Here is a 109,571-nt window from a genome sequence, read left to right on the forward strand (position 1 = left end):
GTTTTGTCGTAAAAAAAATAAATCTGAAATAGTATCTTGTATCCAATAACCCAATAATCTCATTACAGCATTGGAAAATCTTTCTAAAGTGTTGGTTACATTACTTTAATCTTTGTTAATGTTTGTTGAATAACTGTTCGTTGTGAGTTCATTTTTGCTCATATCCATTAAAACATTTTTTTTTACAGATACAACTTTTGATTGTATTAGTAAAAGTTGAAATTAACTTGAGATTAAGCAATGTTTTAGAAACATTTTTCATTGTTAGTTTATGTAATGTAGTTAACCAATGGAATCGGATTGTAAAGTGTTACTGAGATATTTTATCCAAATCATAGTACATTTTGAATCATCATTGAGACAAGATTACAAAAGTGATTTTATAGGAGAAAACTCTTAGAAGACTTCTCCAATTATGGCATTAAAGTGATCTTATTTGTGATTTCTCTTTTTATATGAGTAGTCTTTTCTAATTCTCATGGGATTTTGATGAATAAGTAAATGTGTAAAGCTAAATAACAGTATATAGTGTGTGCTTTAGAGAAGTGAAGGACCCGCACCTGGTCGGGGAGCGCGAGCGAGAGAGGAGGGCAGCTTTAAAGCTTTTACCACTGTGCAAACAGTAGGCTGATTGCTTTTAATGGGATCAACTAGAGGCCTCTGTGAGAGTCAGCCCTGCCCGGACCAACACCGGGATGTCGGGTAAATGTAAGCTCACTTCTCATTACTGCTCTTGAAAGGGCCCGTGTAATCCAGCACACGTAAATGCAAACACACATCCACTCTCAGGAGCACAGACACCTTTGTGATGGGACAGTTGAGAGCAGAACAGCTGAAGAGCACGATGACAAAACCTGTAATGCACTTAGACGCAGAACCAATAGATTTCAACTTTTTCTTGTTGTTATTTGAACTTCACTTCAGGGTATAGTATATCATTTTTATGGTTTACTAGTACTAAAAACATTAAAAAATAAAATTAAACAAACTTTAAATAGAATATATATATATATATATATATATATATATATATATATATATAAACATTCATTAAGTTTAACCGAAAATGTTATCAAAATGTTATCAATTGTTTTTATTTAGTACTTTAGTAGAATTTATTCCAGACCGAAAAAAGTGCATGGATTATAAAAACTAATGACAAGTACAAAAGCAAATAAAAAATTACTAACACTTTAATTATGAAAACAGAAAATATACAATTAAAACCTAATTCACAGTATTAATAAAAACTAGTAGCTCCATACTTTCAATCTTAATATACGGAAATTAATCCATTATGAAAATAGGAATTATTTCATGTTGAAAATTATGATCATCCAAGCACAGGGTGAAATAATAAACCATTTTAATATTTATTTTATATGTAATTTTATTTCCATGACTTCCTCAGTTTTGACCTCAGCAACTATTTGTTTTTCAGAAGTTTTATCAAAAGTGAATGCACTAGAAATAAAGACAAGTCAAGGTACTGTAAATATTACTTGAAAACAAAACAAAACAAAACGTACAATTTTATTGTACATATTTTATATTGTGACAAATTACCGTATATGTGAAAAGTTCTTTGTGGGTATTCAGGTTAAATAATACTATGAAATTAACCTTAAGGACTTTTTATATTCTAAAAATGTAGTTTGCATCAGCACACATCATCTCCAAACATCAGCATGACCAGAGGATCAAAGTGGGACTCTGAAGCATTGTGCCAGAACCCACTGAGATTTGTCAGTTTTGAGACCGAGGCATCTGACTCTTTCATAGCCTGTACAGTCCCATGTTCCCCTCCTCTTGTCTCAGTGCTACACGATTGAAGGCCATCAGCTGGAACGAGTCCTGAGGCATTGTGTGACCAAGTGATGAGTCTGTGTTTGATGAGAGGCAGGATCCTGTATGGCGAAACCAAAGAGAGAAGCGTTGAGCTAACTCAGAGAGTTTGGCTGAGGATCAGCACGCAGTTATGACTTGAAGGATCTAAAAACCATAAAATCATTGATCTCCCTTTCACTCATATTTGATTTGAAGTGTATTGCATTCGGCTTTGTTAACCAGTGGAGCACAATATTTTCCAATGAAAGTCACATACACGACATAAGGATGCATAAAAATGACTAGATCTTAATTTCTGGGTCAACTATCTCTTTAAATTCTAGTTTCTGAAGGCCAAGACTTTGAAGAGTCAGTTTCCAGAGTAGATTTCTACACGGAAAAACAGGATGTTCTTCTCTGAAAGTTCTTGATAATCTATTGATTGCTCGGTCCATTTAAATGTGACTCACCGCATACGTCACTGCAGAGCAGGAACAAATGCAAATGACACATTTTCAAGTTATTTCTGACGTGCAATCTGCAAAGCATGCAAATAAGGGTTTGTAAACTATATTTTATTGTGCGACCCCTGGTTGGGGTAAGTGTTCTCTTGAGCATTTATTGTGAAAGTTAAAGAGGTTAAGAGGTGCTTGTGTCGTCCACTGTGGACAGATAACACTCTTTCAGTCCCCACTCACAGGCCTGGCCCAAAGCCAACTGATAACACAGTCACATACCATCTTTATTAATGATTGGTCAAGTCCTGGGCCGGAGCACAAACCCCCTGGCAGGTAAAATAAAGGAGCCACATCTGAGCTCCGGCCAACAAAAGCAATCCATTTTAACACTGCAATGGCAACATTCCTTCAGGAACTAAAGAAAGCATGCAGGTAAAAAAAAAAAAAAGCTTTATAAGGAGCCTTACATCACCAGATATGGAATGAAAGGCACTCTAACATCTTGATAACCTTATTAATTAGTTAACATGTAGCATGACAACTATAAAACACAAATTATGTTGAAAATTGGGAATTTTTTATGGGTCTATAAGGTATTTTTGTGGCAAATAATGGTGCAAACCATATAAAATCAGCACATTATAGTCCAGCAAGACGCAAAACATTAGGGTTGAGCTTGTGAGCGAAATTAACTAAATGAAACACTTTACAATAAGGTTTGTGAACAGAGTGAACTAATAAGTGTCTTATTATTGGAAAAGAACAATATGGTCACCCAAATTCAATCCTTTTGAATTACTGAATTTTTGCATATCACCAACAATATCAAAACTTTGGTTTGGTTTTGGCAACCAATCTAAAAGAAAACAATTGTTTTACAAAATGGCAATTTCGGATAAATTTGTACGATGTGGTTTGTGTGGAAATGTATACTGAAAAACAAATTAGTATAGGATTTACATAAAGTAACCTTAAATTAAACATGACATTTTGAAGTAGAAAGACTGAAAGACTATTTTCTAGTAAACCGTACTTCAATAATATTAATTTGTTATTTACAACATCAAAACAAATGATTTGCATGAGGCTCCAACCCTAAAAATAACAGTCAGTGGAGCAAATACATACAAATTAGCTACCAGTTGTGTATTGTCATGAGATTGTGCTGGGTTTGGCAGACCCCGAATCAGCAGCTGAACTCTGACCCAAAACGCTGAACCCCTGTATGGCCGAGGCCCTGAGCGATGGCCTGCTGTGAGTCTGCAGCCTCCAAACTCAGCTGTGTCTGTCGTGCAGGAGGAAATGTTGGTTAATGAGTAGCCTGTGCTGAGTTGTGGCCCTCTGCTACAGGTGTGGGGGCCAAGGACAGCAGCTGATAAGACTAGACATGACCAGGAGAGGGGGAAGAGAGAACAACCGCGAAACTGAGGGAGGACTGGAGATATCAATGAGCTGGCGTTACTAAGAGACAGCCTAGATTCATCAGCATATAACGGTATCTGCCTCACTCCTACGTGCTTTTTACACTAAAGAGCTGTTGGATTGGAGATTGGAGAAGTATTTTAACACTGAAAAAATGTATATATCACTTTTAAGCAACCAGGTAGATAAGAGGGCTAACTGGAAAAACGTTAGGCCAGATGCAAAGCGGAGTGCCTGCAACCCACTGAGCCACGACTAGAATCATCAGCATGACTTTAAGTACCTTCTATGTAATGGTTACCGCATAACAAAAATATTAAGAACATGAAACATGAATTAAAGGGAGTTTCTTCAACAAAAGGAACTTTTAGTCATGTTAACCGATATATATCTTAAAGTATACTTATATATTTAATATGTTTTTAATTCATTCCATTATATATATATCTATATATTTAATTTGATTCAGAAACTAATAAAAACTCCCGCCACATCTTCAATAATGTTTTGGAAATTTGGAACATTTTTAGTTCTGTTTTACGATAAGAGTGAAATCTTTCCCATAGAGCTTAAAACAAACAAAAATGTACATTTATTAAATTGTTTTTATTTGGTTACTAACATTGTAGAACAGTAAACATACAACAAAAAATCTTCTTATTTTTGTAATTTTTTTCTAAGAATTCTTAAAAATTCAACCACATCTTCACCGATGGAAATTACAGTTATTTATTTATTTATTTATTTTTAAAGAGAGTTCAAAGCAACACATGATATCTCATGGACGTAGAAAATACAAAAATAAAAACAAACAAACCTACAAATAAATAAATTTCTACCATTTTTTTTTAATGCATGCTTTACACCAATTATTATTTTATTTTATTTTATTTTTTTCTGAAACTGAAGTCAGAGAAACCCAAATTCAATCTCAGGTCCCCCAAAGCCCACTGTATGTCAGCATGCTGCTGTTCTTACATCTTGAGTTTTGAAAATGTGCTCCTATGTCCTGCTAAGGTTGATTTCATAGCTTGCATTAAACCCTAGACTCACAAAGGTGATGCTATATCATGTCTCTAGCGCGACCGGAGCTTTTGATCAGATCAGTTTTGATCAGTTTAATGCATGTGATGGCTGTGGCAGGTCCCTCTGACCTTTGAAATCTGACTTTAAATGTCTGTATTGTGTGCATTTAACATTGATTCCACCTTAATTTCAATTGCACTCTGCAGGTTTTTGAAGTCTGTTGCTCAATCATGTCTTATCACACTGTGTCATGGAGTGTGAGTGGGCCACACACTGACGAATGGATCAATAATCAGGTTGCCGGTCCACCTCTTCCCGCACACCGTCCTTGTTCGACCAGGCGGGGTAATGAGTTACTCATGCCACTCTGCACCTTCAAACCCTTATTAACCAATCCCCCACACCCCATGATCCCCTCCTCCACAGTGACCCACCTTGATCTCCTAGCCTTCACCCGAGAGAACAAACTGTTTAGATCCTCGTTCCCTCTCTTGCTTTCTTGCTCTCTGTTTCTTTCACACACTCATTCTGGGCCCACAGTGTATGATCCTGCCCAAATTTGGTTAGAAAATACAGTCATTGTATACAGGACTGAACTGAACTGAACTATAAAGCGAATGGCAATTCTCAATAAGATTGTGAGTCAATTCAACTGATTTCAGTTCAATTTAATTACATTCAAATCAATTCAGTTAAATATACAATTTATAGGTTAAGAGAAACAAAATGATAATCAGTTATCAAAGTCTATTTGAGTTCAATTCAAGTTCAATTCAAAACAATTTAGGTTTAGTTTTATAGTGCACTGCAATAAATATAAAGTTGTAACAGGTCATCTGTATCACTTTACAATAATTAACTACATTATTTGACATGTATTAATAATGAAAATGTTTATAAAGCATTTATCAACCTTAATGTTAATTTCAACATTTACTAATGCATTTTTAAAATCAAAAGTTGTGTCTTTTAATATTTATCTAACTATTATTATCTAGTTAAAAGGAACTAACAATGAACAGTTGTATTTGTATTTGTACTATCTAATGATAGCAGAGATTGAAAAATACTGTGACAAATGACTTGCTCATTGTTAGTTAATGTTAGTTAATGTGTTAACTAATGTTAACCACTGGGGCCTTATCAAAAACTTTTACTGGGTTATCACAGATGGCATAAGGTTTTAAAGTAGCAAGTCTTGTTTTAATTTAGCTTAATTCAAGTCATTATAATTAAATTACATAATAATTATAATAATAGGTTTATCTGCAAATTACATTTTTTAAAGTTTAAAGTTGAAAGACTCAGCTTGGTCAGTAAATTCAATTGAAAATTATTTGCGAGCAGATAAAAAGGCTATGATTAAGTAATTCGTGAAAATATAACATTGAAATAAACAATTTAAAAAAAAGAAAAGTCAACAAAAACCAAAAACGTTGAAATATTTTGTTTACCTGCAAGTCATGTGACCATTAAAGGTACAATTTGTAAGATATTTGCAGTAAAATATCCAAAAACCACTAGGCTAGTGTTATATATTTTGTTCAGCTGATTACTAATTTTCAACTACTTGTAAATCACATTCACAGTAAAAGAAAGGTAAATCATGAGAAAATTCCCATTCTAAACAGTGACACGGGACAGTGCAGTGGCCTGTCAATGACGTTAGTTACCCTCTGTTACCTCCTTTACTGACGTAGAAACCACATGACAACAGTGTCGTGGACAAACACGGAAGTAGTGTCTAGCATCCAGCAAACCACTAGCTTGCTTCAAGCAGTTCCTTATTTACCTCTTGCTCATTTTATGGTGGATTGTGTTACTTATTTATGGAACATAATTACTGTTTACCATCTGCCGCTGGCTCTGTAGACAAGGACAGCTCCCGTAAACGTAAGCGTACAGGCCAACCAAATGACCCAAGAAGAGTTTGGGACAAGAGGAGAGAAAGAGCGAGGATCAATATCGGTGTTGCATTTTCTAGATGGAGAGTATGGAGCCAAAAGAGTCTCAATAAAGATAAATGCACACACTACATTCACATATGCACACAGAGGATTCATACATGCACACACATAATTCATAAATACACACACAGGATACACAAATGCGCACAAAATTCACAAATGCACACACAAAATTTAAAAAGCACAGAAGATTCACAAATGCATACAAAATTCACAAATGCACACAAAATTCAGAAATACACACATAATTCAGAAATGCAAACAACATTTACAAATGCGCTCAAGATTCACAAATGCACAGGACAAGATTCACAAATGTATTTCTGATGCACACACACATATATCTTGATTTACAAACTGCTTGCGGTCTGTGAACTTCCCTGCATTAGTGTGTGAATTTTGAGACTCCCCTGACTTGGCTCGACACACAAATGCCTTTTTTTAAACAGTGAATGATCTGCAACCAATCAGATATCTCCCTTCTTTTAGCCAATCACAAGAATGCAAGAAAGATTGTTTACTTATAAGCCAATCAGCGAACGACTCACTTTCCTCACACAGCGAACGATTCACTTTCCTCACGAGTCATGCAGCGAACGACTCACTTTCCTCTCGCAGTGAACGACTCACTTTCCTCACGCAGCGAACGATTCACTTTCCTCACGAGTCATGCAGCGAACGACTCATTTTCCTCACGCAGCGAACGATTCACTTTCCTCACGAGTCACGCAGCGAACGACTCACTTTCCTCACGCAGAGAGCAACTCACTTTCCTAAGCGAACGACTCACTTGCCTCACGCAGCCGGAGACCCACTTTTCGCAGTCGGAGAGTGAAAGTGAAAGTGACGTGACGTGACATTCAGCCAAGTATGGTGACCCATACTCAGAATGTGCTCTGCTTTTAACCCATCCAAAGTGCACATACACAGAGCAGTGAACACACACACACACTGTGAACACACACCCGGAGCAGTGGGCAGCAATTTATGCTGCGGCGCCCGGGGAGCAGTTGGGGGTTCAGTGCCTTGCTCAAGGGCACCTAAGTCGTGGTATTGCAGGTGGAGAGAGAACTGTACATGAACTCCCCCCACCCACAATTCCTGCCGGCCCAAGGCTCAAACTCACAACCTTTCGATTGGGAGTCCGACTCTCTAACCATTAGGCCACGACTTCCCTTTCCTCTCGCAGCGGACCACTGACTCTCTCTTTATGTAGGGACCGAATATTATAATTAAAGTGACTTCTATATTGCATCCAAAAGAATATTTAGATATATTTAAATATTCAAAAAGGTGTACATTTTTTTTTTACTTTCATTAAAATATTTCAATAAAATGAAATAATTGCCTATTGCAAATTTATGAATCCATGGTTAACTTTTTTTCTGCAGTCACTGGGCTATATGTATTGAGACATTTTTTAATTTATATTTTGTAAAAATAAAAAAAAATAATCCTGAATCGTAATCTAAACATCTGTATTTTCATACAATTTCATAAATAAGTAGGCTATAATATGTCGCACCACAGGCATATCGCGCTGTGTTAACACGTTCATGTGATTGGCTTATAAGTAAACAATCCCCCACGTGGAGTGCGTTCTTGTGATTGGCTAAAAGAAGGGAGATATCTGATTGGTTGCAGATCATTCCCTGTTTAAAAAAGGGCATTTGTGTGTCGAGCCAAGTCAGGGGAGTCTCAAAATTCACACACAAATGCAGTGAAGTTCACAGACCGCAAGCAGTTTGTAAATCAAGATATATGTGTGTGTGTGTCACACCCAGGGGCTGGCTATGCTTTAACTAAGCCACACCCCTTCTCAACTTCCACCTCGAGGAGGTCCCCAAACCCGACCCAATGGCCAAGCAACACGAGAACAAGTAAGTGATAAAACAATCTTTATTTAAATATTTAAAAATAGCTTAGGGAATAGGGAAAGGGCAATTAAAACTAAACTCTGACTCGGCCCTCCAGATGGGCTATGGCCGGGAAGAGGTCAGGGAGCAAGGGGGCCACGGGGATCCGGGGCGTGGGGCTCGGGCCCCGGCCTGAGTCTTAGGTATCCGTAGCGCCCTCCTTCTTCCTCCTCTTCGCTGAATACAGCTCACGGTAAGTACTGGTTCACTCAGTTCGTTCTCGAGGTGCCCACTCTCTTTCTCTTCCTCCACAGGCAACAGCTCTTCGCTGATTACAGCTCACAGTAAGTACTGATTCACCCAGTTCGTTCCTTGGGTGCTCACGCTCTTTCTCTTTCTCCACAGGCAACGGCTGGGACACACAGGCACAGTTAGTTCAGCTTGGTTTTGCTCTCACCTCTTCGCTGATTACAGCTCACAGTAAGTACTGGTTCACACAGTTCGTTCCTTGGGTGCTCACTCGCTTTCTCTTTCTCCACAGGCAGCGGCGTAAGTACAGGTTCCCTCAGTCTCTCCTCGTGTTACCCACTCTCTCTCCTTTTCTCTCCACAGGTATCAACTTGGGCACAATAGCACAGTTAGTTTGCTTTGAATGGCTCTCACCTCTGGGCTGGACACAGCGTACTGTAAGTACAGGGTTCGCTCTATTCCTCCTCGTGTTATTCACTCTCTCTCTCCTTTCCTCTCCACAGGTATCAACTTGGGCACAATAGCACAGTTAGTTTGCTTTGAATGGCTCTCACCTCTGGGCTGGACACAGCGTACTGTAAGTACAGGGTTCGCTCTATTCCTCCTCGTGTTATTCACTCTCTCTCCTTTTCTCTCCACAGGTATCAACTTGGGCACAATAGCACAGTTAGTTTGCTTTGAATGGCTCTCACCTCTGGGCTGGACACAGCGTACTGTAAGTACAGGGTTCGCTCTATTCCTCCTCGTGTTATTCCCTCTCTCTCCTTTTCCCTCCACAGATATCAACTTGGGCACAATAGCACCGTTAGTTTGCTTTGAATGGCTCTCACCTCTGGGCTGAACACAGCGCACTGTAAGTACAGGTTTCCTCTGTTTCTCCTTGTGTTACTCACTCTCTTTCCTTTCCTCTCCACAGGTATCAACTTAGACACAAAACACAGTTACTCTGCTTTGGATGGCTTTCACCTCTGGGCTGGACACAGCGTACCGTGCTATCTCCGGAGATCTGAAGCACGCTCACAACATATACTGTACTGAACTAGGCCAGGACCAGCAATCTCCTTGTCCTCCCACGCCGAAGTGCGTGAAGGCGGGGGTTTATCTGACAGGACACACGGCAATACACAGCAGCCCACAGCAATATACAACACCACGTCAAAATTATAGGTTTTCACAGCACGAAGACTCACCCACCACACTCAGTGTACGGAAAGGACACCCGTCTTCCTTCACTTCGCTTGGTTCGGATCTGGCGATGGAATATGCGGCCTAGCTAGTGATGTCGTCGTTGCGACTACTTCAATAAGTATTCCTTCGGCTCTCCCACCACACTATATTAGGGGTAGGGCCACCCTCCTCCTCCTGGAGAGATCTACACAACGCCAGGTCAATATACAGGGCACTTTCGACTGGCTCTTAGTACTCACATCAATGCCACTTCCAATCCCCTTTTTCACGTCGTCTCAGTTCGCCGTATAATCTGTTCACTTCTCAACCTTTAAGGTTCGCGATGTCTTCACAATCATACAATTCCAGCCTGAGGGAGAGAGAGAGTTAGACAGCTACCAGCAGCGTACCAAGACGGGCACAACCCAGTGCTTCACACACACCAAAGAGAGCTTCCCAGACTGTAAAATAACTTGGCCTTAAGTACTGCCTTGTCCAGCGTATCCTCCAATCACCAACCGCTGTCCCTAACTAGGCACAGGTGCATCGAATTCCCTGATTTTCCTTCTTACGGCGCTACCGGAAGTTCCGGTGTTCTGTTTTTCCGGTCCGGGCGGAAACACTTCCGGGCGGAACCAAACTTCCCGAATTTTGGTTCCGCCCCTAAAGATCGTCACCTTGTGACATCCTCCCCCGCCAATCCGTTCTAGTCCCTAGAACGTCCTCGGGCTGTCCACTCCCCATAGCGGGCAGGGGGTCGGCCTCGGTTCTCTCGCTGGGATCGTCTCACTGGTGAATCGGGCTCAGCTTGTTCAGGGGCTGCTTCTGGTTCTCTCGGGGCGATCGGGGGTGGTGCCACCACGGGTCTCCCTGGTACCACAGCCCAACCTTCAATCCAGGGGGCCGCTGGTACAGGTTCCGTGGGGACTTCTTCCACGGCTTCAGGGTAGTTAGGGCATGGGCGAATCATGTTCCGGTGCACCACACGGTCGGGGCCTGACTTCCCTTCTGGCCGGATGGTATAGACCGGCTGCCCCGGCCTCTGCTGCCGGCAGACTACATAAGGGGTGGCCTCCCAACGGTCACTCAGTTTCCCCTTCCCCTGCCGCCGATTATCTCTCACCAACACCCTCTCTCCTGGCAGTAGAGGGGCTTCTCTAGCAGTCCGATCATACAACCGCTTACTTTTCTCTCCTGCCGTCTGTATCCTTTTCGACACCTGCTCGTAGGCGAAATGCAAGCGCTGGTGATGGCGCCCCACCCACTCCGTTACACTTGCTTCCTCTTGGTCGGCTATCACTCCTAGGACCAGGTCAGTAGGCATTCGTATGTGTCTGCCAAACATCAGGTAAGTGGGAGCGTAACCCGTAGTACTATGTATACTGTTGTTATAGGCCTGTAGGAGGTTTGGCAAGGCACTCACCCAATCGTCCTGCCGTTGTTGGTCCAAGGTCCCCAGCAGCCCCAATAGGGTCTGATTGAATCTCTCACAGCCGCCGTTCCCCTGAGGATGATACGAAGTGGTGTGAGTTTTCGTGCAACCGTACAACTGGCATAGTTCTCTAATTACCCTGGACTCAAAGTTGGCTCCTTGATCGGAGTGCAGAAACTCCGGGCATCCGAACGTCTGGAAGACGGCCCGCCATAAAACTGTAGCGGTGGTGGTTGCAGTCTGGTCGAGGGTGGGGATAGCCCAAGCGTACTTTGTGAACAAATCCGTTATTACCAAGATGTTCTGGTAGCGATCTCGTGGTCGGCCCAGTGTCAAGAAGTCCATAGCCATGATATGAAGGGGGGCCTTCGCATGGATGGGTACCATTGGCGCTCGGACCTCCCGTCTGGACTTAAACAATATGCATCTCGGGCAAGCTTGAATTAGGGCGTGCACCGATGCCTCTAGCCCGGGCCAAAAGAAGAATCTCCTAAGCAGGGACACGGTCCTCTCCTGTCCCTGATGCCCCAACTGGTTGTGGTACGCCGAAACTAAAGCCGTTACCTCATCTGCGGGTACCACGATCTGGCGTACTTCTTCGCCCAACTTCGGGTCACTGACCCTTCTGCACAAAACGCCATCTCTCAGCTCCAACCTGTCCCATTGCCCCAGCAGCCTCCTCCCAGTATCCGTCTGGGCTAACCTCTCCGCTGGCGTCAGCCGTCGGCCCTGTTCCAGCCATTCTCTTACCAGCCGCACATCTTGATCCCTGGCCTGTCTCTCCCTCCACCGACGGGGATCCCATCCCCAGTTCTCAGGCACGGCCTCTTGTCTGCTGCCTGGTGCCTCTACTGCTCCTACCATATAGCCCTCCTCCGGGCTGGCCCCTCCGGGGCTTTCCGCTTCGGGCAGCCTTGAGAGGACGTCCGCGTTCATGTGTTCACGCCCTGGTCGGTACTGTAGTTGATAGTCAAAGTTGGCCAGTTGGGCCACCCACCGCTGCTCCACGGCTCCCAGCTTCGCCGTCTGTAAGTGTACTAATGGGTTATTGTCTGTAATGATCGTCACCTTGGCACCCCAGAGGTAGTCTTTAAATTTCTCACTTAGGGCCCACTTCAACGCCAGCAGCTCCAATTTGAAAGAACTATAGTTCGCATCGTTCCTCTCGGCTGGGTGGAGGCTCCGGCTGGCGTACGCGATGACCCTCTCAACTCCGTCCTGCCGTTGAGCCAACACCGCTCCCAGCCCGAGATTGCTGGCATCTGTATACAAAAGGAATGGTTTTGTGAAATCTGCGTATGCCAAGATAGGGGCCTGTAGCAGCTCCTGCTTCAATGTCTGGAACGCCGACTCACAATTTGCATCCCAGTCTACGTTGGGCGACCCCCGGCCCCGGTTACGACCTGTGCCAACCAGCAACTGATTAAGGGGTTTAGCAATTTTTGAAAAGTCCTTTATGAAACGCCTATAGTATCCCACAAATCCTAAAAAGGATCGCACTTGCCTCACTGTCCTCGGGGCCTTCCAGTCCTTCACGGCCGATACCTTTCCAGGATCTACGGACACTCCAGCCGCACTGACCACGTGGCCCAGAAAGTTGACTTCTCTCCGTAGTAAGTGACACTTATTGGGCTGTAGTTTCAATCCGTACTTCTCCATGGCCCGAAAGACTTCCTCGAGGTGCCTCAGGTGTGAATCAAAATCTGGGGAGTAGACAATCACATCATCCAGGTAAACTAATACTGACTCCATTAACTGACCTCCCAAGCACCGCTGCATCAGCCGCTGGAAGGTGGCCGGAGCGTTACAGAGCCCGAAAGGCATCCGGTCCCATTCAAATAGTCCAAACGGGGTTGTAAAGGCAGTCTTCTCCCGGTCTGCTTCGGCCACCTGCACCTGCCAGTAGCCACTGGCCAAATCTAGGGTAGAGTACCATGCCGACTGCGTGAGGCTGGCAAGCGAATCTTCGATCCGTGGCAAAGGGAAAGCGTCTTTCTTAGTCACGAGGTTCAGCTTACGGTAGTCCACGCAGAATCTCCAAGCCCCCGTCTTCTTTTGCACCAGCACTATGGGGGCCGCCCACGGGCTGCTGCTTTCCCTAACAACTCCTTGCTTCAGCATGCCTTGCAGGAGTGTACGTACCTCGGTATACAAAGTGGGCGGAATTGGGCGATACCTCTCCCGGCTGGGCCCTGCATCCCCGGTAGGTATATGATGTTGTACCACCTGGGTGCATCCGTAGTCTTCATCGTGGGTGGCGAACACATGCTGCCATCTCCGAAGGAGGGCCTGTAACTTCTGTGTCTGTGCCTGCTCTAAATCCTCCCCTTGTAACGACTCACCCGCCAGGTGGCTCGGCACACTCCTCTCCATACCACCCCATGGGGTGTCTACTTGTGTCAGGGCCACCTCGATGACAGTGGGGCACACCTGACGAAAACTAATATCCCTCTCTTCCCTTACTTGGTGGGATGTAACCGTTGTCAGACGGGCTAATCGTTGGTGCCGATGTAGTTGCACCGCATATGGATGTACATTCCGTATCCTCACGGGGACTCTCCCCCGCCGGACCGTCGATAGTCCTCGTGCCACTTCCACTTGTGGACAATCCACATGGGGCTCCACCAGCACCCACTCTTCTGGGCCCGCTCTTCGGGGCGGTACTCGCGCCCACACAACAGCCTCACTTTTTGCGGGGACAGACAAAGCAAAACGACACATCACTCTTCCTACCTCTTCCTGTTCCCTGCGGACTTGGCTCATTTGCACCCTTCGACAGTCAGCTACCACACACTCCCACTTGGGCCTCTCTGCAGGTGGTATCTTCGATACGGGCCTAGCCCGAAATAGCTCTTCCCAGCAATCAGCGAGGACATTCATGCCCAACAGGGCTCGATGTGCACCCAGACAATGGTCTTGCACGATAATCACACCTTTCTGGGGGACCATCACTCCGTGAACCTCTAGGTCCGTCAATCGGTAGCCAATATATGGGATGTCGAGGCCGTTTGCGCCCTTCAGAGTAAGCCAGGGGGCCTCCGCCCCTGGTGCCCCTTGTTTCCCAAACACTTCTTCGGATAAACTCTCAGCAAACAACGTCACTTGGGAGCCTGTGTCTACCAGGCATTGAATCTCCTTGCCGCACACTCTCACCTTCGCCACGGGGCTACGCCCAATCATCTGGCTCCTAGAGCCATATCCTCTTCCAGGGTCTTCTCGAGGGGTCCCGGCCACACGACCCACAGTGGCCGGCCGACCTAAAAACCCCCTTCTGACGCCCTGCGGGGCCCACACTGGCGGCTATAGTGACCTGGTTTGCCACAGCGGTTGCAGATGGGTCGCCCTTGCTCGTCCCATTCGAAACGGGGCCGGTTAAAGTGGTTCGGGCGCCTGAACGGCTCTCGGCCTCCCTCTGAGTACACTCGGTCTCGGGGCGCCGGCCGTGGTTCCTCCCGCGCCCGTCCTTGGCGCAATTCTCCTACGAGGGCTTTAGACAGTTCAGACATCTGATCGCGGACATCTTTCAAAAGTTCAGCCTTCAGTGCTTGCTTCCAGTCAGGGCCTCCGGGTTGTGCTGGTGCTACTTCACTGACAACCGCACACACTGGGGAACCACTCACCTCAGTCTCATCACCTTCCAGGGCCAGTGCCTCTTTCTTCAGATCTTCGAACGTAAGACCCGGGTCCCTTCGAAACTGGATACGTAGGCTCTGTCTCACCGGACCCTCCTTCAACCCCAGAAGAAACTGGTCCCGCAATAGAGTCTCTCCATCTCCCAACCCGTGGTCCCGACGGGTCTGTAGTCGGGCGAATTGCTCTCGCAACCTCAGGGCGAAAGCTCTAATCGGTTGGCGGGGGCCCTGCTTACAATTGAAGAACTGGGAGCGAAGGACAGCTACGGGGGTGTGGTCACCATACTGTTCAGTGAGGAACTGGAACACGGTTTGGGCGTTGGCTCTAACGGCTTCGGGGGCGGCATGCACCTCTCGCCGCGCTTCTCCATCCAGGGAGTTTAACACAAATTGAAGCCGCTGGGCTGCACTAAGGCCCTGTAGGTCGGCCAAGTACTCTAGTTGAGCCTTCCATTCAGACAATCGTACCTCGGATTCTGTCCCCCCATATTTTTGAATCCAGGGGCTCCCCATAAAAACGGGCATGGCACGGGGTTGGGCTGAAAGCCCCGCGTTGTCGGTCATTGGACGACCTTGGTTACTCAACTCGAGGTGGAAACCCTGCCGACTACGCCAAATCTGTCACACCCAGGGGCTGGCTATGCTTTAACTAAGCCACACCCCTTCTCAACTTCCACCTCGAGGAGGTCCCCAAACCCGACCCAATGGCCAAGCAACACGAGAACAAGTAAGTGATAAAACAATCTTTATTTAAATATTTAAAAATAGCTTAGGGAATAGGGAAAGGGCAATTAAAACTAAACTCTGACTCGGCCCTCCAGATGGGCTATGGCCGGGAAGAGGTCAGGGAGCAAGGGGGCCACGGGGATCCGGGGCGTGGGGCTCGGGCCCCGGCCTGAGTCTTAGGTATCCGTAGCGCCCTCCTTCTTCCTCCTCTTCGCTGAATACAGCTCACGGTAAGTACTGGTTCACTCAGTTCGTTCTCGAGGTGCCCACTCTCTTTCTCTTCCTCCACAGGCAACAGCTCTTCGCTGATTACAGCTCACAGTAAGTACTGATTCACCCAGTTCGTTCCTTGGGTGCTCACGCTCTTTCTCTTTCTCCACAGGCAACGGCTGGGACACACAGGCACAGTTAGTTCAGCTTGGTTTTGCTCTCACCTCTTCGCTGATTACAGCTCACAGTAAGTACTGGTTCACACAGTTCGTTCCTTGGGTGCTCACTCGCTTTCTCTTTCTCCACAGGCAGCGGCGTAAGTACAGGTTCCCTCAGTCTCTCCTCGTGTTACCCACTCTCTCTCCTTTTCTCTCCACAGGTATCAACTTGGGCACAATAGCACAGTTAGTTTGCTTTGAATGGCTCTCACCTCTGGGCTGGACACAGCGTACTGTAAGTACAGGGTTCGCTCTATTCCTCCTCGTGTTATTCACTCTCTCTCTCCTTTCCTCTCCACAGGTATCAACTTGGGCACAATAGCACAGTTAGTTTGCTTTGAATGGCTCTCACCTCTGGGCTGGACACAGCGTACTGTAAGTACAGGGTTCGCTCTATTCCTCCTCGTGTTATTCACTCTCTCTCCTTTTCTCTCCACAGGTATCAACTTGGGCACAATAGCACAGTTAGTTTGCTTTGAATGGCTCTCACCTCTGGGCTGGACACAGCGTACTGTAAGTACAGGGTTCGCTCTATTCCTCCTCGTGTTATTCCCTCTCTCTCCTTTTCCCTCCACAGATATCAACTTGGGCACAATAGCACCGTTAGTTTGCTTTGAATGGCTCTCACCTCTGGGCTGAACACAGCGCACTGTAAGTACAGGTTTCCTCTGTTTCTCCTTGTGTTACTCACTCTCTTTCCTTTCCTCTCCACAGGTATCAACTTAGACACAAAACACAGTTACTCTGCTTTGGATGGCTTTCACCTCTGGGCTGGACACAGCGTACCGTGCTATCTCCGGAGATCTGAAGCACGCTCACAACATATACTGTACTGAACTAGGCCAGGACCAGCAATCTCCTTGTCCTCCCACGCCGAAGTGCGTGAAGGCGGGGGTTTATCTGACAGGACACACGGCAATACACAGCAGCCCACAGCAATATACAACACCACGTCAAAATTATAGGTTTTCACAGCACGAAGACTCACCCACCACACTCAGTGTACGGAAAGGACACCCGTCTTCCTTCACTTCGCTTGGTTCGGATCTGGCGATGGAATATGCGGCCTAGCTAGTGATGTCGTCGTTGCGACTACTTCAATAAGTATTCCTTCGGCTCTCCCACCACACTATATTAGGGGTAGGGCCACCCTCCTCCTCCTGGAGAGATCTACACAACGCCAGGTCAATATACAGGGCACTTTCGACTGGCTCTTAGTACTCACATCAATGCCACTTCCAATCCCCTTTTTCACGTCGTCTCAGTTCGCCGTATAATCTGTTCACTTCTCAACCTTTAAGGTTCGCGATGTCTTCACAATCATACAATTCCAGCCTGAGGGAGAGAGAGAGTTAGACAGCTACCAGCAGCGTACCAAGACGGGCACAACCCAGTGCTTCACACACACCAAAGAGAGCTTCCCAGACTGTAAAATAACTTGGCCTTAAGTACTGCCTTGTCCAGCGTATCCTCCAATCACCAACCGCTGTCCCTAACTAGGCACAGGTGCATCGAATTCCCTGATTTTCCTTCTTACGGCGCTACCGGAAGTTCCGGTGTTCTGTTTTTCCGGTCCGGGCGGAAACACTTCCGGGCGGAACCAAACTTCCCGAATTTTGGTTCCGCCCCTAAAGATCGTCACCTTGTGACATGTGCATCAGAAATACATTTGTGAATCTTGTCCTGTGCATTTGTGAATCTTGAGCGCATTTGTAAATGTTGTTTGCATTTCTGAATTGTGTGTGTATTTCTGAATTTTGTGTGCATTTGTGAATTTTGTATGCATTTGTGAATCTTCTGTGCTTTTTAAATTTTGTGTGTGCATTTGTAAATTTTGTGCGCATTTGTATATCCTGTGTTTGTATTTATGAATCATGTGTGTGCATGTATGAATCATGTGTGTGCATATGTGAATGTAGTGTGTGCATTTATTTTTATTGAGACTCTTTTGGCTCCATAGGAGAGAGCTTCGCGACAAACTTCAACAAGAAAGAGATGGCGATCTCGCTTGTGTTTTACTCGCCATTGAGTTTTTTGATTCGTATCTTTACAGAAAACGTATGCTATTATAACGATCAACAAGATTAGTATTATGGGGCATACACGCCAAATGTGGGGCATCGCGTCTCTAGACTCGCGCGAGGACGCGTCTGATCCATAGTCTGATCGCGTCTTTGCATTGACTTTGTATGTAATCTACTCACGCAAATTGTTAAACTCGCGTTTGCTATGTATGTCCAATTATTGTGTTTGAATGTACACGAGTGTATATATTTTTTGAACAAGTGGTAAACGTTTTCATATCATCTGACTAAACAGTAATCAGTTAATTTGATAATTTTGGGCAGAAGACAACAAATCCCATCATTCCACGCTCCTTCTTAGCATCATCAAACCACTCGATTGTTATTGTTTTGGTAGTGCGCCCTCTAGTGGCAGGTCCTACAATCTGTACCTTTAATCAACACCTGAGGTGAACATCATTATTATATTCAATTATTAAAACTGAAATATTAATTTACTATCTCGGGAGATGTTAGGTCAAAGGGGTTTGGCTGATAAAAAATTTTAAAAAAAGATTTGTGAATCCCTTGTGGAGTATGACGGGTTATCATAGCTGTCTTCAGGTTTTTTAATTCATTTCATTACAATTCATTTCACTTGGAGAAACCTCAAGGGGTAACTCTTTAACAAAGTCTGTATGAATCATATAATTTAGTGTCAGAAACTATAAGATCTGATTCCAGTGATGCCGATGATGTACCGTGAGAACCGGACTGTAAAGACAAGCCGGGATGAATCTGTGTTGGAGAGGACGAGGTCTGCAGAGCCGGGTGTGTTCAGGTCGTGTCTGGAGTATGTGACTTTGACAATGCTCTGCTCAGAGCCTCAGGATTGTAAACCGCATCCTGGTCAGAGATGAAGCAGGTGGCCAACGCACCAACCTGACGTGCAGGTTATTTCACAGAGAGTATATCAGAACAAAAACGTGGGCTGGTTACTTTCACCACACGATTCAAAAGATGAATGAAATATGAGATTCAATGCTGCCTCATAAAATGAGCAGTTCAATTATATTCAAATATGAATTATTATATTGTTTTACTATGGTAAACCACGTCAGATGGAGGAACTTTATTACACATATCCCAGTCATTCTTTTCTTTCACTGTTATGTTTATCACTCGTTCCTTTTGTACACTTGTTTATTAACCAGGAATCTCTATCTGCATGTGATCAAAAGGTTTGGCCCTTTGCCACAGTTTATGACTCCGGGTGTGTCCTGGTTACTTCCGCGTTTGGGTGGTCACAGATGAAGCTCTCTCTCTTTTCCGTGATCCTGGCAAAATCATCCGAAGATAAACAGGCAAAGGTGAAGAGTTTGCCGAAGCTCACACATATATACATGCTTGTGTGTGTGTGTGTGTGTGTGTGTGTGTGTGTGTGTGTGTGTGTGTGTGTGTGTGTGTGTGTGTGTGTGTGTGTGTGTGTGTGTGTGTGTGTGTGTGTGTGTGTGTGAGTGAGTGTGTGTGTGTGTGTGTGATTTTCACGTTCATTTCACCCAGCCACACATATTCAAGTCTCTATTGTGGATGAAAGAGAACATACAAATGACATTTATCAGAAATACAGCGCCAGAGAGCAAATACTGGCCTGTTTTCATTCTCTCTCCACACGATCTGTTTGAAGGATATTTCCAATGGCAGGGTGGAGGGGGGCTTATTTGCCAATAAACAGGGTTTTTAAAGTCTCCTTTCATCTGGCAGGAAATTGCATAAGTTTTGAGATTATGAGAGGCAGGTTTACAACACAGGTTTCATTTTAGAACAGGTAAAAGCAAATGGGCAGGTGGGAAATGACTAACCTGGGTTTATGATGTGAACAGGTGAGCGAGAACTGAGAATAGAGGAGAACACTGGCATTATGACGTGCACTGTATTAAAAGAGTGGCGCGTGGGATAAACAGTCATGACATGGTCAAAGGGAATCTAAATATCACTTAAACTGCTTACTTCTTTATGAGAACAACCGATAAAATTTGTTTGTGTTTACAATGCAGAAAAACAAACATACCTTTGTGAATATATGTTTGTAATCTTCAGTTCTTGTAAATCTACCTCAGAGAAGTGTCTGCTTGCATGCTAATGAAGTAACCTGTTGTAATGTACACACACCATTCGCTCTAATACAATGAGATGGTTAACTTACAGCAGTAACAGAACAATCTTTTACATACCTGTGTATTATAAGGAGCCTTAACAGAAAGTGAAAAGTGAAAAAAAAATATTATATGAATATATATATATATATATATATATATATATATATATATATATATATATATATATATATATATATATATATATATATATATATTCTTAATGCATTGCTTATAATATAATATTTCAATATCTATGTTAATGAAAAAAAAAGATCTTGTTATTTTCAGTTCCTGGAAAAATTGCACAAGAATATAAGAACATGACCGTATCCAATTAAAAGAAGGATGTGAGGTCATAACAATGAAGCAATATGTTCTTGAAGTGGACTGATGGTCATTATTATGATCCACTACATGACGCATTTTTCTCTTTTATGAGAACGTTAAGAAGGAAACATTCTTGAAACATTCAAGAAAACATTAAGTAAGGCAACGTTACTTTTGAATGTTTTCTAAGTAAGATCGGACAGTTCATGTAACTGGAAGAACGTTTGTTCCGTGTTAGCTGGAAGCCCGGATGTTAAACTGATCCGTTAATGTCAGTGCAGTTTATTTTTTTAGGGACAGACACCTGACTGCATCCTGGAGCGGGGCAGGTTCCTGAATCCTGGCTCTCTCCTGTAACTGCGCGCGCCGCGGGGCACACACCGTCTACGCGAGACACGAGCACACTTATGGAAGCGTATGGGTAGCAATATTCAATTTGGAATGTAATATGACAATGCATTTTTGTATTTACATTTAAATTTTCCAATACATTTGTGCAACGTTTGGTGCTAAATGAAAATTAAATTACATAATTTTCATTTGCCATTTCACACACCAGTTTTAATATGTAAAATGAAAACTAATTTTAACGCTTTATAAGTTGCAAAATTAAAATGAAAATGTATTACAGAAATGATTAGATATGTATAACATGTTCAAGCAAAAACTGTGGCAAAATTATCATTTAAATGCTATTTTTCTTAAATGCATTAACACTCCCAGTCAAGACACTTACGATTGCATTTTCATTCAGTGTCCCGCAATGAATGTAGCAAAATTCAATGTGCACATTCATAGGCGTCGATTTCGGGGGGGGATTTCGTTGATTTTTTTTTTTTTTTTTTTTAACCTCGAGTTCTGCTGCTGCGCTGGCTACACGCTTTTCTGTTCATTAAAACTGCAACAACTGTAACATTGGGATACGTTCTAGGTTGGGGGAGGGGGAGTCATCGTGTCACTGTTATTATTTTCTCTATATGCCGGTTTCAACGGCAACAACATAAACAAACGTTACAGCGCATGCGCGCTTTTGCGGACCTAACTTAACTTCCGGTAGACTTCCAAATAGAATCAATAACATCAGCCAAGTCCCTCTAGAGTAGATATTTTTTGATAACAAACAAAATATGTTTGCTGCATGGATCAGGCGGACTTAATGAGAATGCAAATCCATTCTTTGCCAATAGGAGATGTTTTAAAGCATAGACATAAAGCGCGAGAAATGGAGGTTTCCCCAGTAACAGCTGTAAACAAAGTACGCTCACACACGCTGCTTTATCAGGCATATAACATGCAAGTCTTCCTTCAGAAATACAGCGATATAAAAAACACCTGTGCCTCGTTTTGATATTTAAACATATAAATGTAAGGGATTATTATTATTAAACGTGCAGTACATAACGTTACTCATGTTTATTCAGCGAAGCCTTTTTGAAAATCGATCAGTTTTAAAATTGTGGTGAGTTTCCAAAAATAAATAAATGTATGGGAAACACATCCCGCAGCACAACCACCTGAGCCCTCAGTCTACTCATCGCCTTGACTTTAACCGCGTTTGTAGAAGCCACTGCAGCCAGACCGATATACACAACACAGACCGGAAGTTAACTTAGGTCCAGGCGCGTGCGCCCGATGAAACCGTCTATATGACTATCGCGCTTCTTTTTTTTAAAGAATGTTTTTCAAATGAGTTGACAGTTTGGAATGGACAGTGAACGAGCGGGAACGAGGCTACCTAGTCTTTGCTGGGATTGGCCAGAATTTCTGGCGAATGTATCATAGACGAGCAAGTCATTTAGCCTTCATACAATATCACAAGGTTGCATCCTAGTGCCATGGACTATAACATATCAAAGTGATAACTTGTAGAACAAATGGATGTTGTTGTACACACAGCAAGGGTCTGCAGACCATTGACACAAAGGTAAGACGCGATAACTTATGTTTATTAAGATTTGCTGGTATTATGGCTAGGTCTTGTGCATTTGCACACAAGGGATCGGCTGTTTTAATTCTTCTCTTGCAATTAATGTTACGTTAGACTTCCTTAGCCACCAACTTAATTAGCTAGTTACAGTTTGCGTTCATACAGCAAGTGTTGGGGGAGATGATTGTTGAGTAGTCAGTATCTTGTTTAATTATTGCTTGAATCTATTGCTGAATTCTGAAATAGTTGTGATGATGATGATAATGATGATGAGGAATGGATCAAGTTTTAGTCAAAATGCCTGATGTAGATTGGATGGATGCATGTTGTTGTGAATTGAGAGCAGTCAGATCATGGTGTGATAGTCAATAGTGTTCATGTGCTACACGTATTTTTGCTTTTTCAATCTTGATAAAATTTGTAGTGCTTAAGTTGTGTTGTGTGTAGATATGGTAAATTGTACTGGAAATTAAATACAATTATTACATGGCTTGGTTGAATTCCACTGTAGAATGAAGTCTGTTATTTCTTGATAATAACACCGTTGCCATGAAAAACAGAGCGTTGGTATGGACGCGGCAGGATTCTAATCGTAGAGACGGAACTATTTTCTTTAGCGGAAGCAATACAATCGTGTTTAAATCAATAAACTCTTTTTTAAATCAATATTTTGTGTCAAATTATTGATTTATTTGGTGGGTAGCCATGTAATAAGCGGGATAATGTAGAGCGAGGCCCGATTTTGGGTTAGATTTTTTTCCCCGTTTTCAGTGGTTATAACAAAGCAACATGAAAGAGAAATTTGGTAATCATTGTTTAGGTACATTAAACCACGTCATGGCCATGTCATATTGTCAACATGGTACTTATATGATGATATGAAGCAGATTAGTGGGTCATATATCATATGTCTAATGCTTTGTACGGCTTTCTTCTTCATAAAACGAGTCGGACATCATCACATTTTTGTATACATTTTTATTTATTTACATTAATAAGATACAGGACGTCTTTCAAAACATGACCTGCGCGAAAGAGAAAAAAAAAAATGCATCATTGTACCCACCACTTCTGAAAATGCACTTCTGAATGCGTCTCTGTCCCCACCACATTTCAAACCAAACTGACGCCCATGTGCACATTGAAAATGCATTCCGAGCCGATCACGTGTCCGCCACCTAGCGCCATGTCAATCACTGCGTGAACAAGGCGGGGCTTGCAGAAGGTCAGAGACTGAAATCTCAAGAAGAGGATTCAAGTGAGAGAACATGGACAAGACAGTTGGTCCTTGTACGTTTTGATCATTTCGGTTTATGGCTTCAATATTTCATTCGCACTTGTGGGCGGAGCTGAAACGCTGCTTTCATCTGATTGGTCAAATCGCTCCACCTTCAGCACGTCTTTTCATTCTTTCAGACAGATTAAGAGTCAGTGCGAGTGAAGCACTGTAATGTCTGAAACCACCGCTCACTGTTAATTAGCATAATATTTGAATCAGATGTAGCTGGGCACAAAATTCGTGCTGCTGTGACCTGCAAATTATTTCTAGGTTGTAGTATTGTATGAATATTGTCCCACTGATAAATACAGTGCAAATAGTTCTGTCTCTTTGGATAAAAGTGAAGTGGAAATAAAAATCAATAATAGACTGAACAGTTCCATGTCTGTAACATTTACCACTCTCATCTTTTAAGTCATAAGGCACTAGGTATGTGTGTGTGACATTAATAAATAATTGTAAAAATTAATATAGTTACATTTCTGAAATAAAAATAGTAAAATTAGTTCTATGCTGCTCAGTGCTCCTGTAGCCTACCCCAAAGCCCCCTCTCGCGGTTGTAGACGGTAACGTTTTCTCTTGGTTTCTGAATAAATGTGACTTAATATGTTTTTTTCCTCGTCATGACGTATTTTGGGACTGATGCAACTTATACCGAAAAATACGGGTAACATTATTATTATTATTTATTATGAAAGTAATTGACACAGACTAGAACTTTAATATTTCACCAAATTCAGCTCAGATCTTCAGACTCGTCTGACTCGTGTTGCTGTATAACTGGCCAGACTTACCTTCCCAAAAAATCCTATTTAATTTTATTTCATAAAGTTAATTATATTATTTCCACTTCACTGTTATGCAAGGAGACAGAACTATTTGCATTGTTTTTATCAGTGGGACAATATTTATACAATACTATAACCTAGAAATAATTTAACGGGATCTCTTGCAAGTCGCAGCAGCACAAATTATGTGCCCAGCTACATCTGATTCAAATATTATTCTAATTACCAGTGAGCGGTGGTTTCAGACATTACAGTGCTTCACTCGCACTGACTCTTAATCTGTCTGAAAGAATGAAAAGACCGAGCTGAAGGTGGACCGATTCGACCAATCAGATGAAAGGAGCGCTTCAGCGCCGCCCACAAGTGCGAATAAAATATTGAAGCCATAAACCGAAATGATCAAAACGTACACGGACCAACGGTCTTGTCCATGTTCTCTCACTTGAATCCTTTTCTTGAGATTTGAGTCTCTGACCTTCTGCAAGCCCCGCCTTTTTCACACAGTGATTGACATGGCGCGAGGGGGCAGACACATGATCGGCTCGGAATGCATTTTCAATGTGCACATTGAATTTTGCTACATTCATTGCGGGACATTGAATGAAAATGCAATCGTAAGTGTCTTGACTGTGAGTGTTAATGCATTTAAGAGAAATAGCATTTAAATGATAATTTTGCCACAGTTTTTGCTTGAACATGTTATACATATCTAATCATTTCTGTAATACATTTTCATTTTCATTTTGCAACTTATAAAGCGTTAAAATTTGTATTCATTTTACATATTAAAAATGAAAATTTAATTTTCATTTTCATTTTGCACCAAACGTTGCACAAATGTATTGGAAAATGTAAATGTACTGTAAATACAGAAATGCATTGCCATTTTACATATTGCATTGTCATTTTGCATATTACATTCCAAATTGAATATTGCTACCCATATGCTTCCATACACACACTCACACAGACACCTGTTTGTGCATTCAATGAATTACCGGTATGTTCCTTTTGTGCTGGTTATAATGTGACTTCTTCCAATGATATATAGCCTAGGCTAATTCAAACTTTCTGACTTAAGATATTGAGAAAAAAAGAGAATTTGACAATTACAATTAATTCAGTTCTGAAACTGTCAGTTTAAGCATGATCAAATATTATTAATTTACCTCCGTGAATGAGGTTTCTGTGGTTCCATTTCATAAACACAGCCTACATGTGGGCATAGTTTTGTCTTCCAACTATATGATGGAGTATTATTTCAAGAAATCAAGAAATAAAATAAATAATTAAACATTTGTTCTCACCTCCTCGCATTATTTTAGCATCATAATCTAAATTCACAGTTTTCAGTCTCAGTCATAGACTGTATAAAAACATGGACATAGTGTCCGTGACGTCACCCCTAGACTCCCGAAGTGTGGTTTCTGCAGGTGGGAAGGAAGTCGACCGGAAGATGAAGTCGGCCGCGAGCTGCCATCTTGTAGCAGAACTCCACTTGCGTTAGCATCCCATTGACTTTGCATTCATTTTGGCGTCACTTTGACAGCGAATAACTTTACATCTGAGGCGTTTAAAGACTCCATTTGTCCATTATTTATTTCTAAAGATACACGACAATGTATAAAGGGCTCCATTACCTTCTATGTTACATTATGGCCCCGTAGAAACAGTTTTTGTAAAAAAAGGCTAACGATTGCGTCATAACCACTCGACTCTCTGTAGCACAGTAGAGAAATTACCGTACAGACAGGAGGAGAAGCTCGCAGGCAATTAACTTAATATGGCGTACTGGCGTTACATTTTAAAATACTATACAAAATAATTAATCAGAATATTTACTCCTGCTCACTCACGCCAAAGAACTCCCCGCTCAAGCTCGCCGTCTCTGCAAGATTAACGATGGCAGTTTGCACGCACAGCTACTAGAAGATTTACATCTGTCAGACAGGTTGCTGACGTCATCAAGCTTAGTTTGAGTCTGCGCGTCAGAAACGGAAGTGCTAAAAATAGCTAAAAATGGGCTTCACTTGTCTCAATTGAGTTCCAATGGGGTCGCTGTGTCCATTTCTTTTACTGTCTATGCTCTGCACAAGTAGGGTTAACTGCAGCCTGGAGCCATTGGCGTGCCAAAAGGTTTCTCATTGGTGGAAAGAAAGGTAGGGGGCGTGGCAAAAGGTTTAGCAAAAACTGGCTGTACTGGCTGTACAGGCGAGCCATACTCTTAATCGCTATTGGCCTATAGATTAATAGAAAGCGATAAATTAAACACATAATCCTATAAAACCAATTGAAATTCATCCAATGTAAAAGCAGCGTTAATGATGTAAATAATATTATTTTCAATGACTTTCGAAAGTACCTTCAAAACGGCTTACTGACGTAATCACCACCGCACGTTTAGGTCTTAGTTTATCAATAATCAAAAACAGATTACAATTATTTTTGAGAATACAAACGTCTCTTAATACAGTTAGTCGCACTTGCTGTTCTTAAGTTAAAGTCATTTAAAGTCAGCTGTATTTGTTAACATTAGTGAACTAACAAGAACAAACAACGTACAGCTGTATTTTTATTAACTAACAAAGTTTAATAAATACTGTATCAAATGTATTGTGCATAGTTAATGTTAGTTAATACATCAGTCAACAAATAAAAATTTTATTGTAAAGTGTTACACTAGAAAACTAGATTTTGCCTGATAGAGAAAAATAAATATGACAAAACCATTAAATTATCAAATGTAAAAATTAGTCAGAAGAGTTAAGTAACCTTGTTTTAGTAAGTGACATTAATCAATTAAGCAAACAGAAACAGCTTTATCCACTAAAACATTTATTTAGCTTTCAGTTTCAGTCGCCAATTCAAGTAAAAGGATAGATAGATAATAGATAGATAGATAGATAGATAGATAGATAGATAGATGATAGATAGATAGATAGATAGATAGATAGATAGATAGATAGATAGATAGATAGATAGATAGATAGATAGATAGATAGATGGAATGATAAATAAACCACTCATTCATTCATTCATTCTGTAGTAGCAGTCCATAGAACAGAATCCAGCAAACTCTTCGTCTGAATAGAAAACTGTGAAGATCTCTTCTTTCCAAGACCACAGTATCTACAGCCATCACATCTGCTGAGCTCCAACTCCACTCTGTATGTCTTCCTCACATCTGGACTGATAGACTTTCAGTCAACCATACCTACACAAGAGAAAAACAAATGTTGAGAGATTCAAAAAAGAAGTAACCAATTTAGCAGACGCTTTTATTCAAATCGACTTACAAATGAGGACAAAGTGGAAGCAATCCAAAACAACAAAAAGAGCAAAGATATATAAGAGCTATAACAAGTCTCAGTTAGCTTAACACAGTACACGTAGCAAGAGCTTTTAAATAATATAATAAATAAAAAGAAAACCGATAGAATAGAAAAATAATAGAGCAAGCTATTTGGTTCATGTGCATGTACCAGTCCAACATGTTGGATTAACTTCCAAAGAGTGAATGTCCTTCGAGTGTACTTTGGGCAATGGTACAGTCAAGGCATGAGGATCTAATACAAGAGGCAAATCATTCAGAGTAAAGTTACTGGCAGTGCTTGTCTCCATCTTCTAATGTTGACAATGTGCCTCTGAAGGAAAGTCAGTGTCTTTCTCAGATGTGGTGGACATGCAATGTTGAAAACAGAATACACAAGGCTGTTATGAAGGCTTCATCAAGGCTGGTGCACTGGCACACATCTATTCCATCTTCTGTCACCACACTGAGCCCTCCTCCTATGATTGACATTTTACAGTCAGTATCCAGCAGGTGTATGGTAGGAAAGGTGTAGCCGGGTCCCCCTTTCATAAAATAAATAAATAAAAAGAATAAGAACAACAATAATAATAATAATAATAATAACGAGAAAAAAAAAAGAAAACACTTTTCAGATTCATCAGATTCTGTTGCATCCTCTTTGGCTCAGACAGTGTAGCTACATACACTGCAGAACTGCAGAAACAATCAGAAGCTAATGTATAAGGTTCACAATATACGATGCATTTCATGTTCTTGTATACACTGATAAATCTTACATTGTTTTCTAAAACTATTGCTTTAAATTTTTTACAGATGGGCTAAAAAGGTACAGAAGAATAAAATATTACCTGAAAAGATTTGAAACAAGATATTTTACAGTTGATGAGTTTTTTTTTAAATATACTCACTCCAGCAGGTGTCCTGAAATACAGGTCCTTCTAAAAAAATTAGCATATTGTGATAAAGTTCATTATTTTCCATGATGTAATGATAAAAATTTAACTTTCATATATTTTAGATTCATTGCACACCAACTGAAATATTTCAGGTATTTTATTGTTTTAATACTGATGATTTTGGCATACAGCTCATGAAAACCCAAAATTCCTATCTCAAAAAATTAGCATATCATGAAAAGGTTCTCTAAACGAGCTATTAACCTAATCATCTGAATCAACTAATTAACTCTAAACACCTGCAAAAGATTCCTGAGGCTTTTAAAAACTCCCAGCCTGGTTCATTACTCAAAACCACAATCATGGGTAAGACTGCCGACCTGACTGCTGTCCAGAAGGCCATCATTGACACCCTCAAGCGAGAGGGTAAGACACAGAAAGAAATTTCTGAACGAATAGGCTTTTCCCAGAGTGCTGTATCAAGGCACCTCAGTGGGAAGTCTGTGGGAAGGAAAAAGTGTGGCAAAAAACGCTGCACAACGAGAAGAGGTGACCGGACCCTGAGAAAGATTGTGGAGAAGGACCGATTCCAGACCTTGGGGGACCTGCGGAAGCAGTGGACTGAGTCTGGAGTAGAAACATCCAGAGCCACCGTGCACAGGCGTGTGCAGGAAATGGGCTACAGAGAAGCAGCACTGGACTGTTGCTCAGTGGTCCAAAGTACTTTTTTCGGATGAAAGCAAATTTTGCATGTCATTCGGAAATCAAGGTGCCAGAGTCTGGAGGAAGACTGGGGAGAAGGAAATGCCAAAATACCTGAAGTCCAGTGTCAAGTACCCACAGTCAGTGATGGTCTGGGGTGCCATGTCAGCTGCTGGTGTTGGTCCACTGTGTTTTATCAAGGGCAGGGTCAATGCAGCTAGTTATCAGGAGATTTTGGAGCACTTCATGCTTCCATCTGCTGAAAAACTTTATGGAGATGAAGATTTCGTTTTTCAGCACGACCTGGCACCTGCTCACAGTGCCAAAACCACTGGTAAATGGTTTACTGACCATGGTATTACTGTGCTCAATTGGCCTGCCAACTCTCCTGACCTGAACCCCATAGGGAATCTGTGGGATATTGTGAAGAGAAAGTTGAGAGACGCAAGACCCAACACTCTGGATGAGCTTAAGGCCGCTATCGAAGCATCCTGGGCCTCCTTAACACCTCAGCAGTGCCACAGGCTGATTGCCTCCATGCCACGCCGCATTGAAGCAGTCATTTCTGCAAAAGGATTCCCAACCAAGTATTGAGTGCATAACTGAACATAATTATTTGAAGGTTGACTTTTTTTGTATTAAAAATACTTTTCTTTTATTGGTCGGATGAAATATGCTAATTTTTTGAGATAGGAATTTTGGGTTTTCATGAGCTGTATGCCAAAATCATCAGTATTAAAACAATAAAAGACCTGAAATATTTCAGTTGGTGTGCAATGAATCTAAAATCTATGAAAGTTTAATTTTTATCATTACATTATGGAAAATAATGAACTTTATCACAATATGCTAATTTTTTGAGAAGGACCTGTATGTGTATTTTTTGAGTACATCCTCCACAGAGATTCCTTCAGTGCTTTCTCAGTGTCTCCAGGAGAATGTTCCTGCCTAGTCGTCTTTGACAGTCCATGTGTCTGGATGTGTTTCTGATACTCACTTTGTAGCACATTCACATGTGCCTCAACAGACACTGAATCCTCCCCAACACAAGCTTCCTTCATCAGAACAACAGAAACAGATCATGCTTAGACCGTGACAGATATGAAAAACATCGAAATACTTACTGAACAAGGTGTTTTAGAAAACAAATAATAATAAAAACATTGAACTGCATAAACATTAAGATGATGGTCAGGCAGTGAAGAAGTGGAGTACATACAAAAAGGATTTAAATATCTGTTGTACAGTATCTTCCTTACATTAACCTGCACTAAGTGAAAATGTAAAATTGATTAACAGTGCAAAAATAAATTATGTATATGGCAGTGTGCTTACATATTCTACAATAACCTGCAAGTGGAGCACGTTCTGCTTTATATTTCAGGTTTAGGAATGTGTCAGATGTGCTTAAAACACAAACTTGACTGATTGTCATTTTCCAGCAAATAAAGATTACAACATCTTGTTACTACAATATTGTGTGTGATTATGTTGATAGAGATAAATCAATGGTTTAAAAACAATTTAACTTACACAGTCATTTCTTTCTATATTTCTCTGGAAAGGGTTCTTCAAAACCAGTGTGTTGGCAGCTTGAATAAACTCTGCATTAGTTGGACACCTGGTAGAAAGGTAGAAACAAACTCTAAATTAGAGTTTTTTTATTTTTATTCTGTCTAATCGTCTTCAGATTGTGAATTGATCATAGTACAGTTGCAATAGAGGTGGTAATAATTATTATACTTACAGGATGTATTCTGTACAAAAAGGACGCAGATATAAACTATCATCTCTGAAGGATTCGATGCGGTCATCGTTTTGTCTCACTGTACATATGTCTGTCAACAACAATAAACTAATTACTAAAGCTGCAAGATATAACTCAAAGGAAAAATTATGATCGTATTGTAACAAACTTATCTTAATATAGATATTTGTGGTATATAAAGTGTAGTAAATAGTACAGTAAAACTCCTTTCACCAATGAGAAACCTTTTGGCACGCCCATTGCTCCAGGCTGCAGCTACCCCTGTCTCACTCTGCACACTTTAGGCTTCAAAAACACATTTCAGGAGTCTACGGGTGACGTCACGGACACAACGTCCATGTTTTTATACAGTCTATGGTCTCAGTATGCAGCGCTGGTATTCAAATAAAATGTAGTCCAATGTCTTCCTCTGCTGGAGAAAAACACACATGACATCATAAATAGACTTTCAGCTGTTGATTGGTAGATGGTCGAGCTTTCAGCAGATATTTTATTTTATTTTATAATTATTGTTTTTTTTTTATGGTCCAGAAGTCAAAATTGTTTCTTTAAGCATAAATTATTTTGATTAATTTACTTAAAACCTTAAATGTTTTAAATGATTAATTTTACTATCTATCTATTTTTTTTTTAAGAAATATACATTCGTGTCAATTGATAAAAAAAATGTTTTGGAATTATAATAATTATTAGATAATTATATCAATTTACGTAAAATAGTTTTCGGTTTACTAGTCATTATGTGTTTTAAAACGTAAATACAGTAAAATGATTTAAATCAGACGGGGTTGTTTTTATGTAGGGTAACTTGAGATGTTCTAAATAAAATCATGTGTTAGCCAACATACAGAATTAAATAAACAGCATGACTGGAGAGCAGTGGGAAATAACAATTAACCGATGTCCTATTGTTAATTGTTATTGTAGAAAACCGTTTTCATTAACATGACCCTGATCAAACTGAAGTGAATTTGTACTGTTTACGTCACTGTCATGGCTTTCACCCATAGGCTACTTAAAATGTTGTCACGTGACTCTTCTAACAGCGCTGGCTCTGTTTACGCTGATCTGTTATTGTTAACAGCGCGCGCTTGTCTTCGTCTGTAAACAGAGCTCACTGACAGCTGATTTATCGCTTTGTGTCAGACGGGATGGTTTGCTTTGTGAGCTGTTAGATCACAGGTATGTCCTTCAGTTCCTATAACGCTACTAACATTTCCTTCAAATTTTAAAAAGCTGTTTTGACAGAGGTTGTGTGTGCGCATTTAGTATTCAACAACTACAAACGTGTTACTGTACATTACACTCACGAAAGCAGAAATAGACCACGGCTGTGTGTCAAACACTAGTGAGCTGCCTGACTTTGTGGGGTAACGTTATCATAGGCTCGTCCCACAGAGGATATCTTTGTAAAACAGCTCACTTGGGTTAGAGATAGCGTTTATTAGGAAGGTTATTTACAGTATGACAGAATTTGTAATCTTTGAGACGCATTCACAACTCTTAGTTAAAAGGACATTTCACCCAGAAATGTTTTCTTGTCAGTTACTCATCCCCGTGCTGTTTCAAACCTGTTTGACTTGATTTCTTTGTAGGGCAAATTATCATTTTCAGGTTGCACAATACTATTTTTTATATGAAAAAGTGCACATGATTAGACTCATGTGAGGAGGACTCATTTTACAGAAGTATGAAAACATATGGCCTTCTGTATTTTTGATTTCTTTCTTTCTTTTTTCATTTTGCAGATGCTTCTATCAACAGCAACTTGCACACAATTAAAAGTGTCAGACTGTGCTTCTTCTCTCATTTTAACCCTGTAAAGCCTGACATGTGAAATAATAATGTAAACAACTTATTGAACTATTTGTCAAAATATAAAAGTGTTATATATAGTTTAATACTATGCAGCTGGGATTTTATGTCTCATTCAGTGTGATATAGTCAACATATGGAGCTCAGTTTGGTGCAGTTTTTATTAATAAGGCCAAGAAGTAAGATACAATTCTGATTGCATTTAATATAAATAATTGAGATCTTTATAACAGAACTTCAAACTACTTACATAAAATATACATATCAGTTGTCACTCTTTATCGCCCAATAATATGTCTTAAGATGATTTTTAATTGTTTAGTTTTATGAGCAAATGATCTGTAGTTTTTATTGTGGAGGAAAAACATAATGCGATGCAGTGATGATTGAGAGATGGACAAATAAACATTTCTCAAAAGCCTAATGTATCATATTTTATATATTAAAAGATGATTTAAAAAAAAATGTGGATAATCATGGTGTCTAGCAGGTTTTTCAGCAAAGTTTTGATCATGCTGGTAATTTAAAGGCCTTTGAAATTTACAGGCTTTATGAGGTTAACCATTATAATATGAAAATTTATTAGACGTAATTAGGTCATTCACACATTGAGTTGTACACTATGAGTGTGTTAAATAAAATGAGGTTCAATAGCTAGATCACGTCACTATCAGGAAGCTCAGTCGCATGACTCTCATAACCTGCACAGCATCTACATTTCTTCAGTTTCCCCGCGTCTTCAAAAACACTTCCACTTTTAAATCAGATGATATCCCACAGCGCCAGTTGCGTGTTGAACATTTGCCGAGCTCATCAAGACTCATGTGTCAGCCTCCTGACTGTTCAGTCTATAACCACTAACGCTGACGTCTGGCTCTTTCCGTATAATGAGCTGGCAAAAAGCCTGTTTCTATAAAAGTGCTGGGCACGGGAGACAGAACAAAGAATGGCAAAAGCGCTCACCGTCCAGTCTACATGCTTACATGAACACTGACTCCCCGGAGACAGACTGACTGCATTTCATTTTTTGCAGGTTTTTTATTTCCTCCTAATGCACTGATGAGCCTCGACACAATGAAGTCAGATATACCATACGAAAAGGTAGGTTATGCATGATTACTGATTTCTTCATTTAAATTATTTAGAACTGATTGTGATTCTTATATGCTCCTTAAGTCCACTTATTGTTTAAGAGTTATCTAGTGGTTTTAAATTATGAATTTATGTGCAAACTTAAATTGCTGTGTTTGATTAACTACAGTTCTGTTTGTTTTCAATGTCTTGATCAAGATGGTTGATGTGGAGCTAAGCAGAGGAGAAACACATCTTGGCTCAAAAAAGGTAGTAAATCAATCTATCCTGATCGTGGCTGTGAACTAGGGCTGCATGAAATATTGTTTCAGCGTCAATGTGCACATCGGTAATAGTCACATCAAAGGATTTTGATGTTTACTGATCGTTAATCTGTATGGACCAGGTACCAGGGATCCAAGCGCAGGTGATTCTTGGATTAATTGCGAAGGTTAATCATCATACAATTGAAGGTTCATCATTTGCTCGTGTTTTAGGTCTTGTTGGTGTTAACATTAAAGTGATTTTAAACCATTCGAGCGCAAGAAGTAGATGCACATGAACACTGAATTCCATTCACATTATCTGTTTGTGCCTGAAATGACACTTCTCAAAATTATATCAAAATGCATGGCCCTAGTACTGAGCCTTGAGGTACTCCATACTGCCCTTGTGATCGATAGGATATATCTTCATTCACTGATACGAATTGATGGCGGTCATATAAGTATGATTTTTAACCATGCTAATGCACTTTCATTAATGCCAACAAAGTGTTCAAGTCTATGCAAAAGAATGTTGTGGTCAATAGTGTCGAACGCAGCACTAAGATCCAAAAGCACTAATAGAGAGATACTACCACGATCAGATGATAAGAGCAGGTCATTTGTAACTTTAAGGGGAGCTTTCTCAGTACTATGATACGGTCTAAATCCTGACTGGAAATCCTAACAGATACCATTTTTCTCTAAGAAAAATACCTTTTTGTAGTATCTTGTACAGAAAAGGGAGATTCGAGATCGGTCTATAACTAACTAGTTCTTTGGGGTCAAGTTGTGGTTTTTTGATGAGAGGCTTAATAACAGCCAGTTTGAAGGTTTTGGGGACATGTCCTAATGACAATGAGGAATTAATAATAGTCAGAAGAGGATCTATGACTTCTGGAAGCACCTCTTTTAGGAGCTTAGATGGAATAGGGTCTAACATACATGTTGTTGGTTTAGATGATTTAACAAGTTTATACAATTCTTCCTTTCCTATAGTAGAGAATGAGTGGAACTGTTCCTCAGGGGGTCTATAGTGCACTGTCTGATGTGATACTGTAGCTGACGGCTGAATGGTTACAATTTTTATCTCTAATAGTATCGATTTTAGAAGTAAAGTAGTTCATAAAGTCATTACTGCTGTGGTGTTGGGCAATGTCAACACTTTTTGATGCTTTATTTTTCGTTAATTTAGCCACTGTATTGAATAAATACCTGGGGTTATGTTTGTTTTCTTCTAAAAGAGAAGAAAAGTAATCGGATCTAGCAGTTTTTGGTGCTTTTCTGTAGGATAGGTTACTTTACCGCCAAGCAATACGAAATACCTCTAGTTTTGTTTTCCTCCAGCTGCGCTCCATTTTTCGGGCTGCTCTCTTTAGGGTGCGAGTATGCTCATTATACCATGGTGTCAAACTGTTTTCCTTAACCTTCCTTAAGCGTAAAGGAGCAACTGTATTTAAAGTGCTAGAAAAGAGAGAGTCCATAGTTTCTGTTACATCATCAAGTTGTTCTGAGGTTAAGGATATGCTAAGGAATTCGGATACATCAGGAAGATAACTTAAAAAGCAGTCTTTTGTGGTAGAAGTGATGGTTCTTCCATACTTGTAACAAGAAGTAGAATTTACAGTTTGAGGTATATGAAGTTTGCACAAAACTAAATAATGAATAATAAATAATGAAACTAAATAAATAAATAAATTACCAGCCAATGTGTGACTCATTTCAAACATCTGTTTAATATCAGCTGATGCATGTCCAATATCAATACTGATAAATCAAAAAGTTATTTTTAATATCAGCCACAGTCAAAATTTTATTTTTTAACTACTGTTAGTTACATTGTACCTCAATTTGTTTAAATCATTTTACATGTTCAGTTATTTTATGAGAATTGTGGAGAACTGTCCCTTATTCGTTATCTCTCTATCATTGCCCAGAGGTTTTTAGCGTATCCATCTCTACGTTTAGTATTACAGGTGTCTGATCATCCTCACCTGTTTAACCACAATACTGCTGATCCTCCTGTCACTCCAAGCCCTGCTTCTTCCCATGTCAACATCCTCATCCTCAAAATCATCTGGACAGCAGGATCATCTTCTAATCAGAGAAACCTGTACTGATCCCTGCAGGTAGACTCCCACCAATGGGACTTTATTTGGGTCACTTCTCATTCTGTCACACACTTCTTTGTGTTTTTGTGTGTTTCTGTGGTCCACTGGTAAATGAGGTTAACCACAGCACACAGTTTCACAGCTGCACTTTCAATGAAGTCTGCATTTATGGCTCTGTTGCCCATGTGTGTCGTTAACAGGATTGTTTTAGTAGAGAGTATTCCCGAGGGACTGGTGTTTAACTCCTCGACCACTCATCAGTCCATATATGAAGCCTGGCTCAACCTTATATCTAGTGCTCAAACCAGTCTGGACATCGCCTCCTTCTACTGGACTCTCACCAATGACGACACGCACACACACGAGGCCACAGCCAATCAGGTTTGGATGTGACGTTTACTGAATTAATAATAAGTGATCTGTGATCTGATCATGTGATCTGTTCATTGTAGGGTGAGCAGATTCTGCAGGAGCTAGGGCAGCTCTCGGGGAGAGTCTCTGTCCGAATTGCAGTTGATAAACCATCAGAGAAAAAACCTATGAATGACATTAAGTTCCTGACTGATTCTGGTAAGTCAACTTGACTTTGACATATTTAACAGCCACGCAAAAGTAACAGCGTATATCAGCACAGGTGTAAACGTTATATTAAATAATGCCTTGCTTCCTGCAGGAGCTGATGTGCGGATGGTGAACATGCGAGAGCTGACGACAGGAGTGCTGCACACTAAGTTCTGGATCGTGGATAAGAAGCACATCTACATAGGAAGCGCCAATATGGACTGGAGGTCACTAACACAGGTCTGCCGTATTTCTTTTGTCATTTTTACACAAGGATCGCTAACTTTAATTGCCACATGGTTTGATATCAGTATTTTGGATTTTTTGCTTCCTCGCCTACTCGTACATGCCTCATATAGTAGAAATAATTATGGTAACATTCAAAGGTATATTTTATGTAAAGAAAACTTACAAATCAGCAAAAATGCTTTAAATTGATTAAAGGAGTCGGTAAAGATTCAAAGATTTCAAATAAATGCTGTTCTTTCGAACTTTCTGTTCATCAGAAATCCTGAAAATACGTATCACGATTTTCATAAAAATAATAAGCAGCTCAAGTGTTTGTGATTATAAATCAGAAATGTTTCTTGAGCCGCAAATCAGCATATTAGAATGATTTCTGAAGGATCATGTAACACTGAAGACTGGAGTAATTAAATTAAAAAATTAAATTAAATTAAATTTTATGCATTTAGCAGATGCTTTTATCCAAAGCGACTTACAGTGCATTCAGGCTATGAATTTTTACATATCATATCATGTGTTCCCGGGGAACCGAACCCCCAACCTTGTGCTTGATAACGCAGTGCTCTACCAATTGAGCTACAGGAACAATGATGCTGAAAATACAGCTTTGATCACATAAATAAATTACATTTTAAAATATATTCCAACAGAAAACCTTTATTTAAAATTGTAATAATATTTCACAATATTACTGTTTTTTAATAAAATAAATGCATCTTTGCTGAGCACAAAAAAAAACATTTAAATCTTACTGACCCCAAACCTCTGAATGGTAATGAATATAAACATTTTAATACAGGAGGAGAGATGTGCTGCTAATACGTTTCTAATTACATTCATTCATCCAGAAATAGCACCAATACTCCATATATTTCACATCTCCATTGGATCGTGTATGTTTTATTTGTCTGATGTGTTGATTCTGCTCAGGTGAAGGAGTTGGGTGTGGCTGTGTATGACTGCAGCTGTCTTGCTGAAGATCTTGGGAAGATCTTTGAGGCTTATTGGTACCTGAGTCAGACCACGACCATCCCTGCACACTGGCCCCAAAAATACTCCACTCTGTACAACAAGGACACCCCCATGCAGCTGTCACTCAATGGGACCGATGCCAGCGTCTATCTATCTGTAAGAGAGATCCAGCACACTGGAGAAACCTGTGGTTTTGAAACCTTTTTCTGTGGTTGAGCAGAGACACAGCTAATGCACTGAACGTGACGATGTGTATTCCTGTGGAATTTTTTTGTGGCTTATGTTGTTCCTTGTTCTGGTGGTGTTTGCTGAGCTGATTGCAGTTTTGTTTGGCATTATTGAGGAAGTTTTCCTCTCTCTCTCTCTCTCTCTCTGTCCGCCTCACAGAGCTCTCCTCCTTCACTGTGCGCCGAGGGCCGGACTCCAGACCTGCAGTCTATCCTCAGCGTGATCGCTGATGCCCAGCAGTTCGTCTACATCGCTGTGATGAACTATCTCCCCACTATGGAGTACTCCAGACACAAAAGGTCTGTGGTATATTCCCTACCTCCTTCACGCACATGTTTCATAACCAAGCAGCCTAAAGCCATCTGTCTTCATTATGAAATCTGCTTATCATAGGCTTTTTCAACCATATATTTTAACTGGCATATCATGAGGAAGCTCAAAAGTTCCTCCCCAGTCCAAAAAGGTTTTCTTTCTTTTTATTTTTTATTTTATTTTATTGATATACTATTATATATGGAAGCCCATTTCCGCCACTGAATAAAAAATTTAAAAAAGGCTATTGCGACTTTTTATCTCACAGTTCTGACTTTTTTTCACAGAGTTGCGAGATGAGATAACTCGCAATTCTGGCTTTTTTTTCTTGCAATTCTGAATTCATAACACACAATTGCGAGTAGTTAAAAACTTGCAGTTCGGACTTTAATTCTCAGAGTTGCGTGTTTATAACTCACAAATATGACTTTTTAACTCACAATTGCGAATTTATATCGTAATTCTGAGAACATTTTTTAAATTGTGAGTTCTTTTTTTCTCATAATTGCATAAAACAAACTCGTAATTGTGGGTTAAAAAGTCATAATTGTGAGTTATAAACTCATAATTCTGAAAAAAAAAAGTCTGAACTGCAAATTTTAATTCAATTAAAATTTTTAAACTCACAATTGCGAGTTTACATCACGCAATTCTGAGAAAAAAAGTCAGAATTGTGAGATAAAAAGTCTTTTTTTTTCATTCAGTTGTGGAAATGGGCTTCCATAATTATAGTTAATATTCGTTAATACTGTTAATATTTTGAATTTGATTTCATTTGAATATTTTCTGTTTTCATTTAGTTTTCATGTAGTTTGTCTCAGTCTGCATGGAGTTGCACATGTTTAACCTTCATAAGTTACCTCTGTAATGCCCATCATGTTTAACCCTTGTTCTCCCTGGTCTTTGCAGCTACTGGGTGGATATCGACACCCAGCTGCGGCGCGTGGCTTATGAGCGTGATGTTCGTGTGCGTCTGCTGATCAGTTGTTGGGAAAATACCAACCCTATCATGTTCCCTTTCCTCCGCTCGCTAGCTTCCTTACAGTACAAGAGCAAGCTGGACATTCAAGTGGTGAGGGCCGTCACATTTGTGTTATATCTGTTGATCCCTTGTGTTGCACAGTTTGGGGTTGGCAGAGATTTTTCATGTTTGAAAGAACACTTAGCAAAGCTGCATTTATTTGCTCAAAAAGCCATTTTCTATTTGAATATATTTTACAATTATTATTTTTTCAAAGCTGTATTTTCAGCATCATTCCTCCAGTCTTCAGTGTCACATGATCCTTCAGAAATCATTCTGATATGATGATCTGCTGATGGAGAAACATTATCAGTGTTGAAAACCGAGGACTTTTTGAATAGACAGCAGTAGAATTAGAATATAATTTTATAACAATTAGAATAGGCAAGGTGGAAATCATGTCATTTTGATCAATTAAATGTGCCCTTTCCAAATAATGCATTCATTTATATGAAAAAATGTCTGATATAAATGAATACAAATAATTTTTTCCCCTCACAGAGAATTTTTACTGTGCCTTCCGACCCTCGACAGAAACACATTCCCTTTGCCAGAGTCAACCATAACAAGTACATGGTCACAGATAAGGTTGCTTATATAGGTACGGCTCACTGCTTAAACATCCAAACCCTTTACAGTTTGTCATCTAAAAGCTTGGACTTGTTATCTTATTCCCTGCCTCCATTCTTTCCAGGCACGTCTAACTGGTCAGGGGACTACTTTGTGAACACAGCTGGATCTGCGTTAGTGGTGAACCAGACTTCAGCTCAGTCCACAAGCCCCACAGTCCAGGAGCAGCTGCAGGCAGTGTTTGAGAGAGACTGGGACTCTTCATACAGCACTGACATCAACCACAAGACCAACCGCAAAGACATCTGCTAGACCAGGCTTCACACTGCAGGGGGCGCTGGAGAGTGCAAAACACTGTTAAATGGCATTTGCTGGAGGATAGTTTTTAGGGCATGTACAGTCCTGCTCTATTTCTGGGTTGCACTCATTTAACAAAAACAAAAATTCAATTATAATGAAGTCACTCTCACCTCTGACCAGTTGCATATATTTTGCACAAAATGACAATGCAATGATATACCTCTTAACAGAAACACTTCAACATAGTTTCTCAGGAAAAAAATCGTATTAGCATTGATTCAGTGTATTGTATTGTTGCTTTCTCTTTCTAAAGTGATTTCAGTTGCTGCATTTATAAATCAGATCTGACTCAAAGAAGCAGTGTTACTGGATTAATAACCAGTCTATTGTCATGAACGTCTGAATGCATTTGTTGTCAGGTCACCACTACTTGACTGTTTTCATTCACTCACTCCACTCATGAGTTTTTACTTCAGGATGTGGTTTATGATGTCATTACCAGACATTATCAGAAAGGAGAACAGTGATGTGTGAGTCAATTTAAAGCTTTTATAACCTTTTTGTTTTTGAAGATATGCTCATTTTATTGGGTGTGAATCTTAAAATATTTAAGGGAGGTTTTTCTTTTTCAAATTTAGTTCAGTTTACATTTAGCCTCTCTTTCATTGAGAGCTGCGTGTTTTATGAAAGTGTAAAATGTTACAATTAAACACTTGATATAATGCAACTGTTTCTAGTCATTTCTATGTCGTTTTACATTGTTTTATACTTTGATTTCGTATTGCAACATTCTTGTAGTAGCATAGAATTTGTATGTGATTCTGAAAATAATTCTGGATGCTCCTGGATTTCCTTCAAACAGTGCATTTATGGAGGCTATTTCGGGTCATTTCAGATGGTTTTAGGAGGGACAAGAAGTGTAACACATGCCATGAAAACTAATCAAATCATAAGCACACACCCTTTCAACACACAGTCGCTGAATTGAATATCTGGCCATTAGAAACTTGTTGATTTTCACTCGAAAATTGGTTTTCACTAAATTAAGTACAGCATGTATACTTCATTTTGCATATTTGTTACAAATGTTAAAAAAACATAGTTGACACCAAAAGGGCAGTATGTACACCACAAATCTGACACCTGCAGGCCCGTTAGAAATAGCTTTAACAGCTTTAGATCCATAATTGATTTTTAGTACTTGATCATTTGTACAATGCAATTAAAAAAAAAACACTTTATTTTCTTTCTTTCTTTTATGTTCTTCATACCATTTTATTGCACCATAATTCTTTTCAGAGTAAGCTACCTTTGAGAAAAAGTGAGCTTCGTTGTATTGAATATGCACTTTTAGTAGACTTAAAATCATGTGTTTTAAAATACTTGCAGACAAAATTTATGAAATAAAAGGCAACCAAATTTACTTTATATACAAAAGTGCACTTTTTAAAGATTAAACCATTATGTTTTAATAATCTTAGTTTATAATATACTATAATGGTTGTAGTGTGCTATGCAATATTTCTTTTAAGGTTATGTTTAAAATTGCAGTTTTATCATCACAAATGTGTAATTACAAATATATTTTGAAAATATGACATACAGTTTTCAGTGGAACCTTAACCAGTATTCTCAAGAAAGTACAGTCGTGGCAAAAGGTTTTGAGAATTACATAAATATTAGTTTTCAAAAAGTTTGCTGCTAAACTGCTTTTAGATCTTTGTTTCAGTTGTTTCTGTGATGTACTGAAATATAATTACAAGCACTTCATGCGTTTCAAAGGCTTTTATCGACAATTACATGACATTTATGCAAAGAGTCAGTATTTGCAGTGTTGGCCCTTCTTTTTCAGGACCTCTGCAATTCGACTGGGCATGCTCTCAATCAACTTCTGAGCCAGATCCTGACTGATAGCAACCCATTCTTTCATAATCACTTCTTGGAGTTTGTCAGAATTAGTGGGTTTTTGTTTGTCCACCCGCCTCTTGAGGATTGACCACAAGTTCTCAATGGGATTAAGATCTGGGGAGTTTCCAGGCTATGGACCCAAAATTTCAACGTTCTGGTCCCCGACCCACTTAGTTATCACTTTTGCCTTATGGCACGGTGCTCCATCTTGCTGGAAAATGCATTGTTCTTCACCAAACTGTTGTTGGATTGTTGGAAGAAGTTGCTGTTGGAGGGTGTTTTGGTACCATTCTTTATTCATGGCTGTGTTTTTGGGCAGAATTGTGAGTGAGCCCACTCCCTTGGATGAGAAGCAACCCCACACATGAATGGTGTCAGGATGCTTTACTGTTGGCATGACACAGGACTGATGGTAGTGTCACCTAGTGACCAACGTTACATAAAATAAATCAGGTCCCAGCCACAGAAACAAAACAGACAGTCAATGTGCGGATACAACAAATAGTCTTTATTGGGACAGCAAGCACTAACTAGAAATAGTGTTACGTAGGGGGAAGAGTTCACTAAAATGATGTCTCTGAAGCCGTGTGGCTTCACGACAGTTCGCTCCAGCGGTCCTCCCTCCAAAAAGTCAAGCGGACACGTCCAGAAGGTCACGGCAGTCGTCCGACCCACAGGGAAACGTTACGGTACTCTCGGCGGCAAACAGCAAATGCTGAGGGAGATTCCGGTGTAACAAAGACAGTCTTCACAGCAACACTGGGCCCAGGGATCCAAGGTGGATAATCCAGAGGCTAGAAGGGAGCACCACGAATGACCACCAACATCACAGATAGCGGGTCACACTTACACTGTAGTACGATAAAATATAATTACGGCCCTTCAGGCAGCATTAGAGAGCGTTGAGGGAGGTTCGAGGATAGCCACAGTCTTCAGGACAATGCCAACCACTGGAACCATAAGACAGGTATTGCTGAGGCTAAAAGCAAACGACCACAATGAACACCAACACCACAGAAAATGGACACACATTCACAATGTGTGGTAATAAAATATATTTACGGCCCTTTAGGCAACATTAGAGAGCGTTGAGAAAATCCAGCTGCAGTATACCGGTGGTCAAACAGAGATGCCTGGGAACTTGGGCTTCGTGTACAGAGCAAGGAAGTGCATAGAACACAAAATGGCAGCAGAACAGCAGCCACCAGGCAAGGCCCCTCTCTGTTCCAAAGAGTCAGTTTTTATCTCCTTCAAACTAGGCATGGCCAGCTGTTAGAGAATTAGTCACTAATTGCCATTATCAGCAGCAATGCAGAGGCAATAATAAAGCTACTCAAATCACAGGAAGTGTCGTCCAAATATGGGCAAAAAGGTGGAGCATGGTGACAAGTTCTAATGAATTAATTAAGTCACATTAGCAGGGAGGAAGCACAGTCCAAATATAGGCAGAATAATAAAACAGGAAGCGGGTTGCCAGGTTTGTCCATTAATAGGTGTCTATAAAGAGTCAAGCAGGGCAGATTAAGAAATAGAAACCCACTACAAATTTGATGCAAATGCACAGTAAATGACCACTACAATTCAGAGTGCCAATATATTAATGCACACAGTAAACACCATCACACATGACACTGCACAAAATAAGGCCCAAATGTCTCTGATCAAAAACAAACAAAATACTGAGTCAACCCGTGACAGTAGCGCTCACCTTTCTTTCTCCGGACAAGCCTTTTTCCAGATGCCCCAACAATCGGAAAGGGGCTTCATCGGAGAATATGACTTTGCCCCAGTCCTCAGCAGTCCATTCACTATACTTTCTGCAGAAGATCAATCTGTCCCTGATGTTTTCTTTTGGAGAGAAGTGGCTTCTTTGCTGCCCTTCTTGACACCAGGTCATCTTCCAAAAGTCTTCACCTCACTGTGCGTGCAGATGCGCTCACACCTGCCTGCTGCCATTCCTGAGCAAGCTCTGCACTGGTGGCACTCCGATCCCGCAGCTGAATCCTCTTTAGGAGATGATCCTGGCGCTTGCTGGACTTTCTTGGACACCCTGAAGCCTTCTTTACAAGAAATGAACCTCTTTCCTTGAAGTTCTTGATGATCCTATAAATTGTTGATTTAGGTGCAATCTTAGTAGCCACAATATCCTTGCCTGTGAAGCCATTTTTATGCAATGCAATGATGGCTGCACGCGTTTCTTTGCAGGTCACCGTGGTTAACAATGGAAGAACAATGATTTCAAGCATCACACTCCTTTTAACATGTCAAGTCTGCCATTCTAACCCAATCAGCCTGACATAATGATCTCCAGCCTTGTGCTCGTCAACATTCTCACCTGAGTTAACAAGACGATTACTGAAATGATCTCAGCAGGTCCTTTAATGACAGCAATGAAATGCAGTGGAAAGGTTTTTTTGGGATTAAGTTAATTTTCATGGCAAAGAAGGACTATGCAATTCATCTGATCACTCTTCATAACATTCTGTAGTATATGCAAATTGCTATTATAAAAACTTAAGCAGCAACTTTTCCAATTTCCAATATTTATGTAATTCTCAAAACTTTTGGCCACGACTGTATGCTACCAATTATAAAGGAAATATAAGTAATTATTAAACTACATGCAAAGATGTACCGAAGTCCTTCTTATGAGGATTCAAAAAACTCTTTTGATGTCAACTTAATATCAGTTTAATCGATAATACAATTTTAATAACATGCAATTAAGTTACATTTTTTAAATATATTTTAAAGTGTAATTCTTTTGCACCATCACCGTATTTACCTAGATGTAATCATCTGAACTCAGCGCCGAGTTTTAAATGGTTGAAACTGTCCATGTTAAGGCTACAGAATAAATAATTCTATGACAGTGACTGGAGCGAGCCGTTTATTTAGCTGTGGAGCCGCTGTACGTGGTCAGTCAGGGTGTGTCTGTGAGCTGAGGGTCACTGCAAGCATGTCCTGTGTTTATACACAAGAGGAGCATGTTACCCTCCTCTGTAAATTGGTTGTAATGTAACAATTACAGCTATGATTTCATTGAGACTTTTGGACCTCCATGAGCTCTTAGAGATCACAGGATTGAGTATTTTTCCCATAATTTCAGTCAAAACAGAAGATGTGTTTGGGGTTCATCAGCTTCTGTGCTGTGTCTACTGTCCACCTCATTAAAGCAACAAGTCACTATTAGTATTATGAGATTATTTTTGGAATAAATTCCCACTCCAAGTTCCAGACCATTGTGAATCCATATATTTGGACATACACAACCAGTCAAAATTCTGGAAGAATGAGATTTCCTTTACATTTCTTTGAAAGATGTTTATTAAGCTCAGCAAGGCTGCATTCATTTGGTCAAAATACCACAAAAACTGTAAATTTTGTAAATATTATTCAAATTTTTTCTATGTAAATAAATTGTAAAATGTAATTTATTCTCATAATTATTGTAGAAATGTTTGGGGTAAGTAAGATTAAAATTAAATACACATATTTTATCCAGCAATAAGGATACATTAAATTGATCAAAGTGACAGTAAAGACATTTATAAGACTTCTATTTCAAACAAATGCCGTTCTTTTAAACTTTCATCGATAATCCATTGAAAATTGTATCATGGTTTCCAAGGAAATATTTAGCAGCAAAATGTTTTCAACATTGATAATAATAAAAAATTGAGCAGCAAATCAGCATCTAAAAACATTAAGCAAAACTCTTTTCAACATTGTTAATAATAAAAACCATTATTAATAATTGATAATCATTCATAACTGAGCACTACATCAAAATATTATAGACATATTATGTATTTGAGAGTAAATGTGATATATTATGCCCTGCAGTATTTTAAACTGATTTAATAGGTACATGTGCTTTATGCTAATATTAAATTACATTATACACTAGCTGACACATTATTTGTTTAGTGATTTACAGAACATTTAACAATTCCTTTCATTCCTGTAATAAAATACCCAGAGTTAAGTGCTCAAGGGCTTGTTGTTGCTTTCTGTGTGTGTGACTGTGCACTTTAATTACCATCCGGACATCAATCATCAATCTCGACAGCCCGTGTGTGTGTGTGTGTGTGTGATCTGGAGACAGTGGGTGTGTGTGCCACCCATGGGAAGATGGGTGGAGGTGTGATGTGGTCATAAACCCCCAAAATGATGCTAGATTAGAGATACTAATCTAAATTGGTGGTCTAATTGACGTGTATACTTTTGATAAATGATATACACTACCGGTCAAAAGTTTGGAACACTTATGATTCGTTGTAAAATATTTTTAAAGGAAGTCTCTCGTCAAGTCTGCATACATCTGACAAAAAATATACTGAAATATTATTACAATATCAAATAACTTTTTTTTTTATTAGAAAACTTTCAAAATGTAATTTTCTGCGATGCAATATTAGAATAAATAAATCAGGATATCAAAGACTGGAGCAATGATGAAAATTCAGCTTTGATTGGAGAAATAAATTACATTTTATAATACATTAAAATAGAAAGCAGTTATTTTCATTTGTAATAATATTTCACAATATTACCGTATCTTTGATCAAATAAATTCATCCTTGGGGAGCAGTTTTGACCTGTAGTTTATTACCTCATTGTTTATTTATCTATTATTCATAACTAATCAGTTACATTTCTGTCTGATTTCATGAAGAACCGTTAAACAACATACTTTCTTGTGGAAATGGATTGTGTTTGTATTGTCTGCACAGCAAATGCAGTATAGATAAAGTATTTTAGTGTAGTTTAAAGGCTTTGAGTTCAACAGTAGAATGATAAAGTTGGTATTAATTAAGATGATGTATTAATGTTTTACTGAGGCCTTTACTCAGGTTTAGTTATTGTACGATGTAGTCATGCTTTTTTCAAACAGTATTATTCACTGAGAATGAATAATAAATATGTTTACTAACACCATTTCTCAAATGAAATACCATGCCTGGAGCCTGTGGTTCTATTGCGTTAAAAATTAAGATTATTTAAGCTTCTTCATCTAGAAAATGGATTAAGTGTGAGGCTGTTGGTTTATAATCTGCCACATGCATTTTTGGACTGTTACAAAACTGCTTTAGTTTCGCCTTGGATGAAGAAACCCATTACATCATAAAAAAAATAAAAATTAGGCAGTAAGTTACAAGATGTAATGCTTTACATAGTGAAAAAAAGAATGTGCACTTATAGTGTATTCAAACCTTAAAAGAATGTCTTTTTTTATTGTAAATGCAGATCATTTGAACTTTTAATTAAATTAAATACTCTTAAGTGCCTTAAGTGAAGGCGTTTTATTACTTTTTATTACTGTTTCTTTACACACATAAGGACACTTTTAAAAAAAATGATTTTGTCTATTGTCAAACAGATTTACTATAAAGTGCTTTAAAGAAGTATGCTTATTTTGATGTAATGACTAACATACTAGAGCACATGGAAGGTACTTGTGGAAGATTTTACTTCTAACTGTATATAATTTGATATAAATGTAATAAATTGCAATGTAAAGATGCACTTAAGTCTTAAGTGGGTCAAAGAACATTCAACTGCCTTTAATAAACGATTGGGAAGGTTACTTTAAAAAAACAAAACAAAAAAAAACATTCTCTTTTTTTACTATAGATTACAAAATACATGATCTAAAATGTATTTTGTAATGTATTTCGCAAGATTACTCATGTTTAGTAACTTAATCTAAATACTTAAGGTAAGGGGCATATTCATTTTGATATGTTTTAATGTTAACCAACTCTAAATAAAAAATGGGTGCATTTAAAACAATTATAATTTCTAAAGCTATAATTATAATTGTTTTAAATGTAACATTTTGAACATTGACATTTTAAATAATGGGGGGGCATGTTTATAAATGTGTTTAATTACAGGTGCATCTCAATAAATCAGAATTTTCGTGGAAAAGTTCATTTATTTCAGTAATTCAACTCAAATTGTGAAACTTGTGTATTATATAAAATCAATGCACACAGACTGAAGTAATTTAAGTCTTTGGTTATTTTAATTGTGATGATTTCGTCTCACATTTAACAAAAACCCACCATTTCCAATACTTCATAAGACCTTGTGGGAAGTATGTTCATTTACTGTACTCAGTACTTGGTAGGGGCTCCTTTTGCTTTAATTACTGCCTCAATTCAGCGTGGCATGGAGGTGATCAGTTTGTGGCACTGCTGAGGTGGTCTGGAAGCCCTGGTTTCTTTGACAGTGGCCTTCAGCTCATCTGCATTGTTTGGTCTCTTGTTTCTTACCTTCCTCTTGACAATACTCCATAGATTCTCTCTGGGGATCAGGTCTGGAGAGTTTGCTGGACAGTCAAGCACACCAACACCATGGTCATTTAACCAACTTTTGGTGCTTTTGTCAGTGTGGGCCAGTGCCAAATCCTGCCCGAAAAGGAAATCAGCATCTTCAAAAAGCTGGTCAGCAGAAGGAAGCATGAAGTGCTCCAAAATTTCTTGGCAAACGGGTGCCTCAGTCCATTCCTTGTGAAGTTCACTCAAATTCTTGAATCGATGTTGCTTGACAATCCACATAAGACTGTGCTTCCCTCGGTTGGTTGTGCATCTTTTTCTTCCACACTTTTTCCTTCCACTCAACTTTCTGTTAACATGCTTCGATACAGCACTCTGTGAACAGCCAGCTTATTGGCAATGAATGTTTGTGGCTTACTCTCCTTGTGAAGAGTGTGTTCTGGACAACTGTCAGATCAGCAGTTTTCCCCATGATTGTGTAGCCGAGTGAACCAAATTGAGAGACCATTTTGAAGGCCTCTCATGTTAATGAATGAGTCATGGAATCATCTGATTGGTCCAAAAGGACTGATTCATTAAGGAATCAAGCAAGTAATTTTATTAATGTAAATGAATCATTCTCTCTGCCAATTGGTTCTAAACACATAACCTACATCTTTTTTACAAGTTATATAAACAAATAAACAACACATAATCCAGCATATCCCTCTGAACACACAGAGGGAATTGACAGCCCATCTTTCGTGAATGTAGGCCCTTGCTTCTTCGATCAGAGAATCAGTGGCAGTGAAGGAATAGCAGGTGTGCTGGCAGCGAGCGGTCTGTGCCTATCCAGGCCTGTTTGTGATTGTGAGTGAGGGAATGTGTTTTTCTTTTAATTATATTGTGGGAGCTGTTGAGCTCTGTCTGACAGAAGCCCTGATAGCTGCTTCTCACTAAGCCCAATAACAAGGCCCTGCTGGGCCGGGACTAAATGAACAGCACTGATGAACAAAGGCAGGGAGCTTTAGTCAGGGGTCCGCAAACTGCTGACTCTCAGCACCAGCTAATGCAGTCCATCCATCTCTTTTTTTCTCCACTGCATTCTCGTTGACTTTTGACACCAGCATGCCCCCCAACAAAGAAACCCAAATTCACACCCTCTGTCTACTTCCGACCGACTCCCTCCTGTATCAGTTTGCCTCTCTTCCCGATTTAGTGACCGTCTCTGCTTCATGCTCGCTGGAAGTGATCTGCTCACAGCACCCGGCCCAAGGTCTGACCCGTATCAGTGGAGCGTGGGATGCATGTTCGGTGTGGGTGAGCGTGTATCTTGTCTTCTGCCATGTGTGAGTGTCTGCGAGGAATCTTCCGTGTCAACTGGAGGCCCTCTTCAGACGCAGGTGGGTTTGCTGACATAACACCCCTCATGAAAAAGAAGTGTGCTTAACTGTATTGAATGTGAAACTGGACTTGCATGTAATATAATATCTGCAAGTGCAAATAAAAGACTGCTCAAGAGCACTTAAAGAAAGACACTTAAGTACACTTACTATTAAGTATAATTAAAATCATTATATTTTAATAACCTTTTGTTGTGTTTATAAGTGTACACTTATTTCAATGTGTTGACTAATATACTGAAGCACATGTAAAATACACGATTATAATTGAATCATAGTGTGTTATTTGATATTACATTAAAAGTTAACATATTTTAAATGTACTAGCATAAGTGACTTTATCATTGCAAATTTTATATATATATATATATATATATATATATATATATATATATATATATATATATATATATATATATATATATATATATATATATATAACATTTGCAATGATATATATATTAAATGCATGACATACAAATTTCAACAGAAATGACATTAAATTATATTTTAGTTTAATACTATGAACGCTTGTCAGTACATTTGGCAGTACGCTTTAACCATATTTCAAAGACAATAGAACTAATTATGAAATTACATATAAAGTTGTACTTAAGTCATACTTAAAAAAGAGTCAAAAAGCACTCTTGTATGTATATTAACTATTTGCAGTTAATATACATTTAAAATATACACTTATATTATAAGTATAATTGTAAATAACATTTAATTAAGGGTCAAAAACATTGCATTCATTTCACAATTAAGCGTTTTCTTACATTGTCCTTTACATTACATTTACATTGCACATTGTCCAAACTTATTTTATAGACTGGAAGTTGAAAACTGCGGTTACAAAAGTTTCATGTCCCTTATAAGCTCACTTTAATGGATCCATTGTTATATACTGTTAGATCTGGATCAGAAGTTGCTTTGGTGGCATTTTCAGACTTCTTTAATCAAACCACATCCTCTTTCTGTCTCTTTAGAACACATTTTCATTGAACATGCAAGTAAGTGTCTGGAAACATTACATTCAGTTCACAGTTAAGTACATTATCTGCATAATAAGTGCTGTTTTTAAAAGTGTGCTAAAAGTGCATTTCTTTTACAAGGGTGGTCATGCTTGTCAAGCTTGTCTGCTTGTCAAATTTCAGCTCTGGATCAAACAACACACCTAAGTTCCTTATTTTGTCATGACAATAATCAGACCATGGACACCAATATGTGGACATATCTAAACATCCTTTGGCAGGTCCAAAAACATAATCTCAGTTTTATTCTGGTTTAACTGAGACATATTTCGAGTCATCCAGCTCTTAACCTCCTCCAGACAACCAAATAGTATTTTAGAACCATTGTTCCTTTTCAGGAACTCGAGCTGCGTCGAAACGCTTTTGGGGAACGTCCCTGACGAGACCGACTCTGAATATCGTATGCAATCAGTCCATCGGAAAGACGTGACGTCACGGGCGGGGTGACGTAGCGACCAGGAAGCTATAAAAGCACGTGCCGTGCAGCTGGCTTCAGCTTCGAATCTGTCAGCAAGCGCTCTGTGTGTGCATGTCAAAGTCTGTCCTGTTGGTCCTATTTATTGTTGTCTGTCCCTAAGCCATTAAAAAGATCGCCAAAACAGCTCAATATGACAAAACAAAAGCAAAAGACCAAACATATGAAGGGCGATTTCAAGCCACGTTATAGATTGTGTGTTCCTCCCTGCCCTCGCTACATTACGAGCGGGGATACACACAGTCTGTGCGTGGCTTGCCTGGGATCGAAGCACGCTCAGTTGGCTCTCGAGGGGGCCGACTGTCCGCATTGCGAGCGATGGCCAATGCGGACGCTTCGATCCCGGAGGGCTCCCTTCGAGGAGGGAGCCTTCACCAGCGTTCCTCGCGGTGCTGGCCCCGCTTCTGCCGAGGCAGAGCGGCTGCTGCACTTGTGGGGTTCGCAGGTGGATCTGTCAGAAGGAATGGAGACGGGCCAGTCCTTATCTCCTTCCTCATCTGCCAGATCCGGCGCCCAAACCCTGGGTTCGGAAGCACGCTCGTCGGTTTCTTCCCCCCAGGGTGAGGGATCAGCTCTTCACCTCTCGTCCTCCGAGGAGGTCGATGTGGAGACTGTTGCTGGGGATTCGCCACCCCTGTCGCCCCAGTATGAGGAGCTATTGGAGGTGGTCACGCGAGCAGTAGATAAATTAAAAATCGACTGGCCTGCTGAGAAACAAACTGAGCCGCAGAGAAGCAAATTAGATGAACGCTTTCTGCGGCCGAGGCAACCACCTCCATGTCGGAGCCTTCCGTATTTTCCCGATCTCCATGATGAGTTATCGAGATCGTGGAACCATCCGTATTCGACCCGCCTCTTTGGCCCCGATTCACTATATTATGGCAACGTGATGGGGCTGGGAGAGCGTGGTTATAGAGCGATGCCACGGGTCGAACAGACGCTCGCGGGCTATCTGTCGCCGGGTTCGGCTTCGTCTCTAAAGGCTCCGACATTGCCCACTAAGCCTCTTCGAGTAACATCATCGCTAGTGGGCAAAGGTTATGTGGCAGCAGGTCAGGCTGGGGCGTGCCTTCATACTATGGCAGTCCTGCAAGCTTATCAGGCTGACCTGCTGAGAGATATTGATGAGGGAGAGGGGATCAAGTCTGAAGAGATAGAAGAACTAAGAAAGACCGCTGATCTCTCCCTCCGCGCCACTAAGGAGACCGCTCGCACAATTGGGCAGTCTATGGCAGCCTTAGTGGCCGCGGATAGGCATTTGTGGCTGACCCTGTCAGAAATTAAAGAACAAGACATGGTCTGCCTCCTGGACGCCCCGCTTCAAGCCTCGGGCCTGTTCGGCGACACAGTCAACACTGTCGTCGCCAGGTTCCAGGAGGCACACAAGCAGGCAGCGGCGTTCCAGAGTTTCCTCCCTCGTCGCTCTCGTGGTGCATCTGGGCGGGAGATGACCACGCCACATACTGGCTCCTCACACCGGGAAGCACAGAAGCAGAGCGTCGCCGCTCGTGTTCCCCCACGTCGGGACCAAGGGCAACGACGCTCTGAGTCGGGGGCTTCTAGGGCTAAAGCCGATTTAAGATCTGTCATCGAAGCCCGGAAGTCCTCGACGAAGAGATCCTGACGCCAGGATCCAGAGGGTAGCCCCTGCTGGGGTAGAGCGCAGGCCACCTCATTTTACGGTGCCCGTCTCACCTCAGTACCCTCAGGAGGTCGGTCTGCCAACCCTGCCAGAGTTTCAGGGCGCAGCGGCCTCCAGCGAGCCCCACTCCCAGTTACTTCCGCCCGTGAGCGTAGCGGAGCTGGGATGCTCGCCGCCCCTTCGGGGGCCTCTTACACCAGAGGTCAGTCTCGAGAGACTGATTCCCTTAGTAGATTATTTAGCAGCGTGGAAGCTACTGCCAAATGTATCTCAGTGGTTCCTGCGTACAATAGAAAGAGGCTATTGCATTCAGTTCGGTCGTTCACCACCGACGTTCAACGGGGTTACACCGACTGTGGTCGGCCCCCAGCAGGCTCTGGTTATGGAACAAGAAGTGAAGACCCTTTTAAGGAAGGAGGCCATCGAGGTGGTCCCTCCTCTAGACAGGGAATCCGGATTTTACAGCCGGTATTTCACAGTTCCAAAGAAGGATGGGGGGTTGCGTCGGATCTTGGACTTACTACACCTGAACCGCTCAGTTATGTCACTGAAGTTCAAAATGCTCACTGTCAACCAGGTTGTAGCTCAAATCAGATCCGAGGACTGGTTTGTCACAATAGATCTCAAAGACGCATACTTCCACATATCCATCCTTCCACAACACAAGTTTCTGAGGTTCGCTTTCGGGGGCAAAGCTTATCAATATCGAGTACTTCCCTTTGGCCTCACACTCTCACCCCGCACGTTCACGAAATGTGTAGATGCGGCTCTGGTATCCCTCCGTATGCAGGGCATCCGCATTCTAAATTAAACGACGATTGGGCTCTGGCGAGTGGCGCCGATACAGGATGGCTGCCTCCGTGACGTGCTCTGCAGTTGTTTTTGTGTTTTTGTTAGTTTGTCCTGTCTTTAGTTATATTCCTGCAATCAGTTTCACCAGGGACGAATTGCTGGATATTCGGCAACACACATCTCCCGATATTTCACCAGTTTTCGACTATTCTGATGTTTTGCTAGACATTCTTGTCGGCGGAGCGGCTGCGCTGATCACACGCTTCAAGAGGACGCGCAGGCGGGGAAAGCGAGCGGGAGCGCTCGTGAGACTCAGAAAACGCGGATTTCGAACGCCGTTGCCTAGCATCCATCTGGCAAATCTCCGCTCTCTTCCCAACAAAACGGACGAACTGCTTCTGCTCTCTCGGACAAATAAAGATTTCTCTCACTCTGCTGCTCTGTGTTTCATGGAAACTTGGCTGAATGACACCATACCGGACAGCGCGCTCCATCTGCCGGGCTTTCAGCTGTTTAGAGCGGATCGCGACGCAGAATCAACGGGGAAATCGCGCGGCGGCGGGACATGCTTTTACATCAATGAACGGTGGTGTACAGATGTAACTGTGTTAAAGAAGATGTGCTGCTCAAATCTCGAAACGCTCTTCATTAACTGCAAGCCGTTCTATTTGCCGCGGGAGTTTCATTCGTTCATTCTGGTTAGTGTTTACATCCCTCCTCAAGCGCACGTGAGCTCAGCTTTACAGAAACTCGCTGAGCACATCACAGAGATAGAACAACAACACCCGGACTCTGTTTTAATCATTCTTGGGGACTTTAATAAAGCCAATCTCTCCCGTGAACTGCCAAAATACAGACAGCATGTTACTTGTCCCACAAGAGACAGTAATATATTGGATCACTGTTACACAACAATAAAGGATGCATTTCACTCTGTTCCACGAGCAGCTTTGGGACGTTCTGATCACCTTCTGGTTCATCTTATACCGACCTACAGGCAGAAACTAAAATCAGCTAAACCTGTATTAAGGACTGTAAAAAGATGGACTAATGAAGCAGAGCAGGATTTACAATCTTGTTTTGACCTCACTGATTGGAGTGTTTTTGAAGCTGCTTCCACCGATCTGGACGAACTCACAGAGACCGTAACATCATATATCAGTTTCTGTGAGGATATGTGTATTCCTACCAAGACTCAACTAAATTACAACAATGACAAACCGTGGTTCACTACAAAACTCAGACAGCTCCGTCAGGCCAAAGAAGATGCTTACGTGAAGGGGGACAATGTCTTGTATAAACAGGCTAAATACACACTGGAAAAGGAGATCAAAGTGGCAAAGAGGAATTATTCTGAAAAAATAAGGACTCAGTTCACTTCGAACGACTCAGCATCAGTGTGGAAAAGTCTAAAGAAGATCACCAATTACAAGACACCACCCCCCAGCACTGTGGAAAATCAACGACTGGCAGACGATCTGAACGAGTTTTACTGCAGGTTTGAAAGAACACCCATCACCTGCCCTGAACACCTCTCCACACAACCGTTCACACCAATAACAACTCCTGCAACCAACCCTGAATGCCTCTCCAAACAAACGTTCACACCATTCACAGCTCCTGCAACCCATCCTGATCACCTCTCCAATCAACCGCTCTCACCATTCACAACTCCTGCAACCAACCCTGAATGCCTCTTCAAACAACTGTTCACACCACTCACAACTCCTGCAACCCACCCTGAACACCTCTCCAATCAAGCGCTCTCACCATTCACACCTCCTGCATCCCCCCTCTCCCCCACACCTGTAATACAGATCAGCGAGGATGCGGTGCGCCAGGTCTTCAGGAAGCAGAAAAGGAAAAAAGCACCAGGCCCAGATTGCGTTACACCAGCCTGTCTGAAATCCTGTGCTGACCAGCTGGCCCCCATCTTCACAAAGATCTTCAACAGATCGCTGGAGCTGTGCGAAGTCCCTTCATGCTTCAAACGCTCCACCATCATCCCCATCCCAAAGAAATCCAAAATTACAGGACTAAATGACTACAGGCCTGTGGCTCTAACGTCTGTAGTCATGAAGTCATTTGAAAAACTGGTGCTGGCCCACCTGAAGGACATCACTGGACCCTTGCTGGATCCTCTTCAGTTTGCCTACAGAGCAAACAGGTCTGTGGAAGATGCAGTAAACATCGGACTGCATTATGTTCTGCAACACCTAGACAGACCGGGGACCTATGTGAGGATCCTGTTTGTGGACTTCAGCTCTGCCTTCAACACGATCATCCCAAACCTCCTCCTGCCCAAACTAACTCAGCTCTCCGTGCCCACCTCCGTCTGTCAGTGGATCAACAGCTTCCTGACAGACAGGCAGCAGCTAGTGAGGCTGGGAAAATACACATCCAGCACCCGTACAATCAGCACCGGAGCTCCCCAGGGCTGCGTTCTCTCCCCACTGCTCTTCTCCCTGTACACTAATGACTGCACATCTAAGGACCCCTCTGTCAAGCTCCTGAAGTTTGCAGATGACACCACACTCATCGGCCTCATTCAGGACGGTGACGAGTCTGCTTACAGACAGGAGGTTAAAGAGCTGGCTGTCTGGTGCACTCTCAACAACCTGGAGCTTAACACGCTCAAAACAGTGGAGATGATTGTGGACTTCAGGAGAAACCCCCCTGCACTCCCCCCACTCACCATCATGAACAGCACTGTGACTGCAGTGGAGTCATTCAGGTTCCTGGGCACCACTATCTCTCAGGACCTGAAGTGGGACATTCACATTGACTCCATTGTGAAAAAGGCCCAGCAGAGGTTGTACTTCCTTCGCCAGCTGAGGAAGTTTAACCTGCCACAGGATCTGCTGAAACAGTTCTACTCCACCATCATCGAATCCATCCTCTGCACTTCAGTAACTGTCTGGTTCAGCTCAGCTTCTAAATCTGACCTCAGAAGACTACAGAGGGTAGTCCGGACTGCTGAGCGAATTATCGGTACAACCCTCCCATCTATTCAAGAACTGTACTTATCCAGAGTGAGCAAAAGGGCTGTCAAAATCACTCTGGACCCCTCACATCCAGCACACTCCCTCTTTGAACTGTTGCCATCCGGTCGACGCTACAGAGCACTGAGCACCAGAACGACCAGACACAGGAACAGTTTCTTCCCTCAGGCAATCCATCTTATGAACAGCTGATAATAACTGTGGGACACACTACACTATTTATATTTATATACACTACACTTTTTATCCAACACACATACTTAGCGTACACGTAAATCTTTTGCACATAATATACATGTACATACATGGAACACACTATACTACTTATATTTATATTTATATACACATACACTTATTTATCCAAACACACATACTTAGCGTACAGTTAAAATTTTTCCACATAATATACATGTACATACATAAATGCTCATTTTAATATACCTGCCATACATTGTCAATTTGTATAGTCAATCCTTACCCACCTATTTGTATTTTTTTGTATTTTTTATTCCTTATTGTGTTTTTTGTTCTGTCGCTGTTATGTTGCACTGCGGAGCTCTGTCACGAAAACAAATTCCTCGTATGTGTGAACATACCTGGCAATAAAGCTCATTCTGATTCTGATTCTGATTCTGATCCTAGCTCAATCAGAGCAGATGGCGGTTCGACATCGAGATGTCGTTCTCGCACACATGGGGGAGCTTGGTTTGAGACTAAACGCCAAGAATAGTGTACTTTCTCCAATTCAGAGAACCACCTATCTAGGCGTAGTGTGGAATTCGACCACGATGCAGGCACGTCTGTCTCCTGCTCGGATCGAGTCGATCCTCACATCAGTCGAGAGAGTCAAAGAAGGCCAGTCACTCACTGTCAAACAATTCCAGAGATTGTTAGGGCTGATGGCAGCTGCGTCCAACGTGATACCTTTTGGCCTGCTGCACATGAGACCCCTACAGTGGTGGCTCAAGTCCAAGGGTTTTTCCCCAAGGGGAAATCCACTTCGAGTTATCAAGGTCACGCGGCGGTGCCTTCGTGCCTTAGACATGTGGAAGAAACCTTGGTTCTTGAATCAGGGCCAGGTGTTGGGAGTTCCTCGTCGCCGTGTAACGCTAGCGACAGACGCGTCCCTCACCGGTTGGGGTGCGGTCATGAGTGGCCACCCTGCCCGCGGTCTGTGGAGTGGTCGCCATCTGACGTGGCACATCAATTGCCTAGAGATGCTAGCAGTCTATCGAGCATTGAAATATTTCCTCCCAGACCTGAGAGGTCACCATGTGTTGGTGCGCACCGACAACACATCAGTGGTCTCTTATATCAATCACCAGGGGGGTCTGCGTTCGCGCCCCTTGTACAAGCTGGCACACCAGATCCTTCTTTGGTCCCAGGGCAAACTCCTCTCGATCAGAGCAGTGTATATTCCTGGGAGATTGAATGTGGGAGCAGACATACTGTCGAGGCAGGGGCCGAGGCCCGGGGAATGGATGCTTCACCCCGAGGTGGTGAAGCAGATATGGATAGTATTTGGCACAGCCCAGGTGGACTTCTTTGCGACTCAGGAGACATCGCAATGTCCCCTCTGGTTCTCTCTAGTTCATCCATCTCCTCTGGGACTGGACGCTATGGTGCAGACCTGGCCGAGGCTACGTCTGTTCGCATTTCCCCCTATCGTTCTGCTCCCGGGAGTTCTGGCGAGAGTACACCGGGACGGGGCCCGTCTATTACTAGTAGCCCCGTTCTGGCCGGGCCGAGTATGGTTCTCAGATCTAGTCTCGCTCCTCGACGGCTCTCCGTGGGAGATACCGATCAGGACAGACCTACTCTCACAGGCGCAGGGCACGATAATTCACCCTCGCCCGGAGTTGTGGAAGCTGTGGGTGTGGCCCCTGAGGGGGAACAACTCTTAGCAGCTGGTCTCTCAACCGAGGTTGTTGAGACCCTACTCCAATCCAGAGCTCCCTCTACGAGGAAACTGTACGCCCTGAAGTGGAAGCTCTTCACTTCATGGTGCAGAGACCGCCAGCTTGACCCAGCAAACTGCCCAGTTGGTACAGTTCTGGAGTTTTTACAAGCCAGGCTCTCTGCGGGGTTATCCCACTCCACCTTAAAGGTGTACGTGGTGGCCATAGCTGCTTTCCATGTCCCTTTCAATGATCAGTCACTGGGTAGGCACCCCCTAGTTACACGTTTCCTCCGCGGTGCGCTGAGGCTGAGACCTCCAGTACGATCCCGTGTTCCCCCCTGGGATTTGGTTGTGGTTCTAGAGGCTCTTTGTAAAGCTCCATTCGAGCCAATACAAGATATCTCAGATAGACATCTGACACTTAAAACTGCCCTGTTACTGGCAATCACCTCACTAAAGAGAGTTGGAGATCTTCAGGCCCTTTCGGTGGCCCCTACTTATTTAGACTTTGCCCCTGGTATGGCCAAAGCATTCTTATACCCTCGAGCGGGTTATGTTCCGAAGGTTCCCTCTGTTACACCACAGCCTATCGTACTGCAGGCCTTCTGTCCTCCTCCCTTTCAGGAGCCAGACCAGGAGAAGCAAAACTGTATGTGTCCAGTGCGAGCACTGGACGCATACGTCCACAGAGCTGCCCTGTGGAGAAAACCTGACCAATTGTTGTTTTGCTATGGTCCTTCTAACAAGGGTTCTCCTGCCACCAAGCAGACCCTTAGTCGTTGGATAGTCGAGTCTCCTATGAATCCTCTGGTCTTCCCCCTCCTTTGGGGGCCAAGGCTCACTCTACTCGGGGTATGGCGGCCTCTAAGGCCTTCTCAGCAGGTGTGTCCCTCTTGGACATCTGCAACGCTGCGGGGTGGTCCACGCCCTCCACATTTGTCCGAATTTACGATCTTGACATGCGAGCCACGCCGGGCTCTTCTGTTCTCTCGTCTTAGCGGTGCTCTTCGGATACACACTAGGCAGGGATTTGGAAGTCTGGCAGCGTGGGCACATTGTTCCCCAAAAGCGTTTCGACGCAGCTCGAGTTCCTGAAAAGGAACATCCCAAGGTTACGTATGTAACCCTAGTTCCTTGAAGGAATGAGACGCTGCGTCGCAGAGCCATACTCCTGGCACCCCTGCCGGCGCTTGCTTCCCTACTCGAAGCTGAATCCAGCTGCACGGCACGTACTTTTATAGCTTCCTGGTCGCTACGTCACCCCGCCCGTGACGTCACACCTTTCCGATGGACTGATTGCATACGATATTCAGAGTCGGTCTCCTCAGGGACATTCCCCAAAAGCGTTTCAACGCAGCGTCTCGTTCCTTCAAGGAACTAGGGTTACATACGTAACCTTGGGACGTTTTCTCCCAGTCTCATAAGTAAATAGATCTGTGTATCGTCCGAATACAAATGGTAAGACATGCCATATTTTAAAAAAATTGAGCCCAGTGGCAACATATACAAGGAAAATAAGATAGGGCAAATAACAGAACCCTGGGGGACCCCGCAAGTAACAGGCGCTGCCGTTGAAACAAAGTTACCATACTTTACAGAGAATGATCTATTTGACAGATAAGACTTGAACTACTCTAAAACTGAATTCCAGTTAAATGGGATAACCACTTTATAAGAATCAAAAATTTGTCAAAAGCTGCACTTAAGTACAATAAAATCAGAGCTGCTGTGAAATGTTGTTTATGTTGTTGAAAATGACATGATCTAATAATCTAATAAATAACACATAACGTCAGAATTTTACAAGTTAATACTTACTGATGTTTGTGTTGTTTTCCTGCTGAAAATGATGCCACGTCTTGGTGGAAAAATTCATTCAAGTATCTGGCTTTTAAAGTTAAGTTGATATTAAAAATGGCTAAAATGAAAAAAGAAACTGAGGACAGCTAATAACTAATAATAATCTATTTTTTTTAACTGCCAATTTTCATGTTAGAAATGGCAACAACTGCTCAAAGCAGAGCTTTGGAATGATTCAGTTTTTCAGTTAATATCATCACCTCTGTATTAACTTAACTGTAATGAAGTACCAATTAATAATCCAAATTTTAAATTCATTTAATTAATCTGCTCTGCAGTTTGTCAGCTATAAATAATTTTAAAAGAAAGGTGTAGTGGTAAAAGGAAGTGTTTTGAGATGGTTGATTTTTTTTTCTTTCAAATATTTTTAACAGATTGTACGAGAAAGAAAGGATGTATGTCAGAACTATGTTTGCTTTTTTTTGAACACAAGATTTCATGAATCAATGTCGGAAACTTAAGAAGTGAAACCCTCTCTTTTGCTTTGTCATGTGATCACTTTGCATGTCTGTTAGTCCATAAGTGTCACATTACATATACACCCAGCTGCCTGCTCTAGATTCTTGGTTGTCTATTCAGCTGATAAGTGCATTCACTAATAAACTGGATGAATGCCTATCCTGCCCATTATGCTGCTTATCCTACTTGTATGTATTGAAACAATACAGGCTTTACAACAATGTGAACACCCTGGCTGCCGGGTGCCCGGCTAGAGGCTTTAAGTGCTATTTTGACCTTGTCAATCCACCTGCGTGTCACATTGTGGGGATAGTGAATTTTGGCAGCAACTTGTGACCTGTTAGAGCTGTTTGGGAATCACCCCGAGTCATACCTACATCATCAGGCATGTTCAAATCACTTGATGGTGATTGACGATGATGTACCTTTTCAACAATGAAGGTGCTGAGTGACAGGGTTTCTGCAAGGTTTATGAAGGTAAATGTAAGACCAATGAAGAAAGATGTAAAGAATAAATTAAAGCAAATACAGAAAATATTTGAGAATACAACTCCCAATCAGGGTTCATTTAGTATCATTGAGATATCTTTCTGATATGACTTTAATGACTTTACCATTAGTCTGGAGTCATATTCTTCTGTGTTATGAAGCTGTTCATGTCCATATAAGAATGGCAGCTGAGATGCTACTCTAGGACCCCTCACCTCCCATTCCTGCTCTCCCACCCTCTGTATTTGGGGCATCCTACTGGCTTTATCCAATTGGATTGCTGACCACCTCCCCTAACAGAGACCATAATAATACTGCAAATGTCCCGGTCCATGCTTGTTAGTCAGAGAATAAGCTGGCTGAGTATAAGGGGGCGAAAGAGAGTTTGTTACTGAGGGAATAATTGATTCTGCACAAGGGAGCACTCGATGAAGGTGAGTAATAGATGACTTGTGTTGGGTTACCTTGAGTGACTTTGCTCACTATAACATGGCAAGACTCTTAGATTGATATGGAAACTTTAGAACAGATAAATATGTGCAAGATTGACTTAGCTCTTGGGAATTGGAAGATTTGCACAGACCTAATGAAGATTTCTTGTTATTTTTATTTAAGTCTTGGTGCTTTCATTGTTTTTGTGATAAAATACCAAATGCTGTATATTTAATTTGTGCTAAGAAGTTCATTATATGAGAAACTCGCAATGCTTACCAGATGAAGCTTACATGATCTTAATGTTCTTCCTAGTACTGTCACTCATATTTACTGTAGGCACTGAAATGTTGAGTCACACTATGTTTGTGTGTGTGTGTGTGTGTGTGTGTGTGTGTGTGCCTCCTGTATTAGTCTCACACAGTTGCACAGCTGCAGCTCTGGTTATAAGATCCATCTCACGGTACTGTGTGGAGCTCATGGCCCAACATGCCATAGTTAAGATAGCAGCATGTGATGAAATATGTGACCCTGGACCACAAAACCAGTCTCAAGTCACTAGGGGTTTATTCGAAGCAACAGTGAATACACTGTATGGGTCAAAATTATAGATTTTTCCTTTATGCCAAAAATCATTAGGATATTAAGTAAAGATCATGTTCCATAAATATATTTAGCTACCCTATAATTTCCTATCCTAAATATATCAAAACTTCATTTTTGATTACTAATATGCATTGCTAAGAATTCATTTGGACAACTTTAAAGATGATTTTCTTAATATTTAGAGTTTTTTTGCACCCTCAGATTCCAGGTTTTCAAATAGCTGTATTATTCAAAGCTTATTATTCAGCTTACAATCTCAATTTTGAAAAATTGACACTTAAGACTGTGGTCCAAGGTCATATATAATGAAGTTAAAGGGATAGTTCACCCCAAAATTAAATTAACACACCCTCGAGCTGTTCCAAACCTGTATGAATCTCTTTCTTCTACTGAACACGAAAAAAATATATTTAGAAAAATCTTGGTAACAGCCAATAGGGACAAGCACTGATCAGATCGATCAACAACCAAGATTGTATATGCAGCCAGGTAACTCTTATTTCTGATTAAACATTTATGCTGAATGAGTTGCAGACTCTGTCAGCGATATTTGATATGTTCTGATAAACACTGCAGGTGTACTTCATTCATGTGCTTCATTGGAAGTGATAGCCCTCAGCCAGCTCCTCCCAACATGAGTATGGGAATAATGTCTGCGTGTGTGATTCTAGTGCCATTCCTGCCACGATTCAGGAGTCAGATTAAGTTGGCTTAAGTGTCCAAATACCTTTTGGGGAGACTGTTTCTTAATACAAACAACTATATGAAATGCAATGATGGTGTGCAAATATTGCACAATTCAGGTAACAGATTGCAGTGGAGGAATGATAGCATGCTACTCAAACAGTAAAAGAGTTTCTAGAAGGTCTTTGAAAATAATTACAAATGCAAAGGCCAATTATCAATTATTTTCTAAAGTAAAATATTTAGTAAAAATGAAAATATAAATATTAGTTAACAACAATAATAATGCTTACAAATAGCAAAATTAAGAATATTTAGTGAGAACATATTTTTTATATTTTTATTATTATGATAATTATTAATATTAGGTTAGAATTTAAAGGTCTAAGATGACCATGCATTCCTGTAACAGTGCTGATGCATGTGAAATCATTCTGGTTGACTGTACTAACTAACTTGTTTTCTCTCTCAGATTTGGTGTTGTTTGTTATTTTATCTCAGTAAATATCCCAGTTTCCTGTTTAAAGGGAGGCATTTCCTGGCTTTACACTCCCTCAGGAGAGGCAGATCCATCATGTGTTCCTGCCCTGAGGCTGGACGTACGTGCCGAGTAAAAATACTCTCAATTCTGACAAATCAAGAATGAGAGATATACCCCCCCCCCCCCCCCCAACTTGTAGAAGCTACTTTTACCCACACAGCTAACAATGTCTATGTTTAATAAATGTAGCTGTTTCTCATTTCCCTGAAGACATGAATTTGGACAAAATCTAGGTAGTGCAGGATGAGTCACCAATATGAGAACCAAAACCTGTCTTCTGAGCATCCAAATGAAACCTTCATACAGTCTTAGATCTTTTCTGAGAACATATTGTCCTCTTATAAACAGAGAATTGAGAGCCAACTGAGCGTTTTGACGTGGGTTTGTTTTTCTGAGGATTGCAGAATTAGGATATTTTTGTGCCCCTTCAGAGTATTACACAGAATAGTTTATTTTGGACCATTGAATCTCATGACTCGTACATATCTCTGCGTCTTTGTTTGGATTAGGGATCTTGTGATGTATTGAATCAACAGCAATAGAATTGTGTCTCCATTCTCTGCTGTCCTTGTAAGGGGCTGGTTTGTGTGATCAATAGGGCATAATTGAACAGTGGAGGTTGAGGCGGTAGGTTTGAATTGAAAGCTAACTCGATTTGTATTAATTAGAATTATGTTTATAGAGCACTATAAAAAGTCTGTAAAGTTAAATATACTATAAGTCCAAAGAAAGATTGGGTTTATTCAGACGTAGTTCTACATTTGTCCAAAACTTTAAAATATAAAAAATAATAATAACATAAATGGAAGTTTGGGGATTATGTACTGACCAAAATATATATATATATATATATATATATATATATATATATATATATATATATATATATATATATATATATATATATATATATATATAAATAAATGAAAAATAAAATAAACATTATTATGAATTTTATGCAAAACATGTTATGTTATGCATCAGTACCCATGAATCACAGCCATTAATCTCCTGAACTTTTGTTCTAAATTGCATGAATTAGCTTTTCTTACTTCCAGAGAACGTTTTAGTTTCTCAACTTCTTTCTAAGGTACATCTGGTATGAGTTATATAATTTAAGAGCATTCATAAACTGCCGTTGAGTTTGGCTGATGTGTACCCAGCGTGTCTATTGCTTGGCAGCATTTGCAGGAACTCTAGTGTGAACAGCTCTGTCATTACACCAGCACATGTAGGTCAGGCCAGCACGTATTTATTTAAAGATCTGATATGTTCAGCACCATTCCAGTCTTCTGTCCCCTCCTCTGGACACACATAGAATCACTAGGGAACAGCTGCCTCTCTCACTCACAAACACACACACACACGCAAATATACACACAGATATCCATCCATCTATTTTCTAAATCGACTGTCCTAACGAGGGGATGCTGGATTCTCTCCCAGCATTTTGGGTTGAAGACAGGGAATGGATAGCCCTGGATACATGGCAAGTCCATCCGAGAACAGGGTTATAATTATATACAAAAATAACATAGAAAGATATGCATATAAAAATGTGATTTTTGCATAATTCTTCCAGTTCTTTTATTTATTTATTTTTAATCTAAATTCTATTTTTCAACCAGTGTAAGGCCACGTGTCCACCAAAGTATTAAAGCCAATTGAAAATGCCAGGAGTTCTTTTGAAAACGGCCAGCTGTGGACACCTGAGGCTTCTTTGGAGGTGCAGCGTTTAATTAGAGACATAGTAAAGGAAATGTTCCTCCAAGCAGTATTTTTTATATTAACCTCACTGCAGTCCAGATATGTCATCGGGTACAGCGGTGGATACTCAGAGATCAGCAATCTTCAGTCATTGTACAAATAGAATGCGAAGGTTGGTGATATTTATCCCACCCTCCTCCACTGTGATTAGACAGCTGGGTAAAAAGTGATATAGATGAGCACTGCCTTTTACCCAAAGTTTAATATTTTTCAACTCTCAGTGACCAGAAAAAAAACAACATGCAAAGCGCTCACCGTGTTATAGGTTCGCTCCGCCTTGTCACGCTGCTACCATTTTTTTTTAAAACATGGTGCTCTCTTTGAAAATGATTGAAAAAAATATGCTAACCTCAGACAGACAGCTTATATTCAATACATAATAAATAAAAAATCATGTTAAAAGATGCGTAGTATAATGGAAGTTTTACGCATTTTATTGTATTGCAGTCTATTTGATGATATGTGGTGCTCAGTAAGACAAAAAGGTCAGGAAACACAGTAGTACACAGCTGGCACAGCATGATAAAAGAGCACCTGCTAGTGTTGTGTGTGCCTTTGTAATAGGTTATTCAGTGTGGGTGTCTGAGCCCATTAGATTTCTTAATGTTGGTTACACACTCTTACGACAGAATCAGATACCAGACCCCACTGCCGAATGAGGAATGAGAAGCATGCAGAGAGAGGACACAGTTTGCAGGCTTACGAACCTGATGGCAACTTGATCTATGGTGGGACAGGATTTTTTTTAGTCTCATAGATAACAGCACAGTTGATATAGTGAGGTAGGTTTACACTATAGGCAAAGCTGGAGGCCCAGTAATTTCATTTAATGAGTTTTAAAAGTTTCAAGAGGATAGCAGAAGCAGAAACATTATTTTCCTTTAAAACATTTTTTAGCTTATCATAACCATGCAGCAACACATTTGATGTAGTAAGTGATGCATAAAATGCCTCTTAATACACTGAAAACCCTAATAAGTTGACTGAACTAAATTGATTGAGTAAACTCGTTGCCTCAATTTAATTGAGTAATGGAGTCTCCCAAAACGTACATATTTAAGTTTATTTAACTTGACGCTTTTGTAGACTGTATCTAAATCACTCAGAGGTTTAAATGTTGATACTTGATTCATTTGAAGTCACCATTGTGGTGGAAAGTGTTTGGTTTAGTTGGGATCTTGGTCCAGTTGCTGCTGGGTTGGTGTATTTTAAAACACTGTTTTTGTGGTGAAAAAAGACAAATTTAAATGAGCTCAGGTTTTATCAGATGTTTTTTGTTGATGAGAAAGTCATCACATAATACGTATTTGAGATCATAAAATAAGTTTTGTTTGATATTTTTAACAGGCACCAAGAGCTAAATACTTATTTTGAAGATGGACAAAATGAATGCATTTGAAATATTTTGAGTAAAAGAATCAAGTACTCACACACACAGACTTCTAGATTTAGCAGATGCATCACAACAACGGTGACAAACAAAAGCACAAACTCATCCTTATTTTACAGCCTTTTTTGTTCTGATTGTCACCATTGATGTGATGCATATCCAAAATCTTGATGTATGTTTGTGACGATGTGATCTGTTTTTAAAAAGTAAGTACATTATTTTATCTACTAGGTTTCTATCCATAAAAGTGAATCCACAGTTGCAGCAATACATTTTATTTTAACTTGTCACCATTTCAAGCAAGATGTGCATGTCTGATCTCAACTCTCATTGCCACAATAACAGTGTTTTACAACACACAAGTTACAGCAGCAAGAGACAAGCTAACACCAATAAAGAGCTGATGACACCTGAGCTCATTTAAGTTTGTCTTTCATCGCCACAAAAACAGTGTTTTAAAATACACTGTTACAGCAGCAAAAGACAAGCTTACACAAGAAGTAACTGGACCAAGATCCCAACTAAACCAAACACTTTCCACCACAATGGTGACTTCAAATGTATAAAGTATCAACATTTAAACCTCTGTTAATTCTCAATAAGAGCTTCTCTAGATGTCTGACAGAAATAAAGTCACAGAACCTTGTAAGGAGGATCTGTGAACGTCTATATCGGACGTACAGAAGACATAAAAAACATTTTAAAAAAGACATCATAAAACATTCTGCCTGCTCAGTGGACATCTTTTCAACGTCTGCAAAGACATAAAAAGATGTCCACTGGACGTAACTTTGCCCAATGGATTAGGTTGATGTTAAAATACGCAAACATAGTAATTTTTTGTTAAGTTTACTCAAAAAAGCGCTAGCGATAAGTTGCCTTATTTTTTTAAGTTGACACAACTTTTTTTTTTTTTACAGTGCAGTATAGGGTTTACTGTATTTTCACAAATATTGTAACATTTTGTCAAAAGGTCAAAGTTTAAATATGCTGTTATTTGTTTTACTTCAGTGTGCAAAAAGTGTGCGGTCAAAAATAAGAACATAATTTTCTGTTAAATTTACATGTTGAGTTAACTTAAATATATAAGTACACTTGAAATTAATACCAAGTTAAGTGAACATAATCGTTTAAGTACATTAAATAAGCACCAAGTTTGGTGAACTGAGTGATTTAAGTACAATCTACAAAACCGTCAAGTTAAATAAACTTAAATATGTAAGTTTTGTGAAACTCCATTACTCAATTAAATTGAGGCAACGAGTTTACTCAATCAATTTAGTTCAGTCAACTTATTAGGGTTTTCTACAAATGCGTCGTTAAATAAACTTAAATATGTAAGTTTTGGGAGACTCCATTACTCAATTAAATTGAGGCAACGAGTTTACTCAATCAATTTAGTTCAGTCAACTTATTAGGGTTTCCAGTGTATTGGTTTAACGAGTTAAGCAGTAACGTTAGCTGCCATGTTCTTTCTCTCAAAGGAAAACGATTGGCCCACTTCATCAAATACTATAAGTTGTCGTTTCAATAATCATACCATATCAAAATCACGTACCACAAGGATAACATATTTCACTAGTAGAAATCATGCAAAACAACTTTATATCTACATAACTTTACTCACCTAACATAATACACTAAAAAAAAATGTCATCTTGAAATGTAGTTCAGCAAACCAAACAGACCAAAAGGACGAATTTTGTAATCCACCAATCAGTGCTTTTGTTCTCTTGTTGCTAGGCAGAATTCCTCCCATGGCCAATCACATTAAAGGAAGAACAGAGTGATGTTGAGTTTTTCCAAAGGATTACTCATGATTTTGAGCTCACAACACTTGAAATCTTAAGTTTATGCATTTTGAAGGTAAATTAGTTAAATTAACTCATATTTTTAAGTGACGGGGCCAAAACGCAAAATTTTAGGTAATGTTTAGTCAACATTACTTGATTTTTTAAGTCAAGACAACATTAGGGTTTACAGTGTAACTTTGAACTTGATTGTATTGAATTAACACTTTTCAGAATTATTTTCAGAAAACTGTACTTACAAATAATATACGGTTAATAAAAAAATTACTTAAAGATGTACATTTAAGTGTACTTAAAGAGATACACATGACTGTTTCTTAACACACTTAAGTACACGGTAAAAAGTGCAATTTTTAACAATGTCAAATTAAAAGTACACTTATTTTAATGTGTTGATTAACATACCAAAGCACGTGTAAAGTACTGGATTATACTTTTATCTGTAGTGTGTTATTCGATATTCCATTTAAAGTTAATATATTCTTGGCAGTACATTTGGCAGTACACTTTAACCATATTTCAAAGACAACAGAAGTAAAGAAGGTGTACTTAAGTGCTGCTTAAGTGAGTCAAAAGTTCAATTAATTGCATCTAATATATTATAAAATTTAAACTAACACATTTAATTTTAAATAACATACAATTACTTTGAGTGTTTGAAAACACTCTTAAGTATATTCTTTTAAAATATTTTAATAATAAGTATTTAAACAATATGCTAAGTGTACTTATTTTTACACAGTGTACCTGGTCTAAATATGACTAAATGTGCTAATCTAGACTGATGGCTCCTGACATTGTAAACCTTCTCTAATTTCAGAGTCTGACAGAGAGAGCAGTCATGGGAATCCACAAGCCAGAGATTCACCTGTAGGTTGGCACTGCCAAACCATTACAACTTTAAAGCCAATAGAAGATGGCTGTTTTAATTTTAATTTTATTTTTTATCTCATGTCTGCCTTGTTTGCCTCTTTACAAATAGGTAAACAACAAAAGACGCTCTCCCCCCTCAGATAGGCCTCCTTTTGGCGCTCATCTGAGTACACAGCACAGCATCTCTACTGATGAACAGGACAGCCCAGAGCGAATTGTGAGGACTATTGTAATTGTGAGCCCAGCCATGTGGAAATGTGAATCTCAAACTTCTTTCAATTTTGCTTCTAAATTTGTTTCCAAGGTTCAAAAGGAGAAACTCCATGCAGAACTAAAACAGGTTTTGAGTCTGAAAAGAAGCCAGTTTAGAGACACCCAATCCACCCTCACTGACATGGAGGAACCCCCCAAGACAGACAGTAAGAATGAGGTAAGAATAAAACATCCCATAATATGAACTACTCTAAAAATAAAATAGATTAAAAAGCACTTTTGTGGAATACAGTATGAACATCCTTTGAACTTCCTTGTATACAACTCAGCTTAATTATTAAGCTTAATTAGTGTTATGTAGGTGTATATATATATATATATCACTCAAGTACTGACAATCAATCATATCCTACTGCTATCCTACTCCTACCACTGTATTACCAACTGATCTAATTGTCATTTAATTGTTTATCTTTCCATTGCCATGCAATGTGCTTAAACTTACAATAAAGTTGATTTTGTACATTTTATGAGCAGGTGGAGAAGGAAAACCATTTGTCAGAGCTTGTGGAAGTGGTTGTTGAAACACAGGCTGAGGTTGGAGCTAGTGGGTACAGTGTTGTGGGTGGAGGGGAGCAAGGCATCTTCATCAAAGAGGTTTTGAAAGACTCCCCAGCAGCAAAGCACCTCAGTCTACAGAAAGGTACCAAGGGACTGTATTTTACTTTAAACAGTGCAATGTCAAATACTGTAAAGACTTGGGCTACTGTCCTTGAAGAAACAAGCAGGAGAAGCATTTTTAACCTTTAACCAAACTTTAACCTGCCTATAATCATTAAAGGACAAAATTTCCCTGTTGAGTACCGGTGTACTGTATTGATTTTGTTTCCAGATGTACTAAGAATACGAAGACAATTCATATAAGTTATAAATCATTTCTGATGATGTGTTATTGCAGGAGATCAACTTCTAAGTGCCAGGGTGTATTTTGATAACGTGAAATATGAGGACGCATTAAAAATTCTTCAGTGTGCAGAACCCTACAAAGTGTCCTTCTTTTTGAAGAGGACTGTGCCAGGAAGTGAAGTCAGCATACATCCAAGTGCACAAAATCTTGAGCCCAGAGGACCTAAGGCCAAGATGCAAAAAATGGTACATTCTGAGATATTGCTATAAAATATAATTACTTTTTTAACATCCACAGTATTTTCTTGTTTTTTAAGAAAAGTACTTACAACAGTAGAAACTAGAAGGAATGATAACCTTTCTCTTGCAGAGCGTCAAAAGCGTGAAACCGTTCAAAACCAAGAAAATGAGAGGAGGAAGATTTGGATTGAAAAGGCTGAAAGAGAATAAAAAAACAAGAGCACGGGAAGATCTGGATGTTGAGGGCTTACCTGGTAGATCAGACCTCAGTTCTGTTGATGTTGAGTTTGTATTCCCAAAGTTCAAGATGAGGAAAGGTGGGAATGCCACTGCAGATGGATCAGGACATCTGGAAGTCGTTATCACTAAGAAGAAGAGGAAGATCAGATTTCCAAAGATGAAGGCCATGGATGCTGCTGTGGGTGAAGGGAATGTCAATGTAGATGTTTCAACACATGAGGGAGAGGCCTCTAGGGCAAAGCTGAAGGACAAGACAAAAGGTCCAAAATTTGGAATGAATTTCCCTAAAATTAAAAAGTCAAAGATAAATGTACAATCATCAAATGACAATTTTGAGGTGAAGGAACTAGAAGGCAAATTTAAGCCTCCATTAGCAGAGCGTGATTTCAACATGCCTCAGAGCAAAGCTGAAACTAATGTTCCTAATCTTGAGGTTAGTTTTAAAGGTAAAGGAGAGGGTACTGAGATAAAACTACTGAAGATAAATCCGGATGTCTCGGATACAATGGGGACTGTTCCAAAGTTCAAACTGCCAAAGGCAAGACTTTCTTGTCATTCAGATGAAATTGATGGAGAGAAAAGGAAAGAAACTGATACATCTGAAAATAAACTTAAAATGCTCAAGATTGACATCAAAGCACCAAATATGGATTTAGACTTACATCTCCCAAAGTCTAAGGGCACGGCTGAATTCAAAGATGGTGAAGTTCCTGATTGCAATGTAAAAGGAACAAAAATCAACATAGCCAAGCCTGACAAATCATTACCAGTGCTAAACCTTCATGTAAAACAAAAATTTGGAGATGCCATTGATGGATCCATGGTCAAAGAGCATAAGATTTCTCTCCCCAAACCTGACATTGCAGTGCCCAAGATAGAAACGTCAAGTCTTCCTACATTAGACGTTTCATTACCAAAGATGACTGCAAAAAACATTGATACTGAGGGACATGCAAGTACTGGGGTAAAATATGAAATGACAAAATTAGACATCTCTCTTCCAACAGTAACATCCCCTGAGGGTGAAGTTATAGTTGAAGAACCTGGAGCAAAAGGTGGAACATTTCACAAGCCAAATATCAGCATTTCGTTACCAAAAGGTAAAGGTGAAGCAAAGGTGGATGGTCATTCTGAGAAAGGACCAAATGTGAAAATGCCACAAATAGACATTTCCCTCCCCGAAATGAAATTACCACAAGCTAAAATTGATATAGAAGGGCCTGAGGTTGACATTTCCTTGCCGAAAGAAATGCTAGAGGTAGGTGCAGATGATAAGGGCCACTTTGGAAAAGGGGAAAAGATTAAAATGCTTAAAGTAGATGTCTCACTACCTAATGTAAAATCACCTGAGCATGCCATTGCTGAGGGGCCTAATATTAAAGCAGGAAAACTGAGTATCCCATCAACTGAAATTTCACTTCCTAAAGGTAAAACTGAGGGAAATATTGAGATTGGAGACCCATCTGGGAAAGGAGGCCAATTTAAAAAGCCACATCTAGATGTCTCGATTCCAAAAATGAAATTATCCACAGGTGCAATCAATACTGAGGATCCAGAGGTCAAAGGTGAGAAATTCCAAATGCCACCCACTGATATATCATTACCAAAAGGAAAAATAGAGGTCAGTGTTGAGGTCGAGGGTCATTCTGGAAAAGCAAACATGCCCAAAATTGATCTAAATATGTCACTGCCAGAAAGTAAACTTGATTCTTTGAGTCCTGATAAAGGAAAGTTTAGCACCCACAGAGCTGATATTTCATTACCAAAAGGAATAACAAATGAACAGATTAATAATGAGGTTGAGAAGGGAGATACGTGTCCTAAATCTGATATAAGTCTACCTAAACTCAAATCAGGAGAAGTTGTTTTTGATGTTAAAAGAATCAATAGGAAGTTTCACATGCCACCAAATGATATTTCCTTGCCACATAAAAAAGATGAAAGAGATGTTAATGTGGAACCCTCTGGTAAATGTGGAAAGATTGAAATGCCAAAGGTTGATATCTCTCTACCTGCAGTGAAAGCTTCTGGTATTGAGATTTCCTCGCCAAAAATGAAGTCACCACAAGGTGACATCAGTATTGAAGGGCCTGACAGCAATAGATTCAACATTCCATCCGCTGATATATCATTTCCAAAACTAACTGACACAGGTGATGTTGATCTCAGAAGACATTCGGGAAAAATAGGAAAGCCTGATATTCCAAACCTGGATATTTCCTTACCAAAATCTAAATCAACCAAGGGGGAACTCAGTGTGGAAGGACCTGAATTCAAAGGTGGTGAGTTAAATATACCTTCTTATAATATCTCCTCAGCAGAGGTTAAAACAGAGGGTGATATTTGTCTGGAGGGAAAAACCAAAAAGGGCACAAAATTTCAAATGCCAAAATGGAACATCATTTTACCACAAATAAAATCAGCAGGGACTGAAATAAATATTGAAGGACCTGAATTGAAGGGTGGGAAGATAGATATCCCAGATGTTGACATTTCTCTTCCACAAGGAAAAGTAAAGGGAGATGGCAAAGTTAATGACAGAAAGGGGGGCAAGTTTCATTTTCTTCAATTTGATTTGTCACTTCCAAAGATTAAAAAAAGATCTGTGGAAGTCAATATAGAAGGACCTTATCTAAAAGGATGCAAAGTTGACACACCTTCCCTTGACATTTCTTTGCCCAAAAATAAAACTGAGAAGAATACTGATATAGAAGGCCATTGTGGAACAGGTATAACATTTGAAAAAAGCGATGGTTCACTGCCAAAAGTAAAAGCTACAGAAGGAGGAAATGGAGCTGAAGCTCCTCAGAACCAAGGAGGAAAGTTAGATATGCCATCAACTGAAATGTCCTTACCAAAAGGGAAGGGTAAAGGAAACATTGATCTTGAAGGCATAAAAACAAATTTGCATAAATTTGTTATTAGCTCACCTAAGATTAAATCTTCAGATGGAGAAATCAATATTGATATCAAGGATGGAATGTTTCAAATGCCTTCTATTGATATCTCTCTGTCAGGAGGAGACACAGGAGGAGATGTAGATGTTGAAGGACATACAGCAAAAGGAGGAAAATTTGAAATGCCAACATTTGATGTTTCCTTGCCTAAATCAAAACCATCAGGAGGTGAAATCAGCACTGAAGATCCCAAAATCAAGGGTGGAAAGATTCATATGCCCTCTATAGATACATCTCTGCCTGCAGGAGGCACAGGAGGAGATGTAGATGTTAAAGGACATGCAGGAAAAGGGAAAAAAAATGAGATGCCTAAATTTCATGTTTCCTTGCCTAAACTAAAACCATCAGGAGGTGAAATAACCACTGAAGATCCCGATATTAAGGGTGGAAAGATTAACATGCCCTCTATTGATATCTCTATGCCTGCAGGAGGCGCAGTAAAAGATGTAGACGTTGAAGGACATGCAGGAAAAGAAAGAAAACTTGAGATGCCTAAATTAGATGTTTCTTTGCCTAAATTAAAACCATCAGGATGTGAAATCAACACTGAAGGTCCTGATATCAAGTTTGGAAAGATTAACATGACCTCTATAGATACATCTCTGCCTGCAGGAGGCACAGGAGGAGATGTAGATGTTGAAGGACATACAGGAAAAGGAGGAATATTTGAAATGCCAAAATTTCATGTTTCTTTGCCTAAATCAAAACCATCAGGAGGAGAAATCAATAATGAAGTTCCTGATATCAAAGGTGCAAAGATTCACATGCCCTCTATTGATGTCTCTCTGCCTGCAGGAGGCACAGGAGGAGATGTAGATGTTGAAGGACATGCAGGAAAAGGAAAGAAATTTGAGATGCCTAAATTTCATGTTTCTTGGCCTAAATCAAAACCATCAGGAGGTGAAATCAACACTGAAGGTCCTGATATCAAGGGTGGAAAGATTCACATGCCCTCTATAGATACATCTCTGACAGGAGGAGTAGCAGGAGGAGATGTAAATGTTGAAGGACATGCAGGAAGAGGAAAAACATTTGAGATGCCTAAATTTCATGTTTCTTTGCCTAAATCAAAACCATCAGTAGGTGAAATCAACACTGAAGGTCCTGATATCAAGGGTGGAAAGATTCACATGACCTCTATAGATACATCTCTGACAGGAGGAGTAGCAGGAGGAGATGTAAATGTTGAAGGACATGCAGGAAGAGGAAAAACATTTGAGATGCCTAAATTTCATGTTTCTTTGCCTAAATCAAAACCATCAGTAGGTGAAATCAACACGGAAGGTCCTGATATCAAGGGTGGAAAGATTCACATGACCTCTATAGATACATCTCTGACAGGAGGAGTAGCAGGAGGAGATGTAGATGTTGAAGGACATGCAGGAAAAGGAAAGAAATTTGAGATGCCTAAATTTCATGTTTCTTGGCCTAAATTAAAACCATCAGGAGGTGAAATCAACACTGAAGGTCCCGAAATCAAGGAAGGAAAGATCCACATGACCTCTATAGATACATCTCTGCCTGCAGGAGGCACAGAAGGAGATGTAGATGTTGAAGGACATGCAGGAAAAGGAAGAACATTTGAAATACCTAAATTGGATGTTTCCTTGCCTAAATTTAAACCATCAGGAGGTGAAATAAATGTTGAAGATCCCGATATCAAGGGTGGAAAGATTCACATGCCCTCTATAGATACATCTCTGCCTGGAGCCAAAGAAGGAGAGCTTGATCTGGGTGATGACACTAAAAATGGTTTAAGATTTCAGATGCCCACTGTCTCTGTCCCTAAAATGAAACTAACAGATCATGAACTAATAGTTGGGTCAGAAAAGAAAGCCATAGATATTTCAGTTCCTGAACTGACTCATGATTCTGATATAGCGACCAAAGCTACTGGTGTCAAAATTAGAGATCTAAATGTCCCTGAAGTAACTTTAGGTGGGAACATCAAGCTGCCAAGTGTGAAAATACCAACTGTTGACATATCTGCTCCAAAAGTTGACCTGGACTTTACTCTTCCCAAGGGAAAGGGCAGTGACAGAGAAAACATTGAACTTCTTAAAGCGGAGGAGGGAAGGCCATCATCTGGGGCAGACGTCTCTATGAAAATGCCCAAAATATCACTTCCTAAATTTGGCAGAAAGTTGAAAAGTGGAGACAAACTAGAACAAGACAGTCCTGACTTATCAATAGATTTGGACTTAGAAAGAACATCACCATCAATGGAAACATCTAAAAGGGAAACGGAAATAATTGCTACTGATGCTGAAATTAAGATAAAAGCAGGCGCTGGAGAAATTACAAAACCAGAAATCAGTAGAGTAGAGGATCCTGATATTAAGGTCAAATCCAAGCTCAAATTCCCCAAATTCAAGACACCTACTCCTAAAGCAAAACTCAAAGATGCAGAAATGGATATGCCTGGATTCCTGGGAAACAAAGGAAAGGTCAGAATGCCAGAAGTTGAGATATCATTGCCAAAAGCAAATATTCCAGAATCTGAGGTATTGCTTCCTAAAACTGAGGTTGATGTATCTGAAGCAGATATCAGAGGTTATGAGGGCAGTTTAAAAATTCCTAAGATGCCAACAATTGACATATCAGTTCCAAAAGTTGATTTGGATGTTTCCTTGCCTAGGTTAAAACTTAATGAACCAGTAGACTCTTCTGACTTACACATTAATAGTAGGGGTACAGTAAATTTTCCCCATGTCAAAATACCTAAAGTAGACATTTCACTTCCTCATGGAAAAACAGGTGACACAGATAACCATGAGGTGGAGATTGGAAGGAAGGGTAAAATAAGAATGCCAGAAGTGGAAATATCATTACAAGATGCAAAACATGACACATCTAATGTTGACACTGAAATCAAAGGTAAAACGCAAAAAATGTCTGTGCCCAGTCTTGATATATCATTGCCTCATGGAAAAACAATGAAAAATGATGGTCCTGATATAGAATTTGGAGTGAAAAGGAGTAAGTTCAAAATTGCAGACATTACGCTGCCTAAGATAGATGTATTGCTACCTCACAGAAGCAAAGATGAAAGTCATGCACCTGATTTAGAACTAGAAGGTGGAAAATTAAAAATGCCAACAACTGATATATCCCTTCCAAAAATAAAATCTAAAGACGTTGTTCCAGAACTTCAACCAGATTTAGGAAAAGGTAAAGTCATGATCCCTGGAATTAAACTACCAACAATAGATGACTCATTTCCTCGTGGTAAAAAAGAGGACACTGGTGATCTTGAACTGGGAGTGTGTGGCAAAGAAGGGAAATTTAAGGTTCCTGACATCAAAATTCCAAAAGTAGATGTATCATCTCAAGGTCAACCAGAGAGTGCAGAGAAAACAGAGGTCAGAAGACAAGGCGGCAACTTTCAATTACCAAAAATAACAATACCCAAAGTGGATATATCATTACCATATGGCAAATCAGATGACCCTCAGGCTTCAGGGTCTGAGGAAGTAGAAGGTAGGCAATGTAAAATTCCTGGTATTAAGATACAACAGGTAGCCATATCATTACCAGAAACTAGAACTGGAGAGATTGATACCAAAGAGGGAGAATCTGGAGGAGGGCATGGAAAATTCACAATGCCAAATGTTGAAATCCCAAACCTAGATATAAAAATGTCTAGGGATGCAAACATGTCAGATTCTTCCACTGATGTGAGCCTTAAGGATTCACATAAAGAGGGTAAAACGTTGAGGATGCCTAATGTGGATCTAGAGCTGGATCTGGGCTTATCAAGAGAAGGAAAAAAGAATAAAAAGAAAAATGAACTTCCAGATACCGATCTGGAATCTGCCGCACCGAAAGAAAAAATAAAAGGGCCAAAAGTTAAAGGTTCTAAATTTTATATTGGAATGCCAAAATTAAAAGTATCTAGATTAGAAAACAAGATAAGCAAGTCTGGAAAAACAGATACTAAATTTCTAAAAGGAGGAACTGATGCAAACTTGCAAGCTGATTTACAAGCACCAAAGATTCCTGAGCTTGATTTTGACATTGAGACTGCCCAAGCTGACACTAATAATTCTGAAGAAGATAAAAAGCAGACCGGTAAAGGCAAAATTCCAAAATTTGGGATACCTCTGCCTTCTTTAAGTTCACCTGAAGCCAACATCAGTTCATCTCAGGAAAAAGGTCACTCTGTAAACACAGACTCTGAGGCAGAGTGTGAAAGCCCACATGTGCCAAAAGTAAAAAAAGCTGTATTTGTTATGGTGAATTCACAAATGGAGAACACTGCTAGTATAGGTGGTGAAGCAAGTGCAGAAATTGGAGATGAGAAGCTCAAGCAGCCAAAGATCAAAATGAAGCCAAGTTTTGGCAAGTCTCGATCAAATAATAAGGAGAAAGAGGTGGAAACTGAGGGAAAGTCAAAAACTGGTAAGTTTAAATTGCCAAAAGTGACATTTTCGTCTGGGCAGAGAGGATCACTTGATGTAACACCAAGTGGGTCTGATGATGGAACGAATCCAAGTCTAAATGGTGACAAAGATGAAAAATCAATGTTTGGAAAGCTTAAAATGCCTAAAGTGGAGTTTTTCTCACCATACTCAAAAGATGCAAGTGAGGAAGAGGAAATGGAAACAAGCCTGAAAATCAGGAAGGAGGCCTTGGGAGAAAGCAAAGAGAGCAAGGAGTCAAAAACAATATCAGGCACAATGTCGTTCCCAGGTCTCAGGAAGAAAACAGAGAAGAATGAGGAGGTGAGAAAGATTAGTACTATAGTATCCTCGAAAGCAAGGACTGAAATGTTGGCAGAAAGGAAAGGATCAGAGTCTCCAATACCCACAGTATCAGCTGAATTTGTCTCTGTAACGAAGAGTGAAGAAAGAGAGGAGACTACATGGTTCAAAGTACCCAAGGTCACCCTTAGTCCCCATTCTACCGGCATCCATAATATCACACCAGAAAGCTCTCCAAAAGGAAGCAAGTCCTCTCTTCCTTGCTCTAGTGAGGAAGCCTCTGGAGGATTCTATGTGAAGATGCCAAGCGTCGAGGTTTTGACCCGTGAAATGCCCTCAGAGCCTTTGATTACTAAAACAGAGGGAACTCTTACTGTAGTGACTAAGACAACAAAGTATACAGAAACAAAAAGTACCTGTTCGAAACAGTAAGAATCTCAGTTACAGAACTGTGACATACAATCGGTAGTGGCATAATAATTAGACCCAAATATTTGTATATGTGACAATTATTTCAGTCTTGGAGCTTTTATTCTATTTAAAGTAAGGAAAGCAAAAATATTTGATCCAGCTTTTGCAAGAAAAACATAACTTATACATAATGAAAATGTAGAGAATATTATTTATTGTAGACCTTATTTTCATATTTTGTAGCTTTCCAACATTTTTAACTTGCAACTCTGTATAAACATAATATAGGCACAAATCTGTGTAACATAGATAGATGCAAAGATATATAAAAACAGAATAGTTTTTTTGTGTGTGGTTTTTTTCTGCTCACACTTTTCTTGTGCAGTCTTGAATGACATTTATGCTGTAGCAATTTTATAGCATTTTGGTAATATTGTTTTGCCTTTTTCGATGCCTGGTTGGTCTCTGTAGTTTATGGTTGTTGTTATGGAATTGTGTGTATTTTAAATAAGATTAGAAGTACATGTACTATTTTACATATTTATATGCATGATCTGTACAGATAAGACACTAAAAAGAAAGCCTGTAATGTTAAGTAGTTTTGTGATACATATTTTTGCCACCTTTAAGATAAATTTAAACAATATTACGTTTTTTTTTGTTGTTTGTTTGTTTGTTCGTTTTGTTTGAATTCTTCCGAGTGTGAAATGTTTTTCTTTTTTTGTTTTTTAAATTGTGTTGGTGATGGGATTAGTCTACATGCAAGCAATGCTGATGTATATGTATCATATTTTAAGCAGGTTTAAGTACTGAACTGCATGTTTGTATGTGCTGCATTTTGAAACAGTAGTTAAGATGATGCCCCATCTCCATCTAATGCAAAAAATAGAACAGTCAAATAAAATATTAACATTCTAATTAGTGGTCCCTAATTATTTCCTGATCTTTTTCACAGATTTCTCATCATTCTACTAATGTAGCAACACTAATACATGACAAGTAGTGGTCCATTTCTGATACTGACATGGCAAGAAAAACCTACAAACAACAGCAGCCAGCCTATCCCAAGACTGAAATATACAGTCATATTAAACATATCTAACAATGTTTCATGAATGATGAAACCTACATATAGATTAAACTACATAGCAAAACAAAAAAACAAAACAAAAAACATAAAAAAATGCACGATTAAAGAAATAAAATAGTCTATTTGTTGTCTGTTTTATACACAAAATCTTCTGAAAATTTTCCTTTTAATATTCCATGGAGTATATAAAGTGATACTAGTTCAAAATAAAATAAGGGTGAGTAGTAAACAATGACTCTTTTCATTTTCTTTGTAAACTGCACAAAGGTGAAAGTGTTGCATATGCATTAAAGTGCCTATACATAGATCACCATGTTATAAACACTAAAGTCTCTAAGTCTTTATATTGAGTTTCTACTACTAATTATATGGTTAAACGAAGTTTAGAAAAACAGAGAGTGCATGAGGGTTTCAAAGCGTGACAACACAAGGTAGCCTATACTCACCAGAATTGACTGAAAATCTAAATGTATTATGCGTGTCCTGTTCGTGCGTAAGCGTAAAAGCACAGCGTGAGCGCGTTATGCACGCTCGGCTATTGGTCAGCTGAGTGCACGCACTAGATTGCAGAGGCTCTGCGTTGCATTGCCAGTGAAAGCAGCCTGCGCTATGAGGAGACACGGAGGAGTAGAGTGACGTTCACTTCAACGGAGCACATGAGACCTACATGGGATTTAATAGGTTAACCTAAAAATCTACGGTGGTCTGTATTCGGAAATGCAGTCTTAAAACGAAGTGTTGGCATGGATATCATCATTTCTAGAGGGTCCACAATCCTCATGAAGGTTAAAGCCAAAATCGTTCAGCCCAGCAGCATCTTCACTGCGTACGTGATTCGTGCCATCGCGTCGGTATGAGGAAAATAACTGGCACACTGTAAAGGTGAGAGGATACAAAGAAAAGAAAGATGGGTTATTTATGATTCAAAAAGGTGGATGTTTTCACGTCAAACCACGAAAGGAATCGATGCAGATAATTCCCTCCTCCCCGAGGTTACCTTATGTTAGATACATCTGTGTGGCCAAGTGTTAGTTAATGATAGATTTGGTGCAAGTGATGTGATCACGCACTGTGTGTGTGGAGAGTACGTAACGCAGCATCCTCTGATCATCCTGACATACTTTGTGACGCGAAATAAAACATGATTATACTATATAGACATGATGTTACTATACAGTAACTTAAGTATTAAATATACTAGCACTGGAAAAAAAATAGCCAGTATCAAATAAAATATTAATAAAATACATTAGAAAATACAGTTTATATAATAATAACGATAACGATCTTTTCATGGTGGGATATGACAGTATCCTTTCTTTATACTTCTTCATTAACTAAATATGGAACTAAGTATAAATAATTATTTAAAAAATTATAACAAAGTATACAAATAAAATGCATTATGAATACTGAATATGAATTGTATTGAATATTTTTGTATTTCATAGTAATTACAGTATGTATTTAATCATAAAATACATTAAACTAACATATAAATGTAAATGAACACAAGTAATTGTAATAATATACAAATTGTAATATATTACAGTAGTATATTAGTTTTAATGCAAGAAAATGAAATGTTTGCTATTCTTGTCTGTCTGTCTCTCTCTCTCTTTGTGTGTGTGTGTGTGTGTGTGTGTGTGTGTGTGTGTGTGTGTGTGTGTGTGTGTGTGTGTGTGTGTGTGGTATGGAATGGATTAACTCTAGTTTTATCTGAAGACAATTTACCATTAACTAAACTAATATATGAACCTGCACTTTTGTATTGACCTTTAACTGTCACAAATAAAAACTCCAAATTTGTAGTACATACACAAATAGAAATACTTAAGAAAACATAAAAATTAAATGAAAAATTAAGAACAAATACATATATATATATATATATATATATATATATATATATATATATATATATATATATATATAGTGAATGGATTAACTCAAATTTTATCTGAAGACATTTATCGTGAACTAAGCTCATATTTGAGTCCTCACTTTTGTATTGACCTTTAATTGTCAGATATTGAACTTAAATAAAGATATATGCACTCTGCATTCTGTAACTGAATGATAAATGCTGTGCTGTAACAAACAGGTTTTAAGATTTCAAGACATCCTAAATGTCATTCTTACCCCCCACAGCATCTGATATTACGCTCGAAGAATGCTGCAACAGAACAACAACAATAACTGCTTGGACATGGCCCATAGGGAGCTATTGCATGAATGCAGAAGAACCGATGTCTCATTCACCAGTGCCCTTGAGTTTGGAGCCATACCCCTGATTAAAGGCCTGAGAGCATGGGCTGTGAGTGGCAGCTACTCTAAAGCCAGAAGAAAGGCTGCTAATGGACCGCGAGCACAGGGCACATGCCAACATCCTTCTGAAAACAAAGTAGGGCAAAGAAGCTGGTCAGGTCAGGCCAGCAGTGGCTATGGGCACACACTGGATCGCACAATTAGTGCAACCAGAACTCCAGGGGTCAGGCAAGGCAATCTTGGTGCTCTTGTAACTGTGGCCACTTTGAAAGGCACTGAGGGGGGTGACAGGCAGACTCAGACACGCTGTCTCTTTCTCAAGGCCCAGGGCAGGGGCAGCTACATCTGCGCTGTTGGAAACCGAGGGACTGGGACGAGAGTCACAGGTCCTTGGACTCACACTGTCATTCTTGAGGGGAAAAAGGAAGAGCTTAGATGTTCCTCTAAAGGGCCGAAGCTGAGCCAGGATGGGCCAGACGAAGGTGGTCTTTTCAAGGCCAAGCCCAGGGCCGTACGAAAATGGAGGAGGTGCAGTAAAACAACAGGCTTAGCGGAGAAAAGAACAGCTGCTCACGGCAAAGGGGAAATCGCCAATCAAAGCAGTCAACCGGAATATGGTGACCAAAAGAAAGCAGTGAATTCCGACACACAACCACTTAATGTAATACCAGATAACACAATAACACAATGCCACAAGGGTAGCAGTGCTAGCTATCCACTTGAAGTCACTATCGACTTGAAGTTGGGCAAAGACGAAAGGGCTCATTCACCCATATCAGTAAAAACTGATGCACCTGGGAGCACGGTTCCACAAACCTGCTGCTCTTCTGCCAAACTATGTGCCAAACCAGTTGGACAGGTTGAAGCTGGAATGAGTATTAATCAGTCCGATAACTGTTCTGAAAAAGAATCCAGTTGTGCCAATGGTGATGCACAAGGAAACACTGAGGTTAATAAATGTGACCTTGATGATCGCCAGAACATTCAAAACTTTGTTGCTGATGTGCCAAACCTAGGGTCACCTGTAGCATCTAAGAGTAACTTTAATAGTCTAGGAATCAAATTGACCACAACAAACTGTAATACTGAGCCAAGCATAGATCATTCTCCCATGCTAACTCCCTCCATAGTCCCTGTCAGCATTCAGAAAAATGAAGAATCCAGGCCAAATGAGTGCATACTGGATCGTGAAAATCTACATTCAGTGGAGCCTGGTGATCTTGCAACACAGAGAGATGGGACTCCAGACACAAAGACTACAGTTGTGCTGGAGGGCCGCACTCCAGTGGGTGTTGCATGTAGCACTACAGAAAAGAAGAGGAGGCCGTCCATGTGCTCACCTCAGCATTGGGAGGAATTAATCACACGGCATGGAGAACTTGAAGTTCAGCAGTCTGACAAATCCTCTTCACGAGGCTTTAGCGCACCAACAGCCAATATAACTATAACCACTATTCACTCCCTGGTTAATCCTGCCACCACAGCAGCCATAGCAACAGCCATCCCAGCATTAAGTGACGGGGAGGTGGGGGCAAGAGGTGGAGACTTTCTGCCTCTGGTGAACTCAGAGTTGCTATCAGAGTCAGCAAGAGTTGACGACAAGGACAAGGACAAGGTGGCTGCTGACGAGGGGTCTCTTGATGTGGAGGAGGAGGAGGAGGAGGAGGAGGAGGAGGAGGAGGAGGAGGAGGAGAATGAGTTTGGGGCTTTCATGCAAGCAGGTGGAGAGCGGCTGTGGACGGATGGATTCAGTGAGGTCCAACATTTGGCTGAGGATTACAAGTGTGGTAAGTATGCTGTCTTGAAAGTAGCAGGGTAATAAATACATTTTGTCAAAAGGGACAGTAAGTTCTTCTGGAGCAGGAACCTGGCTTTGTTTGGGTTTTTTGTGAGCAGATAAACATGCAGACCAAATGTACTAAATAGTTTGTCTGGATTGACCTGGATTCCTGCAGACCCCCTTGCTTCCCCCGACCTCATGTGAAGATATTAATTATTTAAGGCACTGCTTGGAATTCCTAAAGCCCCCCAACCACCCTCTCAGTCCCCCTGTTGCTGTGTATCAGCCTAAGGCAGGAGGCAGCATTAAAAAGACATACAAACACAAGCCAATGGGACAAGAGGTGAGGCCAACTCCACAATGCCAAAGGCAGCATGTCTAGAGGGAATGGCTTGATCAAAATAGAGGACAAACACTGCATCGTTTATTCATCTAGTATGTCTTCTACCTATAATTTTTGGTCAAAAACACTCTTTTCCACATAATAATTTTATGGATTTCATTCCATTTAAACCATGAAACCATTTTCACCATAAAAAGGTGAAATCCAGGTGATTCAGGTAGTGAACATAAACAGGTTTTACCTACTTTTTAATCTTGAAATTACGTCAAGTAGATTATTTCAATGACAAGTTATTTCTGAAAGCCATTTAACATAGCTGTACTGTTTTCCTGTTGGGAAATTTCTTGCACATTTCACAACACTTTTAAAGCTGAATGTCCAGTGTTTTAGTGGTTCTAAAACTGCAATCACTTCTATCTGAAACAGATGAATGTGAATCTGGTAACGCTTTTTTATATTGGTTGTAATGTGGTAGATCAGAAATGAAATATGCAGGGCTCTTCAAATAAAATTACTTGTAGTCCAGTAATGGACCAGCAGAGGTCCGGACAATTATATACCTAAAAACACGAATTGATGGTTTTTGCCAGACCAGGGTTTTGGCGGGGTATTTAAACTCATATTTAAGGCTTTTTAAGCAAAAATGAAATTAAAATGACTGTAAAAAGAATGATTTATAGTTCATATACAGGTTCATATCAAACAAAAGTTTTATAAAATGGTAAGCTTCACATTTAAACCCTTTTTTAAGAAAATGGAGTCAAATGTAAACAATCATCAATTATTATATTAATTGAATAACATATAAATATATGTTACCATCTTAATTGCTTACATTTTTATTATGCATTATTTTCTTGTCAATCCACTAGTTCACATTTACAACTGCGTGTTTGCTGCGTAAAAACATGGGTTGATTTTCACATTTGTTTGAACAGACGGCTTATTGAAAATGCTAAATCATTCAATGCCAGCAGGTGGCACTTTCAGAACGGCAGAAATATAGTGGTTTCCCTGGTAACAGCAGTACACAAAGCATCTGACTTTTTTTTTAAACTGTCCAGTGCTCATATTTATTCAATGAAAAAAAAAAACAAGAAAAAGTATACGTTTACAAATCATGCACTATGGTAAAAGTGTTATGAAGTCATTACATGGAGCCGCATGAAAATAAGTCTTAATGACTCAATAATATGTCCAAGTAATCATAATTTGTGTGAAAAGGAATATGTTACTGGTGTTTCACTGCTCTGGTGAATTACATGTATAGTTCATTTTTTTAACTTTTGCAAAAATGTAGGTAGAGGCGCGTTTTTTTCTAACAAGCCTATGTTGTACCTTTCCACAGTGGTCTTTAAATATCAAAGACATTTTGTTCACAGAGTGTAAAAAAAACACTTTCACTACTTAGTTGCAGTCGCACATGTTCTAGAGCATGTGTTGCAGAAAGCAGATAATCTTTCCAATACCATAGTCCCTATTGGTCATGTAAAGAGTTTTTGTGTGACAGCCTTGAAAATGAAACTATAAAGACTTACATGAACCTTTATCTCCTCTCAGAGGAACACACAAGTTCTGCTGATGCAAATGAACCCGCATCCTGGGCATCTGATTGGACTGCAGTTCAGTCATTCCAGCAGTCAGAGAGCACATGGGCGGCCTTCAGCCAGGAGACTGTGGAGCAGAAGATAGCGCCTGGTGGCCAGTGGTGGACTTCTACCGAAAAACCAAAGCTTCCCCTCTCTCCTCTCCATAATGTGGTAAATAGTTATGCTCTGTTATAGGAATGATGTTTTTAGATTATTCTCAAGTATTTTAAAGACTGAAAAAGTGCATATATGAAGTATGTGCTGTCATGTTAGTGTCCTAATCTGTCCTAACCTTGACCAAAAGAATGCACGTTATCCCACTTATTACATTACTTAACAATTAAATAAATGTAATTTATTGCAGTATGTGAGATAAACGAGACCTTGTGATATGAGCAGGAAATCAATAATACAGTTAATTAGTAATTATGCAAAACATTGTGCAGAAATATTCCAGAGAGCCATTTTATACAAGCACTTAATGACCCACTCATCCTGAACAAATAACAATTAATTGCTCGCTTTATAATTTTAGTATCATACTAATATATCTTTATATTCTACATTGTTATTGTATCTTTATGAGTAACTAATATATCTTTTCATCACTATCGATGCTCTGATGATTAGTGATCCTTACTGTACATGTGTGTGTGTTTGTGTGTGTAGTCAAATGTGTTTCTAGAGGCCTTTCCCTCTGAAAAGTCCCCCTGTGAAGATCCTGAAGACATTCCTTCACTAAAGCAGCTTCTGCAAGGACCAGCTGAAAACAGCAATACAGGGAAGCATAAGTATGTTGCATTGTTTGCAGTTGGGCTGCACCAATTGGGATTTATAAAGTTAGCTACTTTTATGATTTTTTAAAAATATATTTTTATTTCAAGACATACTTTTCAGGCCATTTCTAGAGCCGATTGAATCGATGCATATTCTGGACACCTCGCTTATTTAACACAGTTGAATGAACTTGTCAGCAAATAAGAAAAAAAATCCAAAATGTGCTCCAGGAACTTTTAAAACTCCTGCTATATATTAGTCTTCTATTGCCACCTTGTGGTAATTTAAAATACTACTGCATTGCATCACATAAAGCACAAAGGACTGACTGTTTTGCATGAAATTGTGATGAAATCATGTAAAAAAAAATCTTTCTTAGATAATTTCACGTACAATAATAGTATTTGTTTTTCTTGTTACATGCTAAATTCCGAGTTAATCGTTGTGTTTTTGCCCAAAGGGAGCAGAGCTTACTTGAAGGCCTCCAGGATCTAGAGCGGATGATTGGTGTGAAATATAAGAGGGCGGAGTCTCTTTCCTGTAAACTTCTCCTTCAGTCACTGCATCTGGAACGTCCCAGCTCTGTGAGTCTGCTGTAATGAAACAGGAAACTACTGCAATAATATCTAGTGAAAACTTCCGTGATATTAAAACCTAACTCTGTTGAGCTTTTGCTACATCAAATACTTGTAATATCATTTGAAATAACAAAATTATTTATATACACTACCATAAAATAGAGCTTTCTTAGAGTTAAAATTATGTTTTAAATAACTATCATCCTTTTATACCTCAGGAATGTGTTCGTCTGAAGACCAGTGCCAGATTTTCTCCAAATCTCCCAACATCCAACCAGCAGTTAGCTGCAAATGCTAAGAGGAGACTGTCATATGACTTCAACAGAAATATTATGACCTAGTCTGCCGAAACATCTATGCTTCCTTGAAAACAGGAAATACAGGGCAGAGTAAAAATACATGCTGAAGAACTGAGTTTCCCTGGATTGACTTCTATTCAAGGTTTATTTAAAGTGTGTTTCTTCTTTCAGTGTCTGTTCTCACTCAGTGTCTGGTAGATTCTGTTTCTCATTCAGCTGCGTATCAAGACACACAAGGCCTGTGTAACCAAATGTTTTTCAGTATTTCAGAATATTGGGATTAAATTAGGACAAATATACTAAAATTTCAAGTTAATAACCCCTTTGCCAAATTGTCTAGTAAAGGTATAAGGAATTTTGGTTATTGATATAACTGGCATAATCAGTTAAAAATAAGTCAGTATGCATTTGTGTATTACTTTCAATAATTGCTGTGAAATACATTTGATAGAATAAGATGGAAGAATAAGAAGGAACCATAGCAAACCAGAAAATGCACATTCTCACAGGGATGTAGATGCAAATCTGGCCTGTCACGTCCTGATCCACGTCCCAAACTTTCCTTTCTACTGTCTCACATGATGTAAAAAAAAAAAACATTTTTATGTGATTTTAGGGCGGATTAGGGTTCATTTTTGATCTTCGCAAGTTCTCCTTTGCCTGAAAACTGTCAAAGCAAATTTCCACAAAATGTATTTTCATACACCACCTCGCAGAGAAATCCATTTTCTTCTTTCCATGTCTTTTCTCCCTGTGCTTGAAGAACTAAATATAACACTGTAGTGTACCATTTTTAATTCCTGATGAATAGAGACCATATTTTCCAAAGTGTTTTAAAATGAATGTTAACATTTTAAATTGAGCCTGTAAGCTTGTTTGTTGATTGATGTAATTAAAACATCTTTGAAGGACTGAATGAAGTGGATAACTGAGTGATCAACCATTTAATGTTTCATAACTGAGCAGATGTGCTAAAAGCTTATGACTTATGAACACAAAATAACTTTTTTAGGCACTTTTCAGTTATGTGTACCAGAGGCATTTCCTCTGAGAAGGCGAGGAAGGCAGTGCCTCCTCAAAATACTGGATGAGAAAAAAATGTGAACAAAGATAAAAATGGCAATATTACAAAACAGTGCATTAAGAAAGTTTCTGTCCAACAGCGACACCAGCAGGTGAAGTTACAGCAGGAGTCCGAGTCTCTCGCCTCCCCTAAGTCAACTTAGTTTTAACAGACCCCCTAAAGCCGTGGAGGGCCAGAGCCCTGCAGAGTTTAGATGCAACTCTAATTAAACACTTTTGATCCAACTAATCAAGTCCTTCGGGCTAATTTGATAACTACATGGTATGTGTGTTGGAGCAGGGTTGGAACAAAACTCCACAGGGTTAAGGCCCTCCAGGAACTGAGCTTGACACCCCTGTCCTAAAGCATGCTGTGACTTTGGTGGGGGGTAATTGAGGATAAATGGGGGCAAGTCACGTGAGAGGAGGCAATGCCTCCATCGAATATGGTTATGTTCAGCTGTGAGTGGTTCATGTGATAAATCCCGCCTCTTGCATTTCTACGCATTTGTTAATCAGTCTGAATGAACAATATAATGGCATTAATGGGAAAATGAATTTAAAAGGATAGTAAACAATTCACTTAGATAAAGCCACTTTGTTACGCTAAAATAAGACTTAAAATGGCCTGAAAAAATCAGCTAGGACAAAATTAAAGTAAATCTTTATGTCTGTGACCAATGATCACTGAGCTTTGATGAATGATGATCAGAAGAAGAAACAAATAGTTAAAAGTTAACTAACAACTGAACATAAGTTCACAAATAAAATATATTGTATAAATTGTTACTGCCATTAATTATTATTTTGGAATTAATGTAAAATGCTTAAAAACACTAAAACTAGATTAGATTAATTGGCTTTAATAAACAGAATATTGATCACATTGTTAATGTAAAAAAATCTAAAATAGGATTGTTGTTTTATTCCTGATAATGTAAGTAATGTTTATTTAGCCAAGAAAATGTGATTGGGACATGAATTGACATTTGATTAAAAAAATAATAATAATACACCACGGAAGTGCACATATCTAATAGGCTAGATATATTGAATATCGCATAATAAAAGCACACAGGCTTTATTTAGTTCTGGTTATGCCATCAAAACGCTTGAAGACATTTAGAGGAACTTCGGCCACTAATTGGTTAACTTTGCCTAATCTGAGTGACTTGGCTGCTTGTTTACCAAGATAAGAGTTCCCTTTCTCAGCTGTTCACACTGCTGTCCTCACACACCCTCATCATGAGTGTATATGGCAGTGAGGGCTGTTTACTTCGAGTGGACAATATGAAGAGAAAAGGAATAAACTGTTTTGACAGAGACTGCAGCTATTTCTATCCCCTCAGCCACATGTGACTCTCTCCCTCACTTCATCTTCACAATTCAATTCAATTCAAGTTTATTTGTATAGCGCTTTTAACAATACAAATCATTACAAAGCAACTTTACAGAAAATTATGTTTCTACAATATTTAGTAGTAGCTAGTAGTTTGTGCACGTTTGACAGGATTTTAGAAAAATAAAAATAATAATAATAATACAAGACGTAGTCAGCTAGATGATGAACTATCAATATTATTAATTAATAGTAATTATAGGATGCAGTCACACATGTAGCAATAATTGTTAGTTCTGTTTGTTGATTCAGGGTTAGCATCATCTGGGGTCCTCTGAGGGTCAGCATCATCTCTTCTCAGGTGTTCTGGATCCAGACTGGAGCTTGTGTAAATCCTAGTTACCACGGGATGTAAATCCCGTGGCAAAACATAGAAACAAGATAGAGACATCATTAGCATAGCTGCTGATCCAACAAAGTAAAATTAGTTTAACCCAAGCTAAAGAATAAAAATGCAGATGCAACTACACTCACAATTTAAGAGATACATTATTCGAATGCTTGGCGAAAGAGATGCGTTTTTAATCTAGATTTAAACAGAGAGAGTGTGTCTGAACCCCGAACATTATCAGGAAGGCTATTCCAGAGTTTGGGAGCCAAATGTGAAAAAGCTCTACCTCCTTTAGTGGACTTTGCTATCCTAGGAACTACCAAAAGTCCAGCGTTTTGTGACCTTAGGGTGCGTGATGGGTTGTAGCGTGGTAGAAGGCTAGTTAGGTACGCAGGAGCTAAACCATTTAGGGCCTTATAGGTCAGTAATGATAATTTGTAACTGATACGGAACTTAATAGGTAGCCAGTGCAGAGACTGTAAAATTGGGGTAATATGATCATATTTTCTTGACCTGGTAAGGACTCTAGCTGCTGCATTTTGGACTACCTGTAGCTTGTTTATTGACGAAGCAGGACAACCACCTAGAAGTGCATTACAATAGTCCAGTCTAGAGGTCATAAATGCATGAACTAGCTTTTCTGCATCAGAAACAGATAACATGTTTCGTGGCTTGGCAATGTTTCTAAGATGGAAGAATGCGGTTTTTGTAACATTGGAAATATGATTTTCAAAAGACAAATTGCTGTCTAATATAACACCCAGATTTCTGACTGTAGAGGAAGTAACAGTACATCCGTCTAGTTGCAGATTGTAATCTACAAGATTCTGTGTGGTGTTTTTTGGTCCAATAATTAATATCTCTGTCTTATCCGAATTTAATTGGAGAAAATTATTTGTCATCCAATCTTTTACATTTTTAACACACTCTGTTAGCTTAGATAATTGGGAAGTTTCATCTGGTCTCGTTGAGATATATAGCTGAGTATCATCAGCATAACAGTGTAAGCTAATTCCGTATTTTCTAATAATATTACCAAGGGGCAACATGTATATTGAAAATAGAAGGGGACCTAGGACGGATCCTTGTGGCACTCCATATTTTACTGATGATAAATGAGATGACACCCCATTTAAGTAAACAAAATGGTAGCGATCGGACAGGTAGGATCTAAACCATCTTAGAGCCTGCCCTTGAATACCTGTATAGTTTTGTAATCGATCTATGAGTATGTCATGATCTATGGTGTCAAATGCAGCACTAAGATCAAGTAAGACTAGAAATGAGATGCAGCCTTGATCTGATGCAAGAAGCAGGTCATTTGTAATTTTAACAAGTGCAGTTTCTGTGCTATGGTGGGGCCTAAAACCTGACTGAAATTCTTCATACAGATCATTTTTATGCAGGAAGGTGCTCAATTGAGCAGACACAACTTTTTCTAAAATTTTAGACATAAATGGAAGATTTGAAATAGGCGTATAATTTGCCAGTACACTAGGATCTAGTTTTGGTTTCTTAATAAGAGGCTTGATAACCGCCAGCTTGAATGGTTTTGGGACGTGACCTAAAGATAACGACGAGTTAATGATATTGAGAAGCGGTTCTTCGGCTACAGGTAACAGCTCTTTTAGTAATTTAGTGGGTACAGGATCTAATAAACATGTTGTTGGTTTAGATACAGTGATAAGTTTATTTAGCTCTTCCTGTCCTATATTTGTAAAGCACTGCAGTTTATTTTTGGGTGCGATGGATGAAACTGAAGTGTTAGACGCTGTAGAATCTACATTCGCTATTGTATTTCTAATGTTATCTATTTTATCAGTGAAGAAATTCATAAAGTCATTACTATTTAACGTTGGTGGAATATTTGAATCAGGTGGCGTCTGGTAATTTGTTAATTTAGCCACTGTGCTAAATAAAAACCTTGGATTGTTTTGGTTATTTTCAATGAGTTTGTGGATATGCTCTGCCCTAGCAGTTTTTAGAGCCTGTCTATAGCTGGACAGACAACAGACTCACAACAGACAACAGACTCCATCATGACTACTGTGTTATTCTGTATTTAACCAGAAAATACAATGCTAATTGAGGGAATTAAGGGTAATTTGGGACACAATCTAGACTATTTTGACAAGCTGGGTCATCATGCGATTTACATTTTCTTATTTATTGGTCTGAACTAAGTGTGGTCGTTTCTGCAAGAAAGTGTCCCATATTACTGTACTATATATGCAAATCTACACCCAAACCACCACATCAGTACAGCACATGAATAAACATGTACAGCTTAAGTGTTAAACTAGTGGAGTAAAAACAAAAAGTATTCAGAAAAAAGTAAGTCAAAACTGTGAGATTAAGAAATTCGGAATAAGTGAGAAAAAAACAAGATTGAGCTTGAATTTTGATATGTCAGATTTGCGCATTTAAATCTCGCAATTCTGACTTTTTCTTTGAATTGCGAAACACAAAGACACAATTATGTTTTGAGATTTATTTATTTCCTTCACAAAAACGGGATTCCGTGCAAAATTGTGGAAGCCATGAAGGGCCAACTGTAACAAAACAGCTTTATCTACACTCTTAAAAATAAAGGTGCTTCACAGGGATGCCACAGGAGAACCTTTTTGTCTAAATGGTTCCATAAAGAACCTTTAACATCTGAAGAACCTTTCTGTTTAAAAAAAAAAGGTTCTTTGTGGAGAGAGGTTCTTCAGATTATAAAAAGGTGAAAAAGAAATGGTTCTTTAAAGAACCTTTGTCTAAATTGTTATTTGTGGAACCAAAAATGGTTCTTCTATGGCATCGCTTGAAGCCCCTTTATTTTTAAGAGTGTAAAAGACTGAAGTGACTGAGTCTTCATCTCATGTGAGAGGCTTACATCATTTAATGATGTATCCCCAAAACACTATTCTTTCCTGTAAGTGTCAATCTTTTAAGCACAGAGTAGCCTACACCTTTAAGACTCGGACACTAGAGCTCCTGATAGTAATCTAACTACAGAATGCATTTCTCAGTTAAGTGTAAATGAAAGCACTCGTATGAGAAACAAAAAGTTGTGCTGCACCTTACAACCCCACACAACTGAAAGTATCACCATGTGACTGAACTCTCGGGTATTTCCTGGCCACCGTGGCCAACTTGTGTCGGAGGGTGGAGTTCAATCAGTCGAACATACATCACTGAAGCAAATCAAGAATCACTGTCATCGGGTTCCTCTCAAATCCCATCATGTCCACGGCGTTCAGGTCTTGCCTCGTGCTCAGCGGCTTCATATTGGCGTACATCGCTTATCTGTTGTTGGGAGCGCTTGTTTTCTCTGCCATCGAGAGGCCCGTCGAAGAGACCATGAAATCAGACCTGAACTCGCTGAAAGAGGAGTTCCTCAACCTGAGCTGCATCAACGCCACGGCTCTCGAAACTTTCTTGGAGAAAGTCTTGCAAGCGAATAAATACGGCGTGTCGGTCCTTGAAAACGCGTCGCTGCCTACAAACTGGGATTTGGCGTCTGCTCTGTTCTTTGCAAACACGATGGTCACGACAGTGGGTGAGTTTCACACGAACGGAGTTTAACGGGTGTTTGTTTGATGCTGCTCATGTCGGGCAGTTGTTAGTATAACATTAGTAGTCAATCTCAGAGACCATAACAAACATTACAAGTGCTGCAAAACAAAGTTACAAAGTTCGCCAGAACAAACTAAGTAGCAAACGATAATGCGTGGAGCGTTTATTTCGGTTGCAATGTTTTTGAGTTTTACTACTTCACTCGGCAATCTTTTTTCATTTCTATAGAAGAATGTAGCAGTGTTCCAGTAATATGTGTAGACATTTCATCGCGTAACTTTATTTGCACAATGCAAGATCAACAGGATGTTAAACCATGTGGAAATGTTGGCAAAGAGGGTATTTTTGGACTTTGGACTTCTTCCTGCAGTAGATGCATATTTGCACGTAAAAGACACTAGACTGTTCATTAAAATAAAATGGATTAATAACATGATTTCTGATAGCACAACAAAACCTTAGTTCAGGGATTCTCAAAGTTATTTGTCAGCTGAACTCTTTTGATGTAAAATATTTTAAGTTATAACTTATGTAGTTATGAATAATGTGTACAGTTAATGTGTGATACAATGAATCCATGTATGAAATTATTTTACATAAATATAATGTTGAATGTGGGAAGACGGAAACATTCTGTACAATGCAATATATCAAATCCACTGTGAAATAAAAGTGCAAATAATACTAAAACTTATACTGTGATATGTGAACAACTTGTTTGTTTTAGATATGTCAGTGACTTTTTTTTTTTTTAAGTAAATGTATATAATTGCAGGTAAGTACTTGTCCATGCTTAACACTGTATACTAAAATACAATATAAACAGACAGTACGTTTATCCTGCAAGAATAGTAGCCTGTTTAATATGAGTCCTGCAGGAATGAGCAAGATGATTCCTGCACAAGGCTTAAAAAAAACCCTACAGCTATATATCTAGTCCTACAGGAATTCAAAATTCACGTAGGTAGTCATGTGGTCCTGCGGGACAAATGTGTGTTCACTTCAGTTTAAAAAAAGTGCATCTCTACAGAAATCACCTGTAAATGATAGCAAGTGGAGTATATGGTTTCAAATGAGAAGTAAATTAGTATTTTATTGTTTCCCAAAACAAAGGAGCATTGAAACGAAGTGCTTCGTACTACTTACCAAACCTGATTTCCATTTATCAACTTGATCATTGTGATAAATATTCATGGAACGGATATATTGCATCCATGCTTTATACAGTGGGTACAGAAAGCATTCAGACCCCCTTAAATTTTTCACTGTTTGTTAAATTGCAGCCATTTGCTAAAATCATTTAAGTTCTTTTTTTTCCCTCAATGTACACACAGCACCCCATATTGACAGAAAAACACAGAATTGTTGACATTTTTGCAGATTTATTAAAAAAGAAAAACTGAAATATCACACGGTCTTAAGTATTCAGACCCTTTGCTCAGTATTTAGTAGAAGCACCCTTTTGATCTAATACAGTCATGAGTCTTTTTGGGAAAGCTGCAACAGAACAGTCACAGAGTTGTTGTGAAACCACTCCTTCATTATTTTAGCTGTGTGCTTGGGGTCAGTGTCTTGTTGGAAGGTGAACCTTTGGCCCAGTCCTAGGTCCTGAGCATTCTGGAGAAGGTTTTCGTCCAGGTCCCTGTACTTGGCCACATTCATCTTTCCCTCGATTGCAACCATTCGTCCTGTCCCTGCAGCTGAACCCCCCCACAGCATGATGCTGCCACCAACATGCTTCACTCTTGGGACTGTATTGGACAGGTGATGAGCAGTGCCTGGTTTTCTCCACACATACCGCTTCACATACCGGTCGTCCCAAACGTCTTCCATTTAAGGATTATGGAGGCCACTGTGTTCTTAGGAACCTTAAGTGCAGCAGAACTTTTTTTTTTTTTGTAACCTTGGCCAGATCTGTGCCTTGGCACAATTCTGTCTCTGAGCTCTTCAGGCAGTTCCTTTTGACCTCATGATTCTCATTTGCTCTGACATGCACTGTGAGCTGGAAGGTCTTAGACAGGTGTGTGGCTTTTCTAATCAAGTCCAATCAGTATAATCAAACACTGCTGGACTCAAATGAAGACGTATGAACCATCTCAAGGATGATCTAAGAAATGGACAGCACCTGGGTGTCACAGTAATACTTAAGAACACCATGTGATATTTCAGTTTTTCTTTTTTAATAAATCTGCAGAAATGTCAATATGGGGTGCTGTGTGTACATTGAGGAAAAAAACATGAACCTAAATGATTTTAGCAAATGGTGGCAATATAACAAAGAGTGAAAAATTTAAGGGGATATGAATACTTTCCGTACCCACTGTAAATGGCAAGAACTTTTTCCAAAATAAAATAAAGGGGACAACTCCTAGTTATCCTATAGTATATAATATCCAGATGTTGTTTGAAATATTACTGATTTAAAGACATTTAAGGTCAGCTCTGTTTAGATCAATGCACATGATTACTCTGGGAATGGAAATTAAGCGAGTGTAGTATTTGGAGTGCAGTGTATACAGATCTTAAATACTTTTCATGTACTTGTGAGGTGTTTAATTAGAATAACTACCTTATGTTTTTCGTCCATTTTAATTATAGCTGTCAATAGTTTGAAGGAAGACCTCATAATTATATTGTAAGGTTATAAGTGACTTGTTTTCTTTTCAAGTAATACATTTGTCATATATGGAGAAAGAAACTTTTTTTTGTTGTTGTTGTTGTTGTATAAAATGCAATGTGTATGGTTATATTCAAATTGTAGTGTGCTTGAGTTATCGCAGCTCCATGTTTTTTAACCTTGAAAATTATGTCAAGGTTATTGGATGAAATGTTTGTTTTTGTCAAACCCCCATTTAATCTCTTTCACTCTTCCAAGTTTAGGTATAGTGCAAGCTTTGTTTGCTTTAACTGGACTTCTCAGTTTTGGTCCTGCTAGCAGTATCATGGGAAATCAGTCCTTTGGCTTGTGTGTCTGTATAAAGCTTTACTTTCATAAAGCATGTTAACCTTGGTTCTGTGAAATGTATGATTGTACACTGTTCATAATATATATTTTGTGTTCCACAAAGAAAGTAAGTCATAGAGATTTAGAATGTGACATGAAAATTTTCATTTGTGGGTGTGAACTATCCCTGATGCAAGTCAGAGCATCTCACATAAAATCTCACATGAAAATGCTAAATCTTTACCAAGATACAAGTAACCTTTAGACCAAAATCTTCTATGCATGATACAGTCTAGAGTAGGTTAATTTTACCACATTAAGGAACAACATCACGATATAGAACTTCTGTCTATAATCAGAAACATGTCGTGTGGAGCACTTTTATGATGCTGAATGGATGCATTTTTTTATATCACTTGTTATTAGGGGTGTAACGATTCACTCGTTTTCTCGATGCATCGATTACAAACCCTGTCGATTCATATGCATCGATCTTGAAACATGATTTTTGAATCGTGAATCACCGATCTTGGACAGCAATCGATTCAAAATTCTAAGAATCGAATGAATCGCGATTTCTATAGCGATTCAATGCTTTCAAAATGTATACACATTAAATTACTACACGCACGAATTAATGGAGACCTTGAAGAGTGTTCGTGAATCGTGCCTGTTATCTGTCCTTCACGCGCTCCACCGTTTACCGCCTGAGACTGTCACAGGATTGCGCTCGCGCTCCGTTCGTCTCTGACGCAGCTGACATGTGATCTATAGGACTCGTGGCCAGTAATGCTAACTTGAAGTAGTTTTACTTTTCTGTAGTTTGTCAATGGCTCTCTGCATCTTACCGACGGAGTTACCGGAGCCGTCGACAGCTGTATTTATTGCATGGACGGAGCAGAAATGTAAGTGTCTAAATCATACGCACAGATCCATTGAATGATAAATGTTTTTAAACAATGCGGATGAACCGAATATACGAAGGAAACGTTTAAAATTAACCACAGCATTAACAACGACCTTGAAATAAGAGCGTGATATTTATCTGATAATATGCATGAAAGTAGCGTTTGTTTCATTAGCAAACAGACATCTGATACGTTTTCTCTCAGAATCATTCGCTGATGGAGAGGAAAAGTTAAATAGAGATGAAGACGTTTTCACACTGAAAGAGAAGCGATCTCGCTCTCATAGACGTGCCAGGCTATATCTGCAGCTAAACTGAATAAAAGCAGAATGAACTGATGAAACTAAAAAATACCCACAAACAATTTATGAATGATGCAGTGCTAATTGACATTTATTACAGTACAGAAACTATAAAGTATATTTTCTACCTTATTCTGTGCAGAAAATTTAAATAATTGCTAATTAAATGTAGCCTAGTATATAAAACAAATCATAAAATTGCCATTAGGAAAAAAATATCGATTACAAATGATTGATTATTGTCCAGCAGTGTATTTATTACAGCTAATTAAAAGTAATTAAAAAAGAAGATAATTCCTTGTAAAAAAAAAATAAATAATAATAATAATTATTATTATTATTATATAGGCTACATACATAAAATTATTGTATTTGACATTTCTGTCACTTCTGAAATTATGGCTACGCCCCTGGTGTGACAAAATGTTAGCTTATACATAATACTCTTTAAGCTCTTTTTTTAAAAACTTGGTTTACATACATTTTTACGTATGCCATGTCGCATCATTAAACTAGCATTTAAAAATGGACAAAAGTTTTTTTTTTCTAACCAAAAATGCTACTGTATTTTCCCCCTGACTAAGCATTTAAAGAATTTAGTAGAAGCATTTAAATAATCCCGTGAATGCACTTAAAGAATGCAGAATCGAATCATTATAATCGAATCGAATTTAATTGTTCTAAATTTGCAAAAATCGTTCTTGAATCGAATCGAAAACCTATGAATCGTAATCGAATCGAATCGCTGCCTTGCCAAAGATTCACAGTCCTACTTGTTATATATTGTCTTATCACTCAGCTGTAAAGCTTGCTCTGTGGCAAAGCACAAAGGCATTACAGATGTAATGATATGCATTGTGAAAAGCGCTTTACAAATAAATTTGGCTTGAAGTGATTTTTCCACTCCTCTCCAAGCACCATCATCTTCTTTCCTTCTCTTCAGGGTACGGCCACACTACGCCGCTGTCTGATGCGGGTAAAGCTTTCTCCATCATGTATGCTTTGATTGGAGTGCCCTTCACCATGCTAGTGCTCACAGCCTGTGTCCAGCGCCTCATGCACCCTCTGACCTACCGGCCCATCTCTGTGTGCCAGCGGAGGGCAGGCCTGCAGCATCGCAGTGCCAGTGTGCTGCACTTCATCATAATGCTGGTCCTGGTGGTGCTCGGCTTCTTTGTGGTGCCTGCGCTGGTGTTCAGCACCATAGAAGAAACCTGGTCTTTCTTGGACTCCTCCTACTTTTGTTTCATCTCGCTCTGCACTATAGGACTGGGGGACTTCGTACCAGCAGAAAAGCCAGGACAGAGACTCAGAGCTTTGTACAAGATATCAGTCATGGGTAAGAGAAGTGATTTTCCAACTTCAGTAATGCTGGTTTCTTTTAGATAATTTTTCTTATATACACACACACACTATATACACTCTAGAAGCATATAAATAAAAAAATATATATATGGTGTTTCTTGAAAGTTTGTGAAACATTTAGAATTTTAATTTTTCTGCATAAATATAACCCAAAACATCATCAGATTTTCACACAAGTCCTGAAAGTTGACAAAGAGAACCCGATCAAACTGATCATGTTTGTGGAAGTGTATCATGGCATGAACAAAGGAGATCTCGGAGGACCTCAGAAAAGGTATTTTCTGTCCATCAATGCTGCATTTAATTGATCAAAAATGCAGTAAAATAGTGAAAATATTACAATTTAAAATAAGGAGAAAGAGCAAAATGTATGTACCATTCTGACCACAACTGTACAAATACACACACACACACATTTTTGTTTTTAAATGTATTCGCTTCTTGAGTATGACCTAAATTTTTATATCATTTTTCCTTTATTAAACCAAACCTAAAATATAAAGTCTAAAATACAAGAGCAAAATAAAATTAACTATATTTATTATATATTTATATGAAATAAAAAATAACATTCACATTTAATCTGCTTGTGGAGTCCGCACGATCTTTACAGTAATTTTCATCTCTTAAGAGGATTAGAGCTGAAGTTATGAAAGTCTTTTATGACCTAAACAGTCATGCACTGTCCACTTTTTACTGTTATGAAGTCATGCACTGTTGTATAAAAATATGAAATGTCTACAAAGCAGACGCCAAAAAAATATGCAATTTTAGGTGCTGAAGTCAGAATCCCATGTAATGTCTCGCATTTGATGGTAAAAATCCATGTTTTCTTTTTTTTCAAAATATACCAGCATCATGAATGTAGGACCGTCCTAGGTATATATTGTATTACAAATGTAATAAATTTTTCTGTTCTTAAACGCTATAAAATATTTCCACTTGTAAATGTACCTGAAATTGAGCATGAGCTTTCGTTCTTCTCTCTTACAGTCTACCTGTTTGTGGGATTGATGGTCATGTTCCTGGTCCTTCGGACTTTCCACAAGCTTGCAGATGTGCACGGCTGGACTGCTTTCTTCCAGCTGCCGAGCTACGAGGAGGAAGATGAGGATAAAGAACCAATAATGGAACAAGATCCTGACGATGAATCCCCTGAGGCTGTGAAGCCCCTGGATCCCAGCTCTCAAGTGTCCTACAACTCCATCAATAGATAAAACCCCAGATCTCTTCATATTCAGATAAGGTCACTTATTTTCAGTGTCCTGCACTTGTACATTGTCTGGACATGTAACATCAACACGTTGCAATTTAGCACCACAAAGGTCAAGACAATCAAGTATGAACATGTGCAATACAATACACTTCACTGTCAGACAGGACCGCTTCTGATGCTTTGTAGGAACGAAGTATAGCAGAACATTTCATGAACCAAATGAGCTCTTTTTTTGTTTGTTTGGAGTTGCCAAATCTGATCTTCAAAACTATATGGATGTTGTTATTGCTTTAGGAAGTGGAGAGTCCCAAGTGTGAATCTTCTTTAGTTTTGTGTAGGTTCGTAACTGATGATGCTTTTCAGATTATTAAATGATTATTTCATGGACCAAGATCGCTCTGGATCATAGTAACAGGAAGAGAATGCTGCTTCTTGCCCTCCGTTCAATACATTCATTCAATGAGTGTGAAATTAATTTTCATAGCTAGTTAATGATGGTTCTTGATGTCGAGTCATGTGGAGAACTTCAGATGCACTTTATAATTGGCTTTTAATTAAGGTTTGTGCAACCATGGGACAGCCCGTGATTATGCTGGACACAATCTCTTTGTCTTTATTGTAGTACTGTATATTCTATAAATATTCTTTGTATCATTGCAATTGTATATTCAGTGCTGGATTGGAGGGAACAAAAAGGTCTCTGATGTTCACTGTCAGAAGAACAAAATGTGTTTTAAGAAATGCATGCACAGAAAAATAAAATAAAATTTGTTTTGGTATTTTGTGACTTGATGCATTTGCATGGGCAGGTGTGACCAAATATAAGTCTGTGTAGCTGTGGAGTTAAAGGGAGGTTGTGCTTTACACACCCCGTTTTATCTTTAAATATGTTTTGAAAAGCTGTTAATTAACATGTCAGTATATAGATAAGTTTAAATAACCTACCACTCAATCAAAAAATAATCCTTATCTCTCCTATAAGCAGAATAAAGTTCCCTTATGAACAATCGCTGACACTTATGACTGTTGTTTACTCTGATACCGAAACCTGATTTGATCATGTTTGTTTAGCTGCATAAACCAATGGCGCTTCAACCCACCAGAAGGCGTGGAGACGACTGCTATAGAAGTCACCAAATCACCAAGGTGGTCTCTGGTCACTTTACATATTAGAGAGTCATCTGCATGGCATTCTGTCCAAACAGCAATTTGACACGTTCTAGTACAGGAACTTTCAGTTTCTTAGATATAATTCATCATTTGGCCATTTGATGTCACCAAGTACCACTTTATTTGAAGTATAACACTAGAATAGAAAGAGTGATTAATATTCACGTTATAATTTCATACTGACATAGTCAATCTTTTGCATCCACATGTTCATCTGCTGAAACAGCATCAGTACACTCTAGCAACATTAACTGCACATTATAATAACTTTAAACCAAACGTACACAATCTCATATTTTAATGACCTTTATGTAAAGGTCACTCCAAATAGTAACCCGCAAACCATGTAAAGATTTGACTCAATGGAAAGTGCGTATTTAAGTAAAACATTATTTCATAAAGTAATAAAAAACTAAAAAGGCACAGTTGTAAGGACTCCCTTCAAAACAATTGTGTTTAACAGTCACTGAACTTTGTTAAATGACACTTTGAATGAATCTGTTTTTCAGATCATTTCTTTAACAGAACAAGAGATGTGCAAGATGACAAAGACTGCTGACATTGAGATCAACTACTCTGAACATGAGAAGCTAGTAAATATCATAATCAGTTTGTCTCATTCAATCCCTCGTGTTACTCAGTCGAAGTACCTCCAGAAACACGGTTTATAACCTCAATATCGAGACACCGTATCATCAAAATCAGCTTTGCGGGTACGTTCGCATCAGGATGTCCATGACATGCTCTATCTCCTGGATTTCCCACGTTGCCTGACCGTGAGAGACTAAAGAGGAGGAAGAGGATGCCGATGTGGATTTGGACAGGGATGGCAGATACTTCACTAGATCGTCTGCCATGACCGAGAAACCTTGCAGAAGGTTCACCTCGGGTTCAAACACAGCCGTGTCGATGTCTAGGAGAAGTCTGTCTAGACCTACATCCTGAAGACAACCTGGACAAATCAGCTCTGTTTTGACGGACGGTGCCATGTCAGACGTTCTCTCAGTCCTCGGAGGACGCTGTGTTCGACTGTTTACAGAGCTGAGCGGAGCCCGCTGAGATGCACAAGGCCCTTGACTGGCCTCTAGATCTTTAAGAATGGAAGAAATGGCTGAAGATAAAGAGAAATCCTCCTCTGAAGTCCAGGCCATGAAATCGTCATCCGTATTTTCAGCATTCAGCGAGAACAGAGGTGTATGATGCTCTCCTGATGGAGACCAACTGGGGGAAATTGGCCTCTGGTTTTGATTTTGTGGGATTATTTACAGTGGACAGAGATTCGACCTGCGCCCGGACCTCAGACTGGACCTGCCGCAGTGTGTTGTTGATCAGAACCGACCGTAATAAGCAGGGCTCCACGAGAGCCTGGTCACGGTGAAACTTATCCATGGAGATGTCCAACACGGACTGCAGCTGACTTCTCCACGCAGATCCTCCTCCCTCGTCCTCTCTGTGAAGTTTGCGCTTCTGTCCCTTGGCCACCATTTCTCACGCTGCAAAACAACAGTGAGTTTGCGTTTAAGACTGCTCTTATGAGGAAATGTTTGATACACCCAATGCACACACAATAGGCCAAGAATGATATGAAATGATTAAAAAGGCCATCTGACCATGCTTTTTGCTAAAGCTTTAAAGACAAATTATTTTTAATATAAATTAGATAAAATACTAAAAAGACTTCTCAAATTAAAATTGTTTTTAATAATAGAATACCTGAGGACAGACAAAGCATAATCCCAGTAAAAGACATTAATCTGGAGAATTTATATATTTTATACCAGGCATATAAATATATAAATTACATTTTAAGTGAATGTCACCACTATGAACGCAAATCAAATGATTTCTCTGAATTAACCTAAAGGTTTTAACGAACAGTTTAGATGTCTGAAAATGTACAACTCATTAAATGACTCAATAATAACCCCATAAAATACAATAAATGTTAAATAAAATAAAAAATACAATAAATTAAAGCACCCCAAGGACGTAATTTTAGCTTTTTACTTTTAAAACTGTTTTTACTTCACAAATCTAAAAAACACTGATGTGTCCAGAAATCCATTATTAATAAACAGACACAAAACACTTGATTAACCAAATAAGAAAAACAATAAAAAGATATTCAGCATCACTTTTTTCCAAAAAAACACAAAACAGCTCATCTGTTTTACTGACTAAATCTCCAATGTTGGTATTCAGATCAAATTACAAAATTAAGAGCAAAAGCCAATCAAGAGAAAAAAAATGAGATGTGTATGTTTAATATTTCGAAAATATTTGGTGTCGAAGACAACATGGGCCTGTATGTACTGCGACAACTCCAGAGACGATCTTAATGCTGAATTTTTAATATTAAGTCATGAATTAGTGTTAAACTAGGCATATTTATTATCAGTATCCTAGAACAGCAGCTAAGTTAACAAAGTTACTTTATAAATCGACACAAACTCATGTAACGTTATCCATAAGTTTGTGAGCAGAAATCAGTGCGATAGCTTAGCATGTTAGCTGAGGATGGCTGAAGCGAAACAGTCGTTCCGAAGCTTTGCGAGATCCCGAAGCGCAGATGTGTCGAAACACTGATCCGAAGCGTGATTCGAAACACCCATGTCACGTGACTATGACCAAACGAAGCCTCGAAGTGTTTCACTAATTGTTTCATCAGGTGTGGTCCGCCGAATCAGCGTTTGATTGGAACGGTCGGGAACAGACCACACAATCGCACATCTGTATAAAAGTGAAATAAACGCATTTTGACCTCGTGGGTTTTTGTGAGAGGAGTTTGACTTTGAGATAGCGGATTTTTGGTGATATAGTGACATAGTGCGATTTGATTAGTTATAGGCAATTTAGACTTACATTTAAATTTACACAACACATTGACTGAGAGGCTAGAGACAGACAGAGTATACATATAGTGACACATTAATAGATACATAGATATAAATATATATAGACAGCTAGATTAATAGATAGATACATATATAGATAGATTACAGAAACATATATAAATACATATATTATAGATAGATACATATATAGATAGATTATAGATACATATATAAATACATATATTATAGATAGATACATATATAGATAGATTATAGATACATATATAAATACATATATTATAGATAGATACATATATAGATACATAGATTATAGATACATATCTAGATACATAGATCGATTCATATATAGATAGATAGATTTGGATAGATAGATAGATAAAATGGAAGCTCCCCAGAAGAGATGCCGTACATCTGTGGTGTGGGAGCATTTCCATTTAGAAACCCCAAATAAAGTGAGATGTGTGTATTGTGATCGGCAGCTAGCCTACTGCAACAATACATCATCCATGATGCGCCATTTGAGGAGCACTCATCCTGCCATTTTGCAGGGTGCAGAGGATGGCATTCCCCCTGTACCTAGGCCTGCTACTGACACTGCTGGGCCATCTAAGCAAGGTATGCATTGTTTGGGATATAATTATAATTGAAATATAATTACAACCTTTTGGGACACTGTTTATAAAGTTTATAAGTTATATAAAGCACTGATTATAAACACTGGAAGGTTTCCAAATAATGAACCAGTAGGCTATACTTTTAATAGATGTGCACTAATTGAAGCTGTATTTTTCCAATGTATTTGTCTGAAAGTATGTTTTGTATTCTCTTTTAAAAGTCAGACAGAGGGAATTGGATGAGGCTCTTATAACATGGTGGTGAAGGATCTGCAGCCCTTCACCATCGTGGACGATGAGGGATTCAGGGCATTTGTGAACAAGCTTGATCCAAGCTATGTCCTCCCATCCCGGAAGGTGCTTAAAATAATGGTCAGCGAAAAGTACAACAAAGCCAAGGAGAAGACAATGGAGGACCTACAAAAGGCCGAATTTGTTAGCCTTACAGCTGACATGTGGTCCTCCATTAATATGGATGGATATCTTGGTGTGACTTGCCATTACATAACACCAGAGGCAAAAATGGCAACTGTTGTACTGGGTGTAAGGAGGTTTTACCAAACCCACACAGCCCAGTATCTCATGGAGGCTAAAGCCTTGCTAATGGCTGAGTGGGGAATAACCTCCAAAGTTCAGTGCATGGTGACTGACAATGCATCTAACATGATCCTAAGTGCCCAGCTACTCCACCTTCGCCATGTCCCATGTTTTGCTCATACTTTAAATTTGATTGTGAAAAAGGCACTAGATCAAACCCCAGTCATCAATGAAATGCGCCAGAAGGCCAGAAAGATAGTGGGGTTGTTCAGATCCAGCTGCAAAGCAAAGGACAAGCTTGTGGAGATGCAGAGCTTGATGGGAAGACCAACTCTCAAACTGATACAGGAGGTTGACACGAGATGGAACAGCACATTTGACATGCTACAGCGCTTGTATGACCAACGTGAACCAGTGGCTGCTGCACTTTCCAACTTAAACAATGATACTGCTCCCCTGACAAGTATTGATTATGACATTATTGAACAATCATTGTCAATACTGCAACCATTCAAACTCGCAACAACAGAGATGTCAGAGGATAAGAGAGTGTCTGCTTCAAAGCTTATACCACTGTACAGGATGTTGCAGCACAAGCTTGCACAGAAAAAAGGAAATGCAACGCAGGAATCAACTGTTCAATTAGGTAGGCCACAATGACCATACTACCCATGTGATTGGCCATAACTGTCATATTATTGTCATTATTATAAATATGTGTTTCTCCTGTTTTGGCTCATAGGCTCACATCTGCAAGAAGGTCTGCACTCCAGATGTGGAGGTTATGAGAGTTTTAGAGCCTTGGCACTGGCTACACTGCTGGACCCAAGGTTCAAAAATGTGGCATTTGGAAATGCTGCCAAAGCCCAGGAAGCTGAAAAGCATATCACACTGGAGTGTGCTTCACTGATGCGTTCAAACACAAATCCTGGTGAGCAGTTTCAGTCTGTGTTATGTTATGTAATCTGAATCATGTAATATAATATATCCTTCATATATGCCGTCAGTTTAGGATTTGTTACTAATTGCTGTTTTCATTTTTATTCAGACCCAGAAATGTCAACATCACACCCATCATCATCATCATCACCATCACCATCACCACCAGTAGAAACACAGGACAGTTTATGGGAACTTTTTGATACTCGCATCCATCAAACCAAGATGATACACAATGCTACAGCTGATGCCACAGTGGAAGTGAAAAAATACATCAACGATGCGTATTTGCCCAGAACTTACTGGAAAGAGAGAGCAGTAATCTTTCCTCATTTGTATGTCCTTGCAAAAAAATATCTTTGTATGCCAGCAACAAGTGTCCCTTGTGAGAGGATTTTTTCAAAGGCTGGAGAAATTATCTGTAAAAAAAGAAGTAGGCTAAGTCCTTCCACAGCAGATAAATTAATATTTTTGAATAAAAATCTCTAAAAAAGTGAGACATTGTGGCTTGATTTCTTTTATTAATATTCATTTTTCATGACCAAAATAACATTATGCACAGTGAGGAGCCTATAGGTTACAAGCTTCACATATTAGAACATTATAATAATAAAAAAACAACACATTTTTTTAATGGCTCGTCAAGGTTGTTTCAGATCAACACCTGCAAGTGACCACTAGGTGTCACCGTTGAGACGGGTGTCGGATTGATTCGAAGCCTCGATACAATATGGCACATTTGGTTCAACTGTTTCATTGGTTCACGAGGCCTCGATTTTGCCATCACTAATGTTAGCTACACACTAATACTTTCAGGATAACACGTTTTACTCACCTGTAAAGTATGCAAACAAACTCCAAAATCGACGTAACTCTTGTAGGTTTATGTATTCATTTGACCTCTATAAATTATATAACGCTGCTGACACGTCGGGCAACTGGAAGCGTTTGTTGGAATGTTTTCTCCCGCCAGTGATTCAATCGTTCTGACGTCACGCGCGAAATGAACGCCGGGTATTGTAGTCCCAGAAATACCTACTAGTTCTTGCATTAAAAAAAGATTAGTTAAAGCGGGTCCAAAACAGGTTTTACACCACATAATATACTACCAACGTAAACAAGAAACAAGAGCTTTGTAAACAAACATCTTTATTTAAAAACTGAAAATAAAATGATTACATTATAAGGCAAATTACATAGTTTTTCATTCAATGATTCTTAAGGCAAAACAAACAGCAAGGAGTTCTACAATCCAACGATCCTTTTTTCAATAATAACAAACTTTCTAAGATTTACTTTAGATAGATTTATTGCTGGTCAGTTTATGTATTTATGAAAAAAAAAAAGTATTTTATAGGTGCAATCAGTAACTTTAGAAAAGCTTCTCTGTTGTTTGACACTTTTGGTTGCAGAATGTATCAAGGCTGATTGGGAGTAAAGCACCTCAACAATAACATGAGTAACAAAAAATTAAGATGCTGCAAATATAAAGTCATTTTGACTAGTACTGAGTAACCCAACAATTACTAAGAGCCTCTGAGTGCATTAACTATATTCTCCACAAACTCCAACCGTCTTTCCATCCCATTGAGAAGTGGAGAGGCACTTGACAAAGAAATGGCCCAGGTCATATTTGGAGATGACTCTTCCTTTTAACATGTTCTCACTCACAGTGTATTTTTCTGTCAGAGGTTTGTCACCTAAAAAGACAACAGTGACATATTTTCTTAAACATACAGTAAAGGTCCTGGTAGAATAATAAAATATACTTCCATATTTTAGCGATGCAGATCTTTTAGTTCTCATTACCAGCAATATGCGG

General features: G+C 39.5%; 5 protein-coding genes across 8 annotated transcripts; 4 read left to right on the forward strand and 1 right to left on the reverse strand.

Moving 5' to 3' along the window:
• Positions 1-25,650: 25,650 nt before the first annotated feature.
• On the forward strand, positions 25,651-41,538 carry LOC132155849 (5'-3' exonuclease PLD3-like). 2 transcript variants are annotated; one of them, XM_059564582.1, is made up of 12 exons: positions 25,651-25,673; positions 34,201-34,268; positions 34,458-34,508; positions 36,470-36,630; positions 36,813-36,993; positions 37,065-37,182; positions 37,286-37,413; positions 38,350-38,547; positions 38,779-38,918; positions 39,841-40,003; positions 40,454-40,553; positions 40,647-41,538. In XM_059564582.1, exons 2-12 carry the CDS (start codon positions 34,227-34,229, stop codon positions 40,832-40,834), a joined length of 1,470 nt encoding a protein of 489 aa, XP_059420565.1. In that variant the 5' UTR covers positions 25,651-25,673; positions 34,201-34,226; the 3' UTR covers positions 40,835-41,538. The 2 variants fall into 2 exon arrangements, with proteins under 2 accessions (XP_059420565.1, XP_059420564.1); XM_059564581.1 differs by lacking the exon at positions 25,651-25,673 and adding an exon at positions 32,406-32,534.
• Positions 41,539-50,243: 8,705 nt separating this feature from the next.
• Positions 50,244-80,741, forward strand: LOC132155850 (neuroblast differentiation-associated protein AHNAK-like). Of its 2 annotated transcripts, none has more exons than XM_059564583.1 (7): positions 50,244-50,396; positions 70,101-70,150; positions 70,263-70,370; positions 70,458-70,583; positions 70,904-71,069; positions 71,325-71,518; positions 71,643-80,741. In XM_059564583.1, exons 1-7 carry the CDS (start codon positions 50,339-50,341, stop codon positions 79,842-79,844), a joined length of 8,904 nt encoding a protein of 2,967 aa, XP_059420566.1. In that variant the 5' UTR covers positions 50,244-50,338; the 3' UTR covers positions 79,845-80,741. The 2 variants fall into 2 exon arrangements, with proteins under 2 accessions (XP_059420566.1, XP_059420567.1); XM_059564584.1 differs by lacking the exon at positions 50,244-50,396 and adding an exon at positions 62,417-62,483.
• A 708-nt stretch (positions 80,742-81,449) lies between these two features.
• LOC132155851 (uncharacterized) lies at positions 81,450-88,927 on the forward strand. Of its 2 annotated transcripts, none has more exons than XM_059564586.1 (7): positions 81,450-81,795; positions 83,065-84,823; positions 84,857-84,968; positions 86,865-87,064; positions 87,563-87,684; positions 88,131-88,254; positions 88,467-88,927. In XM_059564586.1, the coding sequence occupies exons 2-7, from the start codon at positions 83,087-83,089 to the stop codon at positions 88,587-88,589; spliced, it is 2,418 nt and encodes an 805-aa protein (XP_059420569.1). In that variant the 5' UTR covers positions 81,450-81,795; positions 83,065-83,086; the 3' UTR covers positions 88,590-88,927. The 2 variants fall into 2 exon arrangements, with proteins under 2 accessions (XP_059420569.1, XP_059420568.1); XM_059564585.1 differs by having other exon boundaries at positions 81,451-81,795; positions 84,854-84,968.
• Positions 88,928-94,445: 5,518 nt separating this feature from the next.
• On the forward strand, positions 94,446-102,426 carry LOC132155852 (potassium channel subfamily K member 6-like). Its single transcript, XM_059564587.1, has 3 exons — positions 94,446-94,883; positions 99,997-100,392; positions 101,412-102,426. The coding sequence occupies exons 1-3, from the start codon at positions 94,568-94,570 to the stop codon at positions 101,633-101,635; spliced, it is 936 nt and encodes a 311-aa protein (XP_059420570.1). The 5' UTR covers positions 94,446-94,567; the 3' UTR covers positions 101,636-102,426.
• A 460-nt stretch (positions 102,427-102,886) lies between these two features.
• On the reverse strand, positions 102,887-108,750 carry LOC132155854 (SERTA domain-containing protein 1-like). Its single transcript, XM_059564589.1, is given in 3 exon segments — positions 102,887-104,015; positions 104,017-104,297; positions 108,585-108,750. Coding segments are annotated over 2 exon segments (783 nt in total). The 5' UTR covers positions 104,290-104,297; positions 108,585-108,750; the 3' UTR covers positions 102,887-103,505.
• Positions 108,751-109,571: the final 821 nt, after the last annotated feature.

This window comes from Carassius carassius, chromosome 13 (genome assembly GCF_963082965.1).
Source record: "Carassius carassius chromosome 13, fCarCar2.1, whole genome shotgun sequence".
NCBI lineage: Eukaryota > Metazoa > Chordata > Actinopteri > Cypriniformes > Cyprinidae > Carassius > Carassius carassius.

Bases quoted from the DNA above. Each gene is read 5' to 3' on its own strand.
- LOC132155849 (XM_059564582.1), top strand. From the start codon at position 34,227: ATGAGCCTCGACACAATGAAGTCAGATATACCATACGAAAAG. The intron at 38,919-39,840 runs GTCTGTGGTATA...TGGTCTTTGCAG, and splicing joins GAGTACTCCAGACACAAAAG to CTACTGGGTGGATATCGACA. The intron at 40,554-40,646 runs GTACGGCTCACT...CATTCTTTCCAG, and splicing joins AGATAAGGTTGCTTATATAG to GCACGTCTAACTGGTCAGGG.
- LOC132155850 (XM_059564583.1), top strand. From the start codon at position 50,339: ATGTGTGAGTGTCTGCGAGGAATCTTCCGTGTCAACTGGAGGCCCTCT. The intron at 50,397-70,100 runs GTGGGTTTGCTG...CTCTAATTTCAG, and splicing joins GAGGCCCTCTTCAGACGCAG to AGTCTGACAGAGAGAGCAGT. The intron at 71,519-71,642 runs GTACATTCTGAG...TTTCTCTTGCAG, and splicing joins AGGCCAAGATGCAAAAAATG to AGCGTCAAAAGCGTGAAACC.
- LOC132155851 (XM_059564585.1), top strand. From the start codon at position 83,087: ATGCTGCAACAGAACAACAACAATAACTGCTTGGACATGGCCCATAGG. The intron at 84,969-86,864 runs GTAAGTATGCTG...ATCTCCTCTCAG, and splicing joins GGCTGAGGATTACAAGTGTG to AGGAACACACAAGTTCTGCT. The intron at 87,065-87,562 runs GTAAATAGTTAT...TTGTGTGTGTAG, and splicing joins TCTCTCCTCTCCATAATGTG to TCAAATGTGTTTCTAGAGGC.
- LOC132155852 (XM_059564587.1), top strand. From the start codon at position 94,568: ATGTCCACGGCGTTCAGGTCTTGCCTCGTGCTCAGCGGCTTCATATTG. The intron at 94,884-99,996 runs GTGAGTTTCACA...CCTTCTCTTCAG, and splicing joins CACGATGGTCACGACAGTGG to GGTACGGCCACACTACGCCG. The intron at 100,393-101,411 runs GTAAGAGAAGTG...TCTCTCTTACAG, and splicing joins GTACAAGATATCAGTCATGG to TCTACCTGTTTGTGGGATTG.